Raw genomic sequence first — 113,893 nt, 5'->3', positions numbered from 1 at the left:
CTTTATTTCTGGAACATTTATGTACCACATGGCCAAGCTGAAGCCTCAGGTATGTGTGACTTAGTAGTTATTCCTAAACCAATTATGATCTAGCCTCTAGTTTGCTGAGGCATTTCATCCCATTTCTTCTTCAAAAATAGTTACCCACTCCTGTACCTACACATTGCTTATTTTCTGCCTGCATCCTGTCAGACACTTATTTCTACCCGTTACTGGACTCAGTTTTGTTACTGTAAAACATTTGAAAGAGCTCAGCAGGAGAAAAGGAGCTGTTGTCAATTAACCTTGAATGAGTAAGAGGGGTGGGAGAAAAATAGGTTCTTAAAGGGATACCTTCTTGGTTTCACAGTATGGGTTAGAAACATTGATGAAAGACCATCTCCAGAAGTCAGTGTCCCGGATAAAACATCTACTTATTCCTCGGTGTCTGTTCCAATCCTCTTAACTCCCATTTGTTTGGGTAAGATAGATAGTTATAGATAGTTTTGGCTTGATTCTAACAGCTAACTAGCTGTACGACACCACTGAACAGTTCTGGTAGGATCCCCCAGTAAGGAAGCAGGAGTTCCTACTTTCAGGTGAACTGGCTGCTTTAAAACTCAAGTCTTAGAGTTGCAAAGTTTTACAAACGATTTTACTGATGCAGTGTTTGCATAATACAGTTAAGTGTAATAAAACATTTTTTGCAAGTAAATCATGATTAATACTCATTAGAACTTATGTACTGAGACAGATTACATCTGATCAGTCTGTTCAAGATTCTTGTAAATAAGAACCCCTTACCAGTTGTAAACACGTATTTTGCTAGACAGGTATCTATCTCCAGCCAAAATACAAGCTGTGTTAGAAGCTCTCATTAAAAAAAAAAAAAAAAAAAGGAGGCAGATCCCATTCTAATCAAGTAAAGTACTGCCATTTAAAAATAACAGAATACTATCAGTCACCTCCATGTTAAATAACCACCACCTTAATTAGCCTTCATTTCCATTATTGCTGATCACAGAAAAGTTTTATAACGAGGAAAAACAAATCAGCTGACTAGAAAAATTACTCACGAAGCACCAGAGTTTGTTGTTGTGGTTTTTTTTGTTGTTTGTTTTTTTAATAAAGGCTAATTAAGCAATTAATTATGCTCTAATACAATTAGGAATTGATTTCTAGAAAAATTTTCTACAGAACCCAGTTTCTTCCCCTCCACAGCCATTATTTTGACAGCGCAGGGGGAAAGTTATGCCAAATCCAGTCTAACATAGCCACCTCAGTACAGGAATGCAAAGAGATTTCAAAAACAAACCTTTTACAGTTGCAGGCTTTTAATCAAAGTATACAAAATTTTAGTCTAGAAAAATAAGTATGGATTGTATACAGTTACTGTGCTTGGAGACTGAAGAGGACAGCGCACCACTCAAATGGTACAGGCATACTGAAAAACACAAGTAGGAGCCCCAGTAAAAGTGTTGGTGTGTTTTTTGTTTCTCATACTTTTAGCCTAAATAGGTGAAAAAAATTGTCAGGTGAGAAGTCTAGTTGCTGGCAAGGGACTGATGAATAGGAGGCTGGAAGCAGCGCACGTGTTCCACGGGTGTGCTCTCTCCATCCCCAGACTTCAAATACTTGTCCAAAATAGCAATTATTTCATCATTCAGAATCTGGAACTTGCGAATTCTTTCAACCATTTTCTTCAAAGGCTGCAAACATCAAAAAAATAAAATAAAAATCCACAACATACAAACAGGAACTAGCTCTGGAGATTTAAAAAAAAAATACAGAAAAAAGCACCAAATGGTGACCTCACCACTCACAGCAGTGTTATGAATGTTATGAATGAAAGTTTCCATTCTACTAGTAACCCAGTGAAAAATTCTAGTTTTCTGGACAGTGCTGCTTTTTGTATTAAAAAAAGGCAATTTACAACAGCCTGGTCATAATCTTCATGCACGCGTATGAGATGAGCAGTGTTAAGAAAACCCCATATAGCCAGGAAATTTGAGTTCTGGTTGACCAGTTTTCAAACTCCAGTATTAGTCCCAGCTTTTGTTCCTAAAAACCTCAGTGCCCTCGTTTTCAACGTTTCATTCTCAAAAGCGATTGTTACATCTAAGCTGCACCTGAACACAACTGGCTCTGATTATTTTTGTTGCTGTTATAGAGACTAAAGACCAGATGTTTTCAACGTACCACATTCTTTATAACTTCGTCTTTGCCATCGTGCTTTTGGACTTTCAACAGGTGGTAGCAGAAATCCAACACATCGAAGCGACGCTGCTGTCCCAAAAGCACAATGATCATACAGCCAGCCCAGTGCAAGCCGTCTCCAAAGCACTGCCTGAAACAGAAAACACGACGTTAAAGTCACGCATCACTTAAGGTTTTCAGCAACATATCTACAGGAAAAGTTTAGGTATTTTAGTATAATGTCTGATTCCTATCTATCACTCTAGAATATGTTAGACAGTAATTAAAAAAATACTGTAAAAGCTCTAGTAAATCAGGGTCTCTTTTCAGATACTGCACGGGATGTAAATGGGTGCTTAAAACAAAAGAAAACAGGAGCTCCCCTACCACTTTTCTACGATGTACATGTACTCCCCCTTAGGCTCCAGCAGCATTACATTTCATTTTCAAAGAAAACAAAGGGGGAATTCAACACCACTATTCTCCTTTGGACTGCAGACACGAAAGGAGGCAAATGTCTTACATTGCTGCCTCCATAACTGGTCAGTCAAAAGCACTTGACAGCAGCAGTTTTTCAAGATAAGGACAAACCAAAATTAGCAAAACCAAGAATTCAATCCTGTTAACTTTCAAGTGCTCATCCTTGCTCTTGATTCAGATGAGAAAATACTCGCTAGGAATGTGTGCATGTGTCCAGCTATTTTATTTACGTTCAGCTTCTGCAGTGGTATGACAACTGCTGAAAGACACGTGCTAGGGCCTGTCTGGCGTGGGATCATTCATCAGACGCTGTCAAAACAGAGGGTTATTTTCTGTAAAGATACAGGAATATCTGTGTGCATGCACGAAGAGCCCCGCCCAGCGAGCGCAGCGCTTTCCCTTGGTTCTGCACTAAGCTACCGCAGGCACCCGAACAAGCCCCCCTGTTGTAACGCCCGCGTCCCCTCCCGCTGCAGGGAGAACAACGAAGGGGCTGTTGGGTGCAGGTGCGCCGCTGGCAGCTGCCGACACGTACTCCACAGTGAACTCGTGCGTTCCCACGGGGATGCAGTAGACGAACTGCATCGCGCTCCACAGGCGGTGGAATTCCACGCACTCGTCCACGTGCATCACCCCGTTGCTGGGCAGGGGCCCACGCCAGATGGGGTCGTCCAGGAAGGATCGGATCCGTGTCAGGATAACCTCAAACATGGACAGGCCGCAGCACAGGCGTTCTTTGGTCAGCAAGTCCCCTTCCCTCGCGATTGCTATTTGCTAAGACGGAGAGAAACAAAGCGCAAAATCCTGGTTATACAAAGCTTTCTGTTTACAGACCTCTTCAAGGTCAACTAAAAAAGTACCCTCTGAGCTAACAGCACGGCACGGTTTACCGAAATGCTCCAGTTGCCATACTGCGCTCTACTTTGAAGCACACTGATGGGAAAATACGCGGTAGGAGCTCAAAAAAAAGTCAAACATAGTTCAGTTTCACTTGGTTTGTTCTAGACATTTCTCCCAACTTTAAGTGAAGTCAGAGTTCAGTTCAGTGGAAAAAACGCTCAGAAAATTGTAAACACCTTTTCAAATAGGCCATAAACTACCTTTTCAAGTAGGCCGTTGCCATACTAAGTAGTGCTAACTGCAGTAATGCTAATTCTGCACCAAGAACTTAAGAGGTTTTTGCCTGCATGGAGCCTGAAGCCAAAAAGAAAGTATGGGCAGTAGCTCTGACTGCACTGTGCTTCATCTCCTGACCCTGCTGCCATTAGGAAATCTTCAAAGACAGCAGAAAGAGACTCGCAGAAAGCCAGTAATCGGCAGTACCAGTTAGTGCTTGTCCCAGCTGGCACCACCGCATTGCCAGCTCTCCTCTGCAGCGTGGCAGTACCTACCGCTATGCATCGCGATAAAAGCAGCCCGAAGGCTTTGCTTCAGAGCACCCTGCTCTTCATTTCTACTGTTTGTGTCTCATAAACTGCTACAGTTTGCAGGGAATTAACGTACCCCTCACACTGACAGGGAAATAGTGCTGAAGCTGCAAAGGCAGCGGAGAAAGTCCTCCTTGGTCATTAAGTTTACAGGAAAACGCAAATGACAACTCATTTTCAGTGACTTTTCTAGTCTACTGACTGGGAGGGGAATAACTTGTTTTAGGAAAATGACAAACACGCATTTGGTAGAATTTGCACTAGGAACTCACAGGCTGGCCCTTAAACCAAGAGGGTGTCACGTAGAAACATACATAAAAATTGCAATTTTCCTCCAAACTTGTCACCTCCGCCACAGTCTCAAATATTTTAAACTTGTGAGCTTTAACAGCTTTACCAAACCATGAGCCTAATACAATTCTTGTTATGTGAACAAGCTGGACCTGCAGGTTGAATTTCTGACACAGCTATCAGCACTGTGTGAAAGACCAGGCTTGTTAGTGCCCAGAAGCTTCTTGAATTGCCTCTGACACAAATGAGAGATTACCTGTGGTGTTCCCAGTCTTTCAATGAGAGGGACTAAGTGTAGTGGAGCATATTTTGATTCTAGTCTCTTCATTTTAGCGTCAAGCCTTTCACCCTCTGAAAGAAAAAAGAAAAAGAAGAGCACTGATTCATCTGATTTAATTGATGTCTGACCATCTTTATTGTTACACAATCTTTATTTTTACACAATCTTTATTCAGTGCAGTAAAAAGCTGGAAAAGTTTCTCTTTTTGTAGGTAATTTCAGTTCTGAATAGTTGGTTAATCTTCAGTGTGCTTTTAAAAATATATATATTTTTTAAATTTTGTTTGGTATGTTCAAACAAAAAAGAAACCAAGGATTTATAGTGGAATACATTTAATTAATTACTAGATTCAAGACAGAATATAAAGCTGTATTATGCTGCTGCTACTAACATATTTGACTCCCACTTATACTAAGCCAACTAAATTGCCCTTATCATAGGCGAAATGCCTGCCTCTGGAAGGTGGGTTATAACGAGGGTGGAATTTATGTATAGTAAGGCTTAAAAAAGCAGCTGGCACCCACTCATCACTGGCAAGTAGGAAGTGTTCTCTGGCAAGTGGGAAAAGACTATTTACAGTGGTCTAACAAATGGTTAGCTTTATGTACAGAAACGCAAATAGCTACAGAGAGGCTGAAAATATTCTCAAAGATTTTTAGCTGATGGGATTTCTCCAAGCAGAACAAGTCAGCTGCTCTGGCAGTGAGAAATGGAGAGGAGAGGGGACAGAGGAGCAGCACAGGAAGAAGCAGAAGAGGGAGGGGAAAAAAGCTCACTTCCTAATGATGAAGGATAAGAAAAGCAGATACTGAAGGAACCAATCCTGCATTCACGGCATGCCAATTTAGTAAAAAAGCACACAAAAAGTCTACAGGGACCACTTGCATGTAATTCATCTGCTCGTGGGTTTTGTGTACCTTGTGTGATCAACCCTACCCCATTTAACTGACAATCATATCAGCTAAACAAGAATTTCTGAAAAGCCTCTCACCATATCCAAATTAAGGTGAAATGAACTGTTAATACAGCCCTGAATACCCCACTTATTTGTCAGGGTATTCTTCAACTTCCTCTTGTAGTTTGCACTGAGCCTGGCTAAGGAGCACAGATTTTTTGGGCTTGAATCAGTTAGCTCAGGTCACAAAATTAACAGCAGTGTAAAGGATGACTGGAAACGGTTACCAAAAATGTAGCAGCAAGCAAGCAAAGTGGAAAGCATTGCCCGAGGAAGTTATTTCCATTTAGCCTGTACCTTTGACGTGAACTCTGGGCAGGATGTTTTGGAACGGTGCTGCGTGCAGCAGGTCACACACTTCCTCTAGGGACTAGAACAAAAAGGAAACAAGAGGCACTTAGGAACAACGAATCCTCAAGCCACGCCAGATCAGAAATCCGGGCTTCCAAAAACACACTGATGCTGAAGAAGAAACAAACAGCAGAGGGCAGCCAGCCTCTGCTGTCAGAGCAGCGCGTGTAGCTGCCTGCTGGGCACTCTCTCCACAGAAGTAGATCCAAGGACAATTGGATTTCACCAGGTTACCTCGGATTGACAAATAAACTCCAGCAGCTCTCCTCCCACCCCGAGCTGGCAGTTGTTAAAGGACAGGATATTTATTAAAAAGACTAATTCAGGATGAGCAATTTCGGTGTGAAAGTGGCAGACGGATCCTGTGCAGACAAACAGAACTGTGAAGGATGACTCACGGCCTGGTTATTTTTACCAGCACTGTTCCCACAACCCATTATCATGTCAGGCGCATCTCCCAGCAAGGCAGGCTGAGACACGACAGCACCTCTCAGGAGCTATTTTATATCCTTAATCCTTAAAGATTAGGAAAGGAAAGGAAGGTAGGGAAGGAAAACAGATCATCATCTGGTTCTTGGCTTCTGTACATGCAGAGAAAGTGCAGAGGGCCAGAAGATTACATGTTACTTTGCTACTTCTTCCTCCCTTCTTGGAGCAGACCGGTGTCACTGCATTACACCCGAAACAAAACCTCCCAGGCAGCAGTTCACCATCGCCTTCTCCCTTCACCCACCTGGCTTTTCACCATGTGCCCTGCTAGCCGGAAGCCCACTCCAGGAACCCAGTTTCTCCTCATCATGACAGTTACCCCATTTCTGAGTATGGTTTCATTCCTCGACACCCGGCCCTCCCCTAACTCCCTACCACTAGGGAGGCACCCTCTAACGCTGGGAAGAGGACTCCGGAGGAACAGCGTGTCTCCATCATCTCAGCTAACGTTAGCAGCTGTAAAACACCCTAGAGAAGGACTCTTACACGAGGATTTATTTTTTGAGCAACAGCTGGCCCCCAGCCAGCTCGCTGAGTGAATTAATTTAGCTGGTTGGCAGTCGGCAGAGATCTCTGCTTGATGGGCAGCCCAGCCTCAGCAGCAGCATGTGCTTACACGTACACACAGGTGGGGAGCCTCTCCCCACCTCGAAGACACGAGGTAAAGAAAGGGAAAAACTTGCAAATTTCACCCTTGTTTTCTGTGACACTAGTAATGGAAATGTCAGGGTGCATTCTGAGACACGGATGGGTTGTAAACCAGCACAGCAGGCACCTACCAGACTCTGCTCAATGAGCAGGCAAAACAGGACAGCGTTTCCCACTTCCCGCAAATTCTGAAAGCAGACGGTCTTCAGCTCTGCATATTCAACGATGTCCTTCAGCTGATGGTGGAAAAACTCCAAGATACCTGGAATCAAAAGAGAAGCAAAAAAAAAAAAAAAACACCTCAGAAGACAGAAAGAAATTGTGTCATCATCACCCAGGTGCTCCTATTGTGAAAGCAGACAAAAGACTCTGGTCACGTGGGTAAGAGTCATATGAATCAGAACTATTTTTTCTTCCCACCACAAAAGCACACTGATTTTCTCACCTATTCGCCTATTCAAGGCTTTCTCTGAATGTGCACAAGTGTACTGTATCAGAGCACAACAAAGCGAGGGTGCAGGTTTATAGTTTTTTCTCCATGTATCTTCACAATATTTTTTTTATTTACAGATGTGCTGCCTAGAGGAAACTGAAAGGAGCAGTATTTAAATAAATGCCGATCAGAGGTTATTACATTGTAAGGCAGTGGTGTGCCAACCTTTGCAGCTGGCTAAGTCATGCACAACGGAGCACCTAGGTTCTCTCTGCTGGAAAAAGCAGCTAGCGTAGGAGGTAAGAAAACGATTTCCAGAAGCAGGAAGACAGAATAGGGCTCTTGTCTGCTATTAGTCCTGTTCCAGCCTCTTATTCTCGGTTCTATTTCTGTCCCCCAACCTGCTGCACCACCCGACACGCTCAATTCACAGCTGTTGTTTTCAAGGATTACAGAACCAGCACGGAGCAGAGCACTGAAGATGAAGGGAAGGCGAGTGGTGTCAGGCTAGGGCCCCGACAGCACTGCAGCGAGCTGTATCCTCACCAAACAATTAAATACAGAAATCACAAGTCAAGATCTGCTGGCAAGGATGTGTCAGCTCCTGCTGACAAGCACAGTCAGAACCTTGTTTCTGTCAGTGTTGCCAAAAGCTGTTAACAAAAACAATCAGAATTACAATTTTCAAAGCCACGTCATTTATATGAACATCTTTTCTGCCAAACCTCTCCCGAACAAAGGTGAAGCTCGATGCACTGGTGGACCTCCAGCCGCTTCCCCGCCCCAAGGAAAGGTTGCACGGTCCCTTGGTTTGCAGACAAACCCTGGGAGCCCCAGGTTCAGGTGGCTCCTGCAGTGTCATCTACTGGTCAGAGGCATCTGGTTAAAGCCATGCGCAGGGCAGGTGAGAAAGAGCAGAGAACTGCGGTAGGACAGGCAGCTTTCAGGCTCTTTGTAACTTATTTTCATCAGCATTTTTCCATCTGTGTGCATAAGCCTGGCCCTTTTTAAAATGAAACCAAAAACCTCAGGACTGGTAAACAAAGAAAATATATCATGCAAAGCTTTCAAGTTGTATGCTATCTAGAGCAGCTTCCATTACACTCAATTAACAATTCCTGTAGTTAAATCTATACACAATTACACAAAGAAGTTGAGGGGAGGCAAGGAAAGAGACCCGATAGCCCCCAACACCTCCCCATGCACTCCTTGGATGCGGCTGACGAACACCTCCTGCACAGGAGATGCGCCTTCTGTATTTACCCAACAAGGCAACAGCTCGGGGGGAGCACACAAACATAAAATACATGCTGGAGAGTATCTCTGCCAAGGAAATCCCTCAGATTCAAGCAGAGGAACTTGAGAATTTACAGCGGAGGAAGGAACAGTACGACTAACCCACACACTTCTCTAGAAAGCCTCATGTCATTAAATTTAGTAACGAAACATCAGGAAGAGTGCATGGTAAGGGGATCCAGAACCGGCTTTGTTACATCTCAAAGATCTGTTTGTCAACAGAAAATCTGCAGTCAGACCCAACCCCAGTAGGTTAGCAACTAAATAGAAAAACAATTGAAAAGCTGATGGAGGTTGGTCAGTCGTAATGAATGGAGCTCGATTTATTCAAAGGAAAACACACTGAAATATACCTAAATGCAAACAAGTCAGACCAGCACACATCAACTACCCCCTCAGGCTAAAAACAAAAGATTGATACAGCAAAAATGTTCACAAAACCTTTTTGACACTAGAGAAAAAAATCAAGGCACACTGAAGGAATTAATCTATGACAAGTCTATAGCGTGTCTCAGTTACATGACTTAGTGTTTCTGTGGCTTTCTCTGTCAAGGAAAGGGCTTCTAAGGATCAACAGCTAAAAGTCAAGTCAAATAATTCCCTCATACCACAGGACTGGATGCTCTTCTGGGAGGGAAAGCCCATTGTGTTAGCCTGAATTTAAGTCTGTGTCATAGAGGAAACCAGTCTAGAATATCTACCAACACTTCTGCTCGTAATACCCATGGCAGAAATGGATGGTGAACTGCCAAAAGGGCTGGAAGACTCCCCAAAACATAGCGAGTAACCGCAGACTTCTCCACATAGTCACCAAGTAGGATATTGGCTACATGGACAGACGTTGGGGTGTTTTTCCCCTTTAGCCTGTCTGACAAGTGGGGAGCAGTTTGGTGAGAAATGGAAGCTGAGGAGAGAGGCAAGGATGATTCTGCTGCTGCAGAACAGAAACAACCAGTGGTCATGAAAGGGGGTGGAGAAGAGTGGGATTTTCAGACACTCGTCAATCCCCTGCCAGCCCCTGGATTTCCTGGGGAGTTTCAGAAAAGAGATCAATGTCTGGAAAGATGGCAAGAAAATGTTACTAATGTTGTATGGACAGCTCCGAAGTGAAATCCCGAGAATAACCGATGTCGCCTACAGCAGATATAAAGGAGCAGGATGGCACACAGGGAAACCAAGAGCAGCACAGAGAACAGCAACAAGGAATGCTGCTACCCAAATCCATGCTTAAGGTGCAACTGAAACCAAAGCAAGGCTGGAAGTCCACCCAAAGCAGCAGGACAGCAGAAGTCAGAGAGCCTGGAGGTTCCTACCATGAAAATTACGTACTGTCTTTTACAGGCACTCCAAGTTACTGAGTTCCTCTCAAAGTCCTTAACAAAGATCTCTGTTTCTTCACTGAAAGCCCCAGTCACCATGTGCAGGTACATGAATGCACACACCCACACAGTGCATTCATGAACAAATTGTGTGGGTATTTTGGAAACCCAACGCCCTGTATCCCGTATGCAGTTGTTCCAAGTGCCGGTATCAGCTACGTCCCCTTAGATGAAGTGCTCGATTCACAGACCAGACAGATAAAAGTTTACAGAGCTACACAGCAATTTTTGATGGAACAGAAACAATGCTGAAAGCATCATCTGCTCCTCGGTGGAGTCCTGTGGCAGAAACACATTATCTGGTTCTCATTAATATTTGAGCAGCGGCACTCCTGGTTACATCTACTTGGACAGCACACAGCAGTGTGTGTTTTTGTGAGAGACTACATACACACCATGAAGCCCTGGAAATAGAACAAGTGTCTTTGGAAAATTTCATTCAACTGCACACAACCTTCCTCCTTCTCCTATTTTGTTGGTGCGATTTCTAAGTTACTGAATTAGTTACCGACACATTGCATTTTTGAATCAATTTGCTCCTTCTTTCCAAGGAATCAATTTTAATTAAACTCCTCTATTCCCGCAGATGGAATGACGTTAGGTGTAATGATAATTGGTCATATAATCCCAATTCCTGATTTACACAGATCTCAACAGAAGCAAGGCTGCTGATGTAAAAGGGGTCTGGTAAAGTACAGAAGATTAGTAAAGGATTAGGCTCCATCGCTGATTCCAAAACGTCATCTCGACAGCACTCAAATAGCAGATGTAAAGTTTCAGCTGTGCAGCCCGTACATACACTAATTAATTTAGGAAGTCAGACCAAATCAACACATGCACTGCAAAGCTGGTTGGATTTCTTCACTTCGGCCATCTTTTCCTTTCTATGAAACAAGCTCAGTTCACACCTAGAGACTCAAACCAAACACGTTCCAGAGCTTGCACCAATGATGGTACCTGAAAGACTGGGTGAAAACTGGCTGCTAATCGTAGACCTCAAGTGTGAGCTAACAACAGACTTGATCTTGAAAACAATCTTTGGTCTAGCCGCATTGTGGTTCGTTTTCTGCAGAGCGCTGACTTGAAATGAAATCTGCTAATCTGCAGCAGCAAAACTGTTCCCAAGAAACTGGGTGCTACAATGACCTTTATTTTATGTTCACTTTCCTACACGTCTTCAAATGCTGTCTGTGATTATTTCTTTGGCACACAAGAGACATCATTAACTTTGCATATCAGCAGTCACGCCATTGCTTTCAACAGAAATGTTCATCATACTTAAGCGGATACACATATATCACACAGCCTGTGCACCATTTATTTTGCTAGAAATAAATATCCTGTTGGTCTTCATGCCCACTGCATTGCTCACTGCTCCTTCAAGATCATCTAGGTCTTCATTTTATGAAAACACCATTTAAACTCGTGCAGTTTTTTTGACAGTGAACTGGGATTACCTCTGTTTCCACTGAGTGTAGACATTTGAAGGGCACCTCCAACACCACTGCTTTTTAAATGATTTCAATGGCATTCCTCGGCTTTCTTTTTGCAACCGGATGGCAAGTTGCAAATTCAAAAGCAGACGGAAGCGAACATGGCATGGGAAGTTTGAGAAAGTTTGGCTTTGCTGAGTAAGCTGATATTAGAGCTCAGAAAGTGGCCTGACCTTTGTTTTTCTGCAAGTCTCTTAACACTCCTCCTGTCTTTTCCTGCTTTTTATCTCCCCTTGTCCCCAAATTCTTTTCCAAATCTTTCTGCAATGGACGGGTTCCAGAAAAACCTATGAATATATTTCCTTCCTGTTCTTCCCCAAGAGTATTCAAGCCATGGCGTTCCACCAAGAAATTAACTTTTATTTTATGTATTATTTTTTTAAATAAGAAACATGGAAATGCTGTACTTAGGAAAAAAGCCTGCACTTAGGCTACCTTCTTGGCTAGTTCATACCTTGCTGAGCTCATGGATTTTCTTTCAAAGCTTTCCCCTGTAGGGGTGATGTGGCAGTGACACAAATCTAAGCCTCGTCTCACAGCGGAGCTGACAAACTCCTTTCCTCACCATGTCTAAAGACATTTCAGAGTGGCAGGAGATGAAATACTTGTTTATGAAAAGCAGGAAGGCTATATTCAAATACGAGAAAAATACCAGGAAAGGTTATTTCCGAGATCAAAGCTCAAGTTTAAACTTTTATAAGTCAATATTCCTCTAAGCTTAGAGACTTTAAAAGGTCCCTTTAAAAAATCCTTATGCTTTATGTATTTTTAGACAAATATTTTTATGGCTACAAGAGAAGCAAGTTCCCCTCTGCTTTAAGATTGTTTCTATGGAAACAAACCCATTGGCGAGCAGCAGTCCTGAACAACTAATGCCACTGTCTGCGCTTCGCTCCTTTTAGCGAGAATAAATCTCTGTTCAGAAATCCTCGGGTCTAGAGGGCTGAGTACGCAGAGCTCACAGGATGCAATCAGCGAAGTCCAAACAAAGCTCTCGCAATCAAGGTTCAAGGCACATGAAACAGCCAGGGCACTACTGAGCACACTTAAATTGCTTTGCATGTGGAGAATGGACTCAGGGGATTAATTCTAAATTGATAAATGCATGTTACGTTGAGACAGACAAGAATCTACAAACTTCATCTATAGATGAGAATCATCATTTTGGCCTTTATGTGTAGGTAGTGGCAATTATAAAGAAGTGATTAGATGGTTTGCCAGCAAAGAAAAGCAGCAGCATACAAACATGCTCCAGAACACGCAGACTTACTACTACAACCACTGAACGCTACTTATGCAGGAGGCTTTGGGAGGCAGAGGAAGGAAGAGACGACAGCTGGCGTGTACTTGCTTGTATTCTCAGTGCAAACCAAGTAAACAAGGCGTGGCACAGACAGCTGCAGAGAATTTAACACAGAAAGGAGATGACAGGGATTCAAATCAAGCATGGGTTGAGCCTCCCCCTTGTATACTATGGCAGCTCCTCTCTGCACGCCAGACCAAGGCTAAAATTTACAGCACGTTCCCATCACAGACAGTGATTTCTCTTATCAGTCGGATCTGCTCTGAGGGCAGTCAGCTCCGTGATGGAAAGGCTCCAGAGACAGCAACACAATTCTTCAGTGATGCTACGGTCAGATGAAAATGCCCTTAGCTTCCACACACATTTTCTGTTTAGTGTCTTCAAAAGAGTACAGAGAGAAGACGTGACAGCGCTACAAAGGTTGGCTCTGCCACTTCTTGGAAGAGACTCTCTGGGAAGTTATTAAGTGTTCTTTGCCTGAAATGTTTCAGTACAGGAAAAATACACGTGCCAAGACAAAACCTGCCTGTGTGCCAGCCACAGGGGTGCTGAAGGAGCACAGAAATCAAGTGGTTTTGCTAGACCCATTCCAATTCTAGTTGCTACTATCTTATACTGTAACCTGAAGAATTACTCTGACCTCTCGGTACAGCAGGCACCTGAACATATGGGATGTTTTTCCAAATACAAGGTCAAAACTGTTCATGATCTATACAAAACAAGGAAGTTATGAAGGATTTAAAAGGGTTTAGGTCCTGTAGCAAGTGTAGATCAGCCGTGTGAAGGCTACCATTACACAAGTTTTTCCTTTCTTGTAAGACGGGTTGCCTTTTATTCTTAGAAGAAAGTTTTTGCTTATGTCCCAGGGCATCTCCCACCAAATACTCTTACAGGTGAGGATCTCCAGCAGGAGAATACAAGCTTCCTAACCTCGCCTGTAGCGCCTCAGACCCTGGTGATGCATAATCACCATGCTCTCACACTGAGAATACATACTGCTTTTGTGGTCAGGCCTTAATGAGTGGCTAAAAACCTCAGCTAGATTATTTTTATACTTCTAACTACCATGATTCATCCATTTCTACGCTCCAGGGAGAAAAACAGGAAGGAAACACTTAGTAAGTCCTCGATTTCATTTAACATTGGCAAGGAGTGTCAAGCAAGCTGTGGGAAGCAGAAAAAACAACCCCATTCCACTTGGAGTGGCATTTAATATACTTAAGCAACTCTGGAAAAATAGATATACTCAGGAGGTGGGTGGCACATGGAAAGATTAATTTGTGTTAATTAGGCATTGTGGAGGAGGAATATTTTGAAGGGGGGAAGCAGTTTCAAAATTTCAGTGAACAATGTGATAAAAACTAATTAGCCAATTATTTCCCCATAGTGGCAAGCAACTTTCAAAGGCATTTCTTCTGCAACTGTCATGCCTCCTGTTAAGTGGCTAAGATGCTCCCCGCACATCCTGACATGACTACTCTGGCAGGACCAGTCTGCCTCTCAGTAGCATCATTCCTTTTATCTTACATTTCAGAAAGGTAAAGGCAAGAGGGAATGAAAGCTTTTCCAGAGAGACAGTGTTACCTAAATCATTTGAACAGAACTGCTGCAAGAGGCTAACTTGCAAAGGAAAAGCTCAATGTGCTTATGAGAAAGCCTAGAATTAGAAACTACTCTGAACATCCCAGCTCAAGTTCAATTATGTCAGAAGGCTGTCTATCTATCAACAAATTGCCACCCTTTTATTTGCCCTAAGGACGTAAGTTTTAAAACACCATACAGTCCTTTATTAAGCACTTTCTGAAAGCCCAGCCTTTAATGGCTCTTGCTATGGAAAAAAGTGCTAATTACTGGGACAAAGAAGAGGGGGAGGGACATAGAGATAGGCATGATCCAGAAGACAGTAATTAGTATAATCTCATTAAGGCTACTATGGTAACATCAAACATCAACTAACCTGGAGAACCATACTCATGTCTTGGCAACCTGCAGATCTTAGGCATCACTTCCATTAGGGTCTTGACATACTGAAGAATTGTCCCTTGTAACTAAGAATAAACAAGTGCTCGTTATTATGTCAGTGTTATTAACTGAGAAACTTTACAACAACTGTGTTCAAAAAGCATGTGGATTGCACAAGGTCTAAAAATTATGCATTTAACTCTGCCAGTTGTCATCTTCAAAAAAGCAACTTCTCCCAATGAATACAGTTGCACAGTAATACAGTTCCTTCGTATGGCATTAGCTGCTTTTTGCCATGGGAAAAGTGGCAGAGCAGCTAAAGCCAGGAAGGAAAAAAAAGAAGTACGGGAAATCATCATCTTTTCTTACAGTCTGTCTCTATTGTCTGACCAACCTTTTGATTTTTGGTGAAAAAAAGAAATAAAAGTTCATCTGAATGTTTTCAATCCTTAATATGAGGTATGCCTGTAACAGCTTAAATTGGCCATTCCAGGCATATATATAAATATATCTATACATTCCAGACATATATATACACACACATACATCTCCCTATATCTGAACGTTTGCATCAAGCATCAGCAGGGTACCTCCCCTCAGTCTTTTCAGCCTCCCTTATAAATGCCTAATCATTCCACGCTACCTTTAATGAACGGAGATGATTTGCAAATAATAATAATCATCATCCCTCCCAAAACAACAAACCAATACTCAACCCCAGAGCATGAAAATTATGTCTGTTTTTATAGAATCATAGAGTGCTTTGTGTTGGAAGGGACCTTAAAGACCATCTAATTCCAACCCCCCTGCCACGGGCAGGGACACCTCCCACTACAGCAGGTTGCTCAAAGCCCATCTTTCCCTGACAATATACCACGGCATCCCTTCAAGCAGGCTCCATCCTTTCTAGAATTTCAAAAACAAATGTAGAACATTGTGGGGATTGCAATAGACAAGCTACCAAACATGTCAAGTATGTGAAAGGAGATTATGAATATTACAGCTTTCCACCTGTTACACCTGTTACCTGGATTGTTTTGGCAGCGTGCTCCTTATAGGCAACAGGGGCAGGGAACAAAAGACCATTTCTGTAGCTTAAACTTAAATGCAATGTGTTACAGCTGTATGCAGACATTAACAGTACCGTGACCAAAGAGCCCCTCAGTCTCCTTTTAGTTACAGATAAGGCCATTTCCAATACTAGATACAAGGGCTGTGTGGATAACTTCTTCAACATCTGGTCTGAGCGCTCTTCTAAATAGGCTTGATGCTATCCTCTGCTAGATCAAGCGTGGAGATTTAACCTTCCTTGCTATTAAGCGTCATCTGTCAATGCTGTTATTAATGAAAGCCCTGAAGTTAGGGAAGGCAGAAAGCACATTCCAGCTCCAGATATTCTGAGAAAGTAAATCAACTCATTTGAAACATTTATACTTTTCCAGAGTTTACCCTGGTCCTACCAGCGTGAGTCTCTGCAAATTAAATTATCCCCAAACCCGAATCCAGGGTTTTTAAAACACTGCTCAGATTAACACATCTTCTATTGCTTTCACAAGGCATTGGGTACTCTCAAATAGAGTTTATACTGAACTTCAGTGAATTTAACACTTTAGTTTTACTCGAGATCTTACTTTCCTTAGGAATCTTACTTTCATTTTGCTTTTGTTAAGATATTTCCTATCAGAAGCCATTTGGAATAATAATACTGAAAGACAATTGGCATACCAAGCTCTTGACGACTTTCAGCAACTCCTCCATCACCACAGCAATCCCCTGATACCCGAGAAGCCTACAGATGACTTTAAAGTGAGGGGGGCCAACAAAATTCCTGTAGTTGCTGTAGATACTGGAATACGCCAGATTCAGTGCCTAAAATGAGAAAAATAATTCGATTAATGAAAATTTCAGCTGACTGCATCTTAGTAATAATCTCACTTAGACAGCATTTTTAAGCATATTAAAAAATAATACAAAACAACAACTTTGTGTCTCACTCTCTATCCAGGAAGTTAAAACATAAAGCTTCTCGTTTGTAAGACAGGTTTTTCTTGCTTAGCAAGGGAGTTCCTGTAAACCGTATTTGTTAACCAGGTATCCTTCACTTGCCATTTATAGAGCCATGAAATTTTCCTCTCTCATATTTTTCTACTTACACAGGTAGAAAAGGATGAGTAGTACATGAACTCAAAGCACAGCTTCTATTCCTACACAGCCCATTTTACGTACAAAACATCTTGAAAGAAGTGACTTCAATTTTCAGTTCATAGTAAGTGTTTTAAACCTCTGAGGACTCAATTACAAAAAAAAAAAAAAACACAGCCTTTTGCAGTGACTGGTCTCTGCAGCTAATCAGTACGGATCTCTCTTTTTCAAACATCTTAGCTGTACACAGCATCAAAGCAAATCCAAGCCTGGGGTGTAACCTCATGGAAATTCTTCAGGAATTGTATAAAGAGGGTCTGGTGCTTGGCCGTATTAATGTGCATTTCTTCAAAGTGAGAAGAACTATACAGACTGGATGCTATGCAGGGATTTAGAAATTGTGCTGGAGTATCTATCCTACAAGGAGAGACAGCTGCGTTGTTCAGCCTGGAGAGGAGGCAACTCAGGAGGACATTATCCGTGTGTTTGATAACCTGATGGGGGGAATAAAAAGGAAGGAGCTGGGCTCTGCTCAGTGGTGCCCAGTGCCAGGACAAGAGGCAGCGGGCACAAACGAGAAACTCCATTTTAACATCAGAAAAAAACTGTATTACTGTTACAGTGGTCAAATGGAGAGGCTGCGGAGTCTCTGTCTTTGGAGATGTTGAAGACCTGACCGGGTACGGCCCTGAGCAACCTCCAGGAGATGACCCTGCTACAGACGATGGCCAAGGTGCCTTCTGTCAGCCTGTAGAAGTTTGTTCTAAGGACAGTGTCCTCATGTTGGTTTTGTGGAGGAGAGCTGTTTTCAAATTCTCAGCCATCTTTTCTGTGAACATAACCTAAAATAGATGCTTGGCTAATTATTAGCCTCCGTATGCAACGCTCACACTCCTACTGGATCCGAGCTGACAAAAAGGCTCGATTCCAAATAACCGCTGCTGGCCAGAAGCCTGAAGCTGCCATCCCTCACGTACAACGTACCTATTTGCGTAGCTTTCCACTTACAGAAAGGAAATCGGGGGCACTGAATGGAATGAACACTGATAAAACATTACAAAAACACTTGCAGATAAATGTCCCAATAGATGAAGCATTCTATACACCGTTATGCCCCCAAAGGCAGGATTTCATCCTTCTCCTTTGATGTTTTCAGGCAGGTAGTTAAACGTATCCAAACTATTTCAGCTACAGCACCAAGAGAGTGGTTTCAGCATAAATAACTCACCAATACATAACAGTAAGAAGTCAGTCAATCTAAAAATACACCTTTCTTTAATGTCACCTTTGTGGAGGAGCACCTAACGTGGTCCACCTGCGAACACTGGGTTAGCAGAGCTTTGTGAACGGTGACGAGGGATTTTGAAAACACCAGCACACACCTCCATGATGCACAACACCAAAGTATTTAGGGAGAATGCCAGCAACAAGGCTGCGGGTGGAAGGAGAGGAGGAAAGAGGGAAGGAGCTCAACGTTTTTTAAGCTATGCTTGCTCCCTCCCCTACTTAAATTTAACAAAAAAAAGAGATGCTAGTTGCTGATGTCATCGAAGTGCTAGCATTAATCACTCACAGCATCACTGGTACAGGCAGAGGAGCATATAACAGGGATGTGCAGGCAGTACCCTGTCCAAGAAGGAAGCAACAGAGGGAGAAAAAGACATTATTTTTCTCCTCTGTGTTCCTTGAAAACCAAGGCAAACGGCATTTTTAGACAAGATGTGTTCTTGCATGAATTTCAGTAGAAGAGACGAAGAAGCCATGCCACAACCAGCATCGGGGAAAAAACCTGGAAGTAGCAAGCAATGAGGATTCAATCCAGGGGGAAGAAAAAGCAAACTGGCAAGCAGAGATCATGAAGCAAATAACTCCTGTGGAAAACGATACAGAACAATTAGTGTTTATGTTATTTTTGCATCAGCACCTGAAAATCCCGTTCTGAAATCTCTGTCAGGAAGCGATGGTAAGTACTGACTTTTTAAAACACCAAATGTGGTTTCCAAATATTTACTTGCCAGTAACTATATATCTTCTAACAGATGATGTTTTATAAAAATCAAAACAAATTACTACTGTTACTAATTAAACTACTATTACTAATAAAACCCCAAACACTCTACTTACAAAATGCTGCACTGAAGAAGCTATTGTTTCTAGACAGTATTAAGGAAGTGTTCTATTAAAAAATATAATTTTAAGTAATTGGGAGCTACCAACTAAAAAAAGGAGAAAAAAAGTAAGTAGAAACGCTGATCTTACTAATGTGCCTGATTTTAATATTTGCAGGAGTTGGTTAGATGTCAAGATGCCTGTCTATTAAGTTTATGTGATAGCAAACTCAGTTTCTTTACCCTGTTGCTTTATCAAAAAGAGTGCGCCCCTAATTAGACCATGATTAGAAAGGCAGCATCTACCCAGATCAGTCCTAAGGTTTTATATTGTAATGAAAATAAACATACTAGGAAGTAGGGAGAAGATCTAAGTACAATCCAAAAGCCTTGAGCAACAATTTTCCTACATAAAAGGTATTATTAATGCAATGCAACTATCAAGGTCCCAATAAAATAATATATATTTTGCCAGCCTCCCATCTAGTATAAAATGCAATTAAAGTATTACAGAATAATCTCAGAATATATTACAAGCAAACTTTATGAGCTTTCTTCATCAGGAAATTGGTGTTTAGCCAGGAGACTTAACATCTTAACACTGATCATCAAAAAAAATCATTTTTATACTGAAGTCATAAACAATGAAATACAGTGCTACTGGCGGCATTTATGTACCCAAAAAAGCAAGGAACTTTCACAGTGGAAAAAAACTTCCGCATGACTGCCACGGGAAACTGAGTATTAAACCAAAAGACAATCAGATGAAATTGCTTAGGGAGGCTCTTTTCAAAAAGTTACTATCATAGCAAAGCAAAAAAACAAACCTCCCAACCAAACAAAAACATCTACTGGCCGTTATTAATATTTGTTTCGTTATAAAGTAACCATTTTAATCAAAAGTACACCAAGGCAGAAGCCAACTTTTTGTCCCAGAAGGAAGATATTCCTTAAAAGAAGCACTTAGGAAACTGCATGGGAACTGCGATGTTTCTACGCACTGTTTTGTTTCACAGTTAAACATGACTGGCAAAAAGCAAAGACTTGGGGATGGCCAGAGGAGTTTATCCTTCAATACCCATTTCTGCTACCACTTGCCAATTAAGATAAAAAAATTCATCCATCAACACAGGTAAAGGGTTAATCAGTTGGACAGTCAGTCTGTCCTCAGTTTAATGGCAAACCAGACAGTGTTTCAATTCTGTTTAGAATTCAATGTCATTTTTTTTTCCATGAGCTTGTCTCTTAACATACAATTATGCTAAATACTATGCCTTTTTTTTTTTCCCCTAATCAAAATGTTTGTTGTACTAACCAGAATACTCCGGCATCACACCAAAGAAGAGAGACATGTACTGATGCATCTGTTCAGACTTATGATCATTATTTTTTTCCCTCTTGGAGGGCTGTATCTGTCAGAATGCACAGGATGTTTACCGCTCTCCTTTACAAATCTCGATGAGTTTCACTTAATGCCACCTAAATGCAAATTCCTCTAGACAAAAATATCCAGTGACTTTATTCTAGGGGCTGTAGCACTCGCGCACACAGCACATATACTAAAGATGACAGAGGCAAATTTTCAACGAGGTGTTGAGGGCCGACATCCCCTGGATCCCAATTGCAAGAGCAGAGTAATCTGAAAACGGCTTTGGAAGGAAGTGGCTCCCCAAATCCAAATCCTGCAAAATATACCGCCTTTCAAGGAGACGAGATACAACTGAGACGAGTTACAGCTGATCACCTGGACAGGCAGCAGCTCTGGCTGAATTTCTCTAATTGTGTATTTAGCCTTTAACTTGGCAAAGAAATAGACGGTTTAAAGCTAAGAGCACTGTTTCCTAATAAACTCTTTTTTTTTCTTTTAAATTACAGAGCTCTACGATCCACACAGTATCCCCAGTACCACAACCTCTCAGTTGCCTCCCTGGGAAACAGTAAGCTCCCCTTTCCAAAGATCCCTCCTGGGAAAGGAAAAACCCCCGAGCAGCACGGCCATGGGAATAACCATCCAGAACATCACAGGGAACACAGCGGTGGTGATTTGGCCCCAGATGGCCAGCTGCGCCGACAGCTTTTACAGCGTCATGTACCACCCTAACTGGAAGAGCGTGCCGGCCAGCTACTCGAGGAAGAGCTTCCAGAAGGAAGAGAGGGTGCCCGCCAGCCGCTCCTCCTTCGTGGTCGAAAACCTGACTCCGCTGACCACGTACATCCTGTGCGTCACCTGCCAGTCCGCCAACCCCTCCAGCGACCAGTGCAGGGTCTTTAACACGCTGCAACGAGACCCGGCGTCGGCCGGCACCGCCAAGAAGGAGCTGGCGCTGGGCATCTGGCTGGCCAGCAGCCTCCTGCTCCTCATCATCGCCGCCGTCCTCCTCTACGGCTGCCTGCACCTGCTCTGCCGCAGGAGGCGCGAGCGCCCGCGGGGGCGAGCCGGGTCCTCCGAATGGGACCCGGGGAAGACGTGGACCAAAAGCGCAGCAGGCACCCCCGAGGAGCTCGGCGTGCAGGGCCAACGGAGGCGGGACAGCGAGGAGAAGCAGCCGGGCGGCATCCAGCTGGCCACGATCATAGAGAACCCGTCAGCCTGCCAGGAGCCCTGCCGGCCCGCTTCCGAGAGCCGGGAACGAGTGCCAAGGGCTGGGCCGTACTCTGCCATCAATTAGAAGCCTTTTGGCAGGGAGGAGACCTTCTGCCACTTGGGACATCCCACTCCTTCAACCCCACCGCGTGCTCTGTCTCCACTCGTGACAGGGGCTGCTCTCTGCAGCGCTCCCGTCTGTGCCTGCCGCTGTCACGGCCCCGTCCGAAACCCTCATGCTGCCCCAAGTACTCAGAGGCAAAGGTCTGGGCTGCCCACAACTGCTGCGATTTGCTGCTTCAAAATGCATCAGTTTGTATTTTGAGGGCTGGTTTGGGTTTCTTTCCTTTACTTGAGAAAAGAAAGGAAACCAAATGAAAGCGGTAACCTGAACCTGAAAATTTATTGATTTATTACTTGAGCAAATAAAAATCTAATAGGTTTTTTCACATGGAAAGCCAGATTGCCATACTGAAACACACACCCTAAGCATGATGGCTTGCTGGCACGAGTGTTACCCCTGCACTTCTGACTGCTTCTCAAACCAGATACTTGGCTGACCACAGTGCTCTCGGTACCACCCATTCTGAATGAGGGCTCGGTCTCAGCACGTACACTAAACTCAGCAGGATTTTAATGGTATCCCTTCATCTATCTTTGAACTTTCCCCTCAGTCCAAAAACATACACAATATAGCGACTCTGTAAGGACAGTTCCAAATAACCCAAGCAAATACCCTGGGATGTCTTACTTGGAGCTCTTCAGCACCCACCAGAAGGTACTTTCTGCTCCACAGGCGAGTGACTCCCTGTAGAGGCACCAGGGCTCAGAGAAGCAGCTCCTGGTCCTTCCTCCTCCTTCTCTTTCACTTTTAAATAATAAAACTCATTCATCAGCTACAAGTTTCTATCCAACCATACCGTGAGTTTTGTATGACCAAGGGGGCAAGGAAGTAAAAACACGCCAAAAGGCATTTTATTTTTGTAACAATCCAATCTGCTAGTCATCTAATTGCGCCTTGAACGTCACGGCAAGAAAAAGCCCTTCAGACAGAAGTACCAAGAAAAGCCCTTCAGACAGAAATCTGTTCTCCCTTGCAAAATGATGCATCTTGTCTGGCTTATGTGTGTAAGTAACTCTGTTTTAAATCCCTGAAGTGAATTTATGTTCCGTAAAAATGTAATAAATCTTACTACTGCTGTACAATGTGGTATTTCTAAAAACAAAGGCGCACTGTGACTGCAGGCCTTGTAAAGTGCTACCAGTAGGAACCTACACGTAGTGCCAGCTCTCACTGACCCGGCCCCGTTGGACCAGGAGCAGGCTGGGCAGCTGCCGCCCACTTCCACTGCGTCTGGCAGCCGAGCTGGTGTACGAGTTCGACAGGAGAGCATGGGCTGAACATTTCACAGCAGGCAACGGGGCTCTGCAGCTACCGTGTTTGGGCAGCACTTGCCACAACTTGAAAAAGACCTCAGCTCTCATCCTGCTAGGAATACAGGAGCTGACCTAAGCCTGATGCGTCTTTTTCCCTCCTAGGACAGGTAAAACATGCAGAAAACGTGTGCCAAATGAAGGGAGAGTATTACTTTTAGGAAAGCCTTCCAAAGGAATCTTTGTTAAGTTAGCAATACCACGTTCTCCATCCCTGCATAGCACTTCCTCCAACTGCCAAGCGTTTGTCTTACACACCAGTCTCAAACAAACTGTGCAGATGACAGCACTGCGCTGCTGTGATTCATAAAACAGGTGATTCATGAAACACCCCGAAAAACTCCCTTCAGAACACGAAGGCAACGTGACAGGTTGCCTTCCCAAAAAGGGGCAGCTGGGGAGGAGGGGGCAGAAAAAATGCTTTCACATGATCTTGTAATTAAATTAACACTCCTCTGACCAGGGATTCATAAAAGAGAGAAAATATGATTTTAACGTTAAAGGTGTGGAGCCAAGAGACAGAAATTCTCATCCCTGCCAACATCTTGGGCCCTTGGAAAAGACTGTTTATTTTTCTGCATCTCTGTTTCTTAATGTGGACTTTGAGGCAATCCTATCCGTATATTTACATAACATTGGTGTATTATGTACGTGTGTATCCCATACTGAGAACACAAGGAGCAGTGCAGTCTTAAAGCAGCTCTGAGGCAATTCAACTCCTGAATGTATTGTTTATGCACAAAACACACGCATGAACACATCACACTGAGAAGGTAAGGAGCTAACATGGAAGCGCTCCCAGGAATGGGATTTCCTTCATCTAAATATAAACCCATTCCACTCCGGGAGTTTACTATGCACTGCTTAGACAAATATATCGTTTCAGAAGCAATGGATTATCTTGCTCCCACCAGAAAACAGGAGTGCACACAGAGTGTCATTTAAGGACTTCTACACTGGTTTTCAAGAATATCACACACACACAGAGCTACAGGATTCTTCAACTCTTGCTCAGAAAAACTTTTTTACAGGTCTGCTCAGGTTCCTTTTGGCAATCCTGTGTTTTGGTAGTTCACTGTCTGTTTTTAACGCTCATCTAATAAAGGGCAAACATTTTAAGTGACTAGAAAGCTGATAAGATGCAACATGGTGCAAAATGCTGCTTACTTGTGCACCAGCAGCAGATAAACATAACGCAGAAGACACACAAACATGAAAACGTTTGGAAGGTGTTGTTTCAAATCCCTAGAAGAGACTCGTTGTTATATATGCACTATATTTTATGCCTCTGGCCCGTGTTTCCAAATTTCAGTCTGCTGACATTCATTTCATTTAGCTAATCCTACACACATTTCAAGAGAGTAAAGGGATTTCAATGACCACACTCAATGAGCTTTCAAAGTACGCCAGCTCACTTAAAAGGCTGACAAGCTTCTGCAGGCAAGCTCCTTCCTACCTGACAGCTCTGCTCCCATGCCAGCCAGGAGAAGTAAGTTGTGTCTGTGGGCTTTTGTTTTGCTAATCAGATGAAAATAATGCTCAGAAAACTAGATGCAATAGAGAATGCGGACTCAACTGTCTATGACAAACATGAACACGCATTAATACAGATCAAATGCTTTGATCCACGTAGAAATACCTGACATCTGAACCCCCCCCGAGACCAACATTAAAAAAAGAGATCTTTAATTATTCCTAAGCAAGACTTCGCTTGTGCAAAAACTTCTGCACAGCAAGTGTTTAAGCTTTACAATCCAGTACGTTCATGTATGAGTGTGTGCCTGCACGGGAAACCACCAAGCCATTGTCTTGACCTAAATAAACACCATGGATTGCTCAAAACCAATCAACCAAAGTTCAATGAGAAAAGAAATCATTCCTTGGCGATCTGATCAATAGGAAGTGCTTACCTGGATATTTTCAATAGTTCAAGAAATCCAAAAAAGAAGACAATAAAACCAAACATACATGGCTACTCTGCATTCCTCTATTATCCAGACATCAGGCAATTGAGCAGTCTAACAATTAAAGGACTCTAATAACACAGAGACTAGATGCACTCTGTGACAAGCCTCTCTATATAGTGCACAGAATAGTATCACACAATAATATCACACTCTGGAATTTGTAGCACCCATCATGTAAGAAATACTATCAGTTACTTGCTATATAAAGAGAAACGTCCTCTTAAAATTCCATTCAGGTATCCTCAATTCTAAAATACACCAGATGGAAGAAACACTTAGAACTACAGAGTCAGAAATATTTGCTACCAAAGGCATATTTAGCTACAGAATTAGCTCCAGAAATGCATCTTAGGATCCCTTTGATTGCTCCTGCCCATAGCACTATGGAAAAATAATCAGATTTCTAAAAACATTTAGCTCTAAGAGTAAAGGTTACTAAACTCATTTTAATAATGTAACCTGACTGATGGAAAAAAAAAAAAAAAAGGTTCACCAGTAAATCCTCTCTCCCTCAGCCCACTGTATCTTCACTTAGATAAATTAAGTTAGCAATCTGTACCAAATTCAGTGGGCTTTTTGCTCTTTACACAGCATCTGGTGAATTCCCAAAATAGTAAAGAACACAGTAACTCTAATGTAAGAGAATCCTGTTTTCCTATATTTTACTGTTCCCAGTTGGAGAACAGTTATATAAAAAACTATTCACAGGACCAGACGATCAGTTGTTAACTTTCCGTACTACAGAAATGTGAATCCTTTTCCGACTCTTCTGCACTTTAAAGCATTAAAGTTTTACAAGAGCAGCAGATTCATTAGGACTAAAACTTGTAGCTTCACAGAGTACAAGACTACAAATCACATACGCTTCTATTGGAAACTTGCATAAACCTTCTAGGCACTCCTAATTTGCAAAGCAAAGACCATGCTGATACAGGATCAGGAGATGAGATGGCCCGAAGGCCAACTTCATGAAAAAAGACTGACAGCCTTGGGTTGAAGATTCCAAAGAAATACTACATTTTCTTTAAAATAATTTAAGCACTTAATACCTGATAGTTTAGGACAGTCAGTCTAAATTGTACAATTTAAGTCAGATAATAACTAAAGCAGTTTTTCCTATCTATCTGCTCCCTTTTCTCCTGCTACCACAATCTTCAGCACTGTAGCAAGGGAGCAGCTGCACCCAAGATGGGCTCTCATTCTCACTCCCCCAGCTGACTGTTCTTTTTTTCAAGTCTGCTCTGACACTACGAGCAACTGCAATGCAAGGTGGTTGAGGAAAGGAATTATTTTTAGCTATGTCAAATAAGACTAACCATCAGACTAATCACACTCTGGCTAAAACATATGGTGATCTTCACAGTAAAATCTGAAAAAAGGGTACCTTGAACTGAAAATAGTCACAAAACGTATGCAAGTCTCTTTTTAAAAACTTCCACATTCCATAATTTCTATAATTAAAAATGATGCCTTTAAATATTGGCAAACCATAATTATAAAGGGAATAAAATCCAACCTTTGATCCGTACAGATACTGGGGCTGTGCATTGGGCTGCTTATCCCTCTGAAACTCCTGGGAAAACGGTAGCACGGTCCGAACAAATCTATGAAAACAAAAGAAAGAAATAATTATTCACACTTCAGTTATGAGGCTTGTGCCTAATGTACCTCATATCCCGTATATTGCTGTTTCTGTCTACGTACAAAATCAAAGCCAGAGGCCAGTCGGCTTTCAGACCAACCCTGAGAAGAGGGAAGCACACAGCCTGCGTTGCCCAAACGCCGGGGCACAACTCAGAATGCAATTCTCCATCACTTACTGGGACCCCTTTCTTCCCAGCGCAGCATAGGGTCTAAAACCATTTCTCACCACTACTCCAGCCCAGCCCAGCAAAAAGAGAAGCAACCAACAAAGCAGCAACAGCCTCTCATTGAGAGTAAGCAAGTTCCTCGTGCTTCCGAAATGAAGCACTTAGGAATGAATGAATTACAGCTTCAAATAACATTTCTATTAAATGGCTGGTCTGTGCTCATCTCCTCCTCCCACCAGAAACTCACAACAGGAAAAATACGTTAGGTTAATACCTTAAAAAAAAAAAAAGGCATGAAGGGTACCATCCTTGTAGCAAAACAAGCGTTCCAAACATTTCATCCTACTTTACTGATGTTCTAATGCGTGTGTAGCAATACACATCACCTTTAATGAAGAGCATTACCACTGTATATTGTAAAAGGGTAAGAGAACTACAAATCTATGGAGTCCTGCAAAAGATATGATCAAACTGTCCACTCCGATCTGAGGGCTCTGAGAGCCTGAAATCCAACATTTGAGTAGAAGCTGAGTATCTGGGTCCTCTCCTGAACAACACAGCTACTCCTCTGACAGTGCCAGATAACCACGCGATTCACATTTTACAACAGTACAGTTTTGGTGGAGGAAGAAGTTAATCAACATCTCCTACAATTCTCATTCTGCTTTCACTTTGCTAAACCAAGCAAAATAACTGTGTGTGTGGGGAGGGGTGCCTGTGGGTGGCTTATTTATTTTTTCTTTTTTTAAACCTGGCAAAAAGGATTTCTTGGTAAATGCTGCAAATTTGCAGAGGCACAAGGAAGTGGAAAAGCAGTCATTTAAGAACTGTACGCCAAATATTTCTATCAGGTCAAGCTGTTCCAACTGATAGCTGTCTAAACAAATTGCATTTAGGAAAAGGTTTCAGGAAAGGAAGTTTGTAGTACATTATATCATCATAAGATACAATAGATACAACTGTATCCTAATCTGGTTTTGTTTTAAATGTTTGAATTGAATTAACACACAAAATAAATGATTCATTGAGCATTTTTCCTAGAAAGTACATAGGTATTCTATTTTTAAATCAGAAATTTCAAGCTGAAAACAGGAACAAAAATTGTTTCACCCAAACATGTATAAATTGCACTATGTTGCTTAAAATTATTTCCATTACTCCCTCCCCCCCCCCCCCCCCCAAGTAATCTGAAACATTCTTCTGAGAATCTACAACTTAGGGGCAAGGTTTTCTTGTTGTTGTTGGGTTTTGTTTTGTTTTGTTTAAATCCGCTCAAAACCAGGCATGCCAACTGTTTCACAGCTGCTTGTTTACATGTATCTTAGCCTTGTCTTTCCAAAAGTACTTACACTTGCTAAAGTCCAGGAAGTGCTTGCATCTAGAGCTTTTGAGGAAAATCATCTATGTGTATAGGTTTTGATACTATAAATATTTAATTTTTTAGTTAAACCTCCTTCCATTTAGATTTCCTCAATTTATAAGTTCCCCTCCTCTCCCTCACTTACACAGCAAGTGAAAACTTCCTCTACAGATTGCTTGAATCTGTTCTCTGCATAGATCCATTAACGAGTTTACTGGGGATGTTGTAAACATTTGGTGGAATTCAAAGTGATCTGCAACATATGACAGTCCCACAGATTATTCTATTCCCTTTTCCTTCTCTCCAAATTCTACTGCTTTCTAAACTGACATCAATTTTCAAGCCCTAAAAAAACCTCTAAAATGAAAGAAGTAAAAAGAGATACCGTGCCATTTGAGAGGAGATCGGTTTTCTGTGTGCAGAAGTATTGGGCAAGAGCTGCTTTGTTATTGGTAAATTAAAAGCCTCCCAAGGAAAAGAACGTTTCAGAATATAAACGGAGGTGCATCCCATGACTTTGGGAGCTGCAGCTATTTTTCCTTCCTTTTCCAAAAAGGTATTATGAACATATTTGAATTACAATGTCATTAGTGTCTGAAGACAAAGTCCCCAAGTGCTACTAGCTTTGTACATGCTGAAGTAACTCCGGCATGTTTTCCCTGTGCTCCTTGACACTCACGGGAGTTTCTCCATCCGTAAAGTTTTAGAGTAGCAGGAAAATAACCTCAAAAGTTTCTTAAATATTTGAAGTAAACGCTAACTTTATACTTTCTTGGGGGTGTGAGGGAAAGATGCCACAAGGAAGAAAGAGGTTAAGAAAAGGAAGTAGGAGCAAGAGACAGCAAGACACTTATTTGGTATCTTACAGAAGAGCTATGACTAAGTACAAAAGAACCAACAGGGAAAATAGGCTGCATCGTTCTAGGAGGTGTGTGACTAATTCCAATATATCACTCAGATTTTAGACATTTCTTCCCACAACACTAAAAGCTACATAGAAACCATTACAGTTCAGCATCATCTGCTACTCTTCAAACTTCTTTGGTGTGCAGGTATGTTTTCTTTTTGACATCCTGCAGGCTGGCTTCCTCCTGCTCCTCCTTCAAGGAACAGAAATATCTCTTTCAAGGACTGAAGAGTTACCTCTTGGAATACCAACGATAAAACTAGGCAAATTTTTTACTTTCACTCCAATATTGCTGGCTGCAGGTTTTGGCATGTTACAAGATAATCATTTTTAATCATTGTTGATGATCTCATAGTAACTTGTTCATTTTAATCAACATGGGTTGTAAGCAGCCAAAGCAGATTAAGCGATGAAAAGCCTGCTGGCTTACCAGAGCTTTGCAACAACGATTGCTAAATGGAAACATGAGCCCCAAAGTAAACATTTTAGGCATCAAATAATTTTATATCAGTGTTTCTGTGATACCTACCAGGAAGGAGTTCATAGCGAGCGCTTTACAAGCCAACTGCCAACATCTATTTAAGAAAATACAGAGAAATCTGAGAGGTACTGCTTGGTCAATGAGACCACTTCCTTGCTACTGCAGGCACAAGATCAGACAACCTCAAACTTTCCGAACTTTATCTCACAGTAATCATCCACATCCTCTGCTGTTTTACAACCAAACCTTTTCTAAACAGCTGGGAAGACTGTTATAAAGTCGGTGCTTGGGGGGGGAGCAGAGGGTGATGTGAGGGAGGGTGAGAAGATGGACAGAATTAGCACTGGTTAACACTCAAGGAAGGTGCTACTGGAGAAAAAAGCTAACAGAATGAGGTGTATATTTAGCTAGAAAACGAGGCTTCGGACTTTGGGTAGGTGCAAAGATGCTTTGCCTTAATCTTTTTAAACACCAAATGTCAGAATATCATTCATGACAGAAACATGAACATTCGTGCAATATTCAATATTCCTGTTTTTGGTGTGGTTATAATCATAGTTGGATTTAGCCCACGCAGAAAGAAATTGATAAAGAAATTCCATCCCAAAATCAGGATCATATTAAAATCCTTCGGTAGGTCAAAGCATCCCATACAGGCTTATATGGGATTCCCTACAGAATTCAGGCAAGACCATACCTTTCCCCAGGAAACTTTAATCCCAATTTAAGAGAGAGAGAGAGAGAACAGGAGGCTAAAAACTGAAGCACAAGGAAACAACAAGACGAAAGAGTATGAAAGAATAATGGCTACCTAAAACTCTATCCCTATCACCGTTCTTTCTGGCCTTCCCTCCTGGCAGAAAGATTCTATTTTTTTTTTTCTTAAAGCAAGAGAAGATAATATGCTTGTCAAATTTGATGGACTATTTGACTACAACCACCCTACTTTACATCAGCCTACACAACAGCACCATTTGGCTCTTTGTAGCAGAAACTAGTTGTTTCCAAAGCCAGTGCTGCTTTTCAGACTTGTTCCAGCAGCGTGTCTGAGAGGGCTGGAAATTTTTCTGAGCAGTGACAATCACACGGTACATACAAGACAAGACAACAGCTGTTCTCTTGTGAAAACTAGTCTCAAAAGAGGTATGAGAGAGAGAGAGAGAGAGAGAGAGAGAAACAACTCGCAAAAGGAAGGGGGAAAAGAAAGGAAAAACTGGTCTTTTTGTTCATTCTGTAATAACTTTGTATCCTCCAAAAAAACATGTCAGATTGCATTTAAAAGAGTGCTGTACGCATGAATTTTTAGCAGAGAATACAGATTTGTATAACGTGTTGAGAGGAGATGGAGCCACAAGTCTGACTGCTGTCTTGGGAAGCTTGCGTTAGTGTTTCAAGAAAGTACAGAAAACCCTCAATCCAAATAAACACCTAGGTTGTCTCACACTTGCCTCACTCTGTTAGCCCTGAGCACAAAACATGGATCATGGAAGGAAAAGATCAGTTCAGGATTAGTAAACAGAGAAAACATGACAGAGGAAACATGACTAGAAACACCGGAAAAGGAACAAAAAAAATCTGGAAGTTGTCCTCAGGCCTTTTGAATCCTCTGGACAGTCCTAGTCCTCCTAACTCCACAAAGATTCAGGGGAATGAAAAAAGTACAGATATGGGCATATGCATGAAAAAGATTCATGGTGCAGAAAGACCTTTGGCTTGGAAAAACGTACAACTGAGGGGAAACATGAGGAAAGGATCCTGAAAAAAAAAGTCTCAAGCGGCACAGAAAAGACAAGTGGGAAGTGGGAAAATGGCTGCTCATGAAGACTCTCAGTGTAAGAACTGGCTAGCAACAGGTTCAGAATGAACTAAAGAGAGCATTTTTTTTATTTTTTTTTTTACAGCAGGCAGCTTCCCTGCAAACTCTCCTCTGCATCAAGTCATGAATGCAAAAGCTTCCTGTTGCTTTACAAAAGGACTAGACAAAGCAACGGGAGAAAAATTCTGTTAGAAATGCACTAACATCCCACCATTTTTGTTTTAGGGAAGCACCTGATGGTTGCTAGAGGCTGGCACGTTTCCTGAGAGAAAAATCACCACAAGCCTTCCTTATTTTTACACTCAGCATCCACATGGCTGCTGCCAGGGTCAGGACGCATGATCAGAGAGTCCTGCGACCTCAGCCACTACTGCAGTTCTCATGCTGTTAACCACAGTCCTGTTCCCTCTCTTTCTTGATTGACAACACACAGATTAAAAACACCCTTGGGCTTCACTGCTACTGCCCACCCGCAGAGGTCCTCCTGCTCATCTCTCAGTTCCTCCTCCACAAAAAGCCTCACCTGCAGCTGCGCAGCTGGCCAGGAGACTAAAATTCAGAAAATTGGCAACTACAATTATTAAATCGCTAGGTCTTTTAATAACAGCCTCGCTGTTTAATCTCAGTACATTTTCAGATATAAAACAATTCTCAAAATAAGTCTCAAATAATTAAAGATGCAACATGTTTCAGTACTTCAGCGTGAACAACCTTAGCCTTTGTATGAAACCTGCAGCCTTGTAAGTTTGAACTCTTATGAATGATGGAAATCATGAAGTTCAAGCATTCTTGTGAAAAGAGCTTCAAAAGGTACTGGGCACAAGTTAATCTGGCCAAAACACTAGCTTTAGAAGAACCATCCTGACACGCAAGCTCTACTCGAATTAACAAAAGGCAAGCCACAGATACTACATGTTTCCTGGGACCTCTACCTCCAGTGCCCAACTCCAAGCAACATCTCTGCTTTTCATTATACACATTCCTCTTTCTCCCAGCCTTTTATTGTTACTTTCCTTCCCTTGCTTAGACGTGTTTTCACGCAAGACATTACCTATCAAGAGTCAAGAATTGATCTGACAGCTCATACAGAGCTTGTCACTGGGTACTCACGTACATGTACTCAATACCCTGTACTAAGTTAAATACAGAGATAATCTGAAGTTCATACTAACTGCAGGGAGGCAACAGAAATAATGGACATGCTTGAGAGCTATAAAGTGCTAGGAATCACCTCTTCCCTCTGCCAAGGATCAGGTGAGCACCGTATCACATAGTAACATTAATCCTCACCACACTCCTGTTGTCACCTGAAACCAGAGCAATTCTGTGATGAAACTGGGCATGTGGTACAGACACTGCCTACGGTCTGGCTCCCTTCAGCATCTCTGAAATTAATTTTCCTGATGTAATTATCTGATAAGCTCAAGGATCAGCCTAACTCAATTTGTGCATACAGCCTTTAAGTAGACAAGCAGCAACCCTTGTCCATCTACACTTGCCTCCTGAGCACTGCGGTCTGCACCACTAAAATCTTTCCAGCCAGGACAGACAGAGACTATGTTGTTCTACAAGCTTCTGAACATCACTCATTGTGGCTGCCACATGAAACATCATCACCGCATCAAAACTTTCTTTTAATATTATGCTTATGTGATTCTTAACACATCACACTGTGATACTGATTTCCAGACACGTCAACACGCATCGTAGCTTCCCCAGAAATATATTCAACACTGCTATGAAGACAGATTCATGTAACAGAAGCTTCTTGCCTAAACCTTAAACACAAAACCCACTCTTTTTTGTTTTTTACTTCCCGACAGAACCTTGGATCTAAACCACAACATACAACATAACCATCAAGAAGATGTCAGACAGAGGAAGCGCTCCATGGAGAGAGTGAGAGATGAGAATGGGCTTTCTCCTCTTCCTACAGCTCAGTATTCAATACCACTTTGCTGTCACTTCACAATGCTGTCAGCAAAATCCAATTAAAAGCCAAAAGGAATACAAATCCTAAAAACAGCACACAAGCAGGACGTCCAACTACTGAGCCCTCCACTCGTTCAAATTCTGGATCCCACCTTTTGCTTCCTTCTTCCATTACTCACTCTCCTTAACAGCTGCAACAGCAGGAACAAAGGACACCTGGAAAAAAACTCTAACACTACAGATATCCTAGAGTCTTCTGCTAACATAAGGTGAATGAAACAAGAAAAGCTTTCAATTAGAAAAGACAAACTTTTAAACAGCACGAACCACCTGAGACCAAAAAAATAACACGAAATACAATTTACAGCTTCTCTGAATGATGTCAGATGAGTGTCCCCTGCTCCAAAAAGGACTCACACTTCAGAATAAGACTGCAAGACTTCCCTGGCTTGTGAAGGCTCTGTAACACACAACTGATGGGCACGAAATAGCCAGAAGTTCCAGAGACATGGAAAAGAGCAGCAATAGATAAAACCATATCCAACGAACACTGAACTCTTCCCTTCCAGCAAGCAATCCTTTTTCTTCACAATAATACAGAAACAAACAATATCATTTTAATTTCATCATCTCACAGCTGAGGATCCCATTTACCAAAACGTCTTCCTGATATACACGTTGCAGTGTTTTTTGGACACACTTCATTTTCAGCATATCATAGCGGAGTCATTAAAATGTCATAGAATTTGGATGCTGAGGTTAATTTCTCATTTCTACCATGGACTAATAAGTGTCTTTCATACACTTGACAGTACTTAGTAAAATGACTCATTCCACTTCATTTCACATAAAGCATTAGGAGTGGAAAATACACTGCATGAGTAGTGATGGACTTTGTCAGCATTTGCTGGGAGAGAAGTTGCAGGAGAGTCAAAGAACTTTTTAATCAACAAAAGGCTGCCGTGCCAACCTGTTAGTGGATCCATTGTAGCAGTAGTTGGGAAGGAAATCATAATTCAGTTCCCAAAATACATGAAGAGTGATTCGTCCGTAAGGGGCTGACACGTTGTGATTGGCTTCCCTGAACATGGCATCGAAGCTATCCAAGGTCATGTATCTGCTCAGAAGCTTGTGAGTCATTTTGTTTATTTCTATCAAGCCATCCAGCTCCTACAAAAAACAAACGAGGAAAGAAAATGAGCAGTATATTTAATAAAGTGGAGAACCTCAACGAAGTACATAAAAAACCTTGACGAATAGGAGATTAGAAGTCAAAACAAACAACTGACTGCTCTCCCATCTCTTACTTTAATGATAAAGCTGGAAGGAATCTGTGCTCTCAGTATTGTTTAATATTTGTGTCCCACCAAAACCCTCTGAGATACTGAGGGCACTCAGTAACATCTGTCCACACTGCCTGCAGCTGTCTCAAGCACAGATCTGGGCCATCTCTTCTTTCACTGAGCACAAGTTAAAACTCCACCGTTTACATGGGGTCAGAAACAGGCCAAGAGACAGCTTCTGCATTTCCTACCTTACGAGCTATCACAAGGTCATTTCTGCTGGGTAGGGGAGCTGGTGACCTCTCTCTTGTAGTAGCACTACTAAGGACAACATCAGATTTACCATAAATCCTTCTCTTGGTTTACTCAGGTAAAGACTGCACTTTTTTTCATTGCACAATGCAATGAAAGACTAGACATTTATAAACGTAGCGAAGGTATCCATAAAATCTCTACCCATGGGCTATGTAACCACGCACGGGCACTGCCTTTCACAATGTTTCTCTTCTTGACAAGAAGTTTTCTAATATGGTTTCCAGCACTTTCTTTAAATCAAACAAAATTCAAGTTATCCATCCCTAACATCAGACGCTGAAACTTTGGAAACAGGACACCGAACACATCAATGACCAGACTTAGTCTAGCAATTACAAGGCATTCACAGTGTAACTTTTAACCAGTGGGTACCAAAAAAAATACAACCACACACGCACAGAACAGCCCACGAATCAAAAACAGAACACCACCTCTTGTTCCAAAGAACACCAACAAGCACTGCTTATTTTGCAATGACATATTTGTGCAGTTACATATGAAGCAACGTCCAAAGGAAACTGGGCTTTATTCCGCTGTGCAAACTGCTGGTCATCTTCCCATACAGTGTCTGATTTAATAGCTCCACTTCTCAAAGGGTTTTCAAACCTGTGACAGTTACTTTACGAAAGCAAACCAAAAGAACCACTATGATGGTTATGACAGTACTGAGTCCAATCTGAGGGCTAAAATAGCTCAATCTTTCCACTGACTTCACTTAACTTATTTAGCTTGTAGAACAGCAGAAAATAGTTATTAGTTAAGCTATTGGTATCAGCTTCTTACTGAGGAAGCTAAGTAGTTTTCAGCAAAAATTATTTTTGCATAAAACCAAAGAGGGAAAAAAAAAAAAAGGAGGGGAAGTGGGATGGACAGCAACTTAGCCCTGCCAATTTCTAACTCAAGGAGTAAGAATCTACGACCTAAGAAACATATCAATGGTTTCTGTTCACTTAGCCAGTAAGAAAGTAATTCAAAAGTTACAACGCCCAGCACCAAAGTGGTGTGAAAAGCCAGACTCCTGCCCATCTTTATGGCCAGTACAGGATGACACAAAATCAAGGGAGTTAACTGCATGACAAAATTTCACAGGTGAAAAAACATTACGACAAGATTGATGGTAAACTTTCCTGCACAACTTTTAATTTTTTTCATTCCAGCAGAACAGAATGTGTCTGATATTTTTCTTGTTGACTGCATATTTACTTGTCAAATTCATGCTGTCTGGAAATAAAATTTGTTTGTTAACATTTTCATCAGGAAACTAATTCAAAAGGACACCTCAATATTGCACAGATGCTCTCCTTCCATAGGCACAAGTCAGATCTCATTCTTCCACAAAAAATTTGCCTTGATTTTGTCAAGCTACAAAACCAAGCTGCCTGGTTAAACAAACTCCTTTTGGTTCTACCAGCCACAATGCTGTTTTGTTTTGGTCTGCAGTTAACGTGTAAGTGCAGACAGAAGTGTGCACTTCCAAAAAGCTTACACGATGACAATGCTCATCCTCCTTGTTTCCTTGTATCGCCTAGAATGCTTTCTCTACTGGTGCTGTTTACAATTTAAAACTCTCAAGGTCCTTCCCTGTAGCAGGTTTATTTTTTTTCTGGGTGAGGAAAAAACAAAATTCTCAGCCTCAACAGGATAGGACTTGCATAGCCACCTGCACTGCAGCACACACTAGAACACTGCGACAGGTCTGGCCAAGGTTTGTTCTGGACAGAGACACAGTTTAAGGTACAGGGAGAAAAAAACAAACAACATAGCCCATCAGAATCAAAAGGGTCTACAATATACTACAATTGCAACAGAGGATGTGCAAGTATACTTTATGATGTAGCTGGACGTACTAACTACACTACAAAAGGAGGCCTTTTGCAAGAACAAACTGCTTCTCTAGTGGGGGTGGTTGTCAACCCAGATTTAGTAAACAAGACAAACATCAACCGTAGCACCATGTGATTTCACACCTACAGAAAAATGAAAACAAAACATCAGAGTGAACAGTTTTGTTATTTTTCTTATAAGGCTGCTTAAATTATTTCCCACATATACGTTTAACTAAGGTTTGCAATAAAACAAGTTTGCCTCTTAATAATTCAGCCTCTTCTTCCTACAGGAGTAACTGTGCATCTATCCACTGAGAGAACATCCAGAGGACTTCAGCAAAACCTCAGAAAATGTTTTTGGCTTCTATCATTAACAAACACACACATTTATAATGAGGGGAAAAAAAGCGGGGGGGAAGGCTAGATGTCTATCAGTCTCAGTGCAAACAAAACCTATTGCTCAAATAAAAAATACGTAGCATTCTAGACACCCAGCTGCAGTGCTGATGCTCTGACAAAACTGCAGCACAACACTCACCACAATGGAAGTCAAATCCTCGCTTTCAAATCGACCAATTGCCAGCTCCATTGACCTGTACATAGCTGCTGAAATTCGCTGAGTGATCAGCCGGTTCAGGTCTATCGACCTACCGAGAAGCTAAAGGAAAAAAAAAATGCTCTTAAGCTTTGAACGGAATGTCAAATTACAAGACAAGATGTACAGGAACTATGAGGTTCCACAGAGTAATAGACTTTTAAATGGAGAACCTGCATTGCAAATACAAAGAAATAAAGTAGATGGATCTACTTTACATCTCAGTTCTCACAAATACAAGTAAAATCACCTGTTGCATCTACATCTAGATATTTATATCAGCGTCCTATTGCTTCCATGACATTGTGCCAACAATGCATTCAAAACTGGTGAAAGACATAATTAGGAAGACAATGCTACCACACAAGACATTTCTATTGGGCTTGTGTTTGCTTAACTGCAACAGACATTCACATTAAAACATGACCTGTTAAGATTTTTGTTAATTTACTCCTTCGTACAACAGAAAAAAATGATCTCAAAGGTCAGTTCTGCCACTTAGATGGCAGAACATAAAGCACAGAAGTAGTTTTACATATCTACATAAATCAATACCACTGGAAAATCACCAAGCAAAGCAAACACAACAGAAAATGAGTTAACTCACTTGGACGTGTCTTTGTTTCAGCAGTGTCTCATAGCGGTTGGATTGTAGCAACTGAATGCTTGCTCCCTGATTCTTGCATTCTGAACGTAATCGTTTATCCAAAAGCAGGCTATTAAAAAAAGAAGGAAGTGCTTAAGTACAGTAGACGACAAACCTGAGCAGAAATGCATGAATAAAAGTTGTTGCTGCTGGAATATCTACCTGCCAGCCATTGCCTTGTAGTACGCAAATATCTGGTCTGCCAGCTTGTAGACAAATTGGTCAAAACACAGGTTTACCTTAGGGGGGAAAAAATATGAGCATTTATGGCTACTTAGAACTAGAAGAGGGGAACTTAATCCAAGACTTCCCACTGCTTAGCAAACATCATTAAGAGAGTAAGCATTTCTAAATTTCCTAGCACACGAGATGACATCAGCTTTGAGTATTAACGCAAGTGGTTTTGCACAGTTCAACAAGTTTCCTTGCAACATATCGCCAGACCAGTTACCCATCCTCTGTCTTCTCAGTTTGTTCCTTATCCCCATCTGTTCTGTATCTCTTACAATAGGTCTTAGCCTTTAACATAGTTTTCACAGTAAGGTACAGACTACTTCTCTCCAGTAGGTAAGGTTGCTTTACCTCTGCCTCAATCTCATCATAGAGGAACTGCTTCTTAAATTTAGTAAGTGCATAATGAGCACTGTCATTATAAAGGTCCAAAGAATAGAGAACATACCTGAGTGAAAAAGAACAAAGAAAACAAGTTACACGTCTGCAGAGATCACGGTTCTTCAAGACAGTAAAATCAACATATTGTAATCCAGCCAATAGTGATCTACATGTCATAAAAACATTTTTTTTTATATAAACTCCAACACAAAAAAAAAAACCACACTTGCTCCTTTAAAAAAGTCTTTTGTTAGTTTAAGAATTTGTATAGATTTGTTTAGAGTGTGAAACTTGTTTCACAGATATAGTTTTAGTTAAATGGAACCGTGCTCTTACTACTGTGGATTACACTCAGTAAGTAATCAATGATGTTGATTATAAATAAGGAGGCATACTACAAAATAAGCCAGAAGAAGAACTCATCCAGAGAACAGCAGCTGGTGCAATGATACTTATATGAAAGATTTAAGATTTCAATTATTCACTTGGAAAAGAAAGCTGAAAATTCTGGAAGTCAGCAAATGCAGGAAGAAAACTGTATGAAGGTTTAGAATACCTTCTCAGTTACTGCTTGTCAAAACCAATTAAAGCAGTAACATTATAACACAGAGTGGCAATCGTTATGAAAAATGGTTTGGTGGAAGAGCACAATTAGGTCTTACTCCATCATTGATGCCTCTTTTGTCTCCAAAATATGGTCCGTCAGAATCCAAGGCATGGACATCTCAATGGGAAACTGGATTCTTCTGCCCATGGTCAGTTCTAAGAAGAATTCCCTGAACCACAGCTGGGACAAATCACAGCACTGCTGCAGGGTTTCTTACAGGATAAATAAGGCAGAATTAAACTTCTTATAGAAGTACATCAAGAACAACACAACTGTGATTCTGATGATGCAATGTGAAACAAAAAAAGCAAGCGTGAATCATTCACAGGCCAGATGTGTAAACTCAATTCAAAACGTAAAGCCCGTGACTTTTTCAAATAGCTCTGAACTCCATGTTGGCCCCCAAAGAGGTGCCTTATTACAGAAGATACCATGGATGAGACTACCAGTTAAATGGAAAAACTATGTTCACCATTACAGGGGAGTTTCTAGCTTAATTTCTCATTTAGGGGCTGCTCTCAGCTGTGCACAGAAGTAGAAGGCAAAGGAGACAACATTGTACTGGAACCATCAGGACCACCTATCCCTCTGGAGGACTGAATCACTCCACACATTCCTGTTGATTTAATGGGCAGGAAATGACATACAGACACATGAAGAAGGGATTAAAATAAAAAGTTTCTAAGGCCACTGTCGGGGACACAGATATGCTTTTTCCCACATCTCCAGTAAACGCTCAGCACAAGCCTTCTTTTGCAGAAGGCTTGGGACCCAAAACAGAAATTAACTTTTTACATTAAAATCTTCCAAAGACCAAAGTGCTCTATACCAGGAGCATTATCATCGAAATAAACAGGCTCCCCCTTCTTTGAGGGTAAAGGAGTCCAGTAACAAAACAAAAATGAAAGACAACACAGCATGGTGATGACAAAGACTAAATACATTCAATGTCAGTAGGTGAATTCTTTAGGACAGCATGTTTCCGATTACAATTAACTGAATAGTAAGAGTAGTGAAATGACATCAAATTTACCACAACAGAGAACTCATTTGCTCTGTATTTAAAAATAAAAAAATCAGCCCCCCCAAAACAAAATACAAAAGCTACTTCCTTTTTACAGTTTCATTGCATATAGACTTATCTGTCCCTTGCTTATATGAATACATACATAAAAATATAAAAGGGAGGCAACAGTATGAAATTTGACCCATTTTAATGAAATGTATAACAAGGCAAAATAAAAATCCCACCACAATATTGAGTATCACGTCTCAGAAAAAGTTTGGCCAGACCGAGGTTTTTGATAAATAAACCAAAGGTAAGTTGGCTTAGGCAATCGGAAACATTTTCCAGGTCGTGTTAGAGGTGTTAGGACATGCTAAGCTGGACACTGATCATCTACATATCTTACCACTGAAATTTATCAAATGAGTGTAGAAGAAAGACTCGCGGTGGAATTTTTCTATGTCCAATATGGTGGGTCCCTCAAGGCTACTTCTCAAGGTTTTCTTGGAACCACTTTTGTCAGCAATGAGGGACTCTAACATAGTTCTCACCATGTAAAGCTGTATCATTAAAGGAAACAATTGTGGTGGAAGGGGGGGGAAAAAGGAAAATACACATGGCACATTAGTTGAGCAACACTGAGAATTACTATCAGCAAGCGACCGCTCCACTTCAAATGGAAAACTTTGTGGCACCGTGTGGGTAAAAGCCCTCGAGGCAGGAGGAAGAGACGCAGCGCTAGCCTAGGCACCAGCACAAATGCCCGCCCATGCCAAGGGGCCTCCGCTGGCATCGGGCAGCAGACCGTTTGCCGTGGAACAGTTCACATCACCACAAAAGTAGTAGAAGTAATAAGTAATGTCTTACCACCAAAGTTTAAAAGAGGCGGATAGATGTAGGACTGCCTCAGAAACTTGTGTGTCACATGCAATAGCTTTTCCAATCCCAGAGACTTGAGCTGCTTCAACAGCTCGGCAGAGTTTAAGGACTCTGTCATAGTGCGAACCATGTAGAGCTAAAAACCAACAGACAGGGGCAGGCAGGGGAGAGAGAATCCGTTAATAAAAACACACGGGTAAATAAGGAAGGGGAAACAGAAGCAGAGGAAACGTGTTAGTTCGTTAAAAATGAAAAGCAGCACAGTAAGCATGCAAAGGAAGGTAGTACGCTCTAAAACAGAGAGGTTTCCTCATTCGGAATGATCACGGCCACCCAGTGCTCCCAAAGGAGAAGGGAAAAGTTCTCATTCCTCTCAGAAGATGCAGAGCCAGGCCCTCAAGCCGTTAGCTTCTCGAGTCATTTCACAAAGATTTCCAAGCACCACCAATTCATAAATAGCCATTTTAGAGCTGTGTGAGACTGAGAAAGAGGTTTCTAAAATTGATATATTTGACCTGCCCTCCTCACATCAGCCGAGACAAACACGTGCCAGCCTAGGAGCAGAGAAAGACAACAAACGGGTACTCCAAAGGGCTTGTTCCAGCCACTGAAACGAAGCCCTTAAACATACCAATCGTAGGAGAAGCACACTGGTGGTGATATTTAAAAAAAAAAAAAAAAGGTTGTGTTTGTTTGTTTAGAAAATTAGAATTCAACCCAAAATCTTCATTAAACCCACCTGAGTAAAAAATTTAAGCAACCTATTATTACCCAAGATCATTATCCAGGTGTGTTCTCTTCCCCACAGGTTTTAGGCACAAAAATATTTTATTTACATATCACAGTTGCCTTCGGTTTTGCACCCAAAGCGCTCAGTACCTCATTTGCTCAGTTGAATTATGAATATGAGGCCATATGCTCTCCAAACAAATTCATAAATAAAATAAAAAGAGGGGATTACGTGGAGGTAACAGAACCAACATCTAAGCATGGGATTTTGATGACTACCACGGAAAGCACACTTGAATGACCTGTTGTTTTAGTAGCAGCACAATATTAAACAGATTCTAAGGAGCAGTTTCATTATTCATTACTGAACAAGATGAGAGATCTTGTCATAATTTAAATATGTGAGAGTATTTGAATTTTAAATATCATTTAAAACAATAATTTATGGGATTTGACTGAAAGAAATCCACCAGCCACACCAAAGAGAGTCTAAAAAGGAATCAGTCAAGAAATAATCAAATCTTTCCAAAATACTATATTAAACATTAGAAATATTTTCTCATTGAGCTCCTAAGTGAGTCAAATTACGGAGATGGAACACTTGGAAAAATCACACATCAGAATAAACAGTGACAGCATCCCAGAAACAGGATTTTAAGTATACATCATTTTTGCAAACACAAATCTAATCAAAGTAGATTTTGAACGTTCTAGAAGAAACCTGCATTTTTTAAGTAGTTCAGGCCAGAGAGAATACATGACATGCAATAATCATTGATGGATATCACAACCATCAGACGGGAAAATACCTGAGTACTGGAGGGTCCCACTGCACGCCTCGGGACTTTAATATCAAAACCACTTTTGGGGTCTTTTTCTCCCCTTAGAGCTGGGTCATTGAAAGGTTCATGACCTGCTTCCCAGTCACAGACGGTCTTCCTGATGGCCTGCAAAACACTGAACACAATTCACACTACTTCAGACCCACACGCATCCAACTGCATTGATGGGAACATTTTACTTTTTAGGATTCTGGAGCTCAGCATAACTTCAAGGAACCAGAAATGATTTTGCTAACAATTACAAGAAAGCCTGATCCACATAATAATGATTCTACACTTTTTCCTCATAACAAATAGTTCAGAGCCCTCCTCCTTTATATCAGAGAAACATGAGACGCAAGGAAACACTGGAATTGTAAGAAAGGTAGACAGTAACACCTTTCTTCAAAATAAAATTAGTCTTTCTTTAAAATAAACATAAACTACAGGCAATAGAATAAATCCTGAGGTAGAGCTAAGAAGCTCAAGATGTCCAAGATTCGCACCTTAGTCATAGTGACAGCCATTCATTTATGACTCTGGGCTTTTAATTTCTTAGACTCACGATACATATTCAACCAAACTAACTACAAAGGAAAAACAGACAGAAGAGGCAAAATTTGTCACTTGGACAATCTGCATTAAATTTAATAAGACCTGGGGGAAAAGAATACAGGAAGAGATGAAAACAAGAATGTTACCTCTGAATGACATTTTTCTTCTTTTTAATGGCTTGTCTTAATGGCTCTCTGAGTGTGACCTGGGCAAAGTCCTGAAGAGCTGCATAAATGGTATGGCGAATGGCGTGATTGAAAACACTTTCCATCCTTCCCATCAGCACCTGAAGACCTTTGATCATAGCAATCACCTGAAAAAAAAAAAAAAACAAAAAAAAATATTTTTGAAAATTTTGTCTGTAATTTGTTTTAAAAGCCTTTTTTTTTTTTTTTTAAATACAGAACAGGAAAAAAGGGAAATTAATACGTTCAAAAAATAAATGAGAAAGTCACTCTGAAGAAGCTAGTTTTCCTGCACTCCTTCTAGGTATCAAATAGAGAAAAACATGCTCTTTCAGAGTCAACACAGGGCATGCTGTCTTTTTTCCACTCGGTATAGAAAATGTTACAGAGAATATTCTCCTTTGGATAGGATTAATCTTTGGAAAATCCCTGTAAAAAAGATTTATCTTACCTCAACCAAAGCAAACTTTTCCTCACTAGTATAATTGTATCTCGTTGCTCTTTCATACTCCTCTGCGTTGTCAGGACAATCTTTATTAGAATATTTGTCAGTTGGGTGCACTAGCTTCCACGAATACTGCAGTTCATATGGCAGAAGAGGAAAAAAAAAAAAAAGACGGGAAAAAAAGGCCTGAGAAACACAAAACATATCTGAACACAAATAATACACTTATAAATACTCCAATGTTTTCAAGAACATCTGAAAAATATTTGGTATTATACTCAAAACCTGCATAAATATCCATCGGGGTACATCTGGTGAAAAATTCTAGTTACATTCAAATACAATTTTTCTCACAACAAATAATAGATCCTGGTTGATATCTTTGCACAAGTGCTAGATTACACAGTAATACAAATTCACCTACTATAGTGGATTAATAATTTCATAAAATTCCCTATGGCAAAGAAAAGCATCACACCCTGCAATCTGAGTGTTCTAAGATGACACTGGAGAAATTATTAAATGAAGTAATTTGGGGTCATTAAGTTTACAGGGTTAAGTTGGACAACAAACATTTGCTGAAACTTTTTATCTGAACGTGATGCATATTGAGTGAATCTATGTCAGAATAGATGGGCAGCAGGAGGACAGGGAGAAGATGAACTTACATGAGAAGTACTTAAGGGAATCCATATATAACAGAAAGACAAAGAAAAGCATGAACCTAAAAGAGGCAGTAATAAGGGGTGAAAAACCCTGATGTGGTCGTCAGGGAAAGTTTGTTCCGGAACCGGGAAGATAAAAATAGAGGTAAGAAAGAGAAATTTTCTACAAAGTTATAATAAGATAGGAACATTGTCCTGTGAAGAGAAAGTCTGAATACAGTAATTGTAATGACAGAAATAAAGGGAATGGGTCTGGGAATTGCGGAGGCCAGAAACAGATGACAGGAACATCTCTTAAGAAGGACAAAGGGAGAACAAGGTTTTCACCATAAAATACACTGGTGATCGAAATAAGAACAGGATAAATTCGGAAAAAGTACAACTCATCTACTGGTTTTCAAAAGAGGCAGTTAAAAATACAGAACAGAAAGAAAACTGGGTCTCTGGATATGTCCACTGGATTCATGCAGTGCTTGATACTCCCTCAGACATCAGAAACGGAACAGGAGAAAGTCTGGCTTCTCTCATACATGTCATCTGTTTCAACCATTTCTAGGTTAGGCTCTGCTGCAGGTTTTGGAAAAATGAATGAAGTCAGTCTACAAAACATATGTGAAAAGCAATACAAAAGCATCTGGCCAAAGCTCACAGGTGATCGATCACCTGTTCATTAAATATAAGAAGTTATATGCGGAATATGGGATTGTACAGGCTATTGGGTCTTCAAAGCTGCAATACTACTCCTAGCCTTTGAGAACTTATTTGCTGCCATTCTCTGATAACATGGTTTGGAGCAGGAGGAGAAAAGAAGCAAAGGAAGAGCAAAGAGGAAGTAAGGGAACAAAACACAAGATATATTTTTTGTTCTGTTAAAGCAAAACCTGTCCACGCTCTCCAAACAGACTATTTTCTAATCTGCTTTTATTCCCCAGAAAACATACCACTTCCATGACATGTGCACTCCATTGAGAGAGAAGCTGCAAGCCTTGGAGAGAGAGATCAAAGAGCTTCCGATACTCCGCATCTGTTTTTTGAGCTTCCTGTCGACCAGAACCAGTCACCACCTAGAATATTATTAAACAAACAAAAAACTTTAGAACGTGCTGTGTCCAGCATCTGTAGTCAATATTCTAAACGGATTTCTTTTAAGCATTAAAACAGCGTTACGTATCAACACCTGCATACAATATATTAATATCACATTTTTCTTCTAGAGAATTACCTAGTTAAATTTCACAGGTTCTGGTCAAGGGATAGAAACCACTGGTACTCCTAACCACATTGTTGCAGACAAATTCATGACACCAAACACACAAATTCTATTTATATATATATAAATATATGAACCTCATACAATGTATTTTAAATATGCATATATGTGTGTATATACACATGTTCACTTCATTTTACTTTTTATCTAATCTCAACTTTTAACTTTATTCAAAGCATTATGAGCACACATTTGGAGTAAGAGCTTGACAACCTATTTCAAAGGAGACGTGGAAAAAAATTCTGGGATATACATATATATATACAAAGGCAGAAGAACACTGCAGTTTGTATGATGTATCAGAGGATAGCATTTTAAATTTTAGTAGTGCAAATATCATGCAAAGAAGGCTACTAGTCTTGTCTTCAGACATTTAACAATAGCTGCTTATCAGTGATGTGAAATCTGCACAAATAGCTCTAATCCCACACACCTCACTGTTGCTGTAACGAGCCAGTTCTGATATGAAACGCATATGGTCTTCTCTGATTTGGATCATCTGCTCACATATATTGTATTGAGGACTGCTGCTGGAAGACGTGCATGTCCATCTGTTCCAGAAGACAAAAAAAACCCACCTAAATCAGTTTAGGCAATAAAAAGTACAACTGCTACTAAAAAGAAAGAACCAAAACACGTGGCTTTTTTTTTTTTTTTTTAAATCCTCCTTCTCGTCCATTTGAGGCCTTTCCTCTCCTCTCACCTCTACCTCCAACCCTGCACATGGCAAATTAGTGATGGATTGTCTCTCTGGGTTCAAAGCACTTCTTCCAAGCTTGTTTGTTGTGGTGGTATTGTTTGTTTTTTGTTTGTTTTGTTCTTGCATGTGATTAGGTGGTGGTGGGTTTTTTTGTTTGTTCGTTTGTTTTTTAAGGCTGCTACTGTGAAATACAAACCACCATTTCTCTTCAAGAGCATACACTTATGAACAGGACCGAAAAGGACTGATAGGCAGGGCAGAGGGACAAGTAAAGGCCATGAGATACATTTAGAATGTATCGGAGTATTTTACTTTATTCATGTTTAACTAAGAAGAGCCTATAGTACGCTCCCAAGTAAAAAAAAAATGTATTATTAAATACTATTAACATGTTATCAAGAGGGACACAAAAGACATGCTACCAGGAGTGTCATGTTAAATAGCCTCACACTTTTAGTAGCTCAGTAGGCTCGCTACTCTTGATTTTCTCTTAGCAATTACATGCAGGTTACATGTTTTTTCTGCAGGAATTAAAATGCAAAGCACTACATTCTAAATTTACATAACTGCATAGAGGGAAGGTCTCAGAGGAACACAGAAACGCCCACTAAAAACAAAGCAGTAACTATAAACCATGGAACCATTTCTATAAAAACTGGCTGCATTCTCCAGCCGTTTTGCTGTGTTGCACTCCTAGCAAAAAAAAAAAAAAAAAAAAAAGGACACAAGCTAAGTTGCTGCTCCATATACAATATATACATGCCTATTTTCCCATGCACCACTGCTCACCTTGCTTAGTATAATCCTTCATTTCTTTTAAAGAAAGTTTCATATTTAAAGGAAAAAATAAAAATTGTATTAGTGTAAGATAAAATATATTTCCTCCAACCCAGGTGATAAGCAATGTCACAGATGCAAGAACGAGTTCACCACCATAGAAAGGTCATTAAATAACCTGTCCTTTCAGTTGCATTCACTATGTGAAGTACATTAATAGTGAAATATCCAAAACAAAAAGTAAACCAAGGTGAAAATCCTATTAGAGTAATGACCGCAGACTAACAGGTGATTATAAAAATATACCCTACGGGGATCTGACTATCCCCAGCCCAGACACTCCCTTCTTTATTTCCCTCTTCTCCTTACCTGGATTTATTTTCCTCATAATGGGCACTGGTCTTAATGTATCTTGCAAGTTCAATCTGCATGTCACCAAAGAGTGGGACAACCTGCAATTGCTGTACGCAGGGAACAGAAAAAAAATCAGAATAAATGATTAAACACAAATCTTAGTGAAAGGAAACAGTTATTTACCCACATTAAAGTCCAAAGTGATCTTTTTTTTAATTATATAAAACTGTGTGCATATTTAAAATGCAAGAGCAGTTACCTTTAAAATTACACATTATGAAATGCTTCTCTTAACCAACCTTAAAGAACTTGTCTATCTTGGCTAAATTTATCCTTTTCTTTGCATCCAGCTTATAGATGTTACTGACACTTCCATCCATCAAGTACAATCCAAAGCCCATAACCTGGAAAAGGAAAAAAAAAAAAAACAAACCTCTCTGCATAAGGACCTCAGAGGTAAAAACCTGCTACAGTAACATTGTTCTTCATATCAATAAAAAAAAGTTCAAAAAACAGAGTCCAGAGACAACTACTCCCCTTTAAATAGAAGATATTTTAAAGCTTCCTTCTCAGGAAAAACAAACTTAAATACAAAAACAAAATTAAAATGCATGCATTGGGAAGAGTTCTTTTATGATATTAATAGTTCCAACATTAATAGCCTGATTCATTATCCTTAAATGATGTTTCTTATTTATAAAGGGCTTAGCAAAAAAAAAAAAAAAACCAAACAACCAACCAAAAACCCTCAAGAGTCCAGCTATTTTAACACATTTTTTTTTCCACTTCCATTTTATTAAAATTCTTTATGTGCAAACAGATATCTAACCGAAGTTTAGGACTAACATCTCTGAGCTGTTCCTTTTTATGGCCTTCAGCATCTCTCTGAATTATAAGCACAAGAGCTCAGAAACATCCAAAAAAAACCAACTATTTATATTTTGTCCAAATTATTCATTAACATAAACCTGTAATTGAGTATTTACAAGAGCTGAGCATTATAAACTTAGTGTGTTCAAAGCACACATTTACTGAACAAAAGGCCTAAATATGAAAGATGCCAGATATTTCTACAGACAGAATGCAAATGTTCTAGTTGTGTGCTTTAGTTTGGTCACAACAAATTGAGTTTTTTAGAAGTTAAACACCAAAGTGATTGAAAATATTTGTCACGAGACAAATACTCAATTTTCACTCTATACCTTTTCTTCCACTGCCAGTACACGCAACTGGTAATATCGACCTCACTTCCATAGAATTAGTTTCCTAGCAAGGCTACAATTCAGTTGGGTCAACTTCAATTTATGAACAAAAATGGATTAGAAACTTTATAAATATTTAGCATGTAATATTAAAAAAAAAAAACAAAAAAATGGAGAATTAAAAAACAGGAATCATCTGAATTACTCAATTCATCTGGTTCTGGCATAAGGAAGCAAAAAACAACAGGAATTAAACATTTACATCCTGCTTCAATCTTTCTTTAAGTTTGTACTGAAAAGAAACCTACTTTCAAAAGCATATGCTTCTCGCTGGGTGTTAGATACATTTTGTTTTCATAGTAGTCCACACATAAATTCACAATATCTGCAAGCAGTTCTTCATAGCCAACAATCACTTCCAACTGCTGCTGTAAAGACTGGGAAAAAAAGGAAGAAAAAAGCATTAGTCAAAGAATTACACTACCACAGGATCAACGGTTACTACCAAACTAAAAGGATTTTAATGGTTTTGTAAAGCATTCAGTATTTTGCAAAAAAATAATTTGAGCTTACTTGTGTTATCTTGTTGTGGTTAGCAAGGAACATGGAGAGATTCTGGGATTCTTGGATGGACTGAGGATCTGCCATTTTCCGTAGGAACTGAGCAGCTCTTTGTAAACAGAAGAAAAAAAAAACAGTATTTCCCTTCAGTGGCACTGCTTGTAAGCAAATTTATCCCCTCAATTAAAACACGCTTATCTTCATGTCTACCAGACAGTCAGTGGAACTGCAAGTTGTCAACAAACTTGTACCTGTCAGTATAATGGCAATACCATCAGTGCGTCTCCCACCTCCAAACCCCTGAATCAAGCAGAAAGAGAACCTGAGAGACATGGTCTCTACTTTGTTGCCACAGCTTTATAAAACTGTATTAACCAAACACAGGCTATGGATTCTATAAAGCTGTGCCAAGAGCCTTGGCACAGGGGAAGGCTTTTTTACAAAAGAGGGAAGGCTTTTTAAGAAAACAGCTGAAAAGAAAGGTGAAAGTTCCCTATGAGAGATATACAGATACAATATATCCTGAATTAACTGCTTTTCAATCAGTCCCACTGCACCCTAGTTAAAAGACCCAGTTCAACCCAAACTAAAAACTATTTGGTGAATTTCCCAACCGATGCAGGTGGCGATGACTCTACAGATCCAAGCCACGTAACAACCCAGGAAAATGCAGCCCTCCAAAACCAGAATTTATCCTCCAACAGCATGCCTCCAAAGAAAAAAAAGGCAAAACAAATAAGTTTAAGAGGTCTCCAGACACAACAACTACAAAGGGCACCTACTGGTAGGGGTAAATAAATAAATCTCACGTAAGTGGATCGACACAGATAAAATTAACTACTTGTCTGAATGCTTTTCTTTATGAAAGACCACAGATGCTAGAGCCAGCATAAAGACAGACTATCTTCCCCTGCTGCCCTGACCACTGTGTCCAACAAAAGCTAACTGCTATCATCTGGCTGCCCCAGCAGAACACTCAGCTGCTGATACTCTGCCCTCCTCCCCTTCCTGCTACACCCGCAGCCACCACCTCTTAACAGCAATGCTGGGATGTCTTCAGAACAACTCTCAGCTAACAAATATCAAAACTGGATGCCAAAAATAGGAGCAGCACAAGTGACCAGAAAGTCAGTTTTCTCTGAAACTTGAAAACAAAAGCTGCATTGAGCAACGTATATTCAATGCATTCAGTGTTCACCAAGATAGAAGCATTTCATAGTTTTACATTAAAAGACAGAAGAACCTTCTGTTGCTTGAAGAACAGCATAAAGAAAGGAGATTTACTCAACTGCTTAGCTGCAGTCATCGTACCTCTGCTTTCAAGGTTATCTGTTTTACCTGTGAAGGGACTACGTTTGAAGAGAATTCTGTCCAAAAAAGGAGCAACTGCTGCCATCTCGTGGGAGGTCTGCCTCCCAGCAGCAGAGACCCTGGTCCTGCTCATTCAGCTTACCGCTTGTAGGCCGAATGGTCGTTCTTCACGCTGCACTTCATGTTTTTAAGCTCATCTAAAACTGCAAACATGTTGATAAATTTGCCCAGTGTGATCAGATATGCTTCAGAGACAAAGTCTTTTCTCCTTTCTGCGTGGCACAAGCGTCTCACCTCCCCGCAAAACCGTTCAATTGCATTTCGCTAACGGGGGGAAAAAAAAAGAGGAGTCAGGGAGTGAAAGCCATGATGTTTCCAGGAAAAAGTTTTATCACACAACTGGAGATCTGACACCTGTCTGTCTTCCCCTCTATGCAGGTTCTTTCACTGTCACAACAGACCACTTTTGGTGCATCTACAGGGTCCAGTGAAAAGCACCACTGAAGTAGAAAAAAAGCATGCAAGGCCAACAAGGCACCAGGCACAAGCTTTCCAGTTCCACCTGTGTGCACAAGTGTCACGAGTGATTTTAGCCACAGAACATACCCGGCACAATGAGAAATACTCTTTGCAAACTGAAGTCATACAATTCTCAAATCCCTTTGAAACAAATGATTTCATATTCTTTAGTGAGGAAACATACACGCATTAAAAGGCAATTATAGGTATGTTCTCTTAAAAAAAAAAACACCAGTGATTAGCAGTACTACATGCCAATTTGCAAGAACATCCTTGCACGTGGTTGAGGCCTTATTTCCAAGTGCACACTAGGGCCGTTTGAGATGGAGATTAAAAGTACGAAGATACAAAAGCTTCAAATGTAAAGAGGAATCTGTTCTTAGTTTAGGGCAACGATCTTGAATGAAAGGAGACTGTTTGTAGTCAGTAAGATCCACCAGTTCAGGAAGATGACAGGAAATGTCACACTGCATTCATTCTCCTCTTCCTACATGCTCTGGGGCTTGCAGGCTCTAACTGCTCCGGCTGCCTCAGAATAATGCCTGGAAACATCCTCAGCCCATTGAACAAAACGGCAAGCTGCCAGCACGGGAGAAGAAAGCAAGACAGATGGCTGTTCTCCAGTCCATGTTTAGTTTGCGTAGCTGACAGGTCAGAAAAACTGGGTTAGCTTGCCTCTACTACAAATTTCTGTAGCAAAGCTGTACCAGCTGCTATGATGCCCAGACTTGTGGATCCCTTGCTCTCCAACAAATGATTCCTGTGCTGCAACACTCTCACGGATACATGTGAAGTGTATTACGTTTCTATTTCCTTTCCTCCTAAAGTGCCAGAGCTGTCCGCATGTGCTGGGCAGGGACCACAAGCAATTACCTTCTATTTTATGCTGAAGGTCTTATGCCTTCAGGATTGCCTGAAGTTTTTAAGACAGGTGTTAGAAATGCTATCCTTCTATGAGACTTTTTTTTCTCCAAAAAGTATAATGATTAGGTTGAGTATCTGAGCACATACTATTAACCATACCAAACAGGAATATAAACATAGAAGCTTACTAACAAACTTTGTTTCCATTCCTTTTACCTGAAAATACATAAAATTCATCAGTTTTGTGACTTCTGGTTCCAGAACTTCCACTGTTTTCTCATAAATTTCTACTCTGTTAGGCTGTTCGTTGCACTTGACCTGAAGAAAATTAAAGAGATCGTTACACTTACAGCTTTCCCTGACAAAGCCTCACAAACTAAGAATCCAAACAACTTCAGAAAATATATTATCATTCTGAAGATACAAATTTAAGGCATAAATTGCTTGGTTTGGTAATTCTATGATTGTTCTCTAAGATACAGTGCATGTTTAAGAAAAAAAAAGGAATTAAGATTTTTCTAATACCTCACAGCAAATAATTTAGTTTTCAAACACTTCTGTATGGTAAGAACAATATTCTTTCCACATTATTAAGCCATTTGCTCAAAGTCATGCACTAAAATAGGGCCAGAACTAGAAGATAAATCAGATTACTTGATTTCCACTCTAAATATTTAAACTATGGAATAAACCTTGCATTTCAGTGCAAAAATAACTGCATTACACATTCCTTAAAAAGCATGCTGTTGTCAACTCGAGGTTATAATTTTGTTCAGTCTTCTGATGTATCTTAACATTCTTCCCACTCCATGCTTGCACAACCATTCCCAGATACCTGAGGCTGCCTATAGACTTGTCATCTATTCACAGGGGTTTGTTTTCATATACAGATCAAGGAAACACTGCATAGTTGAGATTTAGAAAATGACTGCCTAGGATATCTACAAACCTAAATGCATAACCTAAATGTTAATTATTACTTGCCATATCACATGTTTAACCTGTTCTGAATTTAAATATTTGAGAAAAAAAAAAAAAAGGCTAACTGGTTCCCAAGTGATAAAAGACACTACGCTATGGCATGCCAAGCTTGCTAATTCAGGAGTCTGAATTCAGGAACACCATAAATTTCAGAGCTTGTTTAAAAAAAAATGTATTCAAAACAAGAAAGAAGTTCACATCCTGCATGACAGTTCAGTTTTGATCCTTTACCTGTGGAATGGCTCTTGAGCAGCTTCTCCAGGTGTATAACATTACAGCATATTCCTGACCCTCTTCTAACATTTCATTCTGTAAGAAAGACATTCAGTAATAATTAGGCATTGTAAAACAAAAGGGTTAAATCCACTTGTCTGCCATTGTTCCAAACAAACCTATTTCTCTTATCGGAATGTGTATGTACAAACACATGTATATTACAAACTGAATATGTCATACTACCTGTATGTAAAATAGCATGACCATAATAAATAGGTGCAGCTGGCACATTACATGCATCAGAGCTGTCTGTACCACTGAAATAAACATATTTGAATTAATCAGTTATAGAAACCCAGCTTGCCTATAATCCAACAGATAGAAAAATTCCATCTATTCTCAGTCACGTTTTAGCATCCAACCTAATTCTGAGAAAATCTTCGTACCACTTCAGCCAGCGAACACCTATGAGATCACTAGTTGACAACTGCAGCAATTGCACCTACTTACTAATAAGAATCTCCCCAGATCAAATTATCTTTGGCTTTGTTCTTCCCAAAACTAAAGACACTATGATCTATAAATAAAAGCTGGGGACTGCAGGTTGAATGTTCAAGGATGAAAGAATCAGAACATGCAAAGCAGTATCTTAATTTACATGTCCAGGAAGAGGACTGACAACATGCACACAATCAAAAGACGGGTAAGGAGTCACCAGATAATTTTATAGGTAGACTGGTGTAAATTCACATAGTTTTCAGTAGCATGTAATCAGATGCTTAACATATCCATTCCACAGTTTGTGAACTGGCTTCTAGAACTACAAGACATATTATTCCTCATTTTTCAAAAGTGCATGAAACAACTGAAAGTTCAGTACAGACAAGTGTTTGCAACCTGTAAGTTCTTTTGTATCCCACAATAGCAATACTGTCAGCAGAGATGGCATTACTAGTATGAAGGCTTATCTTCTGTTGTGGAACTGTTAAAAACCACAGAAGAACTTACACAAAAGCATGCCAATAAACCACTAACATATACACTCACCACAGAAGACCTTATCCAAAAACACGCCAATAAACCGCTAACATATACACTCTAGAGTGAAGAAGCCAACAAAAACCCTTCAATACCACTAACCCGACAGAGAAGCAGAAGAAATTTGGGAGGATGGAAATTTTTAATTTTTCATTTAAGTTACAACAGAAAGCTGCAAACACAACTAACTCGCCTCAGAATACTGGGAAAATGCACAGCGAAAGCAAGAAACTTTTGATCAACGTTGGTTGATCAAGAAAAAAGTAAATTGTAAAATTATCAAGAAGTACATGTACAAAAAGAAATGCCACATGCTTTTTCATCTTATTGCCTCCTCAAAGCGTTGTTGGTAACCTGGATTCATTTTCTGTGACCACAATAATGAAACGCAAGAGGAAATGTTCTTCTCCTTTTATTCCAGGTAAAAGAGAAAGTACGTATCTGAACAACTACTTACCATGCTAGAGTGGACTGTAGCTTGCTCAATATATCTTGCAATACCAGTGACAAATGCATTTCTGTCCTCAAAGTTAGTGTTGAAGTTTGGCTGCAGAGAAAAAAGATAGAATCAAATCCTTGGTGGGGAAAAGAATTTATATATATTGTAAATACGAACGTGGGTTTTCTTTTTTTTCGGTTGCTGTTGTTTTGTTCATTTGTTTGCTTTTTAATAGCATACACTCGTGCAAAAGATCTGCAAAAATACTTTTTCCTAAAATGACAACAGACCTGGTAAAGCAGAGATGATGGTGGGGGTTCAATACATGGTTGCTGATCTGGCAATGGTAACTCTTCCAAGAGATCCACATTGGACAAGGCATCCTCCAGTGTTACTTGAGCAGTCATTTTGCACCTGTGGTTTAAAACAAAACAAAATATATATATATGTGTGTATACATGCACATACATGTAGAAAAGCTCTGTGAACTCCTACTGTTGGGGGAAATACGCAGTTTCCCATGAATAAAGACATGTCCTAGACACCATAATGGAAGGGAAATAGTAAAACTGGAACTCAGTTTTAGCATGCAAGTTTAGAAAAGACTTTTAGGACTGACAACCTCCTCCTTACTTTTATGATTCGAGAAATGTTTCTCCTTCCCCACTGCTGCACACCAGAAATGCAGCAAAAACAGAGGAAAAAATGACCTCGAATGCACAGAACAGAAGTACTGCCCTCAAATCTAACCATAAGGCCATGTGACGACAACCTGAAGCTGTAAATAAACAAACAAACCACCACCACCAAAAAAAAGCAAAAACAAAAACCAAAGCAAAAGGAAGGAAACGCTCAGAACAGATAAGCTACCTGCCCTCAGAGACCAACCGGCATCCGAAGCTGTAGCGGCAAAACCAACAAACCACAGATGGAGAGAGCTTGCCAGCAAATTCAAACAGCTACCGTCGGAAAGATCTGCAGGCCTTTTGCTTCTTGAAACCACCACTCCAGCTTTGCTTCAAGCCCGAGCACGTGAGGTTTCATTAAAATAAATAAACAAGCAGCATCCTTATCATGCAGTTTGCAATCCCTGCTGAAAAATGACGAAGGACTGGACTGACAGGAGTGCTCACTGGCAGAGCTGCCCTTGGACGCTTGCCCAACACCATCCCACACCCAGCTTGAGCTTCTTCACATCCACCATGGTTATTCCCAATGAGAGGCAGGTAAAAAAACACGGCATCTTCCCTCTGATAAATAAACAAATGTCAAAAAAAAAAAATCATGTCCGGGCACAAGTCCAGTGAGGAGGTTGAACTCTTTAACAGTTTTAGCCTGAAGGCAATGGATGAGAGTTGCTAAGAAGTCAGAGCACCGCAAATAAACGTTATTTTAATATTTTTGTTCTGAGTATCTATAGATGAAGCTTTAGCTAAAATAAAAGCCAACGCACTTTACCTGCAATAGTTTAACTGAGAGGCTCCTTCCAACTTCAAACTTCCCCTCCCCACAGACTCACTACCAGAGCAGAAATCCCCACTTGCCCAGCTCCCTCCGTGCTGCGGCATGGGACAGGTGAACAGCCACAAACCGCTACAAAAACCTCCTCCACCCATACTCAAAACCCATAGAGAAATAAGGGTTCCCCATTTCAAGCTAAAAGTTACTCCACTTAACCACATAAAGGGGAGTTGTCACTTTATGGAAGAAAAGTGACAAGGTGCTCTGACTCAGTCCATACATCCTCACCAGCACTTGTAAGGATGTTTGGAGCACTGTGTCCAGTTCCGGGTCCCCCAGTACAAGAGAGACAAGGTTGTACTGGAAAGAGTCCAGCACTGGGCCACCAAGATGATCAAAGGGCTGGAGCCCCTCTCCTATGAGCAGGCTGAGAGAGCTGGGGCTGTTCAGCATGGAGGGGAGGAAGCTCAGGGGGACCTCATCAGCGCCTACAAACACCTGAAGGGACAGTGCAAGTAAGATGGAGCCAGGCTCCTTCCAGTGGTGCCCAGTGCCAGGACCAGAGGCCCTGGGCACAAACTGGCCCCCAGGAGGCTCCCCCTGAGCACCAGGAGCACTTCTGTGCTGTGCGGGTGAGGAGCCCTGGCACAGGCTGCCCAGAGAGGCTGTGGGGTCTCCTCCTTGGGGATCTCCAAAAGCCGCCTGGAGATGGGCCTGGGCAGCCTGCGCTGGGTGGCCCTGCTGGGGCAGGGCTTGGGCCTGGTGGCCTCCAGAGGGCCCTGACAGCCTCAGCACCTCTGTGTTCCTCCACCTCAAACACATCCCAGTTCCCCAGCACAGAAGAGAGCCAAGAATATAAATACCCGGAAAGTAAATTTAAAATATTAACCAAAATATAAGCAAAACCCAAATCCCTTCTCACTTACACTGCCACCACCTATTTAACAGCACACTTTAGAGAAACCCCTCTCAGCAGGCGGGACATGTGAGGCAGGGGAACACAGGCTTCCTGCTGCCCCTGGACTGTGAGAAGAAATACAGGACAGCGCATTTTTTCCAAGCCCTTCGGTATGATTTCACAAAGATAACTCAGCATTTCTGGAACCAGGAGAACGTAACTAATGGCGTGCAGACTGTTACAAAGGCCGTGTTTTAAGGTCGCTCACGGCCTCATTTGGTAATTTTGATCCGCATGCCTGGTGCTTGGTTGGCCAAGCCAGCATTTCAGCGCACCAGTTCCCCGCTTTTTTATTCTATTATCTAGCAAGACGTGAAAGAGGAAGAAGCTCCTTCCTGCCCATCTCTGACACATCTGCAGACGTGGCGAGGGACCGGCTCTGCTCGCCCTCAGCCCCTGGGACCGAGCAGCAGAGGCCTGAGAGCAGTGAGAAGGCCAGGGCCGCAAAAGCTCCTGATGCACAAGCCCTGCGACCTGGGCAGCAAAGATTTTCTTCAACATTGCTTCCCCCCCACTTCCTTTTTTCCTGCTGATGTTAATAAAACCAGCTCCAAAAGACAAAAGTTATTTCTAATGTACAAACATGAATGGCTGGCAAAAACAGGTTTGGGCTTCCCCCCCCCTCAAGTATCAGGAAAATTAAATTAAGGAAACTAAAATTCCCAAGACACGAAACTGGATGGTTTTGCTTCCTTGAGACTCATTCAGTCTGAGTGAAGTTACAGGTGAAATTACCGGGCAGCAGCACCAGCATTTTGGCAGAGAACATAAGAAACTTCAAAGACCTACTTAAAAAATCATAAGCCAGTCTGATTAGGAGTTTACCTAAATGAGAACAAATTAAAACACCATAGTTACTCTGATAATTATAGTTATACGAGTCAATTTACCCAAGGTGTGAGGTTTACTTTCTTACTACATTCCTGTGATGCTGTGTTTTCAGCTTTGCACCTACCTGAGGTTTTCCAGGATTGTTTTTCTCAAGTAGAAGACGTATGAATTACTTTTGAAATTATCCTTTTTTTTTTTCTTTCCCTTGTTGTGATCTTTGCATCACAACCCAGCATTACAGCACTAAAGTCAAAATGCATTCCAGGAACACGTTTTCCTAGAAGTATACAACTTAATAAAAACAAACAAGCATTCATTACCTTTCATCCTCCCTCCAGGAGAGGGACTCGCACGCACCTACATGCTGGTTAGCTAGATGTTGGTGTCTGATGAGCACACTCAGCTTCCTAACTGAGACAGCAGCGTCTGGGCCGATTCCCAGCCTCTTTTTCTGGATTTCAAACCCAGCACACTAAAAATCTCTGTCTCCTGTACGGAAAAGCTTTAGTCTTACAGTGCAAAGTCCCATCACGTCCAAAGGTAAGAGGCATCAATCACAGGGTTTTCTTTAGGGAAACTCTGTGTATGCTAGCACAAGGTCACTGACTAGCTTTAATTAAGATATGCTTCTTCTCTTTCATTGCTGAAGTAGACAAGCATTGGCCTGACCTGCCCAGAAAAGCTTATGCTACAGAGCGTACTGTGCTGTCTCCATGACATTTTGTCCACAAGACAAACAAAACCAGGAAAGGCAGCAGACCTTGAAGCTCCTTTAGCATTATTTACATTTTGATCTGACTTAGGAACTTGCTTATTATTCGGCAACGTATTCAGACAAAAGGTTTGCTGATCTATCTTAAGTGTCATCATTCTGTACATCACTCACAGTCATGCAGTGGCATGGCACACAGTGCCCTGCTCAACATTGCTCTGATATTTAGGGATGAGGTCGATCCTAACAGCAATCAATATGCCTGTTCCACATCTCCATCCCTACAGAATAACATAATTGCAGAAGATTAATTCCAAGCGCATCAGAAAATGCCTAGCATGCACCTTTCAGCTTGCTCTTTAGGCCCTTCTGAAGTTTCAAACTATTTGGAATAAAAAATAAATAAATCCCGTAATTTCCTCCTGTGTATCTTTTGAACAGCAACAACAAACCAAAAGTTACCAGAAGAAAATAATAAAAAATAGAAAGTAAGGACTGAGAAATCAGAGGGTAGAGAAAAGTGCATTAACTCCAGAATCACTATGAAAAAAACGAGGACCGCTGTAATACAATTCCACTTTCAAGCTCAACATTTTAAAAATAAACAAACAAACAAACAAAAAAACACCCAAATCCTAAGGAATTAAGGAGGCAGGGAAAAAAAAAAACACATAAAAACACCACCTTTGAGTTTTTAAGATTTCTCCCAGTGACAGTTATGCAAGGCAAACTATTTATCAAGCAGAAGATAAGCGACAACTCACAAATAGTCTATAAATACCTAAAACAGGAAAACGTTGGTAGATGATAGGAGATAGCTCTTAAACATGTCAGCAACAGCACCCGAGATCCAGAGGATGTAACTTGTAGCTGGCAACTAAGTCTTAAACAAAAAAAAAAAAAGAAAAAAAAAGGGTAAAGAAAATGAACTTAAGTAACTGTAGGCTTCCTAAGACCTCCTTGTAAGCACAGAAATTACCAAGCAGTTCCTTTTAAGCTTCTGCCACAAAACATTTGGGCAAGACTTCCCCCAGGAACAGCCTCTAATGGCCTTCAGGATCTATCCATCCGAACTTTGCGAGGACACTGACTGTCAACATGAACAGTTCAACCTCCTAACCGGGCTTGGTGATCTACTTACAGATGAAGAACAAAGCCCTTCTCCGCAAAAAGTATTTGATGAAAATCGTTGCCTGTTAGGTAGGAGCAGAGTGTGCAGCACAGGACGTGTGACGAGCAGGGGTTCAGCACCACCTCCACGCCTGGTCAAAACCGAGCCACCCCGCTGACGGGCTGCTTGCACGCACTCGCTGATCTGCAGCTTCACGTGGCATCTGGGAGACAGCTGCGCTAGAGAGCTGCAAGAGGTGCAGCGTATCTGTTTTTCACTTCTGCCTGAGGTTTTTTCCTCCCAGTTTAACAAGGTTGCCAGAGCACCCAGAGGTCGACGTGCTGCTCTCTTCCCTGTGTGCACTTTCTGGCATCTGGTTTCTATCGAAGCCATGAGCTCCAGGAACTGTTGCAGATGCAGTAACATGCCTGGATCTTTGCTTGAATACTGCACCATTTCTGTCAACCATGCATGGCTTTACAAACTACACAAGTCAGACCACAGGGACTCATCTGTATCTACACCAGTATCTTAAAGACTTATCTCAAAAAAAAAAAAAAAAAGTACTTATTTTCATTTAACCGTGAGTTCTGAGCATGCTTGAACTTTTAAAAGCATGAATCCATCAAAAATACAGTTATGCTTCAAACAGCCTGACAGCTGTGAAATCCACAAATGCATTTGAAAAACGGAAGTGATATAAATAAAAACTTCCTTAAAAAAATATTTCTTATCCAAAAAAACTGAAGAATCATGCAAAAGTCTGAGATAAATAAGGGTGGCTTTAAATGACTTATCAAAAAACTGCTGGATTACACAAGCTCTAGAAAATTTTATGATTTCACAGATGAGAACACTGTTATATCTGACTGAAGGCAGGTGCTGGGAGGGGATTCCCTGTGCCTTTTTGCAGTCCACTGGACACATTTTTTCATTTTGTTTTTGAACAGACGCACTGCATCTCCAAGTGCTTGTGCATGTTCCCAGGCTCAAAATAAAACAAGGAGGAAGTCTGTCTGCACTTTAAACAGCACTTCCTTTGACACTGGCTCTTTTCTTTCCTAAGTCTCCAAAAGCATCTTTGAATTTCAAATTAAACCAGGAGTCTTAAACTAAGCCTAGCACGGATTCTGAAAATTACGATTGCAGTGCAATCTGTGAATTGAAATACCTTTGCATGAGTTGTTTTGATTTTTAAAAATAGGCTTAAAATAAGTAAATGAACCAAAGCTTACCCTACTTTACAGGGCAGGATGCAATGATGAAAATCGGATAATTCTAAGTGCAGCAGCTAAGGAAGGGGAAAAGAAGCACATCCTCCAAAAAAGAGGCACGAAGGTATTCAAGCAGACCATCCACAGTAGGAGAGAAATTAAAATAGGGATAAACTTAAAAAGACAAGCGAGTGATCTAATGAACTGGGACCTCAGCAAACTCCATAGGAATCAGTGACAACACTCCCACAGGAACAGGCTGGCTCTAGGCAGCCGGTGTTCAGTTCTATCCCTATAGCAACGCAACATTTTTCTCATTTCTTCCGTTCCCTTGTGCCATTCTTGCATGTTATTGGCTTGCAGAAAATCAATTGGATCATTTTTCTATGAAGATAAATTGATTCAATATTCCTCGTAATGTTCCAACAAGTTAAACCATGAGACCGAACACAAAAGGCCCTTATGAAGGCAAGAGCTAACAAAAGGGACTGATTTTCTCTTCCAAGAACAGTACAGCAACAACTGTGATCCTCACTTTTCTTTCAAACTTCCAAGATCTCTTTCAAAATTTTACTTTTAGTTTTCTTTTAACTTAATTATGTTTCAAAATTGGCAGCTGATCAACTGTGGATCTATCGATTCAGACTGAGCAGAAGTGATTTTAACAAATTGATAACTAAACTGCTTTAGAGAACAGCAATATGCTGGATCTGTCCCGTCTGAATGCTCTTTTTCAGTGCTCTGACGGCAGGATCTGCCTTTTTGCGAAGGGGATTAATGCAGTGTGGGTTTGGGGTGTTTTTTTCAGGATTGGAGCTCCTCTTCGTTCCTAAGCAACAGTTTTGCATAAGCTGAGGGAGCAAAGAAAAAGTCCTTTCACTTCATTTACTGACCCACCTTATTAAAGTAAGGGGCAGAAGGAAGCGAACAGCAGCTGACAGTCCTTTCTGCAACAGATCTGACACGCAGTTAAGCTTTCATAAAGTCTGTATTTGGAATAAAAAAGGCTCAGGAAGTGTAAAAAGGAAAATAATAAAAAATAAAAAAACACAAGACAATTATCCCCCGCCAGCAGCACAGCAAACCCCGGAGGAACGGTCCCACAACAGCCGCAGTTAATTCAGTACTAGACTCTTGCGGGGTGGCTCACATTTCCTGCCCCGGCATTGCAAGGGTGCAGAGGAGGAACCAGGCAAAAGCGGGCAAACCCTTCTTTATTAAGATAGCCTGCAGCTATCCCGTGCAGGTAAATACCTCATAACTTTGTTATTTACACCACTGAACTCCCCTTTCTTTAAGCGATGTCCAGGTGCTCAGCGACAGCATCCTCAGCCCCTCCGACACCAAACCCGGTGCGGTGCCGGATGCTCGGGGAAGCAGCCGCGGCGCCGCGCACGTGGAACCCAAAACCCACACTGCCGTGAGTCAGGACCGTCCCTCCCTCCCTCCCTCCCCGCCACGGCACCACCAAGGTCAGGAGGACGCCGCTGCCAACACCGCGGTCAGCGAGACGAAGCGGCTGGCTGACACACGCAGCAGCAGGCAGCTGAGAATCAGTCACGCTTGCGGAGGAATTGCAGGCGTCCCCCCTCCAGGGCTACCAGCCTCCTACCATGGTCTCACGGCCTAGCAAGTCAGCCGAAGGGAAGGCTTATCTTTGCGCTGGGCCGGCAGCAGCGCGTGGCTGGGCGCACGCCGCCCCTACAGCAGCAGTACCTGCAGCAGACAGCTCACAGTTGCTGGGTGTTTCAGCGGGCAGCCCGGCGAGCACTGCCACGCATTCTGGAGCCCTGCGGGAGAGACGCAGCACCCTGATGATCAAACCTAGGGTCGGATCCTATCCCCACGCATGAATCTCGAGCGCAGCGTGACCCACACGCTTCGAAAATGGGAACCTGGTTCTGCTCATCGCTGCCCGTTTTGTTTGTAAATCCATAACAAGGGCACGGCAGGGGCCCAGCCCTGCAACTCCTCGCTCCGAAGGAATCCCACGCACGTGGACAAGGAGGGAAGGCCTGTCCCTGCGGCCCGGGCTGCAGCACGCAGCTGCTCTGCAACAGCACTTGCACGACAGGAATTCACAGGTGTTTTCCTTGGTTTGGCTTATCTGTGTAACTCCGCCTCAAGCCCAAAATACAAGCCCCTCTGTCTAAAAAAATAATAAAAAATACATACCCACTACTAGTGGGGCTGGATGGCTGAGGAGGCTTGTGTTGATTTGCTCATTAATTCTTACCAAGCTGAGTGTGTGAATATGAAATTAAAAAATTAATGAATCTTCAACTTATGCACATATTAAAAACCCTTCTGCAGTATTTAGCCCCTCCTCAGGACAGAAGGAAGTTGAAGCTCTATCCTCTCACTCTAGGTTAGGTTCTGCTGCACTCATTTCCCTCACCCCTTTAACACTCTCTGATGCTACGTCTTTGAATTGCAGCAAGCGCAACTTACGTTTTGCTGTCCTTTGACTTCCAGTTCTTTCTTTTGATTGCTTCTTGGCTAACTCCCCTTCCCTTTTTCATGTGCTTTTCCTCTCACACAGTTCACTCCTCCCCTGTTGGTCTGATCTTCTCTTCTTGTTTTGCTGCGTTGGGCATTTTTCCGTATCTCCTGCAGCTACTCTCAATTTGCGTGTTTTCCACGCTGGTGTTTCAGATTCCTCCTGCTGCTGCAGGAGCTCTGTAAACCAGCTCCTGCTCTGCCACGCAGATGTGTTAGGAGGCAATGCTGCTCGGCGTTGCTTTGGGAACACCTAAAACTTGGCACAGCAGCTACGCACTAAAGCACTGAACTTAAGGCATGCTCAGCAGCCTCATTTCTCAGCAAGGAGAAGATTCCCAATTTAAGAATTCTGCAAAGTACAAAGAAAAAAAACAGCAAGAACCACCATGACCCCAGAAAGAAGAGGAGAAAGCGGGTGTGCGTTCCTCAGACACAGCACCTTTCGTCCTGAGGAAAGACTGCTGGCACACGTTGCTCACGAAGTGCCCATTCCACATAGGTTCGGTGGGTTATCCTTATCCAACGACACGTTGCTGTTATTTTAATCAAATGAGGGTGCACCTGCACACAGACACTGAAAGTTGCAGGCAGGATGGTGGGTAGAGCACCAGTCTGCCATGCTACAGGTGAGGGAAATGACCCACAAGGACTGAACAACTGACTGAGTCTGGATGGAGTCTTTCCATTTCGGTCCAAGCAATAACACAACCCCTCTTGTTAAACAAACCGCTTATTTAAGCATGTAAGGTCTTGAACCATGCTTTGATTTCACAAGATCAGGGGCCGGGGTGGGGAAGAAAACATTGTTTTCCTCCAGGGAGAGGGGGATGCACTCTTTCCAAGTCATTTTCCAGACGCGGCTTCTGGAATCACTACCTAGCACATCAACTCTTAAGGCTCATGTCAGGGAACCACAGAATGGTTTGGGCTGAAAGGGACCTTAAAGCCCACCCAGTCCCAACCCCCTGCCATGGGCAGGGACACCTCCCACCAGACCAGGTTGCCCAAAGCCCCATCCAACCTGGCCTTGAACACCTCCAGCGATGGGGCACCCACAGCTTCTCTGGGCAACCTGGGCCAGGGCCTCACCACCCTCTGAGTGAAGAATTTGTTCCCAATATCTAATTTAAATCTACCCTCTTCTAGTTTAAAGCCATTCCCCCTTGTCCTGTCACTCCACTCCCTGACAAAGAGTCCCTCCCCTGCCTCCTGTAGGCCCCCCTTAGGTACTGGAAGGCCACAGTGAGATCTCCCAAGAGCCTTCTCCATGTCCTAACATAGTGCTGGCTTTGAAAAACAAGTGTTTAGTGTTTTTTTCTAAAACCAACAGCACTATTTATTTTTCTTACACTTTCTACTGTATTCGTTCATAAAAGCATTACAGAGACTCACCACTGATGACCATTTGTAGAAGCAGTCATCTAAACAGCGTAAGTCTACACTTTCTCTAAAATATTAAGATGCCTTTGGGTGGAGTAAGGGGAGGGGAAAAGGCATTTTATGCTCCAATTGAGTAATTCTTGGCTTTAAAAACGTGTTTGGTCGTTCTATCACCTCCTGATCAACACTCCAGAAAAGCAGACCTGCAGAAACAAGTCCTGTGAGAGGCCTGCTGAGGGAGACGCCACTAAACTGGAAAAAAATTAATTCCCAGTGTCCAGTCCAAGTACAACATACTTGTGCGATTCGCTCCACAACGAGTGGAGTCACGGCTTCGTCAGCAATCAGCACTCACAAAATGGGCAACGGGGGACATCACAGCCTGCTGGCCTGGCGCTTGCTCCTAACAAAAGTCGAACCTTAAGTCCCAGCTACTTACATGTTAGTGTTACCCAGTTATCTGAAATAAGAAAAGCATTAAAGGTAGTAGGTAAAATGAATACCCTTCACCTCTCGTGAAGGGTATCCATTTCAAGCTGTGCCAGGGCACCTCTCCCAGCAATGTGCCTGCAGGACCAGGGAGCAGCTGCCCAGCCCGAGGACCATCACATTCGCCTTTACTTCTCTCACACGCCTCCTGAGAAGAGATGCAAGTCACATCAGTGCATCACCCATTCATTTTATCACTGCAAAGACAGATGATGTTGATTAATGCGAGTACACTTAAAACGAGAAACCAATGCACACTGCGAGCTATCAGTGTTACGCAGCAAAGTACACCCCTGAGCCCTATAAACGAAACGTCAGCCTCTGAGGCCAAATGAATAGCACAGAAGAATCCTAAGCTGATGTCTGTAGCTTAAAATACAAGTAGCACCACTACTAAATTCTCAGTGCGTTTTTGTGGGGATACAATCACATTTCACAATTTTGAAATGTCCTTCTTTGGTGTTCCTGTGCCAGAGCTGCACACATCCACAAAAAAAAAAAAAAAAGCCAAATATAGGTAGCTTTATTTATATAAAGTAATGGTGTAGTCAAAAACTACCAAAATACCCCAATATACCCCCAAATACCAATACCCCAAAATACCTTTAGTCTATCAGAGGCCACTTTTAACAAGTTATATGTTCTGCATATCAGGGGTTTCCAAACCTATTCTATTTACTTCTTGCTCTCAAATTACCAAGTGATCTAATCGAGAGCATGTCCAAGGGGAAACTCAGAAGCATTTAAATGAATCACATTCCCATGTGCACGCATGGATCCATCCGAACCACTTCGCTGGCCATTTGTGCTCAGTTTGTGTCAAGCTCCTGCAGAACCCCTACAGAAACAAGCACCTAATGCACTTCATGAGCAACTGCTTACTGAGTTGGGGCTTGCCATAGTAACCACAGCTGTTTAAAAATATATAGACAACAAAAATTCAGAAACTCTCACTGTTGCTGTTTCAAGAGAAGCCAAGCCAATCACATCTTGACTTCTGATTCACTACGGTGTAACACACTGCCCAACATTAAAGTTTACTTTTACTTGTTGGTACAGTAAAGGAACCACATTAAGAATTTGCCCCGAGAATGCGGAGCAATGACTGTAAAATGAAATTGTCTTGACTCATACATAAATGCATGTGGAAATTATCCTAAAATTAATTTTCTCTGGTATAACACTGCAAGTGATTCTAGCAGCTTTCTGGCCAACCGATGAATAAAACTGAATCCACGAAAAGGAGCTTTGTAAGGGTTTTTTGTTCCGTCTTATGTAACTTTGTAGATCCGGTACAACTGCCCCGAAGTCTCCACTCTTTAAACAAGCCTTGATCTGAATGTCTCAGAAGTCCTTCTCATGCATAAATAAATAAATAAATAAATAAAAATAACCTTCTTCTCAGAATCATCAGACTTTTATGTAAAGATCATGACGCCTGCTCTCAGGAACTTGTCACCTTCCAAGATACCTCTCTTTCAGAGAGAATAAAGAAAGCATTAAACAAATCTGAGCAGCATATCAGACAAACTTCTAATATAATCGTGCAGCTAGAACAGGTATCTCTTAATTATTTAATTATACTTTCAGGTCTGTGTAGTTGGTCAAGAGAGATTGTGGGTTCAAGCCTAGGGGCAGTTTTCCACCTAGAGCAAACTGAAAAAATGAGGATTTTGTTAACAAATGCTCTAGATAGCATATGTACATTGTGCACTAAAGAGCTACAATTTTTTGTAAGTCAAACAGGCCTTCAGGAGTTAAGAAACGAAGAGTATGGATTGTTTGTGGAACGTTCCCTTTCTCATATGGATTTTTAAAAACAAGTTTCACGATTCAAATCCCTTTAATAGATAACACAATATTCAGACCTCAGTTAGAAGAGGTCTGAACACATCTCAAACACTGCTCCACTCTCCACCTCATCACCCTGAACAAGAGCTGACCGAACCCAAGGTCTGCAAACAACGCGGTCTTACACTTCTTCATCAGTGAAGAAGTTCAGGGGAGGCCCTGGGTTGGTTTTTGTTTATTTTTGTTGTTGTTTGGAGTTGGTTTTGGTTTGTTTAAGACTCTAGGAGATTTTTCATTTAAAATTAAGGGAAAAAAATCCGGTGCAACAATCTGAAAACTAGAAATTACAGGGATATTCTATCAATTGCATCATTACCCTTTAAAGGAAAAAAAAAAATTGAACTGCACATTTCCTCGAGCAAGCTTTGATGCTGCTGCACTTGAGCCTTCCTGCTGTACCCCGATATTCTGCAGGCTGTTTCCAAATATCTCTTCCTCCTCCTCCTCCTTCTGGGCAGCCACAGCAACGCTGGCTGCCCGTACCAGCCAGGCTTCACGGACCAGTTGTTTGGGAATGCTAAAAAGTCTTTTACATTAGGTCAGGAGGAAAGAGACAAGAAGAGTTTCTGAAAGGGTAAAAAGCAGGAGTTAGGTAAAACTAAGAAGCAAGAACCTTCGCGAGGACTGGCAGCACGGCTTTGAGCACAGAGCGTACCGACTCAGCCTGTGCATAAAGCAGTTTGTACACACGCAACTGATACCAACGTAACCCGGAAAACAAAAAGTTATCTTAGGGTATTATTAGAAGCTCCGCTCTGAAAAACACACTAACCAGGGACACCGCACGTGGAAGTTTTCAGTAAGTTAATACAATTGTGACAAATAATGGGAATGCAATAAGGACCTCGCTCATTAGAGAGCCTAACCTAAGCTTTGCATCTCCCACAGTTTACAGCAGTAGGACCGTGTAATTAAGGAGAAACCCTTCCAGGCAGCTTTCCTCCCCGAAAGGGGAGCCACCACTCCGGGCAGACTCCAAGACGACTTCCCTGTAGCACGTCTCCCTGGCATAAATAACAATTTACATGTCTAAATGCCACTCAAACCTACCATCAGACGGCGCAGGAATAAAAAAGCAAGGCAGCGAGAGCTTACCGAAAGGTGCAGACGCTTCACGGAGCTGCTGAGGAGCTGGAGGAACACCTCATGGGGTGAAAGAAATACTCGAAGGGATGAAATGCGTTTCAGTCCCCGTCTGTCGGAAACACATCTGAGGTGTGTACAAGATGTCCAAGAGCAGCACGCCACCACCCAGCGACCCCTTTATGCCGCTGTTTTCACTGAAACATCACTCCTTTAACTGGACAAAGCTCGACTTCCCCAAAAGCCCTACCCTATGGCTGCAGACCGACGGGATCGCCCCCTTGATGGGAAGAGCAGGGTGGACTTACACTCGATTTTTGCTTGCTCCTGAGGGGTTTCCCCCACCCAACCCGCTAGGGGACAGCCCAGGAAGCAAAACCCGAGCCCTCACGACGGATCACGGTCGCCGAGGCGAGAATTTGGACTTTCTGCACTAAGCGAGGAAAAGGCCGGCTTTTAGGCGCCCACCCGCGAGCAGCAGGCGCGGCCCGCCGCACTACGAGAAACGGGGACGCCGCGAAAATAAAGTAAAACAAACTAAAAACCCCCAAACGAGGCCACCTCCCGCCGCGGGTGGAAGGGGCACGGCGCCCGTAAGCCGGGCAGGGGGCGAGGCCGCACCCGAGGCGCCGCCGCCGGGGCCCGCAGCCCGGGGCCGCCCCCGCTCCGCAGCCCGGGGAGGCTCCGCCGCCGCCACCGCTCTCACCCGCTGGGCGCTGCCGGCTCCGGGGGGCCCGGCCCGGCTCCGGGGGGCTTCAGGCGGGCGGCTCCGCTCCTGGGCCGCGCCGGGCGGGGAGTTTCCTGCCTGAGTCACCGGGAGCGGGAGCCGCGCAGGGAAACACCCTTCCTGCCGCTCCAGCTCCTCCTCCTCCTCCTCGTCCCGCCGCCGCGGCCCTTTCTCCCTGCCCGGCCCTCCGGTTCGGCCTCCCCTGACGAGATGAGGGTGTTGGCTGGAGCTTCTGTTGTGTTTACACACAAAAAGGCAGCGCCCGCCTCGGGGCCATACTCAAAGGGAGAGCCTGGGCCACCCCCCGCCCCCCCCGTGTGTAAAATCAACGCCTCGGTTTCTTTTTTTCTCCTTCCACTTTACCTCGTCGGCAGTAAGGGTCAAGGATCAGACCTGAAAGAATGAGAGGGGAGGCACCAGAAAACCCCTTAAGGATATTTCCTCTAGGTGGTGCTCACGTACGGCCCTCGTCCCGGCTGAAACGCCTGTACTACTGGGAACTAAAAGCAGGAAAACCCAGAACAGCGATTTTCACTGGGTGGCGACAACCTCCCTGCTGTGTTTTTTCTGTAAAACGCACGGTGGACTTGCTCATTTTAAAAGCTGCTTACGTTTTTTTCCACTTCACGTTCTCCCATTTCGAGTTCTGGTTCTTCAAGATTCATCAAATGAACATAGATGCTCTATCATAACATGAAACTGCTTCATTAAAGTTTGTCAAAATTGCTATTTTAGGGTAGGCAGAATCCAATACCGTATATATATACGAGTTACTGACAACGTAGAGCTTGGAAACTTCCAAACAATTTTGATTTTTCCTCAAAGCCTATTTGCTTTTGGTGTGACTACTGTGAGTTGCATCCAACATTTACTCTTGAAAATTTTCTGCAAGCATTAGCAAACTGCACAGCATTGCTGTAGCAAGCACTTTTATGTCTTTGCTTCTAACAGCTGTTAGTAGGACACTGTGTCACTACTGGGTTTTTGTGCTGAGAACAATTAATTATTCCTTTACTTGATTTTTTTTTCCCCAAATGACTTCCCACTGTACTAAGTTTCCTTAAACAGTTTTTTTCTTTTTTTTTTTTTTTTTTTGCAATATCATCTACAAGGAAGCCTTCGGAAAGTGGGAATAAGTTGCTGAGCCCCGTAATTATCATCACTTCAAGTACCGTCTCATCACATTATTCCACCCATTCCACATGATCAATTCCAACAGCCTGTGGAGAAATTACGCATCATTTCAAAATGTTATTACTACCGTTTCACCGTGTTACTGTCATATCTCCAGAGTCCTATTTTTTCCAGTGCTGCATTCAGTGCTAGTCTATTCATCTATGCACGTTTCTTTTCTAGGATGGGGCTGCCGCTGCTTCTCTGTCTGTATGTGTCCATGATGTACTCTGAGTGCATGTATCAAATGAATGAATTTCACCCATCACAGTTCCTGATCAGCCTAGCTCCTAAACCCAGGTCAGTGAGAACTGTAGAAGACAACGAGAGTGAGATGCTTCAGTTTGTGGCTGATACTACACTCTCTTCTACAAACCACTCTTGGGGCAATGTTGTTAAAATAGAAGTTAAAGTTGTTAAAGAACAACTCACCTTTATAACGCAGGATTGGTTTAGTTTCCGTGTCCTGGGTGAGTGCAAATTGACAACAGCTTTGTCTTAATGCAGCCACTTGGTCTACATCAGCATTGAGACCTCAGTTGCCAAGCCACTACAGAGCAGCAAGGGAGACTCGAAGTGCGATGTTTCTGGACATGGAAATTGCTCCAAAGCTATAAGGGCCCAGTGAGCTCTGATCAACAGTGGCTTGCCCCCAAATGGGTGCCGCTCCTTAGTGCTCCTGTGAAAGACTGCTGCTGCAGCTCCCAGAAGTCTTACTTGCCAAAGGTGCCAGGAGTGGCTGCTTTGCGTGAAAGCAAGACACTGCCAAGAGGCGCCACGCTGTCCTAGCGGTAACAGCTTACCCTAAGGACTGGCTGAGCCCCAGCGCTCCTTCTCGAGTCATTTGAGTCAGGCTAGGAGCTGCTTCCCCACTACTGGAGCAATCTGCTGTTTATTGACCTTTCCATACCCAAGTTTACACCTATCCATAAGGTCAGGCAAAACACACTGATGATAACTGATGATGATACGCAGCTTTTCTGCATATCTACATTTGTGTTGCTTTTCTGTTTTTTGATACTGGAACTAAAGGACAATCCCATCTTACCATCTGGATGCGTACGTTCTCACATAATACGAGGCAAGCTTGTCAGAATTGTTTTAAAGGAGCCCATATCAGAGCATTCCAGCTGCCTGATTTAATTCTGGATTGCCCCTCTGCCCTTTCCACTTTTGTGAAATTTAATGAAGAATCATCATGGCAAAGCTCAGTGGGTCCTCATGACCAGCTTTCTCCCTTTACTGTATCTGTCCTGCTTATCCTTGCTACATGAATGAGGGCCTTCTGGGCCTGGCCAAAGACATGCTTATCTACATATACCTAGCCATCACCTGATCACCTACCCACTGGAAGACAAGTGTTATGATGCCAATGGCCAGAATTAGGATTTCAAACAACCCTATTTTGAGTGGAATTTATTTAAACCTGGTATTTAACCCCTACTTGTCAGCTATCTTTGCTGAGATCGGTAACACCAACATATTATGTTCCTGACAATTTGTGTACCTTACACCTACATCAGATGAACAATAGATATTATGGTAGTAACAAGCTTAATCCAATTCTCTGTATATTAGACAAACCCTTTATTCAAAGCACTATGCTAGCCACGGACACCCACAAGCCTATTTCCTGAATTCCAGCTGGTTTCATTCTGTTTTGAATTCCTTTCTTTGGGCTTTACAGTATTTATGCAAGGTCTATGAAAGAAAATCTTCTGTGGGAGCCCACAGGAATCCACAGAAGGTTTCTGTTCCCTGCCATTCCACATGAACAAAGAGGTTTGACAGAAGCCTCGGGGTCCTGCCTACATTTGTCTAAAATGCTTATATACTCTCCAGTTTTGCACCTTTCCACTTGGATATTTTAGCAATTAAGCTTAACAGCATATCCATCTATCCATTTGGTTTTTATCAGCTGAGCCCATAGAGATCTCTTCATCCTTGGAAAGGACGACAGACAGCACAGGAAACCGTCATGATTCAACACAGAAAGGTTTTTAGGAAGCCAAGATGGGCAATGGCCACAATGACCCCAAGATAGGACATCGTGCAAAACTACAAAGTTGTCTGTAAATCAATTAAATAAATCCACGCACGTGGCAAACCATCAGCCACTTGTCCATACTCTAAAGGAATGGAAATTTCTGGCACAAGAGGTCAATACAGGCTTCATTTTGTGTCAGACATGGCGAACGGTTTGAAGCGCAGCAGGACTATGAACATACTCCATGCTCCCACACTACGTAACACAAGCCCGTAGCTTCAGCTCTCAGGAGGAGATAGGCACAGCACTTGGAGTTTAAGCAGAAGAGACCAAGCAGAAAGCAACAACTGTCTCAAAAGACCTCAATGAGCAGAGAGCTCAGAAAGCAAGAACCTGCCCCTGGCAGGAAGCCTGGCCAGCCTGCAGGAAGACCTAACTCCTTCCTTCACCACAGCCAGCAGCTCTCCACAAGGCCTTAGGCAAATAAAAAGTGAGCTGGTCACCTACACCTACCTCTTAACTCCAAGAAAAGCAATTCCTGCTCCAGAGTATGTTGCCAATGGCCAACAGCAAGCACGCTACACATTCACAGATACCCATCAGCACGAGATGAGACGTGCAGCTCTCTGCTTCCGATCTCCTTCACGCTGCTGAATGGCACTACCTCAAGTGGATCTGCTTTCCAACTCCCTGACACGCTAGACAAAAGTTCTGTTGCCCCTGAGGGACAGTCCTGAGGGATTTTACTCCGTATCTGTGTAACGGGCCCTCTGTCTCCCTGCTCTTCTTTCCAAGCGTGCTGCACACTGTGCTGCCAGCCGTGCCAGCGTCCACCCACCAACTCCCTGACAGACCTGAATGAAAACAAAACCCTTCTTGATTCATTTATAAATTACATTGATCTGGCTTCCACATGAAATCAGTATGCAAGACTAGGGCACATTTGCTATGCAATTCATCTTCCAACACGTACCAGAAGATTTCAATAAACTCTGCAAAAGCATTAAATTTTTGTTTTAACAAACTACTATCAAGGCACAAGGCACTCTGTTACGGAGTCAGCATTACAAGATAACAGGTTGCCTTCCCCAGATAAATAGTTGTGTCCTTCCAGCTATGCACTATGTCAGGAAATAACATTAATAGTAGCAGTACATCCAACTTTGTCACCCTTATTAGCTTTAACACACAAAAATATTTTGTTTGCTCTGTCTGGGTCACATGCTCTATCATGCAAGCCACAGTCCCAAATCCCTCACTTGGCCTCTCTGGATTCACTTCTCCTAACCCCCCATTCCCACTCCCCAGACCTCATCCCAGCCCTGCCTCTTGTTGGTCATTTTATTAAGGATCACATCTAGGCCCCGTGACCTGTGATCCTATGCAGCCTTCCCAGCAATAAATGCAGTGCAGCCCCTGCATGATGCAATAAATAGGAACTGCAAGAATGCAGGAACGTCTTCCCGTAAGTGTGCAAAAAGAACATAGGAAGAAAGCTGGAAGACATGTAGATCTGTACAGTTAATGAAAGTAAAAAGCTGCCTGGGGGAATTTCTTACATTTGTAATCACCCTGCAATTCAGAGATGCTATCTTTAACCCGTGCTACCAAGGAAACCATGCAATCAACAACTGCTTGCTAACTTTTTTGATATCAGTAATGTGACACAAGCAAAGGTTCTCAAGGACCTAGTGGTTCATTAGAAGGTTATTAAAACTAAACAACAAAGAAAGCATTAAGAGAATTTACAAAATCTGTGCTAAAATGGGACCTAGATATGACAGAAGGTCACGAGAAATAAAAGGAGAAGGAAGAAAAGTATTGTGACAGATAAGGGCCTCTTTGCTGTAACTTCTCACAGAGTGCACCCAGAAGATAAAGAGGAAAAAATAAATGTTGAAATAAAGCATGGATTCAACTGTGACAGGACCCAGTAACAGTGTGCTTTATTCCAGACACTTTAGATATCAGATTTAACACCTTACCTTGAATATTATAATCTTTCCTAATACCATTTAGCCAAATTATCATTTTTAAAGACCCAAATCCATGCTTGTTATTCCATCCACATCTGTGCTGCTTTATAAAAGCGTTCACTTCTCCCTTGTACGTCCCTCAAGTACTTATTTTCATTTTTCAAAAACCTGAGCAGGCCTTCTTGTGCCTTAGCATAAAATTGGATAATTTGGCTGAGAGTAGGGTCTAAACAGTATTTTCCTCTTTCTAGTTTCAATTTCTCTCTAGGATGAGAATAATCTGGCTATGACTATTAACTCAGATGTTTCCTCTTCTTCAATAATTCATTAAGATATTTTCCCCATAATCAAGAATGATTTTAACGGTAAAATTACTATTTCTTATTCATACTCTTAGATCAGCCATGTTTAGGTCCCTTTTCTCATTTAAATACAGACCAGCCCTTTGATGTATGAAAACAACAACCATCAGCTCGAAAAGAGAATTTACTAAAAACAATCCCTTGAAATTTTAAAGTCTGCCACCTAGTGGACTTTTTAAATATAATTTTAAATTAAGATACCCCATAGAAGCTTAGAAAATTCAGTTTTCAGATGCTTTGCTGTTTTTTTACTGCTTTCCTTAGTTACACTTAATCATTTACAAAACAAAAGACTAGGTCAGAACCCCCTCAAATCTAAACAAATCTAAACAAAAACCCCCTCAAATCTAAACACAAATGCACACAAACAGGCCTAGTTTTTCTAACATTTCTGCAATTGCTTACTTGAAATTATAAAAGTGCAAGTAAGGCATACTCAAACACTATGTCTCCTCATCAAAGAGAAGGATCTAAAATTTAAGATTCAAATCAATTCATAGGTGACTGACAGAAGCTGGAATTTGGAAACAAGGTTAAAAATGTCCAGAACTAATGGACATGGGATGTGATCCAAGTAACAGCACTGCTGTGAAAATCAGAAATCAGAAAATGTTACTCAGAAATTTGAGCAAACAAATAGCTAAAATATCCCCAAACTTCACCAAAAGCCTCTTATTTTTATTTTTTTTTCCTGAACAGGTAAACAGCTATTTAACTACTGCTACAGGGCTGATGAAAATATCTTGGTGGCACCACAAGGCACATACACCAAAAAGAAAGGACTTACTCTTCCATGGTTCTAAAGAAAGAGAAAGGGAGGCCATAAGATGGAATCATTCAAGGGTACTCTTCAGCTGAGTATTACTGCCACACAAAAAGCTAAGCATGGAGGATGTCCGTGGCTAGAATCAGCCAACATTGCCAGAGCTAGATTTTACACTGTGCTTTTATGATGACAGAAGAGCAAGTCACTATTGGAAAAGCTGGCTGAGAGATGAGGAGCAGGCACCACCCACCTAGAAAGTACACAGAGGTCTCCCCACAGAATGCAAGGGTAATTTCCTAGCAGGAAATAGGGTGAAACAGCAATTTCACTATATTTCAGTAGCATTACATGAAGCATCAACATGAAGGGATAAAGGATTTTTTTTTTCCCAAAATTTAGTTAATATTAGCCAGGGCAAGTCTATGAAAAGCAAGAATTTCACTGAAGGTAAAGGTAATCACTGTACAGAAAGGAGGAATAAAGCAACTGCTTCTTAGATTTTTAAAAGCATAGAGTACACGACATACATATACTCAAAAAGTAATGAGCCAGTGCATACAAGCGCTGAACTTCCTAGTACAAGTATACGTTTAAAAACTACTAGTATGCTATTCAGTTTTACCCTGAATGAGCAAGAAGCATTTAGTGAAGAATATACGCTGTCTCTGCATGCGATACTTTATGTGGAATTTCAAATAAGAACCAGTCATCATAAACTGGAAGCACCAATTTCTTTTGTTAGTAGCTGTCCTCCTATCACACAAAACATCCTCTTGGAAAACTGTCATGTGGCCGCAGAGGATAATACAAGATGTTCTCTATAAAGCAAAACCTCCACTCAAACAAAAAAGAACATGCTACAGGATAGTAGAAAGTTTCTTATTGTTATATTTGAAAAAAAATATATGGCTGTAACTTGGAAGAACCTTTTGAGATCTCCTGTTCACACAAGACTCACAACATTCCTCTTCATATGAAGTTACACTGCAATTCACAGCTGCAAAAAATTGTTTCATAATGTAAGCCACAGTCTCATGGCTGGTAGTAAATACTCTATTTACATAGCAGAAACATCTCTCAAACTTTAATAAGTTACCAATTCGACTCCAGCAGAAATACATGCACAATGGTGAAATTCCAATTATTAAATCTTTTATTTATTCAAATAAATAAAAAGGTAAATGGCTGTGATTGATATTCTCTTTTAAAATGCAGGTGCATCGATGCCAGAATTACAGAGAAAATTCCATGGGGAGAAGACAGGGCAAGTCATCATGTGCGGAACAAGCCCCACATTTACTTATCTAAAAATGTACCCTTCTATATTATGATCTACCTCTTCACAAGAAGTTAGTTATTAGATGTTCGTTTGCAAAAGGCTTTGAAGAAGAAGGGTCAAGTCATATCTGACCACCTCTGAAACACCTCAGCAATCCAGTAGTTAAGATAAATATATTACACACCGTGATCTTGACTATGCTTAAACTGACAAGAGTTTACTGCTAAAATTAGTAAACCTTGATCATTTAAATTAAAAAATACTGCTATTTTATGGTCTGCAATAATATACTTTAATTAAATTGATGTTGTATTTTGTTATACCAGTTTATTATAAGTCTTAACTGTTCCCTAAGAGTTCTTAAGAACCATTAGGCAAATATGATTCCTTCTCTCAAAGGAAAAAGAGGCTAAAATGAACTCAACCAAACTTTTGAATAATAAGAATTGAGTCATACCACTCCACATTGCTATGTAACCTATTCAGAGCTGCAAAATTAATGGAAACAGTAAAATCGACAATTATTTATAATAAAAAAAAAATCCTTTATACAGCATGAAGTACAGTTTACATATTCTCAAGTGAGATTGTTTACAAAGGAAGCGTTTTACACTGCACGTTTTCTGATGTTAAAGCATATACATACAGAGAAAAGTACAGCCACAACCAACACACTTAAATACCTGTACATTATTTACATTTTAACATACTTTACACAACTCCAAACCATCAGTATCATTTAGCTAGACACATTCCAAAATGGGGTGTAAAATGCTCACAGTTAACAATGGAAATTCAATGTAAACACTACTTTCAGTTGCTCAGTAGTTCAGATTCAAGTGTTAACTTTGTTCCATGCCAGCCATCAGTGACAAAGCTAACGATTCCACTGTAAACCAAACCATAAGAAAGTTAGTATTTGCATTTTCACCAGTCTGCAAACATTCACTGTAATATTCATTGTTGTAGTTTAAAAAGGAAGATACCAGTTTATTTTTAATATTTTAACACTTCCGGATTTAACATGGCAAGACATTTTAAACTTTACGAATCTCTGACATTTCAGGCAACATATTGCTATTTTCATTACCACCTGAAATAACTAATGGAAAACTGATAAGAGCTGTCCAGAAATGAGCTAACTGAAGAAATACTGATGTCTGTATACAAAAAAATGAATAAAAGTTGGTGGGAGTTACGTGCAGTAAGCCATTCTCACAAACTGTGTCTCACAGACAAGCTCTTGTAGACTAAATAGCAGCAATATAAGATATAAACCTCTTTTAGAAGCCCATCCTGCTTCCTTTTGGAGAGTACTGCTCATAAAGGAGAAGCAAGGTGAATATCCATGTGCATCCCAGCTAGCCCCATTCAGAAGTTGCCCCCCTAATTCAAACTGGCATTGATTAGCAATTTAAGCCAATATTGGGATGCAAGTAGAAGCACAGCCACTATGCTGCTGTTTCTACTACTGATGAAGCAACCTCCTACATGGACGGGCAGAGCCAAGAGCTCTGAGCAGCTGCAACTAAGTCATCATAATACTAAAATTTTATTTGTTCAAGATGTATCACGGCTGTCACCCAACCACATCAGAAAGAATGCTTTTATAGGCTCTCCAGGTCTTGGTTTCATTTATTCATTTAGAAGACTGCCTGTTAATTTCTTGGCTACATCAGTCACCTTTTCCTCAAGCAAAGAGGTAAACTGAAGATAACTGTCATAAAAAATAAAGTACGGTACACATACTACAAGAATAACGATTGAACTTATTAGAAAGTAAGACTTCATGCTTCTCTGGATACCTTTCACAAACTACATATTTTAAGATGTATGGACAAACAGATTAAAATATAAATATATTCATAATTAAAGCTCGTGTCCCAAAGTGCAGGTTTACGAAAAGCCTCATGTACTTACAGTGAGGAAAAGAGCCTCGACAGACAGCTTTGTTGAGCACAGTTACAAGAAACATGTGACAGTTTTTAAAATCAGATTCCATCTTCTCTATGGATTCCATCCTACAAAAACAGAGGTACACTTAACAGATGAACAACTGTTATCTTCAAAATATAACCACAACTTCACAGCAAATGACCGAAGTGCTCTTTGCACAGCATTCTGTCTTTAACTCACAATATTTCAGTTATGTCTGTGTAGAACACTTCTAGAAAACCAAGGCAATTTACACAGGAGTGCCTGAGCTCTATCCCAATGGTATTAGTAACGATTTCTTTATCCTGCTAGAAATCTTTACATTTACTAGGAGGAACTGTGTGGTTCCAACTGACAAGAACTACTGTTCCTCTGATTCACTGGAATTTCAACACAGCCATTCCTGGTCCCTATTGTTTGGAGCTCCTTGGGATAAAGCTATACTGCCAAATAAAACAGAGACACAGAGCAGGTTAAACGCAGGGCCCCAGACAACCCCCTCTGCTTTATTACTCATCATCCCTTGAGTTCCAGTCTGGAGAGTGCCAACTAGCTCTCACCAAAGGAAGGAGAAGATGTAGTTCACACTAGTCACTCTTTTCCTTTTTCCCCTCTCCCAAAAGACAGAGATGCCTCAATATCAAGGTATGATTCGTCCTGCAACATCCAATAGCACACAACCAGATGCCATGACTCTAAAAACACCCTTCACAAATTATTTCAAATCAGAAAAGCATTTCAAAATAGTAATTTGCTAGTTCCACAGGAGACCAGGGTCCAAGTTCTAGCTAATGTCTGTGTAAAAGAGATTTAGTCACAAAAAAATACAGATGTGAGCCAGTCCACACCAGCTGGCCTCAGGGCCACAGGTCCTTGGGTGCTAGACATAGCCTTGGAGACTTGCCTGCTATCATTCCACCCTCTAATTAGCAGTTTTCACAACCAAAAAATAGAAACTCTTATTTTCAATCATGTCTAGAGATAGCTTAGAGAACAACAACTGATTCATGGACTAACACAGTTTTATCCTGGAAATTTCAGGTGGATTTCTGGCTTCAATTATGGCACTTAAGCAAGTAGGCAACTTTTCTAAAAATCCCGACTACGACACCCACCCCAGGTTATTTCTACAGAAAAGGTACTATAAAAAAGGAGAACCCAAAGATAACTTCAGATTTTACCAAAATTGCAAATTTTAGCATTTCAACTTTGAATCAAACATTCTGCAAGAAAATCTTCACTCCAAAGTCAACTTCCATAAATTTCAACAGTTTCACATTTTTACCTTGAAATTTTGACAAAGGTTTTATAATCTGGACAGTCTAAATTAGAAAAATAAGGTTGTTTAGAGATTAGATTTACTTTTTTTTTATTAAAGAAAAACGAAAGTGTACTAGAACGAATGCTAAATACCCCCACTTCTCAAAAACCATTTAATGAATGTTAGCACCTGGCAGCCTACAACTTTAAATCACAGCTAGGAAATGCCATCATAAACCAAACCTGTGAGCCTCTCGTTTTACCATTATGAATAAAGATGAATGAAAGAAAACCCTCTTTGTCACTATGCTCTACAATCTTTTCAAGAAGTTACATTTAAAAGTTACATATGAACCACACTTTTGATTAGAAAATACTGAATATACACTGACACCAGTGCATGAAACTTGCTATGTTCTATCTAAAATAAGTTTTAATTTTTTTTTATTAAATAGTAATTAGCCTCTGCTATCTGGTGTTAAACACTGAGCAAAACTCCTGTTATTTCACAGGCAAAAAAATCTCAAAAGCACATTCCGAGCTGTGAAATCATGACCACGTAGAATTCTAGGTATGTATACTTACTTCCATGCCCCCAAACCAGCTTGCCAACGGTCTGCAAACATCAGTACCAAATTTAACACTTTCATTATAGCTTCTTTCACAAAGCTCACCTAAAGTAAAAATTAAACACAAGGAGTAACAGTCAGAAATTCATCGTTAAGCATAGTTTTCATTATTACGGATACAAAGATATCTCACGCCATTTAATCTGATCTGTAAAAAACAGTCTCCTAGGTACAATGCGAGTCTTCACATTTAAGATTTGTTTTGTATTTGCCCTCTCATTCATTTCCACAGTTATTTCAATAAGGACTAGTACAGATAGCATGTGGAATAGAAGGCTACAACAACAGCCATGTATCTCCATTTCCTACCACACCAATACATACAACCCTTGTTACATTTCCAAGCCTCGGTTTGTTCACATCTCTCAAAAACAAATGAGTTAAGTGAAACCCAATGTAAAGAATTTCATTTTATCTTCGCTTCTCTCCTTCACAGAACTGGAGCTGAGACTTGCAAGAGAAACTGAATCACAGTGTTAACTCTGGACAAGCTACCATTTCCTCTAGAGGACCCACATACTGCTACGTATGTATGAACTGCAAAACAGGCATCATCATTAGTACTAAACTTTTTTCTTGTCCTGCTAATCTCAATGCACCCAATATTCCCTTTTTTTTTTTTTTTATTTACACACCTTTTCCCTCAGCAGGCAGCGATCATGGATTGTAGATAGGTATCTGTAATGAATCTTTATCAACTGATCTAAATCTTTGGCTTCTTCTACCTGGTGCTGAAACTCCAAGCCCGTACTGTGAAGAATCTTAAAGAGAAGACCACAGTTATTAAATTCAGTGTTCCACACAAGTGCTTATGATTCTATTTCAAGAATTTTTTTGAGGGGGGGGGGGGGAGAGAGAGAGCCTATAATTGCCCAATTTATTTGCTCTGCCCTTTCCAGTTGCATCTTTCAGGCTCAACCTCCCTGCTACCATCAACATAGTAAAAGCTTCAAGCTCTTCTCACAACTCAGTGACATTCTTCACTTAAGTAAGAACATTGCCACTGCAGAAAGGCAGACATACTATCCCTGGAAGAGTTGATTTAGAGTATATTGATTTCATAAAAGATCAAAAAAGGCAATAGTAAAGCAGATATGAATCTAGAGGCTTTACCTTTGTTTTTGAAAGGTTATACATACGCATTTGGATCAGAACACTAGATATTTTTGAGAAGGATCAATTTAAATAAAATGTCAGTCGGAATACTTTTATAAGCATAATAGTTCTTAAGAGATTTAACAGCTTAAAGAAACATATTTTGACATGATTGTGCACTAGGAATATAACACTGGGAGAAACAACCAAAAAGAAAAGAACTAGCAATACCCAAAGATTTGTCCGCATGAAGAACTGCCGAAGTATTTTTAGAATTACTGATTTTAAATGGCCAAGTAAATATTGATATATTTTAAGCTCAAATCGCTTTGTAGAACAGACATTAGAATGTGACCTTGCTTTTTACTTGCATGTATTTGGTCTCGATAGACATAAAGAAAAAATAATACTGCATCTTCGGTTACAAGTTCTTAGTATAAATGAAATTAAGATATAAGACAAACCCTTGTCATGATGTAGTTGTGCAGGCTGTTAACAAAATGCATAAGTTTCACTCGTAAGAGGAACATGCGATGTATTTGTTGTTTTATACTTTCTGTTTGCAGTCCAAATAGAGGAAGTGTTCCGTGTTCTAATGAAGTTCCTTCCTTAACCTGTGAGTTTTCTGCAGCACTGACTAGTTCTAAAGAGAAAATGCAAAAATATTTAAATGAAGCATTTATGAAGACAAACTGTGGCTAAAATGTTACTTGAAACTAATTTTTATTTCTTATTATTCTGTATGACACATTCAATTTTTTTCTTACTATTCAGGTGTTTTATTAAAATATAGCAGCAATATATTGAAATAGTTTGAAAATATATGTACCATGCAATTTGATAAATACTAGAATAGGAAGTGCTATTTAAAAGCTATTTATGTGAAAGGAAAAAAAAAACAATATTAAAAATAAACGCGTATACTATCTCCACAATGGGGAAAATACTAGAACAAAAATATATATATGTAAAGTTTAAACAACAGAAAACTTTCAGGAAAAGAATTCATTAACTGATACACGAAACATAGATGAAGCATCAACTTTCTAACTTGTTTTTCTAGGACAAGAATTTATATGGGAAGGGAAAAGCATAATCCAGTGAAGGGAGACACCAAGATATCTCTTTCCACAATCCCCAAATATTTAAATTATAGCTTCAAGTATCTATTCCTGTCTAGCTTACTGTTTCAATCTCAATTAGAGTTTTTTTTTTCCATTTTGTTTCCTTAGTTTGATTGCAAGATATTACTGATAAAACTCGGGCTATAAATAAAGCAAAACACTAGGGTGTGGTGGACGGACCTTTCAACAGCAAAGTCTGAAGAATGAAACAAGAAGTTTCAATATAAACTAACCAGACCTGAACCACAGAGACAACAGGAATGCATGGATAAACAGTGTCATCCCTGAGGCTGAAACTATGTGAAAAATATGCCCTGCTTAATATATCTAACTTCTGAAACTAATAGATATTAGTGTTTTATAGAATGAATCAAACTTCTAACTGGTTAATACTAGTTAAAACTGAAGAAGGTAGCAGACTATTTATACCCTTAGACCACAGAACAAGTTTTTAGAGTATCTTTCACTGAAACAGTTTCTTACCATCAAATCGTAAAACATCTAGGCTATACTTGGCCCACTTTATTTGCAGTAAGAGCAGAAATACTTGATTGTAAATTTTTTGGCACTCTAAGCTTATAACTATATCCACAGGCCAAGGAACCTAAGAAGAGCAGAGGGTAAGACAGAAAGACAAGACAAGAAAAGGTAAGTCACTTTAATACAACACTTCAAATCTGTTCTAGAATTAAAACCACTGCAATATTAACTTACTACATTTTACCTTATAACTTAACGTCAAGCCATCTAAGGTGTGGACAGGAAGTTTCTTCTTAGCTGTATCAACACTTTCAAATGATATAGACAACCTATTAAAAGAAAGAAGTGTTTTTATTGGTGGTGATCTGTTTTAAATCACTGGCTACCTCCATCAGAGATTTTTAATTTCTTATCATTAAATATCAACTGTCTAATTTAATTTGGTAGAGGTGTGTAGAAAGATAACAGCTCAAAGCTTCATTAGAACAGATGCTTGTAATGAATATGCAATAATTAGCATTGACCTATGCAAATGAAGTATTTTACTATGGGCAGATGTGATAGAAACCATAACTAAAGTGTATTTCACTGGATTTTGCATTTTACCTTGAACTGTCCTCTGGATAACGTTGCCCTACTGCTTCTTGAAGTTGAACATTTAAGAAAGCAACATTCTGCCAAGTTTCCTTTTCTCGTATTTTGTCAAAAATGGATGTATAGAAATCGTACATAGTATCTCCAGCTTCAAGCAAGAAAAAGTTTCTCATTGCTTGCAAATATTCTACAAGCCTAAACAGGGAAAGACACAACATTTTCGAAGTCTTAATCATACAAGCAAAATCAAATAGTTGTTACAGAACAAAACGTTAAGAACTCTTCATTACAAGAATTCAGTATTGAAAAAGAAACTTAACGAAATCTACACAAAATCCTGTGCTTACCCCTCAGGCAGCCTTCAAGTACGTTCAAATAAAACAAAATAATCATCCCATTATTTCTTATAAGTTTGAACAACATACTACCTTCAACAGAAGTGCTCATGGAGTTCAGCCTTCTTACAGGCTAGGCTATTCTCAAAAATAGCTTTAGCAATCCTGTCCCTCTTCCTAAACAGAGCTTAGGAAAGGAGATGTAATTTCAGGGAGAGTTCTGTGTAATAAGGGACTTCAATATGGAGCTCCAGAAAGTGATGAAAGTGATTCTTCCTACTTTATCAGAAATGAAGAACAGTACCTCTTCTCTCACAAACAAGAAAAACACCACCAACAACAAAAAACTATAAAAATACATTAAGTACAGTAGACAGATTAAAAGCACAGTGACTTATGACCACCTCAAATATAAAAGGAATAGTACATTTTACTTTATATAGTATAAAAATACTGAGTAATACCGTTTTGTATAGTACAAATTTTGTATTACCATAATTGAATCTCATATTAAATATATATATTGTGGCCTCCTAAAATTTGCCTTCCAATTTCAAACAACAACACTATTAAAAACAAGGTCTGAAACAACTTCCCTATTAAACATCCACTCAAGACTAACAATGGTTTTGCTGTCGATTCAAGCTGGATGAAAGCTTCACTCATGACAATGTTAAATCCCCCTTTCTTTGTCAATGATTTTCTTGTTGATTAACAAATTGCAGAAGAAATACAACTCACTCTGAGGCTCTTCAATCAAAATCTTTAAAATAAAAATTATGGTTTTAGTATGTGGCATATCACTGGTAATTAGAAATGTTGAGGAAAACTGATTTACTTTCTTACCTGTAATCCTTCTTTAAAGTTTGCATCAGATTACCACAGCATTCCAAGTACTGCTTGTCTATGTGAGGATAAAGGCAAGACCTCAGAGTCAATTCAAAAGTCTGGCAGGTGACCGATTCTGAGGATCTATCCACACAAACATCCCCACCAGTAAACTTCTCGTGAAAGTCGCTCTGTTCCAAATATAATCTTCAAAATAAGCACACTACTTAGGGAAGAAGGCACATAATTCCTACAGTATATAAAAATGTCATACCTTTGAAAATCTTACTCAAAATTGGAGCTTCTACTCTAAAAAAAAATATTGCAGAATAAAAGCTGTTTTGTAACTATTAATTGCAACTGTTATATTAAAAGAGTTACAGTTATATAGCTATATAATTATATAATATTACAGTTATGTGAGATAGTGATATTATAACTAAGCCATTTCTTGTTAGTTTCAATACATAATGACCAGGCATAAGAGCATGAAAAAGAACAGCACACTATAACCACTTCATTGCTAAAGGAATAACCCTGAAAAACAACCTCAAATTCAAACACTGAAAATACGACATCAGGTTCAAACAGCTTAATAAACCCTTTATCATTATCAACTTTTTAAATTACGTTATGCATATAGAGTAGCCAGATGAACTGCCAGGTAAAGAAAAAAGGCACAAATCCGGATTTTGCTTGAGACACCTTAAATATGGGATACATGTATAATCTGTAATATTATTCCATGGGAAGAGTGCGTCTGTGGGCAGCCTACATCTGGTAAGTTTAGTTATTTTGTCATAGAAAGAAAAAAAATATTACAACAATTTCTGAAAATCTGCTCAGTAGCTAAATCAATTGTAAGAGGAAGCCTGGTTCATTGCAGATACCGACTGGATGAGTCAGACATTGAATTAACCTTACTGTCAGCTTTAACAAACAGATTAGTCCCAATGAACAAGAGAAGTAAGAGAGTCTTATCTGCTATTAATTATGATTTCTTTAAAACAAACTCTTTCTAAGACTGAACTGAAAGCACATGATTGATAACTGGTATTTAGGAAATACATAAATAGCTGCTTCTTATTTGCAATGACAAAAACAGATTTTTAGAATTAGCCTTTCCTGCTAATTCTCAAGACATTTATAATCTCTGTGACTTCCCTCTTTACAAAGAATAACAATGTTTATGCAGTAAACAAGAATTTTGCAAGGCTTTTAAATTCTTTAACACCACCACAAACGAAGCTGCATTTGTCAAAGAATATGCACCAAGTATATAGAATGCAAATTTCAAGCAAGCACATTTAAGTTTAGATTTTACAGCTGCGTTCACTACTAAAACACTTATCCGTGTGCTAAAAAGGTTATGACAAAAATTACTCCCTCTCTATGCTAACAGATGTCAATAGAAGATTCCTCACTGATTTTAATTGTTTTGCTTTAACTAAGCACAAGTGTAGTGCTTATTTAGATTCTGCCACTGATTATCAGCACTCTTTACTGTGTTTGCTTTTTTACTGCGGCAGCAATAAAAATTTTGGTTTACCAAATATCACTAAGTAGAACACTGCTCTTGACAACACAGCAGGAAGATCCTTCTTAGCAAATGGTTATTTACTTACCTAGCAAAATTAATAGCCAGCAGTGGGTCGTGGACATCATCCAGTTCCAAGTGTCTTTCTGCTATAGATTGCATCTTTATCAGGCTCTGCTTTGTGGCCTGCTGTTCTGTAATAATATCTGGAACAGACTCTTCCCCATGCCGCAGGCGAGACTGCACTGATTCCAAGAACAGTGTATACAAACTCTTTCTTTCAGCATCTAAATTGGGCAACACATTTCACGGTGAGAATTTTTTCTAAAAGATAACATCACCACCACTCAAGAAGAACTGTGGAGTCTAGTATTTTCTTGATATATTTTAACAAACTAAATTTAAGCTGCTATTCAAGAAAGTGTCAAATACATACTTAGAACTAAGTATTGCCAAATCAGGAGGTCTAATGCTTAAAGTCAGGTATAAGTTCAAATGCATTGCTGATCAGAGAATGTCTGTGAACTTCTTCCACCAAGCGCAGAGGCAATTAATTCTTAGCACTTCAAACAGCCCTGCAGTCTTCACTAGAATAAATTACATTCTCACATCGAAGGGGGAAAGCAAGCCTAGAGAGATTCCAAAATAATTCCATTATCTCTATTAACCATAAAGAAACTGCATGAACAAAAAATTTATATTGTCTCCTCTGAAAAATCAACATTGGTTATACCGCTGTACTCTTTTACAATCATGCAAAACATTCCTAAATATAAAAACCTATAAAAATGTCAATATATCTTTCATATTATTAGTACATTGCTTTTTTAAAGAAGTTCTGTGCTATCTCAAAATTATTCAATCACTTAGCAATGAAAAGCAGCTACTTATTAAATCAAAGCAGTTTTACTGTTAGAACACAAAAACTTTTTGTCTGTCTCATAACAAATTAAATGTGCTTTGAAAGCATATGAGAACAAGTTTAAGAAAGCAATATTGGAAGCAATAAAAAGTGAAGGGAACGCTCAATCTTTGTTTGCTTTGTTCTTGTCACTTGTTTGCCCTGGAAGATTGTTTTCAATTAGACCTGAAGTTACAAACCATGCCACTGACACATAACAAGGACAGTTAGATTATTCTAAAGCCACAGAAACACTATTACATAGAATACACCCGTGCTGTTAGATACCTCATAGCACGGTATTTGACAAACTGACACCTCACCCCTTGATGCAGCCTGCTGCGGAGAGCCATCTTTGCATTGAAGGTTCTTCAACAGCTGCATGGATTTTCCAGCCATGATGATTTGCTTTAGCACAGGTTTCAGAAAGGACACCATAGTGTGTTGCCTGCTCGAAGGGGCTTGATCACTGCCAGAACTGGCACTGGCATTATCGCTCATCTTCTCTTCGTTCTCTGTCTTTTCTGACACACTATATAATGTGTAAGTAGCATACCAAAAATCCCTGTGATTAACTGGAACATTTTTGTTTCTGCAAAGAAATAAAAAGCTGTTGAATATTTCCCTTTTAAAAAGATGAATACACACCTTACAGTAAGTTTCATCTTTGCTCTATACTTTGCCCTTCTTTTAGAGTAGTCAAGAAGCACATCCATAGCATACAAAATAAGTTCGTATCATAAACTGTCCAGACACCTCTAGAAAGGATGACAGCTTTAACAGAATGAAGAATCAGTTCAAAGGAGATAAAAAAAAAAAAAAAACCACCAAACAACACCTAACTAACCAAATCCACAAAACAAGGCAGATAATTATAATTAAATTTGTGTGGGAAATTAACTATTCACAGTGCTATGCATAACAATTATTAGTGACTGACAGGCAGATTTATTTAAGAAATAAAACCTACAGAGAAGCAAGTATTACTAGGAATGCTGAAATATTCCAGAGTAGGTGAAACTCAATTCTCAGTTCACTTTGCTCTTTTGTGCTGTTTACACCACATACACAGTTTGGTCTTTGAAGTCAGATGGAAAGTAACCTAAATCATGTAATTAAAATGAAGCTAGTAAAAAATAAGTAAAATTGAAATCACCTATTAGTAGTACTGAAAACACAACTATAGAATGACAGAAAGAAAAGTCAAGTAGGATGCAATAAGGTTTTTAAAGTTCTCAACTACTAAGGATTTATTTGTAATAATAAGTTACTGAAAAATTAAAATAATTTATATTCCAGAACAATAGCTGGTATGGATCAAAATCTAAGGTAACTTCCCTAATGGGAAATCTGAAGCAAGTCATAAAAGAACGATTAAGAAACTAATTCTACTCAAGTAAAATAACGAACATGAAAACCTCCTTTTACTGTCATCATTTACTTCCTAGCTCTACAGCAGGTTTTATATTCATCAGTATCCCCACCTCTGAATGATAAATTCCTTTGCCGGATCAAACAAATTACCATGGACTATCCATTCATCCACTGTCTGTAAGTAGGGCCTCACAGTCTCAACCCAGAGAGAGAACAGAAGGGACACCTGAATTTAAAGGAAAAAGAAGAAAGTAGCTGAACGGGATTTTTAGTATTACAAGCAATATGGCAAAGTCTAACCTGTTAGTTGTGCAATTGTAAGTTTATAAGAAATACATAACTATAAAGATTTATAAAGATAAAATATTGAACTAAAAATTACAGCTTTAGCACTTTTAATGGAAGCACTCATTGTGCAAGGTTCCCCTTACGCCTTTTGTCATTGCAATTAGAACAGCAACTTTCATTATTTTCACTCTTATATCCCTTAAGCCGTAACTGATAGTCACAAAACATGCTGTGGTTTTATAACGCAGAAAACAGGAAAACGAAAGTACACAATGATATCTACTACATTTTCACTAGTATAATCAGCAAGTTAATGTAGAACCCAACCCCTACATTTCAACACTAACTGAATTATGCACCTGTAGAAATAACACAAGGGGAAAGCTATTCCAAAGCTCCTTCATTTGTAACAGCTCTCTGGCCTCTGATTCCCCACAGTTGCTCCCCTCAGTCCCCAAAACACACTGCTGCTCATCTCCTCATAAATCTTATTTTGTCCAGGTTGAGTGAACTCTTGTCAGAAAACAGAAATTTATTATGATTACCAAATCTGTCCCCTACTCCCAGTAGCTGAAAGCTAGCAAACTCAGACCCCAGAAAGAAATTTAAGGTATCAAATATTCTAGCATGTGAAAGAATGATTTCCCCTACCGTTTGCTCAGATGCTTCTCCAACACTGTCATATTCCAGAATAGCTTTGTAGAGAGTATTAAGCAGATGAGACGCTCGTACAACATTTCTGGTGTCGGGTGGAACTTCCGCTACTCCTGTGCTAAAAACTTTGTGAAGTACCTTTAGCTGTGCCAGCCGGGGAGACAGCTTATCTATTACTATTGAAAGTGTGACTGTTTTGTCTGTCGGGGAGGAAGAAAAAACATATAAAGGCAACATCCAGCAGAAAATCATATTCTGGCAATGTTATTCATGAGCTTTTAAAATGCAGCATAGCATTTTCCAGTTTCAAAATGTATTTGCATAATGTTCCCTCTTAAAAAAATTTACTTGTGTGCCTCCCTCTTGTAAAATTTCCTATGCACTGTACCTTTGTTGATGATGCACTTTTCAATTTCCGTAAGTTCTTCTTTAAAGCTAATGAAATATTTATATAAAGCCCACATAAAAGCTTGGTAGGTTCTGAATGGGGCTTCCGTAGTTTTCTTTGGAGTGGAAACAGTTCCATGCATTGTGTTTTCTGGGCTGTGTCCCATCACTTCATCAATAAACTTCTGTAGTCTAAACACGACTTGACCATATGCTGCTATCTGCTCCAATACAGATCTTAGGCAATTCTAGAAAAAAAGCGTATTTTTTAGAATCATCTAATAACAAATTGTATTTTATAAAGCATAACAATTAAATCCCAAGATATTTCTATGAATTAAAATACAATGAAATTTTGCCGTCTCTATCACTTCATCACATTTTCACATACTGGAACAGTTCATTCTATTTTATTAAGTCAGGCACGTTTTGACTAAATTAAGAACAATTACAGAAACATCATTTTTCCACAAGCAGTTTAGTTTCCTATTCCCAAAAAATTATATCTTCCTAATGACAGATATTCAGCTGAGATTCAGAAACAACTTACATGGGTTAAATGAGTTACAATAATATCGTTGCGCACAGCCACTTTGCCATCATTCAGCTGAAATATGAAAAGCTTTTTCACTCCTGAAAGTAGCCTTGAAAAGAAACAAAAAGAGTAATGCTTTTTCACCCCTTAATGGACTCAATTATATAATTAATAACAGGATTAGCTCTCCCTTACCATTTCTTTTTTTTCAAATGAAAGGGGCCCACAGATCAACTACAATGCTACTGGTACTGTAAGTTGTTGCTAGAACAAGAACAATAAAACACTGACACCAGGTAAACGTAACCTAAAGTTCCTTTCCAGTTGAGGTATTTTCCAGCTATGGGATAAGTCAAACCTACTTTGTAAAAAATGGACAGCGTACTAAAAATCCCTAGGGGCAGGATAAGAACAAGTTGGTTCTTCTTAACGGTTAGACTTGAGGAATCAGTAGATACAAGAAACAATAAACTATTTTCTTCTTTGTGAACCTGAATGGTTAGATACACCCTAGCAGCATTTTTTCTTGTAAGCTACACTGGAAGCTAAACACTCAGTAATCTTTCTTCAGATAAAACTTCAAAGATTAATCTGTTATTTCCTTGAATGAGGATACTAAAACACTAGAAGTTAAAATGCAGGTTTTGATGCTGCTCTTACCAAAGAGTTTCCCGTATAACCTGAGTTTCAGTAACTAGTGTTCTCTCTTCTGGCACATACAAAGGATCACTGGCGTACAAGTGGTGGTCCCTTGTAAAATATGAAATGAAAGTGATTTAAGGGTGAAATTACAGATGAATAATCTGAAAGTAAGGATGAAGCAATAATATTAAGGCTCAGTCCTGCTGTAATTATATCTGGGTAGACACGATGTTCACGCAGACATTTTAAGTATACAAACAAAAACTTTTTTTTTTCATACCGTTAAGCAAAGTACTATGGAAAGCACTCAAATACTATCTAGTTGTACATAACAAGACAAACAATTAAGCAAATACCCAAATTATTGAATCTGAGTTTTTTGGGGGGGATTTTTTTTTTGTTCTTGAGCTGTGACTACTTACTATTTCATTCTCAATGCCCTGAAAAGTTATGGAGTTACTCTTTCTGTTCAAAGTACTATGCTAAAAAGTAAAATACCAATTTCTCTAACCCATCTCAGAAAATTCGTACTTTTTCCCAAAAGTTTGCTTAAGGACTGGAAGCTTTCACAAGCAACTAAGAACTTTTCCCTATGATCCTGTGTTGCATAATTCTGACGTGACAAACGTAATAAAAGCTACATAAAAGGAAAATAAGCAATTAATAAAAAAAATCTTGTTTGTTCGTCCTATTAATTTGTATCCTTTTAACTATAAATTCTGTTTTTCCCTAAATCAGTAGAAACTATACTAGCTTTTTACTTTTAGCAGTCAAGATGCTTAATAAAGTCATTATTTAAAATTATATGCCAGTAAGGAATATGTACGTGGTATTGTTTTCTTACCAGACCGCAGCTAGGTTGGAATGCAAGTGCAAACTATGTGAAAAGCGAGGAGCTCTTCCTGTCCAGTACTGAGGAACTACATGCTGCTCCAGCCAGCTGCGGGCATCAGGTTCACCGACTGTGAAAACATTGGATAGTGAGTGAGGTATTTTTATTTGTTTGAGAAATGCTTATAAAAACACAGGAAAAGTTATGAATTAGCCTATACACTCAGCTGCAGAAGCATCGATCTTTTCAAATAAATCACAAATTACAACTCCTTACACTTCACTGTGCTCACTTGCATGATAACATTATGCACACGTTATGTGACACAGAGACATACACATATCTTATCTCCTGAAAGTTAAGCAGAAGTCCTAGAAAATAAACTCAGAGGTTTACTTAGTTTTCAATTCTTCATCAGAAAATGTGCTTCAGGTAATTGTCAAACAATATATACAAAACAAAGCTGACTTAAAAAAATAAAATGCCAAATATTTTTAGCTTTATCTCTTTGTTCCTTTTTACTATTCATTCAGTACATTACCTAAAAATGTTTTTCTCTTAAATGTGATTAACAAGAAAACTACATCTAATCCCAGTTAGATACCTACTGCTTTTACATCTTATGAATATTACAGTCTTCTTATACAAGGTATTTTGTGTCCTAAAATGTTCTACACAAAAATATACAGCTACAGTTAATACTGCCTGAAGCTATTCAAGAGTAAGCCAACTGGTGTTTGAATGACAGAACTTATTTTTCAAAAATGTTTCATTCAAAAATGTTTACAACTGAGTCAACTGTTCCTGTTGTCAGTCACATTATTTCAGTATTCTGATACTGTAGTCCCAATACTTTAAAATAAAAATTTACATTATACCCATAAAACTGCATGTTACATTTACCGTATCAGTTCTCATTTCTATCTTAGAATATTTGTGTATATTTCCACACAAATAAGCAGAAACCTTCTCCATTAGCATCAACAGAAATCAAATCAAGCCTTTCATGTTGTTACTTTACTGTTAAAAATTAAACAAGCGGTAGTGAACAGTAAGGTGCATCTTTAAATTACAATTCTAGGTCTAACACACAGTATCTCACTAAGTTATAATAAAGTAATATTAGCTTCCTAAATTTGAGCACGTACGATTATAAGAATTACAGTTTAATCTAACCTTTCCAGGAAACATTAGGTACTGTTTTCTTGTTTGGATCTTGGTCTTCTAATGGTGTTCTATCCACTTGAATACCCGAGTCCTCCCTACTCAAAGGCTGAGTATCTTCCTCCTCTTCACTTTCTCCAGACCAGTCCTAGCAAGTGTAACAAAACCCAGCACATTTCAGTACAGCATCATGGGCAGATCTATATTCAGTTCCTATTGACCTGTGAAGCTGAACATAACCTATTATTTTCTTTCTTTCACTATAAAGTCATTTTACAACGCTAAAACTAACGTAACTGTCTCCCAGAAAGTGGTTTAAGTTATATTAACATTAAGGCTGCACGCCTGAGGTGGAACAAGCATTTGTTTTTATCTGTAATGAAACCAAACACAACCGGTGTTAGGTGTAGCATAAAACACATGCTACTGAATTGGTGCAATATATTCCACCTGCCCACAATCACATGAGAGAAGGCTCTGACAACACTACTGTGCTGTTCAAAGTTATCAGGAGAACGTCTCCTGAGATTCAAAAATGTAATATGACCTCCTGAACTTCCTCTACTCCTTACTTAGTGCCATACCGGTTACTTCTCACTATACTGGTAAGCTTCTAAGTTTCAGAAGCCTGTGTTACGATGATCTGGGAAACCCACATATATTCTATTAATTTCAGCTAGTACTGTGAAATTATTACTTGAAAATCTGCTGTTGTCCTATTCTCCTCTTGTCATAGTATATCCTACGATGTTGGTGTTAAAAAATTGTCATGCCCCTCCATACCAGGGACAACAGCTGGTTAAGCCTTGCAATCACCTGTTAACTAGGAGAGAGGTCAGAACAGTACACTGGCTGCCACAGGAAAGCTTTTTTTTTTTTTTCTTCTTTTTCCCCAAAAAAAACCTTTCAGGGGAATTGGAACTTGGGAGTGGGAGCGCGTTTAACTGCAGAACTACAGGAAGCTCTGCTTAGGAGCAGGCAGGAGGGTCAGCAGAAAGGGTTAGCTTAGTTGCAGAACTAAGTCAGAACAGGGTCAAGAACAAAAGCACTTGCATTACTGATATTCTGCTTGGGTCTGTATTTCATGGTATTAAGTTAGAAGTAGCATAGTAGGGAATCCTGTGAGAATTGATATAACAGAGTGTACAAGCCAGGGCAACTCAACCAATCTCCAGCATACTTTATAACAGTTTAAACACTTACTTTCTTTTAGCTTAAGAAATTACTTACCGGTGAATCCACACCTGGGCCAAGGTAAATTTCTTCTCCTTCCAACAAATACTTTCCCCAATCAAATTCTTCTTCCTTTTCTAGAAGTATAAATAAGAAAAACAGTAAGTATCACATAATTCTGTCTTCTTTAAAAACATTTCCAAAGTTATAATTACCTTTTTACTCTAAATCTAAACCAAAAGATATTCCCATCCATTTCAGGTTACACCACCATTCCTTTAACAAGGTTATACACTTTCAACACAACACATAAATTGTGGTAACAACCACGTATATTCTTTATTTATTAATTCTCTGTTTTGTTGTTTGTACACTCAAAATATGCAGCAAAGTGTGCCACCACCATATTTATCTCTACTACAAACACTACCCTACACTTCATTCCTGGAAAAACATGCAAGAATGCAACATATTACTTATTGTAACCCGTCTCGTTTAGCTCAGCAGAGACATTCTGAATTTGAAATTTGCAGATGCACAAGCATACTGGACTGTAAACAACAATAAAGCAAGGGTCATCTTACTCTCCAAAAAAAAGACACCACATATCAATGACGTGATGTGTAATACTTTAAAAAATAACAAGTCACACTTACAATATATTATCTGAAACATGAAGCTTACTCAACTGTAATTAGTGCTGTTTGAGATAACCTCTTCATATTCACATTCCTGGAATGGGCTGAAAGTGCATTCAAAACACCGCCGAGGGAATGTGCAGAGATCATTCAAAAAGGAATCTTAAGATGCAAGATTTTCTTTAGGTTAGTCTGAAATATTCTTCTTTCAGTCTATGATACAACACTGTAAACAAATGGGGGATGGTATCCACTCACACTTAAGCACAAGCCTTGTTTTTAGGCACTGAGTGAAACAGTCCTACTCTGGAATGTAGGCAACTGGGATCTCCCTCTGGAAACCTTCCAAGGCATTTAGCTTTCCTTGACTACATTGGGAACATCGGAATTTATATTACCGGAGCTGTTTCAACAGACCTCCTATTAAGGTGCAAGACTGAGACTGAGGACAGAAACCAGCTGTCTGTCTTTGATTGTGTAAGCGCTGCTGAACAGGTAGAGATCATTAGTAAGTGACAGCAGTACAAGTCAGAAAGAGTTCCCAAGGTACTTTCCTGGCTGGAAAGCTTAATTATGCAACATAACATAAATGGGGTACGAAAGGCTACTTGCAGGCTATATAAAATGTATAAATCATAAAAAAGACAATCAATAATGCATCTCGATATGAAGGAGATAATAAAATGGAGAGGAAAAATGGCCTTCTTATCAGATTGCATTAACTGAGCGTATCTTCTATTAGCAACACAAACATGCCGTAAACTTACCTGTCTCTTTTTGTCTTGGTTTTTCCACATAGGTGGTGTTGGATGGAGAATCAGACAAACACAACAGAAGAGACAGTATGGAATAGTGTGTATCTGTCTTTAAAACACATTAAAAAAAAAAAAGTCAATAAATGGACTAAACGATTTTGGTTAGGAACGAATTCAGCCTATTATCTGCAGGAATGCTCCACATTAATTCCTGTTCTTCAGTCCTGAACTAAAGAAATAAAATCTGTAACATAACAATTGTTATCTGTTCTTTTTTGCCCACTAATTAGCAGATCGATATGCAAATACTTCAAAAACAGCATAGCTGTTTCTTACAGAAAAGGGATAAGAGGAACCCAGACCTACTGTGAAAGTAGAAAGTCACCTGAAGCCAGGGGTAGTAGACACAGCTACATCAATGCGGACATAAGAGAGGACACAAGAAACGTGCCTGCAGACATACAAGTCTGATTTCCCCCATTTATATGGTTTGTTATTTCAAATAGAGCCTGAAATGAAGTCAGCTAATACACTCTGCTAAATGTGAACACGACACCTAAACGTAGCAATTTATCTTCCCTCATCTAAAAACCTACACCGAGTGTTAAGGATGCTTCTCTGATACTGTACTAAGGCAGCTGTGAAACAGAGGCCTCCAATCAGGCAGGAACACTTCACAAACACTGGTGTGTTGCAGAGACTGGTGTTATGGTCTATTTCCTGATACCTGCTTAGAGCACAACCAGTGCTATCAGAAGTAAGATTTTTTTTCTTTGGCCTTATTCTGACTTTGCACAGCTCTTCAGCAGACCATTTCAAATGGTCAACAGCCAGACGGATTTCTGCTATCTACTTCTTATATACTTTGATTTAAACAATAAAGAAAATAAAAAGTACTTACAAAGCTCTTTGGGAATGAGATCCACCTCTACTTTCAAAAAAATTCTCAGCTTTCTGATAGAGCAGCATCGCGCTCACCTAGTATATATGGAACACAGCATGTTCCTGCCAAACATCACTGACTTTTCAAGAGTTTGTCAAAGAAACATAGTGGGTTGCCTACAGAACCACACATGGGAGATGGTGTCCCACTTACTAGTCACAGAACTGGTATATACTCAGTCTTCCCAGTTATATGACACTACTCAAAACCAAATGCAGTTTAATTTCCCAAATACGGGATATTCTTTATCTCCAGCTATATGCCAGTTGCAATTTCAAAGATAAAAACTCTTTCAAGTCTTAGAATACTTGCATCATTCAAGTATAAAGTGCTTGTGTGGGCTTTTCATTTTATTTGACTCTCAAAACAAGAACAACTAAAGGTACTTACTCAAAAATCTACAGAGTATATACAGTACTACAACTCAAGATATGTGTAAGTTATTGAGGGCTCAAGAGTTGAAGAAACTTCCAGTTTTCAAAGGCCAAATTCATTATTAAACTACCGCACTAGAAAATGTCCAAGTGAGAAAACTTTCACCATTTCCATCCAGACCACGTCCTAAACTGATTTGATACAAAGTGTATCAAAGGCAAAACACACACATGGTCTCAACAGAGAAGCTATGGGACAGGAACACTCCATTTGGGAATACTAAAACCAAAAGGTGCAGTCTTGTTACTTAAGGTAAAAATTTGAGCAAAGAGCAAGAACTTCTGTTCAGCCACCGTTTTAGAACAGACTGGAATTCAGCTGCAACATCTGTATAATGTTGACCGCAAAATGTCTGCTCTGCAATGAAAAGATTTCCTTTAGGTCATCCAACTGTGCATGCTGAAACCCTGAAACAAACAATAAACCTACTTCTGAAACAAATGGGAAAACTACAACCCTGCAAATCCATGACTTGAACAGCAACCGTAAACCTCACTGTTAAGTCACCAGAAATTTCCAACTCAACATTACAATAGAAGCCCGCTTCATGAGTGTAAACGCAAGAGTGGTGGAAAAAATAAGGAAATTGAGACATACATACTTTTGTTTCTTCAATATTTGGGAGTGGTGAGTTCAGAAACTTTTCTGTTAGTCTTTTCCAGCTTGCAGCTTTTCCAAGGTCAGAATGAACTATCAATTTTTCATGTATTCTAACAACAAAAAAAGTATCAATAATGCTTCAAGAAAGTTAACTCCTCGATTATTAATCCATAAACATAAAACTTACCCTTCTATTGTCCTCTCTACTTTATGACTGTTCACATCCAGAAAACGGTGAAATCTGCATAAGAAATCTGTATCAGAATAAGCTTGATAAGGCAACTTATGTAAAGAAGAAAATAAAGCTGATTTACATACATGATGACAACTTCATTATCTTAATATATTTTCCTTTTAACAAAGCATGCTTAATTCAGCAACATCATTAAACATCAACAGAATTTAATCTCCGTGCCTCTGATCTCAGCAAGGATTAACTACAATTGACCTTAAAGATGGAAAAATTGAATGCAGATTATGTTTAAGCAGCAATTTCAACTGAATGGAAAATTACTGCTGCAACAGCAAAGTAAGCAATTAAAATGTGTCATCAGTTAAGCCAAGCAGAACAAGGAGATGAAGAACGTTATTGTCAAAGGCAACTGTGTCAAACACACAAAAATTATCTGGGACTTGCACCACCAGCACAGGCAAAACAAACATCCACAAGGGAAGGCTTGTAAACCCAAAAGAAGCTCCCTTATAAATGGCAAAGGAGAGTGCCTAAAAGAAAAGAGAGCCTAATCAAAACAAAAGAAGGTAAAACAAAGGTACATGGATTAAAAAATAATAATAATAAAAAAAAACTTGTAAAAGGCACAATAGACTTTGAAAAAGTAGTTAGAATAGGAGTAAGTTTCTTTATATATATCAGTTATACAGACAGAGAAACCATGAAATGGGATGTGATGGCAGTGAGCACAAGGTACCCTATGCGCAGGCCCTCAAAGCCAGCCTAATATTTTGCCTCAGTTTCCGTCAACAATTGGAACAAGTACAGTGAGAAAACTCATATGACTGCAGAGAGAAATGAAAACTACTGCATCTGAGTCGGGGGGGGCAAAAGCCAAGTTTAACAGACTGAATTTAGAAAGACAATCTAGAATCACTCAGTGTCAAAGCAATGAACTAGAAAATGAAACTGGAGGCCTAGCAGCAAGGATTTGTAATGAGCATCACTGGAGGATAAAGAGAGGATTTAAGAAAAGAAAAAATGTTGTTAACCACAGATCCACTAGCCTGACTTCAGCTGCATGCAAGGCTTTGGAATAAATACCAGAAGGAACAACTACAAATGACAGTAAATGAAAAGTCGGATAAAATGTAATCTTAATGAGGTAGCTGTTATTTAGCTGAAGAAAATACAGGTTTTTCGTATCTATTATAGCACATTAGCTTAATAGAAAATCATCAGTTAAACTGTAAAATAGTGGCAAGTACAAGAACTGGAAGATTTAGAAAAAAACACATGATAAAACAACCCAAAAAACCCACCCAAGAATCTGCACTGAAAGGAAAAATTAAACTGCTAAGCTGAAGGGAGGTTATTAATGAAATTCCTTTAGCCCAATATTACTTAATGCTTTAACTAACGACCCTAACACACACAAAAAAAAGGTACCTTAAGTTTTTAAGCAAGTTGGGAACAGCATCCACAGTAGATAACCAGCATATTGCGTGTTAAAAATAAGATGGTTCTGAGAACTACAGCACAGAAACATCATCAGATCTAAGGCTACGAACTGTAAGCTTCGGAAACTTGGAACTAAAGAGAATTTCTGCTGTCACCTAGAAGCTCATGATTTGGATATAGAAAATAACAGTCAACCTCTGGTTGAGGTTCCACATACATTTCTTGGACAACAACCCTGGCGTAAAAAACCCTCCTCTTCCCATCCCTGTCTCCAAGGTTTGTTGTCATCAGTGCACTGCACCCTCTGTCCTTCTGCCAGGTTGAATTCCTCAGTCTAGAGGGGCGCACGGCTCCATGAGCAACCGAGCCCCTGACACAGAGGGAGAGATGCCACAAGAGGGGACGGACCATCCACCTGCCTCGAGAAACCCTGCTGCCATCAGCAAGCTGCCGACTGGGGATAGCTATCATTGCAACGAACGCTTCTGGTGCAGCTACAGAAGCGTCACATGTAATGCTATGATACGTTACACAAAACATTTGCGGTGAATAAAAAGAAGCCGTGGCAGACAGCGGGTACAGCACCAACCCTACTCCTGCACTCCCAACAAAAACAATGAGCCTCCTCAGAGCTCAGCCGGGGACTGAACCTGTCAAAGGCGTGAGGTGAAAAGGGCCTGATGGAAAATAAAAGGGTTAATAAGCGTTAATAAGGACGTGCTCGTGACAAGATCACACCAAGCGGGTGTCATTCTCTGGGGGTTTGACGTAAGCAGTGTAGCACTCTGCCTGCAAGGGGCTGGGCAGACAGCCTCCACTCCCATCCCATCCCCTCCCATTCCTGCCTTTCCTTCCCCTTCCCTTCCCTTCCCTTCCCTTCCCTTCCCTTCCCCTGCCCTGCCCTTCCCCAGCGGGTCGGGGCGCGGACCTGAAGTTGGACCAGGCGAAATCCAGCGCCGTCTGGAACCGGCCGCCGCCCGGCTCCTGCTCCTCCTGCTGCCGCTGCTCCCTGCCCTCGGGCAGCCCGGTGACGCTGCGCACCAGGGCGCGGACGGCGCGCTCCTGCTCCTGCTCGAAGCGGCTGCGGCGCCCGGGAGAGGCGGGCGCCGCCATGGCGGCGGTGGGGGGGGGGGGGGAACGCCTGCGGGAGGCGCCACAGAGCCGCCCGCAGCGCCTCTCGCGAGACTTCGCGGCGATTTCTCGCGAGAGCTCTCGCAGTCCCTCATGGTGAGGCGGGGGGGTAAAAGGCGCCCTCGGGGAGCCGCGGGTTCGCGTCCCGTGTCCGCGGTTATGGCGGCGAGCTGGTCACGGGGGTTTTGTCCCTCTCCCCTCTTTCGTGGTGAAGAAAAGCCTTTCTCTTCACCATGAAAGCATTTATAACGGCACAACCAAAGGAGCCACCAAAAGATCGGATGAGCAGCACAAAAATGTCCTTTTTAAAATAAATGGTGTATCAGCAGGGTGTTGCATTTGTTAAATTTTGTTGCTATGCTTCTTGTATTTTTAAAAGGACATTTCCTTTTGAGGCTTTTTTCTGTCAAAGTACAGTAGTCGGGATAATTTCACATGCCTAACAATAGTAAAATAGAATCATTAAGGTTGGAAAAGCCCTCCAAGATCATCTGGTCCAACCACCCCCCTACCACCAATGTCACCCGCTAAACCATGTCCCTAAGCACCACGTCCAACCTCTCCTTGAACACCCCCAGGACAGTGACTCCACCACCTCCCTGGGCAACCCGTCCCAATGCCTGACTGCTCTTTCTGAGAAGAAATGTCTCCTCATTTCCAACCTGAACCTCCCCTGGCACAACTTGAGGCCATTCCCTCTTGTCCTGCTGTGGTGCATTCAAGAGCACTGGCGCACTTTTACCCAGGCAGGCTAAATCTTGAGCTTCAGATGTAGAAGCTCAGAGGGCCTTTCAGGGCCTTTCTTACAAAAACTGAACTTTCAAAACACTAGTAGAAAAAGTCTATAAATTGTTGGTGTTCCTACATCTCCTTTGATGTTCTCTCTCTGTGTTTCCTACTTTAGAAACAATTTCTTTAGTTTTAGTTGAGCTGTACTTAGCCAAGTAGTGTTTCGAGCTGTAATTTCTTGTCCTGGGTGTTAACTAAAGGTCTACACAGTCAGTAACCACCAGTGGTATATAGCATTGTAATTAATGCTTGGAATATCATAAGTAGTATTTTTAAAAATATATTAGACGTTGAGGCTTCAACTGTTCTTTTTGCAGAGTTGCTGTGTTTTTCAGCCTATCACTTACTCCTGCGTATTTAAGTATATTTGTGCCACCGCTTTGATCGTTGTTCAGAGGGGAAGTTACAGGCTTTGCAGCGACTGTAGCACGTGTGTCATCTGCACCCGTTGTGGCATGATAAGCTTGGCAGCCACCCATTTCAGTACCCCATCAAAATAAAAGGGACTGTCACATGGAGGATTCCAGATCTTGATGGCTGATGTGACAAGCCGAGTCCCACAAAACACGGATTTAATGATTTCCTGCTTCCCGGCTGCCCTGTACAAGTCATTTTCCTCTCACACCACACCCTCAATTGTGCCGTGTGTGGAGCGACACAGTGAGCTGCATTGAGGAATCGATCCTGGTGAGAAATAATCTCGGCTCTGTTTTGCAAGGAATTTTAACACGGATCAATTCACAGAATCATCGCTGATCCGTTTTGTTGGAGGCGTCAAGAAGTGAGAGAAGAGCCACGCACCCTAAAGCCTCCAGGCAACAAAAATACACCCTCAGTGGCTGGTGAATGAGAAATCTGTGGCTGGTTTTCAAAACAGGATACAAGGGCTGGGACAAATGTATAACATCTGTGCTCCTTCTGTCATAAAAGACTCTTACGCTACTTTTTTCTTTCTTTTTTTTTTTTTTTTCATAGTAAGCCTCATTTCTATTATTGTTTTGCCAGTTTATAGTAGCAAGGCTTGGTGCTTGTTTTCAACTGTGGGAGGGAGCGCTGGGCAAGGAGAGGGCACGAAGGCCCTCTCTAAAGTAGGCGTAAACACTTTTTTTTTTGTAAGATGTAATGCTAGGAAGCTTAATAGCTGTCCTTCCAGGCCACACTGCTATGGACTAGATGTATTTCAAGCAAGATCTTCCTCGGTCACAGGATTAGGTCATATTTGGGAGATATGTCCCTCCACATAATGGCATATAAACATCTGTGTCCAGTTGCATATCAGAGGAGGAATTACAGTGCAAGTCATTTGCTGAACTGTGTCTTTTAGTGAGATTGCTGTGAGCTCTACCCTGCTTCTCAACCTGAATTGGTGAGCCAATTTGTCAAGTAGGATTCAAAAGTAGGACAAGGTCTGCAGGAGTTGAAATGTGTCAGGTGAAGTCCTGACTGCAGTGGGTCATTCATCAGATGAGCTACGTGAGGTTCTCAGTTCATGCACAAGATTATCACAGAATCATGGAATGGTCTGGGTTGGAAGGGACCTTAAAGCCCATCTAATTCCAACCCCCCTGGCACAAGCATGGACACCTCCCTCTAGACCAGGTTGCCCAAAACCCCATCCAAGCTGGCTGTCAGCACTTCCAGGGATGAGGCATCCACAGCTTCTCTGGGCAACCTGTTCCCTCAAACCCTCACAGTGAAGAATTTCTTCCTGTTATCTAATCTAAACCTACCCTCTTTTAGTTTAAAACCATTATTCTTTGTCCTGTCACTACACACCCTGACAAATAGTCCCTCCCTGACTTTCCTGTAGGCCCCCTTTAGGTACTGGAAGGCAGCTGTAAGGTCTCCCTGGAGCCTTCCGTTCTCCAGGCTGAACAACCCCAACTCCCTCAGCCTGTCTTTATAGGAGGGGTGCTCCAGCCCCTTGATCATCCTTGTGGCCCTCCTCTGGACTTGTTCTAATATATCCATGTCTTTCTGTGCTGGGGGCCCCAGAGCTGAACGCAGCACTCCAGGTGGGGTCTCATGAGAGCAGAGGGGAAGAATCGCCTCCCTCGCCCTGCTGGTCACAATTCTTTTGCTGCAGCCCAGGATACGGTTGGCTTTCTGGGCTGTAAATGCACATTGCTGGCTCATGTTCAGGTATCCTTCACTTCTGTCAATCACCTGTTACCAGCAAAGCATTGGATAAATTCCACAGGACTGAGAAGAATATGCTTAAAATACTGTGTTTAGAGAAGTATTTAAGATTTTAAGGTTGGGTTTTTTTGTTTGTTTTTTTTTTTGTTTGTTGTTTTAATTGTGAGTATATCTATAGAAATAATTCTTTAATAATTAGTTGGAGGGTGTCACAGAAAACTGATATTTATTATAAATAAGTTGTGGCTATACTTCCCTTTAGTACTAAACATGGGATGCATGAGACTAATCTGAGTGCTGAGTTATCATGCCTTTATGGTCTTGCAAAAATCAGTCTGGGCAACTGAATACCAGGGGAGGCTCTAAGCTCTTCGAATTTACCTAATGATTTGCACCAGAAGTTGCACAAAAAAATACCTCAGAAAAGCAACAGGAAGATGATGTACCTGATCGTTATCCTTGACAGGAAGGAGGTCATCTGATAACTTTCTACTACAATAGTTTTTGAAGCACACCATAACTTCTTGCTCTCAATTCTTTATCTGGTGAAGCTTCACAACTGAATACAATGTAGGACAGATTTAAAAAAACTACTGAAGCTGACTTTAAGTCTGTGATTTATAATTTTTTGTTGCATGCATGTTTAAATGGACATTTCAGGATATTAGTTAAACTATCATTAACTGCAGATCCCACAGACTTTTGTGCTAGACTTGTAAAGATTTGATGTAGTCCTAAAGGAAAAAAATAGCTTTCTAATTTTTAGAAGTCATAAAGAGATACAGTATGGTTAAAGAAATTGTATGGGTGCAAAACTGACTGAGTGACAGAAAGGACAGGGCAGCTAATTTGATGAATTTAGCATTGTACTAACGTTCTGATGGTTTTAAAGATCAGTATTTAATAGGCAAGTTCAAGCTCAAGCATGTTACCTGTGTATTGAAACTGAATGCATATCGCCAATCTTCTATTTACACCATTACCATCAGCTTCAACAAAGATCATTGTACAGTTCCTATGCATCTAAAAATTTATTATAACTACAGAGTAGAATATTAGATAAAATTCTGACTTTATGTAAATTTTTCATCCAGACCTTGCAGGACAGGGTGGGTGAACAGTCGCCTTACAGGTATGTGTATTGTTAAAGCCAAATCAGAGTCATAAAGGTTTCTTTAAAAATTAACAAAAAGCACACAAAAATGTATGACACAGTGAGAAAAGAAAGAGAGAGAAGGAAGATACTGGTTTTCAATTGTCAAAAAGTCTCTTTGCTGAAATAATAACTTTTTACTCTGATTTTTTATTTAGATATAGGGCATTTTACTTCAGTAATATAATTCCAAAAGATCACTGGAGTTGCCATGGTCCCCAGGTTTTCTCACCTGTTTGTGAATTTGATTGAAGAACTTTTCTTTAATCCTCAATGGCAACTGCACATGGCCTTCACAAATGTTAGCAAGTATTCCAATTTGCAGAGCTTGTCACAGGCATTTATATTTTCGGTCTGCTTTCTTCACGTTTCCCACCCATTAAAGCCATCAAGCTTTCTTAGACAATTTTACCATATGCTGTTTTTGCTTAAAAAAGTATATAGATGCTTTCTTCTTTTATTGTACCCCTTCCAACTAAAAATATTTTGGTCTTCTAAAACTATCTTGATTTTTATTTTCATTGTAAATGCATTGACGTAAATTTCCACCTTTGTCAGATCCTTCTGGAAGCACGTTGTTATTCTGTTCCTGTGTGCATTGATGTTACAACTTAGTGTACCGGTATGGTTTACTGAACAACAAGTCAGAAATTAAAAATGTGTGTTGGAACTGTCTACATTTAAGAAGAATCCAATGACAAAGGAAGAAAAATGATACAAGGGCTAGGATTTGGTATTATGGCACAAGCGGAGGACTCACTGTTCTATTTGAAGCAAGTGAGCTGCATTGGTTCTGGTACTCCCAATGTACTTCAGTCACCAGGGCCAGAGTCTCTACTGCCCTCTTACTTATGCAGTAATTTGCAACCACACAAATGGCACATAAATGCTGCCAGGCTTCTATTGACCTTAATGGCCTGTGTTCAGCTGGAGGTAATCTATAGATTTCACTTAAAAACTCAGTTGTTAAGGCAAATACTGAACTTCAAGTAAAACAAGAGAAATGAAAAAAGATAAAAAAAAAAAAGGCAACAAATGCTTCTCTTCATAACACACAGTAGTTATCTTACACTTCTTGATGACCTCAGAAATTTTCTAAACTACCTTTCCAAGGGGTTCTGTTTGTAAAACACCTCCTCACACTTCTCCAGAAAAGCCTACATAGTTTTCAATTATTTCCAGATACATTACTGAGATGAATCTGTTACTAGTTCCTGGGTATGCAGGTAATCAGCAAATCTGAAGTCATTTTAGGTATTATCCTGGAATAAGAAAAGCCTGGTCTGTTCTGGAAATTCTTCCCGTTCCGAGCTGCACAAACATTGTTATTGTTAAGGGCATTTCTTTTTATTCAGCTGAGAAATGGAGTTGCAGCACATAGCTGGGGCTTCAGCTGCAGTAGTTTTGAAGCTGATTCCCAGGCATAGAATGGAAGACACCGAAGTATTAAATTCAAGAATAAATGAAGTATGAGAAATTAATTTGTGCTTGTCCTTGAGCTGAAAATTTCTAATGAATATACAGCAAATGGCGTAATTGCTATATAATAGGCTGAATTATGACAACGCTGTATGAGATCACTAGTAATTTTATATGATTGCAAGCTGGATTAAAGCAGTTGATATAATTGGAAGTAACTAATTTTTAATTTCAGAGAATTACAAGAAATCTACAGGTGCCTTTATCTGAGCTGGCAGCAGAGATTAAGACAGTCATACCCAAACATGGGTAATATCTCTGCCTAAAAGAAAGAAAAATGACAGCTACTCAGAAGTTTCTCAGGGACTACCACGGGCTTTTCCAAGAGCTGTTTTGATCCAGCAGCGTCTGCAAGGATGAGAGAGAGTCCAGGTGGTTAGAGAGGCAGGCAGACCTCAGAGCAGTCTAAACAAATACAACAGTATGGTCCTAAGAAGAGAAATTTGTGGGACACTTGGTGAAAAGGAGCTCGGTGATGATGAAAACCAATTCCATTTGTCTGATTCTCTGTATGTTCAAGCAAGCAGAACTCTGTACATTCTTGTTAGTATAGAAAACTGTACTGGAAATGAGGGTCTTTCATGATTTTTCCTTTTAAAGACAACTAATCTGCATCAAATTCAACACAAACCTTTTGCATTAGTGAGAGCAAAATCAATGGATGCATGTACATCACTATAGAAGGAGTATTTGGATTAGATCATGACTGAAGTTGTTCAGACAAATGAGTGTTTGATTTATGCTTTACAGTATGGCTACCTTACACATTTTGCTGAGCATCCCTTTTGACATGCTAAGTGTCTAGGAACTGGCTGTTTTCATCCAGCTGATATATGATTGAGGTACAAAAGTAAAAAAAAAAAAAAAAAAAAAAAGAATGAATTGAGTATGCTGGGGAGAACGTTTATTCAGTCACTTACATCATTTTCCATATGATTTTATCAACCATGGCTTCTCACAGCATTCCCAAAAAGAAACAGTCAAGGAGGGAGGTTTTGGAAATGGAGAATAGTGGGGTTTTTAGCCAGTTATTCCCAAGTGATAAACTCCATGTAGCTCTGTAGGGAGCCTCTAATATTTTCTTCCTTGCCCAACCCCTTCACACTTAGAGGATTTCCCATTGCATTTATGCATTTCCCATTGAATAAAACAAGTCTTACTGCTGAAACACGTAGTGGGAGCCAAGCTGGCCTCAACAAGAGATCAGCTTAATCTGAAGAATGTGATGGACTTTTGCCAAAACAGAGAAGGAAGCCAGGCCCTGAAAAGTCCTGTAGACCAAACCAGTAATAAAAATTGAATGTAAGAATGTGAGATTAATGAGGGAGACTGGTAAAATGTCTGGTAAAATAGAGAGCTCTTAAAATCATTTAAAGTACTATGAGTAGGTGGCCCAGTTCAAGGAAATTACACATCAGGACAAAAATCACTGTTGTCCACTTCCAGAATTTCTGTGACAGAAATCTGGCAGAGCTATCACAGTGCCATTGGAAGAAAAGCAGACATTGACTTGGGGAGAACCACTCAGTGAAAGAACTACTAGCCCATATTTCTAGATCAGAAAAAAATAGCAACCATACAGTATTATAACCCTATTTTGAAAAACAGAAAAGGTGAAGATTCTTGTTTTAACTTGCTACAGGATGTATTAATCGAGGCCTTTAGGGGTGACTTCTAGTGCCTAGGTAGCGATTTTAATGTACAATAACAATGATAGGTTTTTAAAAATCTCAGGTATGTTTGGACTGGTTTTGACTCTAATCAAAACAGCGAATGATTAAGTCCAATTTTGCTTTGTGAATATGCTGTTTATTCATGGAGATGTACTTATAAGTACATAAAATGCCATGAAACTCTCCAGCATGTGCTGCAAAAAGACAGTTTACATTTCTGAAAAAATGTAACACTTACAGGCAAATGTACACGCCCTGTAGGCTGGCAAGCATGGTCATGACACTGGCATTTAACTGGAAACTCGTTTAAATAGAGAGGGCAAGGAGACCAGCCTCCAATGGTCTGAGGTAGAAGACAAACACCCAAAGAATGTTTCAGCTGCAGCTGAGGAGCTGCTTCAGTTTCATAACAGCAACTGTAGTGAGTAGTTGAATTTCTTTGGATTATCTTAATTATTTTGACTGCCCTGATATGTTAAAATATTAGTCAATGTAATCACATTCGTTCTTCAATAAAAAAGTCAAGCTGTATTGCTATATGCATTCCGAAATGCCCAAATGCATAGAGAAGTATTACAGGAGGAAAATAATTTTACTTATTTGTATCGGCAATGAGCAGTGAATGTCTAAGCAACAACAACCTTCATAAATTAAGAATGTCCCAGAACTATATGTTTTAAATGCAGGTCTCATACTTTTGGGGTGTGGGGCATGGAAAACCACTGAGGTGACTAATAGACTTATTCTGAAGTATATGCTCATAGGAAATCTTTTTACAAAATCAAGAATTCTAACTAGGACAAGCCCACATCAGCATCAAGCATAGCAGGAGGATGTTGACAGACATATTTAGGACACCATAAACATGACTTCCATAACAAGTGATTATATGGATGCCATCTGGAAATCACAGAAAGGGAGTTGGATGAGCTTCTGTTGAAGTTGCTGTCTATTTTTCCTCCTATTTTTTTTGTGCAGGTTCCTGACTGTGATTATTTTTATATCATAAAATTTCTCTTAGCCATACACAGTCTTATCACACTTATGGATGGAGGAGTTCTGAAAGTTAAGGGCTTTAGGGGAGCAAATGTTTAGTTCTGCGGGATTTCAAGGAAAGGATTTAAGCTGGCTGGCTTTGCCACCATTTGTCATAGAATCACAGAACCATAGAATCATTTAGGTTGGAAAAGACCTCCAAGATCATCTAGTCCAATCTTTAACCCAGTACTGAAGAGTCCACCACTAAACCATGCTACTAAGTTCTACATCTACATATTTCTTGGAGACCTCCAGGGGTGGTGGTCTCGACCACTTCCCTGGGCAGCCTATTCCAATGCCACACAATCCTTTCAGTGAAGAAATTTCTCCTAATATCAAACCTAAACCTCCCCTGGTGCAACTTGAAAGCATTTGCCCTCGTCTTATCACTTGGTGGTTGGGAGAAGAGCCTGATCCCCACCTCACTACAAGTACCTTTAAGGTAATTGTAAAGTACAACAATGTCTCCCCGAGCCTTCATTTCTCCAAGCTAAGCAACCCCAACTCCCTGAGCCACCCTTCATAAGACTTGTTCTCCAGACCCCTCACCAGCTTCATTTCCCTTCTTTGGACATGCTCCAATGTCTTTCTTGTAGTGAGGGGCCCAAAACGGAACAGAGTATTTGGGGTGCAGCCCCACCAGGGCCAAGTACAGGGGGACAGTCACTTCCCTAGCCCTGCTGACCACACTATTTCTGATCCAAGCCAGGATGCTGTTGGCCTTCTTGGCCACCTGGGCACCCTGCTGGCTCACATTCTGCCAGTTATTGACCGATATCCCCCGGTCCCTTTCTGCCAGGCAGCTTTCCAGCCACTCTTCTCCCGGCCTGTACTTAGGGACACGGTGTAGCGGGTGATATTGGTGATAGGGAGGTGGTTGGATCAGACGATCTTGGAGGTCTTTTCCAACCTTAATGATTCTATGATTGCATGGGGTTGTTGTGCCCCTAGTGCAGGACCCAGCCCTTAGCCTTGTGGAACCTCATACAGTTGAGCTTGGCCCATTGGTCCAGCCTATCCAGATCCTCCTGCAGAGCCTTCCTACCCTTGAGCAGATCAACACTTGTACCTAACTTGGTGTCATCTGCACACTTACTGAGGGTGCACTTGATCCCTTTGTTCAGATCATTGATAAAGACATTGAAGAGAACTGGTCTCAGTACTGAGCCCTGAGGGACTCCACTAGTGACCGGCCTCCAACTGCATTTAACTCCATTCACCACGACTCTCTGGACCCAGCCATGCAGCCAGTTTTTAATCCAACAAAGCATACATCTGTCCAAGCTTTGAGCAGCCACCTTCTTCAGGAGAATGCTGTGGGAAATGGTGTCAAAAGCCTTACTGAAGTCTAGGTAGACCACATCCACAGCCTTTCCCTCATTCACTGAGCACATCACCTTGTCATAGAAGGAGATCAGGTTTGTCAAGCAGGACCTGCCTTTGATAAACCCATGCTGAGTGGGCCTGATCACCTGGTTGTCCTGTAAGTGCTGCGTGATGGCACTTGAGATAATCTCTGCTCCATGAGCTTCCTGGTACCAAGGTCAGACTGACAGGCCTGTAGTTTCCTGGATCCTCCTTCCGGCCCTTCTTGTAGATGGGCGTCACGTTTGCTAGCCACCAGTCGACTGGACCTGTCCTGATAGCCAGGACTGCTGACAAGCGATGGAAAGCAGTTTGGCGAGCACTTCCACTAGCTCCCTCACTACCCTTGGGTGGATACCATCTGACCCCATAGACCTGCATATGTCTAAGTGGAGTAGCAGATTGCTAACCATTTCTGTGTGGATTATGAGGGTTTCATTCTGCTCCCTGTCCCTATATACCAGCTCAGGGGGCTGAGTACCTGAAGAACAACTGGTCTTGCTGCTAGAGACTGAGGCAAAGAAGGCATTAAGTACCTCAGCCTTTTCCTCATCTCTTGTCACTGTTTCCCCCCATCCAATAACGGATGCAGATTCTCCGTAGTCCTCCTTTTCTTGTTTATGTATTTATAAAAGCGTTTTTTTATTGTTTTGAACAGCAATAGCTGTTGGGCTTGGCCCTTTTAATTTTGTTCCTGCACAGCCTCACAACATCTTTGTAGTCCCTCTGAGTGACCTGCTCCTTCTTCCAAAGGTCATAAACCCTCTTTTTCTTCCTGAGCTCTAGCCACAGCTCTCTGTTCAGCCAGGCCAGTCTTGTTCTGTGCTGGCTCATCTTTCGGCATGTGGGGATGGCCTGCCTCTGTGCCCTTAGGATTTCTTTCTTTCTCCTTTGTCCTTCAGAACTGCCTCCCAAGGGACTCCACCAGCCGAAGTCTGCCCTCTGGAAGCCCAGGGTGGCAGTTTTGCTAACCCCCCTCCTTACTTTTCCAAGATTCAAAAACTGTTAATGTGTGATCACTGTGCCTGAGACGGCCTCCAGCCTTCACATCACCCACAAGTCCTTCTCTATTTACAAGCAAAAGGTCCAGCAGGGCACCGTCCCTAGTTGACTCTCTCACCAGCTATGTCAGGAAGTTATTTTCCACACGCACTAGAAACTTCCTAGACTGTTTCTTCTCTGCTTTGTTGTATTTCCAGTAGGTATCTTGTAAGTTGAAGTCCCCGCCCGAGAATAAGGGCTAGAGATTGTGAGACTTCTCCCAGCTGTTTGTAGAATGTTTCATCTGCCTCTTCGGCCTGTTTAGATGGTCTACAGCAGGACATCTGCCTCATTGGCCTTTCCCCTGATTCTTACATATAAACATTCAACCCTGTCATCGCCATTATTAATCTCACGACAATCCAAACACTCCCTAGCATACAGGGCTCCCCCACCATCTCTCCTTCTTAGCATATTCCTTCTGAAGAGCTTGTAGCTGTCCATTGCAGCACTCCAGTCATGCAAACTGTCCCACCATGTTTCGGTGATTGCAGCTATGTCATAGTTTTCCTGCTGCACAATGGCTTCCAGCTCCTCCTGTTTGTTGCCCATGCTGCAAGCATTGGTGTAGATGCACTTCAGTTTGGCTAGCGATCCTGTCACCTTTTGGGGGGAAAAATCTCTAATTCCTGCATGATCATTCCCAGGCACTTTTGTGATTTCTAACACGTCAACGTCCATTGTGCCTTTGCTGCCACATGGCTCTCCATTTCCTACCTCAACAGAGGCAGCAGACTGGTTGACCAACCGATGGTCGTGATGGACCCTAACATTTTTTAACCACCTTTCTTGCTGCCTTGAGCAGTAGAAAAGCTATAGAAGGGTTGTGGGTTCCGGCGTGTGTTGCAGTTTTTTCTAATGGTCAGGTATACATTAGCAAATTGCAATGCTATGGGTCCCACAAGCCAAACAATGAATTAATTGGTCTTAAGTCACTCCTCCCTGTTTGGTTGCTTGTGCTTGAACTTCTTTCTGAGTCTGGTACACCTGCATGTTTACCTTGCTTTCAGTGGCGTTACTTCTGCTTTCTAACACTGCGATGAGAATGTAGCCCTTTTAAAGAAGAGCACCCCACTTATCACCTCCAGATTCTTGCAGTCCCCTTCAAATGTGTCATTTGTCAGTAAACATGGGATGCTGTAGTTGGGATGATCCCCAGGTTTTCATATTTAGTCTTTGTCTGAAGCTGGTAATAAACTATATTTCTCGTTAGCACTGAAACAGTTATAAAATAAGTAGCTGTTGAGGTCTGCACTATAGCAGAGCCTCATAAATTCAGCTCTTAATTAACCTATTTGTCAAAAGGGATACATTAATACTAGGTAAGCAAACTGCCTATTGACAAATTAGTTAATAAAAAAGCACAGGCCACATGGCCCAGTCTGGCATCTCAAAAGCACCACAGCTACCTGGGACCATGCTTCACAAACTGGGGAGTCATAAATTAATACCCTATTTAAAGGAATTGTCATGACCGTGGGATACCGGATGTCTCCAGAAGTGCATTTATATTCAGCTGAACTGGCAGCACATAGAGAAGTTTGTAAGGTCTTTCTTGTAAACAAGGGTTTCTAGTACAGGGGATGTGCCAGGGCATACAGCATGTCAAGGGAGCCAGCTCCGTTATCCAACAAGCTGCAGACGTGTCCTGTCAGCTCCCAGCTGAACAAAACCCAGAGAGGACTTTGGGAATCAGGCCAAAGACAGATAACCAATAAAGTTTGTTGTTGCTTTGTTTCTTTTCATTTGTTTTCTGAATCTACTTCCTAGTTTCTTAATTCATTTTACTTTTCATCTGGTCATCTGGCAAATGTCATCTGGTTTGGAAAACACTTTCAGGATGAGCTGGCAATAGTTCAATGTGGTCTGTCTTCAGGGCTGAGCAACATAACAAAAGTCTACCAAAACTGCACCTATAGTATTGAGGCAAATTACGCTTAAATTAGAGTCTGTCCTGCTCCCTTCTGGAAGAAAGTAGTGAAGGAGAAACTGAAAGAAGAGGATCAGTTGCCTTCTAAGCGAATCGAACTAGGGCAGAAGTCAGCCTTCAGCAGACAAAAGTGTGCTGAAAGAAAGAAGAAGAAGGCAGAAGTCTGCTGAAAAGGGAAGAAGCACTGGACTCTGTTCTGTAGCACATGGGAAACAAGTGAAGAGGCAAGTGAATTATTGAAGGTATGTCTGAGTGTAAGTAGGAAAGGCCATGCCAGGAGTGTGTTAGCATCCCCCTTTTTTCCAGTCCACCAAGAGATTTGGACCGATGGGCTGAGGTCAACTGCATGAAGTTCAACAAGGCCAAGTGCCGGGTCCTGCATCTGGGGCACAACAACCCCAAGCAGCGCTACAGGCTGGGAGATGAGTGGTTGGAAAGCTGCCTGGCAGAGAAGGACCTGGGAGTACTGGTTGATAGTCAGCTGAATATGAGCCAGCAGTGTGCCCAGGTGGCCAAGAAGGCCAACAGCATCCTGGCTTGCATAAGAAGCGGCGTGGCCAGCAGGTCTAGGGAAGTGATTGTCCCCCTGTACTTGGCTCTGGTGAGGCCGCACCTCG

At 40.7% G+C, this 113,893-nt stretch overlaps 3 protein-coding genes across 12 annotated transcripts; 1 reads left to right on the top strand and 2 right to left on the bottom strand.

Moving 5' to 3' along the window:
- Positions 1 to 1,295: 1,295 nt before the first annotated feature.
- CYFIP1 (cytoplasmic FMR1 interacting protein 1) lies at positions 1,296 to 69,706 on the bottom strand. Of its 6 annotated transcripts, none has more exons than XM_080585361.1 (32): positions 69,204 to 69,410; positions 68,510 to 68,609; positions 55,196 to 55,319; positions 54,924 to 55,013; positions 53,444 to 53,521; positions 52,448 to 52,549; positions 50,991 to 51,172; positions 49,550 to 49,646; positions 49,285 to 49,413; positions 48,074 to 48,178; positions 47,790 to 47,881; positions 46,377 to 46,494; positions 45,615 to 45,737; positions 44,015 to 44,140; positions 43,525 to 43,691; positions 42,812 to 42,959; positions 41,262 to 41,409; positions 39,444 to 39,600; positions 38,752 to 38,848; positions 38,332 to 38,408; positions 38,131 to 38,239; positions 37,467 to 37,586; positions 34,475 to 34,674; positions 26,714 to 26,801; positions 16,688 to 16,831; positions 14,958 to 15,048; positions 7,228 to 7,358; positions 5,906 to 5,978; positions 4,630 to 4,724; positions 3,191 to 3,429; positions 2,179 to 2,326; positions 1,296 to 1,688 (listed from the first exon to the last, which is right to left on the bottom strand). In XM_080585361.1, the coding sequence occupies exons 3-32, from the start codon at positions 55,310 to 55,312 to the stop codon at positions 1,524 to 1,526; spliced, it is 3,756 nt and encodes a 1,251-aa protein (XP_080441487.1). In that variant the 5' UTR covers positions 55,313 to 55,319; positions 68,510 to 68,609; positions 69,204 to 69,410; the 3' UTR covers positions 1,296 to 1,523. The 6 variants fall into 6 exon arrangements, with proteins under 6 accessions (XP_080441487.1, XP_080441484.1, XP_080441485.1 ...); XM_080585358.1 differs by lacking the exon at positions 41,262 to 41,409 and adding an exon at positions 40,801 to 40,954 and having other exon boundaries at positions 69,204 to 69,405; XM_080585359.1 differs by lacking the exons at positions 41,262 to 41,409; positions 68,510 to 68,609; positions 69,204 to 69,410 and adding exons at positions 40,801 to 40,954; positions 69,588 to 69,706.
- Positions 2,385 to 23,002, top strand: LOC308192188 (fibronectin type III domain-containing protein 9-like). Of its 2 annotated transcripts, XM_080585483.1 has the most exons (4): positions 2,385 to 2,401; positions 7,667 to 7,828; positions 17,727 to 19,067; positions 21,088 to 23,002. In XM_080585483.1, the coding sequence occupies exon 4, from the start codon at positions 21,210 to 21,212 to the stop codon at positions 21,879 to 21,881; it is 672 nt and encodes a 223-aa protein (XP_080441609.1). In that variant the 5' UTR covers positions 2,385 to 2,401; positions 7,667 to 7,828; positions 17,727 to 19,067; positions 21,088 to 21,209; the 3' UTR covers positions 21,882 to 23,002. The 2 variants fall into 2 exon arrangements, with proteins under 2 accessions (XP_080441609.1, XP_080441608.1); XM_080585482.1 differs by lacking the exons at positions 2,385 to 2,401; positions 7,667 to 7,828 and having other exon boundaries at positions 16,831 to 19,067.
- Positions 69,707 to 76,623: 6,917 nt separating the features above from the next.
- TUBGCP5 (tubulin gamma complex component 5) lies at positions 76,624 to 101,181 on the bottom strand. 4 transcript variants are annotated; one of them, XM_080585405.1, is made up of 24 exons: positions 100,467 to 101,181; positions 98,093 to 98,159; positions 97,907 to 98,015; positions 95,940 to 96,036; positions 95,224 to 95,334; positions 94,592 to 94,671; positions 93,374 to 93,509; positions 92,210 to 92,327; positions 91,384 to 91,473; positions 90,739 to 90,832; positions 90,190 to 90,436; positions 89,799 to 90,001; positions 88,970 to 89,085; positions 87,809 to 88,077; positions 86,673 to 86,871; positions 85,066 to 85,254; positions 83,897 to 84,079; positions 83,535 to 83,619; positions 83,294 to 83,414; positions 82,151 to 82,329; positions 81,227 to 81,352; positions 80,548 to 80,636; positions 78,688 to 78,788; positions 76,624 to 77,656 (listed from the first exon to the last, which is right to left on the bottom strand). In XM_080585405.1, exons 1-24 carry the CDS (start codon positions 100,762 to 100,764, stop codon positions 77,610 to 77,612), a joined length of 3,354 nt encoding a protein of 1,117 aa, XP_080441531.1. In that variant the 5' UTR covers positions 100,765 to 101,181; the 3' UTR covers positions 76,624 to 77,609. The 4 variants fall into 4 exon arrangements, with proteins under 4 accessions (XP_080441531.1, XP_080441533.1, XP_080441532.1 ...); XM_080585407.1 differs by having other exon boundaries at positions 98,093 to 98,146; positions 100,467 to 100,686; XM_080585406.1 differs by lacking the exon at positions 95,224 to 95,334 and having other exon boundaries at positions 100,467 to 101,176.
- Positions 101,182 to 113,893: the final 12,712 nt, after the last annotated feature.

The sequence above is a fragment of the Anser brachyrhynchus genome (assembly GCF_964034855.1).
Source record: "Anser brachyrhynchus genome assembly, chromosome: 1".
Classification (NCBI taxonomy): domain Eukaryota; kingdom Metazoa; phylum Chordata; class Aves; order Anseriformes; family Anatidae; genus Anser; species Anser brachyrhynchus.
The sequence above is the reverse complement of the archived record's forward strand: the minus strand, read 5'-3'. Positions and strand labels throughout refer to the sequence as shown.

Coding starts and splice junctions, on each gene's coding strand:
- LOC308192188 (XM_080585483.1), top strand. CDS start 21,210: ATGGGAATAACCATCCAGAACATCACAGGGAACACAGCGGTGGTGATT.
- CYFIP1 (XM_080585359.1), bottom strand. CDS start 55,312: ATGACTGCTCAAGTAACACTGGAGGATGCCTTGTCCAATGTGGATCTC. Junction 48,179..49,284: donor AGAAGCATATGCTTTTGAAA/GTAGGTTTCTTT, acceptor TTCCTTTTCCAG/GTTATGGGCTTTGGATTGTA. Junction 34,675..37,466: donor AGGATTTGACTTCCATTGTG/GTGAGTGTTGTG, acceptor TGTTTTTTGTAG/GAGCTGGATGGCTTGATAGA.
- TUBGCP5 (XM_080585405.1), bottom strand. CDS start 100,764: ATGAGGGACTGCGAGAGCTCTCGCGAGAAATCGCCGCGAAGTCTCGCG. Junction 93,510..94,591: donor GCCCAGGTGTGGATTCACCG/GTAAGTAATTTC, acceptor TACACTTGCTAG/GACTGGTCTGGAGAAAGTGA. Junction 82,330..83,293: donor AGATGTTTTACGATTTGATG/GTAAGAAACTGT, acceptor TTTTCTCTTTAG/AACTAGTCAGTGCTGCAGAA.